General features: G+C 36.6%; 4 protein-coding genes across 4 annotated transcripts in view; all 4 read left to right on the forward strand.

Annotated features, from left to right (window-relative positions):
- SERPINB2 (serpin family B member 2) overlaps nucleotides 1-6,387 on the forward strand; it is a 15,096-nt gene extending 8,709 nt beyond the window's left edge. The window contains exons 4-7 of the mRNA XM_044657913.1: nucleotides 570-687; nucleotides 3,339-3,481; nucleotides 5,479-5,643; nucleotides 5,983-6,387. Of these exons, the coding sequence (XP_044513848.1) occupies nucleotides 570-687; nucleotides 3,339-3,481; nucleotides 5,479-5,643; nucleotides 5,983-6,387 (831 nt within the window). The remainder of the gene's footprint in view (nucleotides 1-569; nucleotides 688-3,338; nucleotides 3,482-5,478; nucleotides 5,644-5,982) is intronic.
- A 6,475-nt stretch (nucleotides 6,388-12,862) lies between these two features.
- On the forward strand, nucleotides 12,863-38,502 carry SERPINB10 (serpin family B member 10). The gene is made up of 8 exons (XM_044657914.1): nucleotides 12,863-12,906; nucleotides 19,881-20,057; nucleotides 22,010-22,078; nucleotides 22,565-22,702; nucleotides 23,776-23,893; nucleotides 31,677-31,819; nucleotides 35,480-35,635; nucleotides 37,938-38,502. The coding sequence occupies exons 2-8, from the start codon at nucleotides 19,890-19,892 to the stop codon at nucleotides 38,340-38,342; spliced, it is 1,197 nt and encodes a 398-aa protein (XP_044513849.1). The 5' UTR covers nucleotides 12,863-12,906; nucleotides 19,881-19,889; the 3' UTR covers nucleotides 38,343-38,502.
- Nucleotides 38,503-66,853: 28,351 nt separating this feature from the next.
- On the forward strand, nucleotides 66,854-79,531 carry LOC123231634 (serpin B6-like). The gene is made up of 6 exons (XM_044657915.1): nucleotides 66,854-67,024; nucleotides 67,609-67,746; nucleotides 69,049-69,166; nucleotides 73,210-73,352; nucleotides 76,098-76,253; nucleotides 79,127-79,531. Exons 1-6 carry the CDS (start codon nucleotides 66,854-66,856, stop codon nucleotides 79,529-79,531), a joined length of 1,131 nt encoding a protein of 376 aa, XP_044513850.1.
- A 20,235-nt stretch (nucleotides 79,532-99,766) lies between these two features.
- LOC123231636 (serpin B6-like) lies at nucleotides 99,767-142,371 on the forward strand. The gene is made up of 7 exons (XM_044657916.1): nucleotides 99,767-99,829; nucleotides 116,479-116,653; nucleotides 117,216-117,353; nucleotides 118,133-118,250; nucleotides 127,733-127,875; nucleotides 140,060-140,215; nucleotides 141,838-142,371. The coding sequence occupies exons 2-7, from the start codon at nucleotides 116,489-116,491 to the stop codon at nucleotides 142,240-142,242; spliced, it is 1,125 nt and encodes a 374-aa protein (XP_044513851.1). The 5' UTR covers nucleotides 99,767-99,829; nucleotides 116,479-116,488; the 3' UTR covers nucleotides 142,243-142,371.
- The last annotated feature ends 1,808 nt before the right edge of the window (nucleotides 142,372-144,179 follow it).

Consider the following 144,179-nt stretch of genomic DNA (forward strand, 5'->3'; position numbering starts at 1 on the left):
TGTCCAAGACAGTCAATCAAGAGAAACAACTAGGAGTGCAGTGCAGAGAGCACTGAGCCTGGAATCAGGAAGAACTGATTTCAAATCCAGTTTTGTATTACACCCTAGCTGTGTGACCCTGGGCAAGTCACGTGCCACCCCCCCTTCTTTGCCTCAGTTTTTTCAATTGTAAAACAGAAATAATAATAGCGACTACCTGTCAAATTTCTTTTAACAGCCAAATTAGAAAATATTTGTAAATGTGCTTAATTCAGTGCCTAGAACATAGTAGGCACTATAAAAATATTATTATCATTGTTTTTATTAGAACCAAAAACAACAGATAGGGAGGTGGCAAGAGGAACGAGATATTCAGATTCCTAGGGGAAAGACTTCTGTAGGCAGCTACCCTGCATACTCTTTGGTCTATTGCACACCTTTGCCATCCTCACTTCCAATTAGCCTTAGCAGATATTTATGTTATAATCCTCATAACTCCTAACCTTGAGGACAGGACCAGGATTTGCAGTTTTATCTCTGGTCTGATCAGAGAAAAAACATATGAACCTCGAGATGTTTTTACTTTTAAGGAATACCTGAGGCTTTGCAAGGAATATTTCTCTGCTGAACCACAATCTGTTAACTTTCAAGAAAATGCGAATGAAGCTAGAAAGGAGATCAACAGCTGGGTTGAAACTCAGACAAAAGGTAGGAAAATTCTCCTAGTGATGTCTTTCCAAATACAAAACTATGACTCATTGATACTTTTACACATATTTGAAGTTGACTTTCACTCCCTTGAAATTTAATTCAACAGATTTCACTGAATAAAATGTAAAGCTCTTTAGGGCAAAGAGAGTTTGGGTTTTGCATCTATTCTAGCATGGTGTTCTGTTCTTAACAGGGGCTTAATAGGAAGGAAGGAAGGAAGGAAGGAAGGAAGGAAGGAAGAAAGAAAGAAAGAAAGAAAGAAAGAAAGAAAGAAAGAAAGGAAGGAAGGAAGAAAGGAAGGAAGGAAGAAAGAAAGAAAGAAAAAGGGAGAAAAAAGAAAGAAATCAAGAAGGAAGGAAGGAAGGAAATCAAGAAGGAAGGAAAGAAAGAAAAAGAAAGAGAGAGAGGAAGGGAAGAACAAGGGAGGGTGGAAGGGTGAGAGGGAAGAAAGGAAAGAAGGAAAGAGGGAAGAAAAAAGGAAAGAAGGAAGGATGGAAGGAAAGAAGGAAGGAAGAAAGGAAAGAAGGAAGGAAGCATTTATTAAGTACCTACTATATGCCAGGCACTATGCTAAGTGCTACTATACCACTTTTATAGTTGAAGAAACTGTATTTATGATACAGATATTTTATTTGGAAAGCAGATTCCTTGCAAAGAAAGATTGTTTTGTTCTTTGTATTTGTTTCCCTGGTCCCTAGAATAGTACCTAGCACATAGCAGGAATTTAATGAATCCTCAGTTGATTGGCTGAATTGAAAAACAAAGACCAACTCAATATTTTTTTCTTTTGGTGAATGTGGCAGTATATAAATTTTTATTCAAAGTAGTGGTTCTCAAACATTTTCATTTCAGGAGTCCTTTACACTTTTAAATATAATTGAGGACTCCAAAGAGCTTTTATTTATGTGAGTTTGATTTATCAATATTTACTGCATTCAAAATGAAAACATACATTTAAAGTATTCATTTACTAGTTCATTTAAAAAATAATAAACCTATTATATGTTAACATAAATAACATTCATTTTTAAAGCTATTTTCCAGAACAACAACAACAAAAATTAGTGGAGTAGAGATTTGCAAAGTTTTCAAACATTTTCTTTAATATTTAGCTTAAGAAGAAATACAACTGCATTCTAAAATTTGCTTCTACTTTCAAATTTTGCGCTATGTTGTTTTAATTGAAGTATATGAAGAAAATGTGACCCATACTGATATGTAGTTGGAAAAAGGAAGAATATTTTAATAGACAAATAACATATTAGTATTATTATTATTAAAATAGTTTTGACCCCACAGAACAAATTTTGAAATGAACACACATGTGCTTTTATAACATATAAAGGCCTGGGATTATTTAGTTTTGAGAAGGAAATATTAAGAGGTGACTTAAAAGTTTTCAAACATAGGATGATTATAATGATGATGACTTTCCATCTCACTAAAGCTAGAACAAGGGAAAATAGGCTCAAATCACATCTTGAGTGATTTAGGTGAAATAAGAGAGAAATTACAGAAATAAGACATTTTTAAAAATTCCTCCCTTATTTGGTTGCTAGCTCCCTGATTAGGTGGATGTAAATTAGTTACCTAATTATGTTTGCTGGTGAGTTATATTTTATTTATTCCATTATAATCCCATTTCCACTGCCCCAATTCAGGTGTATATCAGTTAATGGCTAATTTTCTATCCCTGATATTGGTGCCAGGAATTTTGGGAGGTAAGGGCCATCCTTTTAAAGAAATTCTCACTTTCTCCTTTCTGGGTACCCTGTTCCAATCACAAAAATATGAGAGCACAATCTTAATTGTAGTTAAAATTACCTTTTGAAATTGGGTGGAGAAATAAAACCTTAAAATAATTTTTCTCATTTTATCTGGGATTTAACAAGCCTTAAAAAACAACAACAACAACAACCACCACCACCTAGAAAGCATCTTTGATTTCAGGAGTTGGGAGAAAGGGAATGGTAAAAGCTTTGCAAAATTTAACAGGCTCTTTTAATTTGATGGTCACTGGAAATACTCAAGAGGACACAGCTACTTTACTCTTCCTCTGCAGGTTTCAAAAATTTATCACCTACTGATTATCTAGAAAGACAAGGTTGGGTGACTAGAATTATACACCAGAACCTCACTAACTTTTATAAATAAACAATAAATCTTTGTTTTACAAAAACAAGCCCTTAGATTTCCTTTAGAACTCACCAAATAAACTATACTAGAACTAAATCATTACGTACAAAGATATTGCCCATCATTGCCCAGGTATAACAGTGAGTCATAAAAATTTAAGATCAATTTGTCATTTCCAATATTCTTAATTTCCAAATTACATGGGTTAAAACTCTTTCTAATCATGAAGACCTAGCAAAAGAAAACAAAACTATGTGGAAAGAGAATGCCACGTGTCACTCTCCTAATCCTGCCACTAGAATTGTCCTCTATTTTCAGTGAGACTAAATAAGATGAGCTTATATCTCAATACCCTTATTTTATTACAAAAGAGTCATTTTAGTTACTTTCATGATAGTCCCTAAATAGCGACATGTCCTAGAACCATTTCTATCTGAACCCATAAAAAAAGATAATAAGAATGAGATGGTGCTTATTATAATAATTCATCAAGTGTATAACCTTCTGTACAGGTAAAGTTCCAGAGTTGTTACCAGAGGGATCTGTGGATAGTGACACCAAGTTGGTCCTGGTTAATGCTGCTTACTTCAAAGGAAAATGGAAAACTCCATTCCAGAATAAAGCAAAGAGACCACAGCCTTTTCGAGTAACCTTGGTATGGAAAAATATAAGATTTCATATCACATTATTATAACCTATAGAATGGAAAATAGACCAACACAGAGAATATAACTCTTCTCTACTTATACATTTTACAACTTTGCCTTCTCCATTGATCTTTTTACACCTCTTAACTTTACTAGTATCTCTCCCCACCTTCACTCCTGAGATGGATTCCCCAGTCCTAGTTCTGCCTGCTAAATCCTAACATCCCCTTCCTTCAAGACTCAGTCTGGTCACTTATCATCTTTGAAGCTGTTCAGGATCCTTGCAACTTGAAGGAATCTCTCCTTGAAAAACTGTGCTTAACTTCTCTTTTGAGCTTTTCATAGGCCTTGGAGCTAGACGTAGCCCTTTGTTATGACTTAGTTCAACTCCTTCATTCCACAAATTCATCACCTTCTGACATGTCTTATGGCTATTCATGCCTATGTCTCCCCACTTCTATTAGAAAGACTTTAACTGCCTTGAAGGCAGAGATCTTATATGTTAAAAAGAAAAAAAAAACCCAAAGCTTTGCAGTTCTAGTTCTTATGGCAAAGTATTTTTATATAGTTAATTAATAAATGCTTCTTAGGTAGATTTTAATTACAAAACTTCCAAGTGTCATGCACTAAGTTGCCAATATCACACTAATTAATCATAATAATAAATAAGACATTTTGTTTTATTTGAAGGAGGGAATTTATCCCTCCTTAAACCTGAGGGTCTTGGTCCAATTTCCCCTTTTACCATCTCTAGTTGACTATCTCTGGTTAGATCACAGTTCTCTTGGTTTCAAAATAGTGTGTTTCACTTACATGTCAGTCCAATTTCATATTCTTTTTTATCGGTTTTAAGAAACAGACAAATTTTGGATTGACACTATAGATACTGCTAAACACATTCCTAGAAAAATCTGCCCCCCCAGAAGAATTTAATAGGCTATTTTGCTGTTCATTTTTCTAGTACTCTGTTAACAGAAAGGCGAGATGTGCCCATTAACATCAGTTCACATTGCCACTTGTGTTTCATCAGATTTTTGTTGTACTGACACATTGTCTTCATTTACATAGTTGTAGTCTTTGTTCATAGTGTTCCTTTGACTCTGTTTTGTTCACACTTTACAAATCTTCCCAAGTTCCTCAGAGTTTCTAGTAAACTAATATTTTATTTTATAGCTATAAGTTAAAACTCACTTGACCATTGCACAATTTTTCCTCAGCTTTTTGTCATTACAAATAATGCTGTCGTGAATATTTTGATATTTCCATGGATCTTTTCTTACTGCTATTAGGCTTTTTGAAGGTATACACATTGTTCTGAGATTGTTAGGTCAGATTATATGAACAATTGAATAATTTTTGTTAGATAACTGCAGTTTTTAGCCAGAATGGTTTGACCAAATCACAGTTTCACCAGTAATGAAGTAGCATGAATGGCTTCTAACAGCCCCTCTACCATTGATTTTTTTTCTGTTTTTGCCAACTTGATGGATACAAAGTGGTAACTCAAAGTTGCTTTAATTTGCATTTCTTCAAATAACCATGAATAATTAGCAAATTTTTCAAAACCTATTCAACAGCTCTTACTGATATAATACTTTAAGGTTGGCAGAGCACTTCAAAATATCTCCTTTTATCTTCATAGCCACCTGGGGAAGTAGAGACTATTATTATTTTCATTTTATAGATGAAGATTCTGAGATAGATAGAAGTTTAAGTGTCTTTACTGACACAATTAAGAATTTCCCAAGGTCAGATTTGAACTTGGGTTGTTCTGACTCCAGGTCCACTGTGCCACCTCGCTTCTTTTTTTCATATTCTTTGATCACTTGTCTAGGAAAGACCATCTTTTAACTTTAAAGTTTTGTATCAGGTCCCTACAGATTTTGGATATCAGTTAGACTTTCACCATAGCAGTATAATGAAAAGATGTTTAATATAAAATGTTTAATGTGTTTCATTTATATTCTGATTCTCAAACATCACATTTCTCTTCATTGTATTTTAGACTGAGCGTAAACCTGTACAGATGATGTACCTTCAAGCTAAGTTGCACCTTGGCTACATAGAGGAGCTGAAGTCTCAGATTGTGGAAATCCCCTATGCTGGTGAAATCAGCATGTTTGTCCTGCTTCCTGATGAAATCGCTGACTCTTCCACTGGGTTGGAACAGGTAAGGCAATTAGGACCTAAATCTTAATGATCAATGCTAAAAAATAAGATGATCACATTTATTTTTAGAAAATGTATGTCTGAAGTTATGTTCGGAAATCATGTTACATGAAATAAAAGTTTTTACTGAAACTTTTATCCAAAACCTTAAATAAAATGTCTTGGAAAATGCAGTAAATTCTATCTTCCTGCAAATATTTTACATGGTTCCCAAATCTTCTTTTCATTCCCATGATACTAAGCTAAAATTATTTTAAGTAGAAGAATGCATTTTAAACACTACAACTAAGAGGCTTTTAAAAAACACTGATGTATCTTGTATTTATTTTTGTGTCTACAGCTAGAAAGAGAAATAACCTATGAAAAACTTACTGCATGGATAAACATGGCCACAATGGAGAGTAATGATGTTCATGTGTTTCTGCCCAAGTTCAAGATGGAAAAGAATTATGAATTAAAGTCCATCTTGCAGAGCATGGGAATGAATGATGCATTTAGCAAAATTCAAGCCAATTTTTCAGGAATGTCAGAGAGTAACGATCTCTTTCTGTCTGAAGTGTTCCACCAAGCTTCAGTAGAGGTCAATGAAGAGGGCACTGAGGCAGCTGCTGGCACCGGGGCTGTCATGACAGGACGAACTGGCCATATTGGACTCCAGGTGGTTGCAGATCATCCTTTCCTTTTTTTTATCATACATAAGAAAACCAATACTATCCTTTTCTTTGGCAGATTCTGCTCCCCCTAAAATGGAAATATCCTGTCTTTGCACAGGATGTTACACCATGAGCAGCAAACCTCAAAACTGTTATCTAGCAGTGCAAAAGCCCAGAGGCTTTTCATTGTGTTCCTGTTTCTCTGGGCAAGTTTTATAGATTAGAAATGATTAACTGCTCTCATCACTTTAATAGAAATGGAAGGAATGATATGCACATTTGAGTAGGATGAACATTAGTTTATTTTGGAGTATAGTTTTCCTTGTGTTGTTTATTATTTGATATGGTATTTTATAAATATTAACAACCATTTACTGAATACATAACTGATGGAGTCACAGTCTGCCAATAGGAAAAGTAACATGCTAATAATGTATTTAGACTTTGTGTCCTGCAGTTATTGACTAGAAAATGTCCTCTTTCACCAATTCCAGGGGAGAATTAATACAACTAAAATGTACAAAGAAAACAATTTTGAAGGAAAATCAAACTACAGTATATGTAAATATATGTCATGTAGATTTTTAATATCAGCATAGAGTTGTGTGTAGAACTAAAATGACAAAACAAATATAAATAATGTCAATGAAATTATTTGTTTGTTATATTTTCATTAGGCCTTTGAGCATTAATAATGTAATTTTTTTTTCAAGTAGGTAGGCAACAAAGATTTATTAAATCCTGACTCAATGACAGCTACTGTGCTTAGGCTTATATACATAAGCAAAAGAAAAAGACAGTTCTACCTTCAAGGAGCTAACATTCTGGGGAAGCTAGGTGGATACTTTCTAGCTGTGTCACTTGGGCAAGTCACTTACACCAATTGCCTAGCCCTTTCTGCTCTTCTGCCTTGGTACAAATAAATAGTATCAATTCTAAGGCAGAAGGTAAGGGTTAAAAAAAGGAGAGACAACATTCTAAAAGGGGAAGGGAATAAATATTTATTTTAGTACTCGCTATGTACCAAGCAGTCTGCTAAGTGTTTTTATAAATATCATATTTCATTCTCAAAATAACCTTTCAAGAAAGGAGTTATTTTTTCTATTCAAAGTTTTTTTATTTTCTAAATTATATGCAATAACAATTTTCAACATATATTTTCTGAAACAATAAGATCCAAATTGCCTCCCTCCCTCCCTCAGAGATGGATTATATGTGTGTTATCATGCGAAGCATACTGCCCTATTGGTCACTGTTGTAAGAGAATACTCATATAAGACGAAAATCCCAAAATAAAACTGTAAATAAACTAATATGAAAGATACATTGCTTTGATCTGCCTCTGACTCCAACAGTTCTTTCTCTGGAGGTTGGTAGCATTTTTTGTCATAAATCCCTCAGAATTGTCCTGGATCATTTTATTACTGATACTAGTTAAGTCTATCACCGTTCATCATCATACAATGTTGCTGTTACTGTGTATGATGTTCTCTTGGTTCTTCTTGTTTCACTCTGCATCAGTTCACGTAGGTCTTTCCAGCTCTTTCTGAAATCATCCTGTTCATCATTCCTTATAGCACAATAAGCATTCAATCACCATCATATACCACAGTTTGTTCAACCATTCCCCAATTGAGGGGCATCCCTTCAGTTTCCAAATCTTTGCCACCACAAAAAGAGCTGCTATAAATATTTCTGTATAAGTAGGTATCTAACCTTAAATCTTCTCCTTTCCCGTTCCTTCCATTTTTTGGGCTGTCACAGAGACTGACTTCCTTCTCCCTCCCATTCCCACCCAGATGACACAGCCTCCCTTGCTCTCCTTTCCAGCGCTAGTTGCCCTTTAATTCATTTCCCCTGATGCACTAGTCAGGATGGGAGGATTGGAATATTCCTTGTTTCCCACTGACACTTCCAGATTCCCTCCATATTTCTATCACTTGATAAGTTCTCCTCCTTTGAGAACCTTATAACAATCGAAATCCTGGTAGTGAATGTCTATGGCCATTAGAACACTCCTCTTCATCCTTAAGGAGATCAATACCTGGCTTATAATATTTCTCGCCTTCCCAACTCCTGCCCTCATACTAGAAGACTTCAATATGCATTCTGATAAGGGCAAAAAGGGCAACTGGAGTCAGTCAACAAAGCTTTATTGAGTAAAGGAGCTTGCAAGAGGAGCAGAGAGCCAATTGTTTAACTGGCTACCCTAGGGGAACTCAGTGGTCTTTTATGTGGTTCTGGGGTAACAGGAGTGGCTTTGAGAAGGAGATTTCCATGCAAGGAGCAGTGACATGGTGGGGGCTGAGCTACAGCAATTAGGGATTGGGCCATTTGAACAAACTGGGAAGCAGAGGGAGGGAAGGGCCATTGGGGGGTAGGAGCTGTAGGCTCTGGGAAAATACATGGAACTTGCTCTTATCAGAAAGTCTCAGGAGCTGCTACTCTGGGTGGCTGTGGGCATCACTGGCACTTCTCTGTGTCTAGTATGGTCACCTCTGTTTTCCATATTGTTTCATCAGTCCCTGGATCAAAAGGGAACACTCAAATTAGTAGGAATACCATTCATTCCATTTTCACAATGCTGATACCTTTCAGTTCCTCAACTTACTCATTTCCTGTGACCTATTCCTCCATCCCATCTCAGCCACACACAAAGAGTATAATTTCGTTGATATTGCCATTGCCCACAAACACACCATTTCCATGTGCACAAACCCTGAAATTCCCTTGTTTGATTACAGTCTTTCAGATTTTTATCTTTCCCTTTGTCTTCTAACACCAGACCATGGTCTGGATTGCCCCTATAACCTCCAAATCCTCAATTCCTCCATTTTCTCCCAAGGCATCACTCTTGTATTAGCCACACTCTCCCACTTCAATTTGGCCTGATCCTCTTTAATTCTTTGCACCATTATCATTTCACCAATTATATTCTGCCAAATCTCAGCCTCCTACCTTCCATTGCCTTCACTCCTACACGTGTGCTACTGAATGAAGGTGGAAAAAAATCATTTTTACTAGGTTCACTACAAATTTATTTTAGATAAAGTCATTCCTAAGTTGTAGATAAGTAGCTGTCTACCCAGGATAGAGAGAGTTTCCATATCAGAAAGCTCTCTGCACTGAAAAAATTGCAAATATAGGGGCAAAAATAATCATTTTCCCCATGTTCTTCTTTGGGAAATCATTGAAAATATTTGGAACTAAGAACTGAAAAATAGGTAATCACGGAAGGGAGAAATATCTATACACATCATGATGTTAACTTTTTTTTTTAATAGTTGTTATAAAATGAGGGTGCTAATGAAATAGTTTGAATAAATAATTGGTGCTCTTATTAATAGTCTGAAAGCTCTATGGGCCAGTAATTAACTAGAAACATCTGGGTAATGTACAAAGGATGGCAAATACCCTAAGTCAGACTCAGCTAAGGGATAAAACAATTCTCCCTTAGTGAGGTCTATATACCCTTTTAAGAAAGGCTCTCCTTCAAACAAGGAAATGATTCCTGTTGGTGGTTAGGAGGCCTGGCAGGAAGAGGTCCTTGGTATTCCCAGTCCTATAGTAAAGGAGTCTCTAAATTCACTCCGGAGTATTGAAACTATAGCCAGTACTAAAACTGAAATGAGGTAGGACACTCTAAGTTTGAACAAACTAGGGTTTATTTAACTTAATTAGCTAAGGAAGGAGAGATAGGAGAGTGGGACAAGGTAAAGCTAAACTCTAGTTTACTCTTGCCTTCGGATCTAATCTCAGAAAGATGATGTGACTTCCTGTTTGAGTCCTGAAGGACCAGCCTTGGGTCAGAGATGAAAGTGGAATAAATTAGTCTCCTGCTGGTGGAATGATTGGAGTATCAGAGCATTATTGCAAATTGGCTTGCTATGATCTAAACCTACCTGACCTAAAATCCAATTCCCACATTCCACCAACCACCTTTTGGTTCCCAAGGGGTAGCTGGGAAGATGAGAAGTGAAAGATCCCAATTCCAGGTCTGCAGGGTCTTATATATCCTGGTTGTAACTGCAAGATGGCACCTGCCTACTTTGGCTCATGGCAAACTCCAACATTCCAAACTGGGCAACTGACAGGATACTCTAAGGAAATATGGCAGTATTATTTTGTACAACACATAGTCAGACTACTAATTTATAATCTGTAAAAAGAAGTTATTTTTATCTAAGGCAGAGCTGTGCCAGGGCATGGTTACAGCTATTTTGCTGAAAGTTGCTAAATTTAGTTGAGCATCAATTTTAGAAGGTGCTGACCAAAAACCATTTGCAATCCTCCAGCAGTGTAGAAACACAGTTTTCATTCAGTTAATACAGATAATTAGTTAAGATAAACAGTTAACCACGCAACGGTTTTCTGGGTACTACCTGGTCTGAGCCTAATCCTCCTTACCCCTCTCTTACTATCCCTAGATGCTCTACTTCGTAACAGCCTTGAACTGATATCCCAGGGCCCCGTTTCCCCTTACTTCCTATTAACTCATCCTGAACATACATTGTGATATTTGTGTTAATGTGCAAAATATTCTAGTTAAAGTGAACTTCAGCCAACAAAGGCCTGACAATTGTATTCCAGGATTCTAACAAAAAGGTTCCAGGAAGAGAAAAAAGCAGGAGTTTCCAAAATTTACCAAAAAGAGGAGAAGAATGTATGAATAATAAAGATGAGACAGAAAGGAAAATGTAGACATGTAAGCAATTACTTGTAGAATTAATCTCCCCCCCAAAAGCCAAAAATAGCATTGAAAACCAGCCCATTTTATTAATAACTACCTTGGCTTTCTATTATATTTTTTGAGCTTAAACACAGATAGTCCAAGTGAGTTAATTTCTTATAAACTATGCTTAGTGAGAAAGAATTGCCTTTCTAGCTATTGCCTCTGTATAATTCTTCTGGCTGATAATAGATTCAGGAGCAACTAGGGGTTAAAAATATTTGCTAATAAAAATCAAGAGTCACTTTCTGGAGTAGTTTCCCAGAAGGAATGACAAGTGTCTGCCAAATGGAAAATCAGAGACAATGAATGAATGAATGAATGAATGATTTGTTTTTTAAATTTTATTTTTTAATTGTCATGCAAAATATACTTCCTCATTGGCCATCCTTGTAAGAGCACATTCATACAAAACCAAAACCCCAAAATAAAACTGTAAATATACTGATATGAAAGGTGACTCCAGCAACTCTTTCTCTGGAGGTGGATAACATTTCCCATCATAAGTCTTTCAGGATTGTCCCAGATCTTTGTATTGCTGAGAGTAGCCAAGTTTTCAGTTGATCATATGATATTGTTGTTATTGTGCACAATGTTCTCCCAGATGAAGCATTTAAGCTTTTACTAAATAGCATGCTAAGTATTAAGTATAAGCATCAAAAAATGAGTAGGGGGCAGCTGGGTAGCTCAGTGGATTGAGAGCCAGACCTAGAGATGGGAGGTCCTCTGTTCAAATCTAGTGTCAGACACTTCCCAGCTGTGTGACCCTAGGCAAGTCACTGCTCTTCTACCTTGGAACCAATACAAAGTATTGATTCTAAGATGGAAGGTAAGGGTTTAAAAAAAAAAGTAAGAGAGACCCTTGCTTTCAAGAAGCTCATACTCTAAAATTAAGGGGAAATCTATAGGCAATTTTTATAAGTGGAGCAGGTTTCTTTCTCCCTGTACTTCTATTTACTTCGCATTTTCTTTCTAAGCTGGGCATATAGAACAAAAAGTTTAAAGTGTCTCCTCTAGAGTGGGAAGGCTGTATTCAATGAGAGTTAAGTCTATACATTCTGCTAGAAATCCTCTCGTCCAGTTTTAGGAATGAGGGCATGGAGAACTGGCCCTCCACTCCCTCCAGCCTGCTTCTGTGGTCAGAATCTATCTCATTCCCAGCATCTGTCCCCGTGAACTACCTGGAAGCCAACATAAAAGCATCTGAAAACCAGAGAATGCAATCTTAAAAACCAACTCTTCGTTCTTCGAGCCCTGGAGGAGCAACCCAGGTTGGAGGAGAGTGAAACCATAGGCTGTAGCCACAATTTGAAACAGACGAATTTATTTTTGGTGTCTGAAAGCAGTTTAAAAAAAAAAAAAAAAAGGAAAAAAAAAAGGACATCACTCTGCTGCGGTCTCTATTCACAGAGATCATTTTCCACTGCCACTCCCATGTGCTGCAGAGATGCCTAAATCTAGCAGCGACTTGAAGGTCCTCCCTAACAGCACTTTTACAAGCCTGCTCAGAAAGTAAAGGATGACAAATAGCCTCCTTTGGCCAATGAAGGACTCCATTCGGCCAGGAAATCAGTGGCTCTGATCAGCCGTAAAATCAGGTCTGCACAAGCACTGTGAAATGGAAAACCTTGTTCATTCCTACATCAGGCGAAACCCTCGGGTCTCCACCTACCTCCCGGTGGCTGTTTATCTTTCTTTCTCTCTAGGACGAGTCTGAAAAGAGGGATGGGAGTGTACAAGAATGAATGAAGGGGGCGTAGTCAAGGAGAAAGAGGAGGTCCAAGCTGCTGCTTTTTGGCAGTTGCAAGTTACCTAACGCTCCCTCCACAGTGTTTTTCTAAAGCCCGATATTGCCAATTCTGCTCCTTCCAACCAAACCAAGGTAACGTTGATATTTCCTAAATGTTTTAAACTTGACGTTTTCTTTCTTATTAGACCTTCCAACTGCAGCAAATTATCAATGGAAAAACTTCTTTCTGGGACGGGGTCTCTTTGCAGTCAAAGTCTTTATGGACATCCTGGAAACGACTACCTTAGCTATTGGGACCTTTTTGCATCCTCGGTGAGGTCAGATGGATTTTGTGGAGGCAGAAGAAATGAAGGTTGCATTGGAGAAAGCAGGGAGGGAGGGAGGGAAGTTTTCTTTTCTAAAAGTTTCATGATTTGACATTTGGGTAGGGGCTTTCGGGTGGTCTTCTGCTTTTGCTTCCCGGCCACAGGCAAAGTAAAAGAGGGAGCTCGGGCAATTATCAGGATTATTTTTGTTAGTTTGCTTGGGGCTCAAATGGAATGGACCAGTCTTGTGATTACAGTCAGCTGCTGGTAAGGAAAGGAAAATAATAATCAGAGCTAGCATTTTTACAACCCTTTTAGGTGTGCAAAGTGCTTTACATATATGATCTCAGGGGCTCCTCAAAACACCCTTGGAAATGTGTGCTTTTAGCATCTCTTTCGTTGTATCATCTCTATTTTACTCTAGAAGAAACTGAGAGATGCAGAAGTGAAGTGACTTGCCCAGAGTCCCACAGCTAGTAAATATCCGAGGCTGGATTTAAAACTCAGGGTTTCCTCTACCTATGTAGAGGAGCACATTTTTGCAACTTAAAGTCCTGACTTGTGGGGCAGCACAGTGAATTGAGAGCCAGGCCTAAAGACAGGAGGTCCTAGGTCCAAATGGGACTCAAACATTTCCTAGCTACATGACCCTGGCCAAGTCACTTAATCCCTATATTGATTCTAAGACGGAAGGTAAGGGTTTTAAAAATAAATGATATAGAAAAATTCTGACATGTCCAAAGTCACCTAGTATATGAGGGAAGTGGTGGGTGGGGGAATAGAGGGTGATTAATTCAGGTCTTCCTGAGTTAAGGCCAGCCCTCTAAGCATTATTACATGATGCTACTTTTCTGGCTAATTCAGACAAAAAGAAAATCTCTCCAAACTTGTCAGTGAAGGAAAGGTGATATGTGCACCTTGAATTCTTGGGGTAATTTAATAAGGAGGGTGCTCCCCAGTTAGGCCCTGTGGTTTCATTCTGTGAATTCCCTTTGAATTTCTATTTTATGAATCACAGAGTTGATAGGATAATGTGGGGAATATCAGCACTAATCCATTATCTAGGGATATAGTTCTTGACTGAACATGTCACCTCCCACCAATCCCAAGAGCTTTCATAGGATTCCAGGAATATCAGTTTTAATCCATGGCCATGAATCAACTCATCATTTTCTGATTTGTTCTTCTAGGCTTTTCTGCCAAAAAAAAAAAATTAATTGAAGTGACTCTTCTGTTTAGTCAGTTAACCATTTAATTAATCAAACATACAAAATTGTGTTAGTAAAGAATTTATTTCTGTTTGCAGCCTGAACCTAAGGTGTCCTGTGTTGATTCCCACTAAATTTAATTCCTTTTTCCCCTAATGACCTATTTAGTCCATAATTAAATATTTTATTCCTTTATCATTTTTTAAAATTATTTTGAGTTGGACTTGAGTGCATAGAAGGAACTTTTGGGGAATTATCCAGAACAATGACAAAGCCTAAGAAGGTATTCTTTCTTTTCTCCACTTTTTTGTGAACACTTTATGGAGGAAAGGAGTCTATAATTACATCACTTAGCTCATCCTATTGGTTCCAAACATTCCTCTATGGCATTTGACCAAGATTTCTGACCCTAAATCATCATCTCTGTTCTAGTACACGTTTACGAAAAGGGAGGAAACGAAAAAAGGAACTGAAAAACATACTTTTGCTTCTCTTCCCCCTTCCTACTCCCTACTTTATTCTTCCTGGACTAGGAAATTATTTTTTAATTAATTAATTTTGAATATTTTCCCATGGTTACATGAATCATGTTCTTTCCCTCCCCTCCTACCACATCCCTCCATGTGTCATTGATCAAGACCCATTTCCATATTATTGATATTTGCTCTAGGGTGATTGTTTAAGAGTCAACATCCCTAATTATATCCCCATCGAACCATGTGATCAAGCAGTTGTTTTTCTTCTGTGTTTCTACTCCCACAGTTCTTCCTCTGGGTGTGGACAGTGTTCTTTCTAATAAATCCCTCAGAATTGTCTTGGATCATTGCATTGCTGCTAGTAGAGTAATCAATTACGTTCGATTGTGCCATAGAATATCCATCTCTGTGTAAAATATCCTCCTGGTTCTGCTCTTTTCACCCTGCATCAATTCCTGGAGGTCATTCCAATTCACATGGAATTCCTCTAGTTCATTATTCCTTTTAGCAAAATAGTATTCCATCACCAACAGAAACCACAATTTGTCTAGCCATGCCCAATCAAAGGTGATCCCCTCATTTTCCAATTTTTTGTCACCACAAAGAGCGCGGCTATAAATAATTTTGTTCAGGTCTTTTTCCTTATTATCTCTTTGGGGTATACACCCAAAAGTGGTATGGCTGGATCAAAGGGCAGGCTGGACAAGGAAATTATTGACAATTGCTCCTTGAGTGACCCTAACTCCTTTTAACAAAGTTTTTCTGCTCTGACTTGGATCCATGGATCAACTCATAGGTTTTGCCAGCCTTCACCTTCAACAAGTTATTATATTTTAGAACATGCTGTCACTATAAAGGGCCCCGAAAACAGTAAGAACAATAAGAAGCCTCTATTTCAAAGGATCCTTGTCTGAAATGATGGGAAATGCTTTGCTGAAGAACTTTTGTTTATTGAAGTCCCTTTTCCTAAGAAGAGTCTTTTTTTTCCCCCAAATGGTTTACTTATTTTAGATTGTTATCCTATCAATGTAAAAGTTGGGAATGCAAATTCCTAGAAATCAAGAACTGCATCTTTTGTGAATTTGTTTTGTGTAATACTAGATACTAAGTAAATCAGTAAGTGTTTTTTTATTTGTTTCTACTTTTTTCAGAAATTTTTAAAATTATTCATTTATTTTTAAGTATTTTTCTATGTTACATGATTCATGTTCTCTCCCTCCCCTCTTCCCTCCCCCTTCCAGGAGCTGACAAGCAATTCCACTGGGTTATACATGTATTATCACTCAATACCTAAGTAAATGACTTTTAAAAAAATTGTTGAGGAGTGAAGAGCTTTCCAGATCTGTGATTACATCCCTGTAGACAGCTTTTAGTGGCAGTTGGGCAACTACATGGCACAGTGGATAAAGTACTGAGCCTGGAAGCAGGAACACATGAGTTGAAATCCAAATTCGATCTCTAACTAGTTATGTGACCTTACTCAGTGGAATTGCATGTCAGCTACGGGAGGGGGGTAGGTGGAGGGAATGGAAAGAACATGAATCATGGAAGCATGGAAAAATATTCTTAATTAATTAATTTAAAATGTCTAGTTATGTGACCTTAAGATAGTCATTTAACCTCTTCCTGGCTGCCTCAATTTTCTCAAATGTAAAAAAAAATGAGAATAATAATATCATCTATCATCCTCCCCCAACAATTATTATAAGAATCAAGTGACATAATATTTGTAAAATAGCACAGCACCTGATACATAGTAAGTGCTAATAAATGCTTATTCCCTTCCTTTCTCCTTCAACTTCCTTTAGAAACTCCATCCATTGATTTATATCAGCAACTCACCTAACTTATTTTGTTATAGAGATGCTTGGGACACTAAGAGATGATGTGAAATGCAAACGATGATACAACTGATATGTGTTAGAAGCTTCAAGGGCTCCAAAACCCAATCTCCCTGCATGTTGACATTAATTAGTGATTAGGATGATAGTTATGGTAAGAAAAATGAAGATAAACTCATACTTACCTTCATAAAAAAGCTCAACTATTGCACTGCAGGGAATTCTTTTTCTTTGAATAGTTTAAGAACAAGTTGAAAACTCTAGAAAAATCGAGTGGATAAAATTCCAGTGGATCCTGATAAGGATACTGAGATCCTGCTAAGATTACTTTTCTGCCCTGAGTGTGTGTCTTGGCCACAAAATCAAGATCTTTTCAAAGAAGCTCGGGGTCTAATGCAAGAGACTAGAATTTATGACTCATAGGCAAGTTGGTCTGATAAATGAACCATAAACCTGGTGGCATATGCTGATTGGATATGATCTCCAAGCAAGGTAAAGAAGAGTATGTGACTTCTGTGATAGCTAAGAAGCAAATCTCATAGAGAGACTGAATTCCCCCCCCCCCCCCCCACACACACATCAGCTGTGTGGCAATAGCTTTGTGTTAAGAGAGAGGTGATTAGGTTAGAAAAATATTAGCCAGGAAATTCATGAATTTCTTGAATAGGAGAAAACCACAACCAGAATGCAACTTGCCTACTGAGAGCTGTGTTACTCATTCTAAATTCAGTCGCGCAGGAGTTTGGCCCTTTTATACTCATTCATTTCAGAAAGAAATTTAATAGTGGAAGGAACTGTGTCAGCAAAGGGCTAGAATGTTATATCATTTAATTATAGAGGACTCAAATTCAGTCAAGTGACTGGTAACATGATATATACTCTGAGTCCTAATATAAAGTTTGCAAAGAAGCCCTCTTCCAGCCCATCGTCCAGGGATATATATTTGCTTGGTACCCTGGGGGCAGGGAAAGCTGGGAGAAAAGGATGATGGACTAGCATAATGTAGCTCATTTAATGGACATCCAAACACTCAACTATAGGGCAGAGATTTCAAACCCTCAGCCTATAGTCTGAATATATATACCCGCAAAACTCTAAGGGTAGGCAGAATAAGACAAAATATAATTGGGAAATGTTTAACAAAATAAATAAAAATAAAATAAAACATAGTGTTAAATTTCTGTTTTTTTTAAGTGAATATATTTGTTTCTATCTGAGTTTAACACCACTGTATAGAGATGTTTTACAGTTGTCATGTCTGTGAATTTGCATTTTTTCCACTGAAATTATCAAATAACTAACTGTTTTAGCCTCCTTTGAATACAAGTTTCCTTGAATCCAAGGCAACAAGTCTTTGATAAAAATATCTATTTGCTAATAGATTTCTTTACTAGACATCTGATTTGTATAAATACCAGGGCTGTAGGGTGCAGTAGTTAGAAGTTTAATATGATGATATTAGGAAGACAAAATGAAAATCCAAAATCTATAGTTACTTTATATATATTCATATATATGTATATATATTTAGTTATATATATTTTATATATAGTATGTATATGTTTATGCATATAGTTATTATATAATATTTAGTATATAGTATATTTTTCTCATCATTCTAAAGAGTGAGAGCAGTAAAATAGAAAGAACCCCAGAGTAGGAATGAGTTCAGCCACTTGCTGGTTCTGTGACTTGGGCAAGTCAATTATTCTCTCTGATACTCACTTTACATATTTAAAAAAATGATGCTAACCCTACTTTTACAATCTACTTCATGGTCTGTAAATGTAAAGTGAGGGGGGAATTGCTATGGAGCTTTTTGCACAATCATCTTTGAACAAAAACTGTTGTGTAAACGTGAGCTGTTCTTCCCCTAAACTTGAGTGAGGACAATATTAAGATTTTATATTCTTTGAAGGCAATGATTGCCTTTACTTCTGTGTCCTCAGAACTTAGCCCAGTACCTTTCATACAGTAGGTGCTTAATAAATGTGTATTGTTTGATCAATCGATATTTGCCTTCCTATTTTTCGTATGAGGTTTTTTTACTAATATGTGCTATAATTCAACTGAAGTCAAGAAAGAGGCAACATCTATATCTCCAAATTATAAACACAAATGTACTGAGTACTTTGCTACTGCAAGGTAATAACACTAGATGCAGAGTGGAAGAAATGGTTCCTGCCCTCAATAATTTTTCAGTTAGAGAGACAAGACATGGTAGGAAAACAACATATAATGGGTCAGACTAATAACACTGACATTAGAGTGCTATAAGAACTCAGAAGTGGGAAGACCACTTTCAACTCGATAATGCATGGAAAGTATCAAAAAAGAACATTTGAATTGGGCCTTAAAGGAAGTATAAAATGAAGACAGAGAGAGGGAGACGTTAGTTATTTTAGGGTGAGGAGAAATCATAAGTCAACGCCTAAGGGAAGGAAAGAAAATGAACAGATTAGAAATATGAACACTGGTAGCTTAAGAAAAAAGAAAGATTTGAGGTTCAGAGATTATATCATCAATTTTTCATACAGAGTATTAGAGAATAATATAGCAAGCAAGGAGGCTAGTGAAATAAAATTGGAATTGGGATGGAGTGAAAGTTAAGACCTTGGTTCTAGATTTGGATGTACAATTAAATAACTGTGTAATTTAATATGTCTGAGCTATGTATTCTTAATCTCTAAATGAGTCCATTGGCCTGGACGATTTCTATATAGGCCATTCTAGTTCTATGAACATCAAGTTTCAGCTAATAAATATTTTTATCATTGATTGAAAAGCATATCTAGTAGTTGTGAGAGGAAAACAAAACAAAACAAAACGTTCTTTCATGAGAATGGGATGACTGGCAATTTGTCCAAGGCATCAAAATCCCAGTTTCTTTCTCCAATGGTCCTCTAGTCTGCCATCTCCACAACTCCTGATTCCCTGCTGGTTTCACACTGACACCTTCTAGGGTCTCCTCATTGCTCTCCTGGAGCATGTCTTCCTCCATTTCCATGTCCATCACCTGCCACTTTCCCTTAACTTTTTCTCCAACTAGAGGTTAAAAGATAAGATATGATGGTTACCATGTTAAAGGAACTAGAGCCATATTTTCTAGGCAACAAACCATTCCTTCTCCTGGCATAACTATATATTTTCCCCAGGAATCAGAATTGTGGTTGTGACATGGAATAAATGAGAAGTGCTTCTACAAAGGGAAAATTGGCTAAATATATGAAAAGGAATATTTTAAAGACTATCTTTTTCACATTTTATTTTTCTCAGGTTTTCCCAATGGAATCTCTAGCAATCTCAAACAATCAATTTGCTGTTGAGTTTCTCAAAAAGCTAGCTGAGTCATCTGAAAATGAAAACATCATCTTTTCCCCTCACAGTATCTCTACTGGCTTAGCCATGGCCCTTTTTGGTGCAAAAGGCATCACTGCAACCCAAATGGAACAAGTAAGTTGTAACATTCATTGATGGCTTAAAAAAGAAATCAAGGATGTAGTGCAATTAAATTCCCACAAAATATAAGTTTCTTGAAAGCAAAGACTGTTTTGTTTTGTCTTTATATCCTTAGGGCCATAAATAGTGCTGTGCACTGTTGAATTAAATTCTTGAAAACATAACTGACAAAAAATGTCCATAACATGTCATAGGGAAAAGATAGATTATTGCTAATTAATTAATGACTAATTGAAGTTAAGTGACTCATTCAAAGTCACACCATCCACATGCAACAAAAGATAGATTTGTGAAAACTTCTTTAGTTACCCCAATACTAGCTATGAACAAAGTGAACAATGGTATTGGAAATCTAATTCCTTACTACATTAGCATCCTTATCCTAGAGTCATTCACAGGGATAACACTAAGGTTCTTCTTATCTAATATTCAAGCTTTATCTGTATACTGAATTAATGAATCACTAATCCATTTTCAATAAATAAAAACACTAAGGAAAGATGGTTAGTCACCAGTCAATGAAGTCAAAATAATAACCTGAGTAATGGGTTTAGACAGGGCTGTGATTCTGGCCCACTTGATATAAGGAAGCAGCAGAAAATAATACTGATGTTTACTCAAAATTTTTAGTTGTACATTCTAAAAGTCTCAGTTTACACATTATGTTTTCCCGTCTAGAATAAGACATCTGATCAAGCCTCCTTTCCATCTAAAAGATATTCTTTAACCTTTAGGTTTTGTGGATGCCCATCCTTGTCTCTTCTTTATGTTAGCCTTGGCCCAGGACGTTTGGGGGATTAAACTGACTTTGTTGTCAGAGTGGACATTGGACCCTTTTGTATTATTTCCTGTTAGCTCACTTTCTTGAGATCTAGCTAGGACCCTCATCTCATCCACATCCTTCCTGCTGACTTACAAAGGAAACACCAAGATAGGGACAGAAGGGACTAAGGCACTATCAACTAAGCCACATGGAGATGCAGAAATGAGACAATCGTGAGAACAAAAAAGAAAAAAATTGCTCTCTCTAGAAACATTTGCTTTGGACGTGTAGACATACAACCAAGGCTTAGCCATGAATGAAAGTGAATGATGAAGAATAAAATAACTTCATCTATAAGACTACTTAACTCTAGCAATAAATGAACGGGGTCGCTAACTAAAGAGGTCATTGAAAATGTAGTTATCATCTCATTCCTGCCTGAAATGAAGTACTAGAAATGATCACTCAGTGACTGGAGAGCCAGGTCTGGAGGCCGGAGGTCCTGAGTTCACATGTGGTCTCAGACACTTCCTAGCTGTGTGAGTCCAGGGCAAGTCATTTCATCACAAATGCCTGTCTCATAGTGCTCTTCTGACTTAGAATCAATACTTAGTATTGATTCTAAGTCAAAAGGTAAGGATTAAAAGAAAAGAAAAAAGAAAAGATGGAAATCAGGAAAACAATAAATCCAATTAAACACTTCTTAAATATAAATAAATACATTGCTGTTGTTCAATCATTTTCAGTTGCCTCTGACTCTTTGTGACCCCATTTAAGGGTTTTCTTGGCAAGGCTACTGGAGTGGTTTGCCATTTTCTTCTCCAATTCATTTTACAGATGAAGAAACAGGCAAATCAAATTAAGTGACTTCTCCTGGGTCATACAGCTAGAAAGTTTCTGAGATTAGATTGAACTCGGGTCTTCCTGACTCTAGGCCTGGTGATGCATCCAATGTACCTCCTAGCTGCCCATAAAAATAAATATACTTTTTAGATGTTTATGACTATCAGAATTCTTGACTGAGAGCTCATACTATCTACCTAATACACTATTTGAATGATTCATTAGTCATTTTAGCTAATTAATTGCAGGTTCTTGTATGAATTAGGTGTATTATATTTCTTTTAAAAGATTTTAAAAATAATTATTATTTGAAAACTTATTTTTGCCATTTTAATTACAGGTGCTTCAACTTACCAAAGACATTGGAGCTGAAATAACTAGTTTTCGCTATGAAAAAAGAAGAAAAATGGTATTTCTTATTCTCCTTATTAGAATAATCACCAGCATTACATAGGTTTCATGCCCTAAGTAGGCATGCAAAATAGACCCCCCCCAAACCCCTATAACCTTGCAGAAATATTTGTTTCGGGTTCTTTAAAAGTCTGGTTTTCTCATTCTTGTTTCTTGGCCTTTTATCTTCCCCCTTCCCCTCCTCTTCATGAACTTCTTCTGCCTTTAAACTTATCATCCCCTGCCTTTGGAAATCTATACTTCAGGACTCTTGCAAATAACCAGCCATTACTTCTACAATTCTGCACTATGCTAGCTGAAGGTGCGAAAAAAGTTCTTGATCTTCCAGTTCAAATATTTCCAGCAATCTTCTCTTCTTGATAATATGGACAGCACACCAGAAAACACAATTTGGAAAGGATATTAGGCCTCGAGAATGGGTATAATAATCCAGTGTTCTGATTATTTTTTTTAAGAGTTTTCACACACTTCTCGTCTTTTGAAGGAACTTGGCCCAAGCAAGGCAGAAGGCTTACAGTCTGACTTCCAGGCACTCATATCAGAAATCAACAAGCCCAGCAATTCCTACGAGCTGAAGACTGCCAACAGGCTATATGGAGAAAAAACCTACCCTTTTCATTGTGTAAGTATGCCCGTCCATCACTCACCATCATAGGGACTTCTCTTATTGAATTGAAGTGAAACAGGAGTCAGCAGCAAGCAGTTGGCATTAAGATTGGGCTCCCAATGATGCTGCCTGTGAGATGAGTTCCAGGTGGAGGTGAGGTCCCTCAGGGACTCACAGTGAGGGCCAATGTTTTGTTTCAGTGGATTTCTCCTATCTTTCTTCTACTCTCTCATGCTATATAGAGAGTTATTAGATGGCGATAGCCCTTAATGGCAACAAGGATGTGTTGTGGATAGATTGTGGATTGGCTTAGAGGCAAGAAGACTTGAATGCAAATTTGACCCTAAGACATGAGCTACCTCTGTGACAGTGGTCAAGTTAATTTATCTGTGTCTTCCTTCATTTTCTCAGCTGTAAAATGGGGATAATAGTAGCACCTAACTCCCAGAGTTCTCTTGAGGGTCAACTGAGATAAAATTTGTACAGTGCCTAACACAGAGTAGAAGCTTCATAAAAGCATGTTGCCTTCTCCCCTGCCCTCTATGGTAATACCCTGGAAGTGCTGTCCCTATCCTGGGGATGCATGATAAAAACTCTTCTAAGAAGCTCTTGGGTGCTTATTGGGGCTACTGTTTGAAGGAAATTCCAGAGAACCACAGATCTCTTTTGGGTTTCTATGGTAACTATAGGACCCAAGCAAAATCTGCAACCTTGTTTTCTTGCATTGGAGTCATCCCAGAAAAGTGCTACATTTTCCCCTTTCAAATCTATACATGGGCATTTTCCCAAAAAATACAGAAAATGCCAGTGGAATAGAGGATCGAAACAGCAGGTGGATTGTAATCCTTCCACATTGAGGATGGACCCTTAGCAGGTTGAGACTTCCTAGACCTGAAAGAGAGAACTGAACCTATTAAGGTCAAGGAATAGAAGGTAGAAGATATTTCAAAGTTATTCATTTATCTCATTTTTAATAGCCTGAATGTAAGGTATAGCCTGACATGAGCAGGTTAGTAAAAATAATAAATGTTTGCTGAATGAATAGATGATTTCAGATGCTAAAAGCTAGCTTCACCTGTATTTTCCAGGAATATGTAGAAAACATGAAAAAATTCTTTGGTGCAGAGCCACAATTTGTTAATTTTTTGGAAACTCCAGACCAAATCAGGACAGAAATCAATACCTGGGTTGAAAACCAGACCAAGGGTAAGTTTAAAGACAATAATGATGCTCCTACCTTTTGCTGAATGGTTATTTATCTATTTTTTGAAATAAAATGAAAAATTGGGTGTTATGTTAATGCAGGTTTATTATCCAAGGCCCAGGCTAGCTAAGGTCAAACAGGGTCATAACCAGAGAGCTAGCCACCAAGCAATACATGTTCAGGCCATGGCGACTCAGGAAAATAGTCTCTCCTAAAATGCGGATACTGTGATATACATAAAAAACATTCACCCAGAAAAATGGAAGCTCATTGAATATGAAGTATGTCTTATTGGTAGGTTCCTGCATTTCCTTAAGTAGTTTCATGGTAGTTTACTTAATTAGCCCCAGAGAGACATGATAAAAGTTCATAACCTTTCTCAAACAGCTTGTGTGTAGATTGTAAAATTAAAATGTGTAGCTTTAATCCATTATAAACTGTAATTTAAATTAACTGCCACTACTTGGAAAAGTCTTTAACCTACATTTCTTTTATTAAAATCAGATCATAAACATAGCTCATCTGTAAATTATGAATGAATAAGTATTGTTACTTGATGCCAGGATAGTTGTCTAAGGCTCCAAACAGTTAAATAATTTGCTCCTGGTGACCTCTGGTGGCAATTTCCAGAAGCAGATTTGAACCAAGCCATCCTTACTCCAGGGCAGTTAGGTGACACAGTGTTGGACCTGAAATCTGAAAGGTTCATCTTTCTAATTTCAAATCTGAACTCACACACTACTTGTGTAACCCTAGGCAAGTCACTTAACTCTGCCTCAGTTCCTCATCTGCAAAATGATCTGGAAAAAGAAATGGCAAACTATTCTATTATCTTTGCCAGGAAAACCTCAAATGGGGTCACAGGGAATCAGAGGCAACTGAAAATGAGTGAACAACAAACAATAACATTCCTTGCTCCATTGGCAACAGACTAGAGAGCAACTTCATTAAACTGTCTTTCCCCCACCCTGCAGCAGCTATATTAAACTCAATTTATTTCAGAGAAACACTAAAGAAAAGGGGAAAGACAAAATGAAATTGGAGAGTAAAGATAAGAAGTAGTCTTTTTTTTTTTTTTTAGGCAGGATCCTTTTATATCTATATTTTCAATTTGTGGTTTCCCTTAAAGGGCACAAAGAAATATAGCAAGAATAACTATTAATGACCATTCAAGTTGGAGCCTTTGTTTCATATCACAGTAAGTTCTGGTTTGATGTGCTGGGTTTAGAATGCTTCTCCTTGAAGGGTTTGGTATCCCTCACCAACTGCATAGAGAGATCCCTTATCTCTGAGCTAGTGAATAAAGCCTCATCTCAAAACAATAATGATGCCAAGGGATCTCCTGAGTTAGGAGAGTGAGTGGGTATGACTCAGATCTGGTTTTTGTCTCAGCCTCTGGAGGTAACGTATATCTTTCTCACCAAGAGGAGGTTTGGGAAGAACTGTTGCCCTTGAAAATCACCTGAGTTACTTGCCAGTCTGGGAATTTTCCATGTTAATTCTGTTAGCAAGAGTCCTCCAGGAATTTTGAAAAAGCTAATTCTATGCTCATGTACCATCTTACTGAGGATTCTCTTATCAGAAATGCACACCAAAGGACAACTGTATATGTAACTATTAGGACTGTGGTTATTTCTTCTGTGCTTACTCCCAGCTGCTGCTATTTTGTTTGAAATGTGAGGCACTTCCGATTCCAGGGGGTTTTTCTAGGTTGGGCTCAACAACTTCTTGAAGCTGCTAGAAGGAGGAAGGAAATAAGCCATAGCCAGCCTCGTAGGTGCTTTAAGAGAGGTCAGTTGGCAGGATCACCACAGAAGTAAGAATAAGCCATGCTTGTGTCTTTTCCTGTGTGTTAGTCACAAACCATACCAAATAAAGCAGGGAGTCTTTATATAGCCAGGGAACTGGGTCCTTCACAGCCTCAGTGAAGCAGCTCTCTATATTCTTTCTTCCACTCAGTCTAGATCTGCTGGGACTAGTGGAAAAGATGGACTGTACTTAATTTTTAAGCACTCTCCTAAAATAGAGCATGACGAAAACATAGGACACAGATAAACATGCCTTACCCAGTTTCAATTCACTTGTAAACACATACATTTCTTAAGTGTGGTGCTATGTGCATGGTGCTGGGTACTGTGCTGTCTTTGTTCAGTTGTTTCAGTCTTGCATGACTCTTCATGACCTCACTTGGAGTTTTCTTGGCAGAGATACTGGAGTGGTTGGACATTGCTTTCTCCAACTTGTTTTACAAATGAGGAAATTGAGGAAAACAGGGTTCAGTGACTTGTCACATAGCTTAAGTGCCTGAGGCTAGATTTGAACTCAGGAAAAAGAGTCTTCCTGATGTCAAGCCTGGCACTCTCTCCACTGTCACACCTAGCTGCCATACTAAGTACCTTAAAGGCAAATAAAAATCAACATCATTGTAATGAATTTACAATCTAGTAGGAGACAGGTGGCATGTTAACAAATGTTTTAATATTTTAATTAATATTTTAATATTTACTAACTTAGTTAATAATATTTGTTAAGTACCTCCTAGATTCAAGTAGAGCAGCTGGGTGATGCAGGTTATAGAGCACCAGGACTGGAGCTAGGGAGATCTGGGTTCCAATCTGGCCTTGGACACTTGCTAGCTGTGTGAATCTCCCTGGGAGAATCACTTACTCCCATTTGCCTCAGTTCCTCATCTGTATAATCAGGATGAATGGAGAAAGAAACAACAAACTACTCTAGTATGTTTGGCAATAAAAGCCCATTGGGTAAAAGTCCAAGAGGTCACATTAATCAGACATGATTGAACAATAGCAAAAACGATATTCCTGGCACTGTGTTAAGTGCCCTTACTTCAGGACAATTAGTTGGCATATCTTTTTAGTAAGTGACTGAGGCCAGATATGAAATAGATTTATAATAATTCCACATTACAACATTATAAGTCAATAATACCAAGAAAGGTAAAAGGTAGTCCTAGCTTTAAGGAGCTCAGAGTTTAATGTTCAAGACAGTATGTAAATATCTATGCACAAATAACCTATAGACAAGATAAAAAGGGATAATCAACAGAAGGAAAGCATTAAAATTAAGAGAGATTTGGGGGCAACTGGGTGGCACAGTGGATAGAGCGCTAGGCCTGGAGTTGGGCCAATCTGGGTTCAAATATTGCCTCAGACTCTTCCTGCTATATGACCCTGGGCAAGTCACTTACCCCAATTGCCAACTGCACTACTGCCTTGGAACCACTACTTAGTATTGATTCTAAGACAGAAGGTAAAGTTAAAAAAAAAAAAGCGGGATTTGGAAAGGCTTCCTATAAAAGGTGAGATTTCATATGGTACTTGAAAAGATTGAGGGAACCCCAATAGGGAGAGATGGGGAGGGAGAGATGGAGTGTCTTGTTCCAGGTGTGATAAGGAGATGAGTGCCATGTCAATGGGAGGTGGGGGAAACAGGAGGTGGAAGAAGCCTAGGAATGTTGGGAGAGAGCTAGGTTTTTTCTTCCTTTTCTTTTCTTTTCTTAATTTTTAAAGAATTTAATTAATTAATTTAGAATATTTTTCCATGGTTACATGATTCATGTTCCTTCCCTCCCCCCTCCCAGAGCCAACTAGCAATTCCACTGGGTTTTGCATAGATCATGGTTCAAAACCTATTTCCATATTATTCATATTTGCAATAGAGGGATCATTTAGAATTTACATCCCCAATCATATCCCTATTGAACCATGTGACCGATCATATGTTTTTCTTCAGTGTTTCTGCTCCCACAGTTCTTTCTCTGGATGTGGATAATGTTCTTTCTCTTAAGTCGAGATGGCTAGGTTTTTAAAAGCTCTGGATGACAAAAAGAAATGGATTCTATATTAAATCTTGGACATGATGTGGAAAGACCAGAATTTATTGAGCAAGGAGGTGAAATGGTAAAATTTATGCTTAAGGTTGATCATTTTGACAGCTGTGTCTCAGAGGCTGAACTGGAGTGGGAAGAGACTTGTGATAGCCAGACCAATCGATACACTAGTGCAATAGCCCTGGTAGAAGGCAATGATGGTCTGTACTGAGATGGTAGTAGTGTTAGAGAAATGAAGGTGGCATATATTAGAGATGTTATGAAGATAAAAATGACCAGCCTTAGTCAGGGCAGTCAAGTGGCTCAATTGATAGAGATCCCAGCCTGGAGACAAGAGGTCCTGGGTTCAAATCTTGCCTCAGACACATCCTAGCTGTGTGACCCTGGACAAGTCACTTAACTCCCATTGCCTACCCCTTACTGTTCTTCTGCCTTAGAACCAATACTTAGTCCTGATTCTATGAATGAATGAATATGGTAGCTTAGTACAGTCTGGCATATAATAAGCATTCTATGAACATTAGTTGACTTGACTTGAATTTATATATATAGCATGGTGTAGCTTACATTCGTGACATTACAAACGTGACACCAGGGCATCTAAGTGGCCCTGAGGATAGAATATAGAGCCTGGAGTCAGGAAGACCCATCTTTGTGCGTTCAAACTTGACTTCAGACATTTACTGACTGTGTGACCCTTGGCAAGTCTCTTTACCCTGTTTGCCTCAATTTCCTCAAGTGTAACCCTTTGCAGGTCACTTCACCCTGTTTGCCTCACTTTCCTCATCTGTCAAATGAATCAGAGAAATAAATGGAAAACCATTTCATTATCTTTGCCAAGAAAACCCCATTTGGGGTCATGAAGAGGTGGCACAACTGAAAACAACTGAACAAAAGCTTGCAGACACCAATTTATCAAAAAACAAAGAGAATTCCTGATATTCTAGCATTTCTCCTTTCATCAACAGTGACTTACCCAGGCAGTGGAAGTATTCCACTCATTATTACGAATAAGGGATCTTAGTAAAATTAAAGGGATCAGGTTTTAGATTATAAGGGATATAATGAGGCAAGATATAATAGTAAGAAGGACTAATTGAGCAGAGTGTGGAAAGGAGAAGAAAAATAAAAAAGAGGGGGGGGGAAGGGAGAAAAGGAGGATGGGGGAAAGGGAAAGAGAAAATGGTAGTAGTAAAAACACTAGATTGAGAAGCATGAGGTAGCATAGTACGATTAGGGTTAAAATTAAGATTTGAGATTTAGTTTGGGGGGTTGGTAAATTAGTGACAAGAGGAAAATCCTGCCTGACTGACTTGGAGGCCTAGGTAGAATCTTGAGCAAGTTCTTAGTAGGAATTCAGAGACCTGAGGAATTGGGAATTCTGTTGAGCCTAAGTGCCTTTTGATTCACTGTTGGGTGGTTTCCTCCTCAGAGAGGAGGTTGGAAAGCCTCAGCTTGGGAATTCCTTGAACCCAGTTTGACAGTTTAGAGAGGAGATTTGGGAAGAACTTGAGAAGGAATACCAACAGTTGAGAAGAAAGAAGGTCTGTGTTACGCCGTGTGTGGCTGTAGAGTGGAGACAGGGTTTGAGGCCTAACAGGCCAAGAAGCCTATCAAGCAGAGAAATCTGCAAGGCCCAGAGTTGAACAACTACACGGAGACAAACAATTTTAAATTATATAAGGATAATACTTTTAGAAATAGGTTTATTTAGAAATTGGGCTTTAAGATAATTTTAAGGAGAGAGCATAGGCTTGGGATCCAGGCTGAAGTGGAATTTGTGAGAAGCCTTGAGTGGGGAATGGGTTAAGATAGAAACCCCTTTTAGCATTAGGGACCTTATCCTCTAATCTCTTTACCTTTCATTTGAACCTTTTCAACCCTATTAAAAAAGATTTCTTTCTAAATCTGTCTCCAAGACAGTTCACTCTGTCTAGGTCAAAAAGCAATTACATTGTGCATAAGCTCAAACCAGCTCAGCTTCAACTGACAGCCAGCTGGCCCTTACCAACAAACAACTCATCAAAGACTAAAGATACTATGCTACAAAATTAACTTAATTGGAAAACAAGAACAAAAGCAGACAAATAGACCGAGTCAGGATCTGGGTTTTAACTCTTACCCGTAATGTTTAATAACTTTGTGATCATAGATAAGTCACCTGGCCTTAATTTACTCAGCTGTGAACTGGGAATATGTACTACCTCAGAGAGTTGTTATGGGGGAAGAATATATCATCCTGATTTGTTAGGACGGAGAGCTGAAGTGGAGGCAGCTAAGTGACACAGTGGACAAAGTGCCAAGCCTCAAGTTCATGTCTGGCCTCTGACATTTATTAGTTATGTGACCCTGGGCGAGTCACTTAACTTCCATTGCCTTAACCTTTACTATACCGCCTTGGAATCAATACATGGTATTGATTTTAAAACAGAAGCTAAAGGTTATTTTTTTTTTAAATGTCATTTCACAATCTAGGCCTCAGCTCCTTCATTTCCATTATAAAGAGATCATAAGATCAGGATTGGAAGGGGCTTTAGAAATTCTCTAGTCATTGAATTCACTCATTTTACCGATGAGGAAACCCAGGGAGGAAATATGACCTTGGCCAAGGTCAGATAAGTGTGGTTATGGCAGAGTTTGAACTCAGTCCCTATGATTCTTTTAGGCCAAGCTGCTGCCTCTTTATCAGATATACAACTATGAAATCAAGACTTTCTGCCCTCAAGGACCTTATACTCCAGCTAACATTTTATTACAAAGGGTTTGTATTAAATAAGAAAAATCTTTCCTACTAACTTGTTGTCTTCTTTCCTAATTAGTACATTATTCATAGTTCTTTTAGAAGAGAGGGAGACTTCTCTCCCCACTGTGTTTCAGAACACAAAGAATTCTCTCATTTTCTGTTGCCTTTAAGAATCTTCATGTGATTTTATGTGCATTTGGGTTCTGTAAACTATCACTTCTTTCCCTAAGCCAACTCACCAGAAATTGCCCATGGAAACTCACTTCCTGACAGGAGCTCCTAGGGGGTGAGAAGAGCATCTTCTTTGGGAAATTGAGTCATCCATCCATGACAAGTTGTATTAAAGTTCCTGGAACACTCAAGAACTTTCCAGGTTGCTCATGGCATGATCACCTCTTATCTGGCTCATAGAGCCATGAGGAAGCCACATATCAACAACCCCAACAAAATCAGTCCTGGCTGGCTGAGCTCCAAGGACCTTCTAGTTCCCACCCCCCCCCTCTCCCCACACGCTAGGAATCAGAGTTCATTACCCTCCTTTCTTCACCTTTTCCTTTCCACCTACCCCTTTAGATTAGGGTGGCTGCTTAAGTATGAAACTAGTGTAGTGTTAGGTTTTATGTTTGCTTGGTTCTTCTTAAAGGAATTCAAAAGCAAAATACCAAAAGTAAAAATAGGAAACCATACCTTTTTAGACTAACTAAATCACCTATAAGCTTTCCTCTGGGCTTAGGAACTTTTTACTTTGTCCTGAACAGAAAACAAAAACATGTTATTGTTTCTGACGAGAGTCCAGATCCGAACCCATGCCTTTCATCAAGAATCTCTTTTCTCATGGGGGCAGCTGGGTAGCTCAGTGGATTGAGAGCCAGGCCTAGAAAAGGGAGGTCCTAGGTTCAAATCTGACCTCAGATACTGCTGTGTGACCCTGGGCAAGTCACTTGACCCTCATTGCCTACCTTTACCACTCTTCTGCCTTGGAGCCAATACACAGTATTGACTCCAAGATGGAAGGTAAGGGTTTAAAAAAAAAATTTTTTTTTAAATCTCTTTTCTCCAGAATTTCTTAAGAACTAAAAAGCAAAGAGGCAGAATAATCCTAGCAAGAAAAAAAGAAGGTCTTGATTGCTTTAAATGCAGATAGACCTATGAATATATTGCTGTTAAACATTGAATCTCTTGCTCTTTCAAGGCAAAATTGTGAAGCTTCTACCAGATGATTCTGTTGATTCCATGACCAGATTGGTTCTAGTGAGTGCCATCTACTTCAAAGGAAAATGGCAAGAGCAGTTCAACCCTAAAGACACAGTAGAAAAACCTTTCAGAGTAAACCAGGTGAGTGTCTCAGTTTTGGGTGTTAATGACCAATAAAAATCCTAATAGGGCAAGATACATGTGATTCTATGTTGAAACCTTTTCCACCCTTTCTACCTATGTTACTCACTTACTGGAGTCATGGAATTATATATGGGTATATATATATATATATTTATGTTTATGAATATTTATAAAGCCAGTGTCCAATGATCCTGCGAACTACAGGCTTTATGCCACAATCCTGATCAGGACTCTTCCGCCAGACCAATTTCAGCCTTGGCAGTCCAAGGACAAAGCTAGATCAGTCTCCAGAATCATCTCCCACTCAAGTATTTTGGAAACACTTGGCCTATCCATGGTATAGTATGTAAGGAAAAGAGATTGAGGAAGTTGAGAACTGGGAATTCCCAAATGCATAAGTTCCCAGATCCCTTTGAGAGAAGACAAGTGCTGCTAGAAGCCTGGTATAGAGCTGGAGGTGAGGAAAGTCACACACTGAGAGTATTTATACAAGTATATTGATAAATGACTATGTATATATAAAAACACATTTACACATGTATACATATAAACCACACAAACACATATACCTACTTGTATATGTATATATTGTTGTTGATTGTTTGGTCGTGTCCAAGTGCATGGTCCCTTTTGGGTTTTCTGGGCAAAGATACTAGAATAGTTTTTCCTTCTCTAGCTCATTTTATAGATGAGGAAATTGAGAGAAACAAGGTTAAATGACTTGCCCAGGGTCATACAGCTATTAAGAGTCTGAGGGTATATTTGAACTCAAGAAGATGAGTCTTTCTGACTCCAAACTCAGCATCCTATCCACTGCTACCGCCTAGTGGTCCCATATGAATATATACATCTTATTTTAAAAGTAAAAATATAATTATATACATTTATTAATTCCATTTTATAATATAAATATTACATATAAATAATGTATTTTTAAAATGAAATATTTACATAAATAAACATATATATATATATTTACTTCCTTTAGATTCAAGGAATTAAGGAAGAGCTACAACTATATCTATTCCAATCCCTTCATTTTGCAAATGAAGAAATAGGTCCATGGAGGTGAATAGTATGGTTTCATAGTATTTAGAGCAAGTAGATAGGAAAGAAGGAAGAAGGTTAAAAAAAAGAAAAAGTAAAAAGTAGGCTTTTATTAAAAATTTATTACATGCCAAGCATGGTACTAAACACTTGACAAATATCTCATTTGAGCCTCAGGAGAATAAGAAGGAGTAGGTTCTGTTAGCATTGCTGTCATATCACTGACGAAACTGAGATAGACAATGGTTAAGTGACTTGCCCAAGGTCACATACTGGATGTCTGAGGCTGGATTTTTGAACTCAGGTCTTATTAACTCCAAGACCAATGTGCTCTCTACTGAGCCACCAATAAATCAATCTATCGGTAAACATTTATCAAGCATTTCTTACAAGCTAGGCACCATGCTAACTGCTGGGGAGGCAAAAAGAGAAGAAAAGAGTCCCTGACCTGGATTAGTTTACAATCTAATGAGTCTGCCTTTTAAGGGATCGTTGAGGCCATTTTCCTCATTTTTTAGATGAAGTTCCTCCCAGTGAAGAGGGATAACTTATTAAGGACATTCTGAAACCAAACCTTCTTTCTATCAGCAATGTCTTGCTAAAGTTCCATTGTTAGATCAAACTCTGCTGTGGCTAGAGAATAGTTTTTGATAGACTCCAAACTTACCATGAGTAACAGTTTTTCATTACAATGAAAAACCTGATATCACCTTAGGTTGCAACAAGAGGAATAGTATCCAGGCCTAAGAAGGCAACCATCCTAGCATACTCTGTGGTCAAATCCCATCTGTAGGATTTTGTCTTGTTTGTGGTTCTACATTTTAAGAGGAACGTTGTTAAATTAGGAACCATCTAGAATGCAGCAACAAGAGAGTGAAGGGTCTCAAGATGGAAGTGGGGAAATTTAATTAACCTGAGAAGGAAAAGACATGATAAATCTTAGTATTTAGACAATTATGTTGAAGACAGGTTAGATTTGTTCTGGTTGGTCCAAAGGGTAAAACTTGAAGAAATATGTAGAATTTGAGGGGGAAGAAAGAAGAAAATACATTATATATTACTCCACTATTTTAATTTTTTCTGTTATTTTTAGTGTACTAAATTTCACCAAAATTTGTAAATTTCTTTAAAAGTAATTTTGCCACAAATAAACAGATAATTGTAAAATGTCAAACACTCTTGCAGAAATAAAGATTCATTCACTTTTGTAAATGCAAGAATTTTGACTCCAGAATTGATATTCTTAGCTTGAAATAAACATTATTAAATAATTCAAAATTTCTTTGAAATAAAAAAAATTATTTCAAGTCCTTTTTTTCAGTTTATGCAAACTTTCATAATAGCCATCTTTTATATGGGGCATTGTTTGCAAAGTGATTTACATATGTTATCTTATTTATTTCTCATAATAACTTTGTAAGATTAATGCCGTTATTATCCTTATTTTACAAAAAGAGGAAACTGAGGCAGAAGGATCAAGTGACTAGACATAAAGTGTCTGAGGAAAGATTTTGAATACATTTTCCTGATTCTATCCAAGTCTGGGTCCTATGCCTTTTCCTCCTCATGCCATTACTGTCTGCAACACCCTCTCCCTTCTTCTGGGCCTTCCAATTCCTGACAATCCATTAGTCAGAGTACTGGGAATAACCAGTCTTTTTGAAACTTTCCCTCCTTATCTAGAAATCTAGGAGCTACCTCCCACTTATTTGATCTGCAGTATTCTTATTTATGAATATTAAAACTATTTCCACTAATGGAGATAAAAATGAACTGATCATTTCACTGATAAAGGGAACCATTGGATGAGGAAATTATCTTCTAACAATGAAGATTGGAATCTGCTTTGTATCTTAAGTCTTAGAATATGTCTTAATGAGATATCCTTGAACACTGTCTTGCTCTGGTTCACAAATCAGTATTAATGAGAGGTAGAACTTGGACGTTGGTTTCCATAGCTCTGAGGACAACTGCCACTTTACTACACTATAGTGTCTTTGCAAGATATAAATTATTTTATTTTGTTAATTGTTAGGAAACTAGTTGGCATAGTGGATAGAGTGCTGGGTCTGGAGTTGGGAAGTTTCATCTTCCCGAGTTCCTCTGACTTCAGATACTTATTAGCTATGTGACCCTGGGTGAGTCACTTAATCCTTTTTGCTTCAGTTTCTTCATCTGTAAAATGAGCTAGAAAAGGAAATGACAAAACATTTCAACATCTTTGCCAAGAATACCTCAAAAGGGATCACAAAAAATTGGACACAATAGAAATGAAAGAACAATAAAAATTTATGCAGTTTGTGTTCAGGACTATGAAGTCTTGTTCTTGTAAGTGTTTTCAGGAATCGATATTACAATGCTTTGTTAAGGCTGACAACCAGAGAATGGCATTTCCACATTTCTTGTCTATGATTGTCTCCTTCTGGAGCATTACCTCCAAGAAAAAAGTTATGTCTAGCTTACTTCTGTGCAGCAGGTGGCACAGTGCTACATATTTGCTGAGAAACAAAAATGATGAAGAATTAAAGAATTTGGGAAAACCATTTTGCTTATCTTAGCATCTCTTTTCAATAGAAGTAAAAATTTTATTTGTATATATCTTTTTAACAGACAACAACCAAGATGGTGCAAATGATGTCAATGAAACGCAATCTTCAAATATTTCATATAGAAAAGCCAGAAGCCAAAGGCATTCAGCTTTATTATGGCAGTGGTGATGTGAGCATGTTCATAGTGCTACCAGATGACATCAATGGTCTGAAAGAGGTAAAATGTCAAGTATTACAATGATACAATAAAGCAGAAGTAGTATAAGGGCTATGACATCTCTGATCATTAATTTAACCAGGTAGGGAATCCAGCCTTCAGTATTGAAAAGCATCTCAAGAATGGTATGAGAATTGCAAACAGCACTCCCAGGTTCAAATCTGGCCTCAGATGGGTTTCCTTGGGCAAGTAATTAACTCTTAATTGCCTAGTCCTTGGAACAAATTTTTCTGCCTTGGAACCAATATTTTGTTTTGATTCTAAGACATAAGGTAAGGGCTTAAATTAAAACTTAAACTTCTATTCTGCCAAAGTGCATTCCTGTTTTCCCAGAAATTTTTGTCATATAGAGTTCCTGTCCCAAAACCTTGGAACTTTGCATTTATCAAATACTAAGTTACTGTGGCTAATTACTACTATTTATTGTGCACCTAATTAATTCCACTGGCCTATCCCTCCATTTCTTAGCCAGTAGTAGATTGTTTTGATGATTATCATGTTGTAATTCAGTTTGATATCTGGTTCTACTAGGATATCAGAGCAGTTGTCTTTGATAATTTCTTAAAATATGATGCCTAGGCACTTTTTTGTGATCATGGTTTTGAGGTAATCCAATAATTCTTAAATTATCTCTCCTAGATCTATTTTCTAAATCAGTAGTTTTTCTCATGAGTTATTTCAAAATTTCTTCTATTTTTTTCTATTCTTTTAACTTTATTTTCTCTTTTCTTGATGTCTTATGGAGTCATTAGCTTCTACATGCCCAATTCTAATTTTTAGAGAATTATTTTTTCTGTTATTTTTTTACCTCCTTTTCAATTTTTCCAATTCTACTTTTAATAAGTTCTTTTCTCCTCTGAATTTTTGTTTATCTTTTTCCATATGACCAACTCTGCTTTTTAAAGGGACTTTACCTTGATATATGGCATGAGGTGCTGTTCTATGCCTAATTTCTGCAATATTGTTTTCCAGTTTCTCAGAAGTTTTTATCAGATAATGCTTTCTTTCAAAAGCTTGGATCTTTGGGTTTGTTAAATGTTATGTTACTTTGGTCATTTACCACTGAGTGTTCATTGTCTGATCTATTTCATCATTCCTCCATTCTACTTCTTATCCAGTAGCAAATTGTTTCAATGTTTGCCACTTTATAGTATAGTTTCAGATCTGGTAATGCTAAGTCACTTTTCTTCATATTTTTTCATTAATTCCCTTGATATTCTAGGTCTTTTGTTTTTCAAGTTGTTAATTTTTATGGTTGTTGTTATAATATAGATTGTTCTGGTTCTGCTTCTTTCTTTTTATATCAATTCATACAAATTTTCCAGGTTTCTCTGAAACCCCTAGTCAATTTTCTTTTTAAAGAAATTTTATTTCCCTGAAGAAATATTTTCTCTTTTCCTTTTGATTTTTTCTTTTAAATTTAATTTTTATTTGTTTGTTACATTTAAATACTGTTAACTCCCTCCTTTTCTCCTCTCCTCCATTAGAGAAGGCATCAATTGACAAAAAGATATATGTACATATAAAACTATGTCTTATTTATTTCTCTTTATTAGTTCTTTCCCTGGAGGTGGGCATACACAAGTTATTCTTTAAAAAATATTTGTTTCTGTATATAATGTTCTCTTGGTTCTGCTTGTTTGATTCTTCATAATTTCATGTAGATCTTTCCATGATGTTCCTAAATTAATCTGTCTGTCATTTTTGATGTAGTAGTATTATATCACAATTATATGCCACGACTTGGTTAGCCATCTGGCAAGTGATAGACATCCTTTAAATTTCCAGTTCTTTACCACCACAAAGAGAGAAAAGAGCTTCTATATATATATATATTTTAGGACATACAGTTCCTTTTCTCCTTTTTTTTTACTTATTACCTTCCACTCTTAGAATCAATATTGTGTATTGGTTCCTAGGTAGAAGATGGTAAAGACTAGGCAAAGGGGGTTAAGTGACTTACTTGCCCAAGGTCACACAGCTGGGAAATATCTGAGGCCAGATTTGAACTTAGGACCTTCTATCTCTAGGCCTGGCTTTCAATCCACTGAGCCACCCAGCTGCCCCCTCCTTTTCTACTTTTTCTTGATCATTTGAGGTAATAAAATTAATAGTGGTATTGCTAGGTCAAAAATACACATACAGTTTTATAACTCTTTGAGCAGAATTCCAGATTGTTCTCCAAGATGGTTGGATTGATTCACATTTCCATCAATAGTAGATTAGTGTCCCCATTTTTCCATATCTCTGACATTTTGCCAGATTTTTAATGACCCTCTTTTTTTTTGTTGTATAACTCTAGCTTGAAAAGACAATCACTTATGGGAAGTTGAGTGAATGGACTCATGAAGATATGATGGAGAAGTATGATGTGCAACTGTACCTCCCCAAATTCAAGTTTGAGGAAAGCTATGATCTCAAATCAATCTTGAGCAGCATGGGCATGAGTGATGCTTTCAGCACAAGCCATGCTGACTTTTCAGGAATGACTGAAAGAAAAAATTTATTCTTATCACAAGTTTTCCATAAGTCTTTTATAGAAGTCAATGAGGAAGGTACTGAGGCAGCAGCAAGCACTGCAGATGATTTTTCAGTTCGAATGAATCTCCCTTCCTTAACATTGAATGTGGATCATCCTTTCCTATTTTTTATTAAGCACAAAAAAACTAATTGTATTATTTTCTATGGAAAAGTCTACTCCCCCTAGATACTGCCTCTCATTCACATATCAGGATAAACTTCTAACTCCAGAAATGATTCAAAAGATGGAAATATTCATTTAACCTAGAAATTACTTGACTACACAATTCTCTTTTTATGTATCCTACTTAATAAAAATTAATGAAATAAATAATTATGAAATGGCATATGTTGTAAAGTCTGCTAACTTGGAGCACAAGTAACATCTGCAAGTAGAATTTAGATTTTTGTAAATCTAGTCTTTCTTCCTTTAAGTTATGGTGAATTACATTATCTACTGTTTTTTTTCTTTTAACATTTTATGTTGTGTCATTTGGGTGGCTTAGACATTCTTAATTCATCTACCTGACATTGTGATGACTATTTACTGGATCATTTATCTCTACTCTGCCTATTTAAAAAATATAAATCAATCATTTGGCCAACCAGTTAAGAAAATAAAATACCAAAGTGTTTGTCTAATGACACAGGCTAAGACATGTCAATTTATTGAGTAAGGAGCATTATTATTTATATTCCTAGGTAGTATTATCTAAATGTGTTTGCTTATTAATTGGTTTTGCTAAAAAACCCTTATTCACAAACATTTATTAGTGATTTCATCAGATAACAGTCTATATATGAAGACCTACTGGGGTCTACTAAGGTTGCCTTTTTCCTATTAGCTTTAGAAGTATAACAATTATTAAATATCTCATATTTGTAAAATGTAAAGATTAGAAAATGCCCACTTTGCCAAATATTTGGGCAGGTGTAATAGGAAAATGACTCTGGGAGAAGACATGCTATATTTTAAAATGACACTATTGCTAGTGTCATAGTTGCAATTTTATTCACTTTTTAAAATGCCTTATTTGGATACTCAATGTCTTAGATTAATGGTACTCAAGTAAGTTTAATAATGATTCAATGTTTTATAGTATTTTTTAATCAATTTTAGTCATGTAGAGATTTTACATTATTTTAGCATGATAGCAGAGATAGTAATATATAGATTGTAAGAAAAGACAAACAGGCAAGAGTAAAGAGAAGGCCAAGGAGAAAATGATTTAAATGGACTTAATTACAAAAAGACCAAGTCTGTTTAAAGAGAGGAAAAGAAATGAAATCTTCTCAGAAATGAAATTGTGACCTAGAAATTATGTCTTATTTTGGAAAATGATCCGTTTTTATATAGCTCTAAGGTTTATAAAACATTTTTTCATACCAATCTTTTGAACAAGTGCAAAAGTATTATCACCGCCCTTTTACATTTGAGGAAACAGGTTTAGAAATGTCAAATTGTTTGTCCAGTATCATACAACTAGGAATTGCTAGAGCTGAAACTTGAACTTAGTTCTCTGAACTCTGATTCCAAAATAAACTGACCCAGTGAATAGAGTGATGAACTTAGAGTCTGGAAGACCTGAGTTAAAAGTCCCATTTCAAACACTTACCTAGGTAACACTGTGCAAATCACCTAAACTTCTCTCAGATTCAGTTTCCTCATCTGTAAAATGGAAATAATAATAGCACCTACTTTACAGTAGTATCACTTGAGATAACAATATAAGGAACTTTATAAACTTTATAAAGCTATGTGTTACTTATATTTTCCTACTATAGCACACTGCCGTGTAAAAATTGAATCACTATGGAATTCAGGAGAGAGTGCTGAAGTTGGAGTCAGATAACCTGGATTCAAATCTTTTGGAAATCACTTCATCTTACTGGGCTATTTTTTCCATTATCAATAAAAGATTAATTTAGGTAAAGACTCTAAAGGTCTTTTTTGAACTCTGAATCTATGAATATTAATTTTTTTATAAAAAATCAGAAAATATACCCCTCAAAATAAAATTGCTAACACTTTGGAAAGTAGAATTGAACCTATCCCAAAAAAGCTCAGAATAATACTTCAAGGGAAAAAAAACCTAAGTATTTTATGAAATATAAAAAGACTTTTGAGACTTCCTGATGAAAAAAAACAAACAAGAGTCAAATAAAACATCTGACTTTCAAATAGTGTAAAAAAGATAATCAACAAAAAGAAATCATAAGCGACTGAATCAGGGTAACTATTTTCATTTCTACATGGGAAAATAATATATGGAACTTCTAAGAAGTTTATAATTATTAGGGTAGTTAGAGGGAGTCTATAGAGACCATGAAAGTGAGTTAATTATATTGGGTTGATGGCTAAAAAAAAATAGATCCTCAAGAAAAAAGGAGACATAGGGAGAATGGAAAAGGGAGAGGAAAAATGGGGGAAATTATTCCATAATGAAGAGGTATATAAGGAAGAGCTTTTATAATGGAGGGGAAGTAGTTAGAATTTCACTCTCATTTTAATTTGTTTAGAGAAACATATACCCACACTCAACTTAATATAAAAATCTATCTTATCCTGGGGAAATATGGAAAGAAATGGATAAGAGAAAGTAAGGGAGACAAAAAAGAAGGCAAATAAAGGAAGGCAGAGAGAGAGAAAGGATATACAGAAGAAAATAAGATGAAGGGAAATGCACAGTTATTAACCATAATTATGAATAGGAATGGAATGAACTCACCAATAACATGGAAGCAGATAACAGAATGGATTAGAAACCAGAATCCAACAACCTGTTTTTTAGAAGAAACATACTTGAAACAGAGAGAGAGACACACTGAGGTAAAATAAGGAGCTCAAGCAGAATCTATTATACTTCAGCTGAAGTAAAAAAAAAAAAAAAAAAAAAAAAAAAAAAAGGCAGATGTGACAAGATCTCAGATAAAAGAAAAGCAAAAACAGATTTAATTAAAAGAAATAAGCATGAAAACTACATATTTATAAAAAGCACCACAAATTGAAATAATATCCATAACACATTCAAATTCTTAAAGGAGATATTAAATGAATTACAGGAGGAAATAGTAAAATTATACTCGTGGGGAACTTCAACTTTTCCTTCTTAAAGATAGGCCAATATAACCATAAAATAAATAAGAAAGAAGTTAAAGAATAGACTCTTTAAAAGTTAGATATGATGGGGCAGCTGGGTAGCTCAGTGGATTGAGAATCAGGCCTAGAGACGGGAGGTCCTAGGTTCAAATCTGGCCTCAGACACTTCCCAGCTGTGTGACCCTGGGCAAGTCACTCGACCCCCATTGCCCACCCTTACCAATCTTTCACCTATGAGACAATACACAGAAGTTAAGGGTTTAAACAACAAAAAAAAAAACAACAAACAAACAAACAAAAAGTTAGATATGATAAACCATTGGAGAAAAACAAATAAGAGTAGAAAGGAGCATCCATTTTCTCACCTGTATATAGCACCTTCAGAAAAACTGACCATGTCTTAGGACAAAAAACATCTCATTCAAATGCAGAAAAACATAAATATCAAATGGACTCCTTTTAGATAGTAGTACAATAAAAATTATCTTCAATAAAAGGCTATGCAAACACAGATCAAAAAATAATTGGAAACTAATCCAAATGAATGAATTAGCCAAAGAACAAATTATAAAAATGATCAATCATTTCATTAAAGGGAATGGCAGCAATGAGATAACATAACAAAATTTGTGAGATACAGCCAAAGCAATACACTGGATAAAGTATATATCTCTGAACAGATAAATCAATGAAAGAGTGAAAGAACAGATTAATGAATTGGGCATTCAATTTAAAAAATTAGAAAAAGAATGAATTTCAAATCCCCAAATAAACATCAAAATGGAAATCCTGAAAGTCAAAGGAGAAACCAATAAAAAAAAAAGGCTGAGAAACTGACAAGAAAAGCCCTCAAGGCAGATTTTAAATCATTTCTGACTGGCTCAACTCCTGTCCATAGAGATACCTTTCCTGCCTGGAAGGGTTCAGCCTATTCCCCCAGTATCCTCTGTCTCTAACCTGAGTGTCTAGCCTGTTTCAGCTGCCTATTCCTGAATACTGTAAGAGGGGAAAATTTAGGTATTTATAAATATATATTAAAAATATGTGGCCGCCAGGAACCAACAATTTAGGTTGATTCCTTAATTAAATCAGACCCAAGTCAGCATCGGGTTGAAGAGTTTATTTACAGTCTGGTAGGTAATAAGTAGGAATAAAGAGAAAAAGGAGAGGCTAGTCCAGGCCAAAGGCCTGGACGGAGAGAGAGGAAGGTTACAAAGCTTAATAATGAAGCTGTAAGCAACAAGGCCAACAGCCAGATAGGCAGAGGTTAGAATTGGCCCAGCAAGGCCAAGGAAGCCAGCCTAACTTACCCACGTGACAATATAGAGCGTAAGCGTTCTGTGGTCTCAGGAGATGCTTCTTCTTCCAGTTCGAGACGGCAACTGCCCCCACAGCAAGTTCACTAACTTACTTAAAGAGATAGTGTCTTTCATCACTTCCTGTGGTCCACCTCTAATTCAAATGGACAAATGGCAGTTTCTACATTGATTTGGACTGCCCAAAGGGCAGTCCCTTATTCTTGATTTGTTACTTATTGTCACGTGTGGGTAACTCGTCTCCCCTCCCCACTAAGGGAGGTGAGAGTGACATCATTAGCACGCCTAGGTTGAATAGAATTTTGACTATTAATGGGCTGGAGCTAATTCTATTTACACAATCCCCCCTGATGATCATATTGGGTGCCTAGTCACTCCAAGTGATCATGTTATACAACCATCTTCTACCACAAAGGTCCTTCTAACTACAATAGTTAGAGATAAGAGGGAAATGGAAAAGAGAGAAAGCAAAACCAATGTTTCCTTTACGAGAAGTACCTACTTTTAATACTGAAGGAGACCTGGTATCTGTAAAACACTTTCCTCCCTTCAGCCCTGATGATTTAGCTGGATTGAAAAAGAATACGCCTAGTTTTGAGAAAGAACCATTTTTAGTTTTAAAAACATTAGAAAATATATTCAAAACTTATGACCCTACTTGGCAGGACGTTGAAAATGTTTTAGGAGCACTTTTGACACATGGTGAGAAAGAGAGGATCATTAATCGGGCCAATTGTAATAAAAGTAAAGACACACCTAACTGGCCCCATAAAAATCCAAAATGGAATTACAACTCTCAAGCAGATATTAAAAAATTATATGATGGCAGGCAAGCATTATTAACAGCTGTAAAAGCTTGTGCTGACACAGAATACATGTGGGACAAATTCGGAAAAACTAAACAGCGTGCCGATGAAACTCCTTCCCATTTTATGGACAGACTGATTGAGGTTGCAAGGATATATATGGACCTTGACTTAACCATAGAACGGGAATTAAAACATGTACGTAAACAATTTGTAGAAAATTCCTGCAAAGTAGTCAAAGACTATTTTAAGACTAATTGCCCAAATTGGGATAGAATGAGCCTTGAAGAATTAAGGAAGACAGCATCTTATGTTTTTAGAAGCCAAGAAGGAGAACAGGAGGATGATACTGACTCGATAGATATTTTAAAAGCAGAAAACAAAATGCTAAAGGCAAAACTAAAAAATAAAGGAGAGATTATAGCCCCTCTCCAAGAATCTAACAATCAGCCTGCTTTCTGTTATTTCTGTACAAGGAAGGGCCATACAATGATGACTTGTAGGAATTTCTTAAAGTTTTTCAGAAATAATACCCAGCCAACAGATAACTATAGGAATAACAACAGAAACAGGAATAGCAATTTTAGGCATGATAGAAATGCTAAAAATAAACCTCAGGATGATGATAGCTCATACCAAATGACCTCACAACAGTATATCTCAAGTGGAGCTCGCCCCCGAACTAATCAGGGTGCTAATGCCCCTCAGGGGGGTGCCCATGGAGCCCAAGCATCTTTATGAAGGTGCGTGGGGGGAGGGAAGGCTTTGGAATCAGAAAGGGAAACCTTTGACTTTCTTGACCATGATGTTCTAATGCCTATTATCCCTATACATTTCCCCCCAAATAGTAAGGAACCTCATGTAACCCTAAAAGTGGGTAATTCATGTTATGATTGTTTGCTGGACACTGGGGCTTCAAGATCAGTACTGGTGAGCAAACCAGATATAAACTGTAATTCTATTGGCTCTCTAAACGTAGTAGGGGTATCAGGAACACCTCAAAAGGTCCCAAAACTTTCTCCTTATATGGTAAGCCTTGGACCTTTATCAATAGAACACTCCTTTCTTTTAATGCCGGGATCCCCCACAAATTTACTGGGAAGGGATCTATTATGTAAACTTAAAGCCACAATAATTTGCAATCCAGATGGTTCTATGTCACTGGAATTGCCAGAGGACTCTTTAAACTATAAATATGAAAAATGATAAAGGCTTGTATAAATATATATATTAGTATTTTAATTAAAGCCATGTTTATAGATAAAGTTATCAGACCACGCGCTTGTAAGCATTCAAAACTGCCGCCTCCATTACTGTCTCCTGTTTCCTGCCCAAGCGCCTACTTGCAAAAGAGACCACTCCCTCCTAACCCAGGAGATTTAAGCTCTTCCCTGCGTCAAGACGTCGGCCTCCCCAAGCCCAAAAACTGGAAACGGAAACCCGTTGGACCGCAGGAAATGTAGTTTGATACATTTCCCAAATTTCACTTTTACAATTCCCCGTGAGGTCCGGCAAAAAAAAAGGTTAGTCCTTTTTTCTTCGCTGGACCTGTAAAAATAACAACTTCTAAATTTTTCAGGAATTTGGGGATAAAAGAAATAGATGAACAAATGGTTAAAATTAGACGCATTGACAAAAAACCAATTTGGGGGCTGTCCCCCACTGGCATATCAGTGTACAATTAAAACAATACATACAACTCAATTTCAACTCCCCATAGTTCAATCAACTGGACCCCAAAGTTCAAAGTTTGGTCTTCATGGTACAGTGAAGGCTTTTCAGACATCTTCATGGTGTCTTCACCAAAACAAGTTCGTCGTCTGGATTCTGGGGAGATAGCAAGATCCTTATTCTGAAATTATTCTCAAAAGAATTTAAACTTTACATTATAGATTACAAAACATACATTTTCTTCTAAGATTTTATACAATTCAATTCCCCGTGAAATTACTCCTAAAAGAGTTAAATATACATATATTTTTACATTATCGAATTTTAAAAAACTTAACAGGTATCCCCCTGAGGTAAATCTTAAACACACCTTTTTTTTTTCTAAAAAAAGGCACCTCAGGTCTGCTAAGGATGAGTGGCTGAGTCCTGCGGGTTGTATGAAATCACTTGGCAAAATACAAAGAATAAAATTCAAGAAAAAAGAAGAAAAAATTAACTTGTGAATGAAATGAAAAATGTGCAAAAAAATCTGGGGAAAATAAACTTAGACCTTTGAATGAAGGCCTAATTAAAGTGAATTCAGCAGTGTGCAATTACCCATCCAGGGCCAGGACTTAAGGAAATGTCTCTCTCTGATCTGACTTATCATCAGCTTTTTAGGGAAGTGAGCCAAATAAAATAACCAATCTTAGGTGCTTTCTAGGAATCTAAGTCGAGGGGACCCACGTCCTCTAAAGTTTTAGAAAAGACTGGGACTCCAGGACTCAAACCCCAATTTCCAAGCCCTAAAGTATTGGCATAGAACTGCTGCAATTATGCAGATCTTAGTCAGTCAAGTCTCTGACCATGTGCTTTCTTTAGCACTATTAACAGCTTTCATATTCCCTTCTGGAATCAGAGAGGCATTTAAATCACAGTCCTATAGGCTCAGGTATTTGCTGTAGAATCAGAAAAAGGATAAATAATGATTATATATGTACTTCCAGTACAAGATGAGAAAAGGGGAAAATCAATTTCTCTCATTAAAAAATGTTTTAAAAAGTCAAAAATATATATATAGCTTAGAACTAGAAGGGTTATGTTACCCCAAAATGAGGTTTTCATTTTGTGAGTGTAAATGGATCTTACAAAAAGCAGATTCACAGTGCACATTCAAATAGAGTACCATTATTTCCAATAGCACATTTTAAAACAATAAACAGTGATGTTTAAAATTATATACTTGTTACAACTTTTAACCCTTGGCAAATGTTGTTATTGCTTCCATAGCAAGGAATATACAGGAGCTCCTTGACTCTCTGTATTTAAAAAAATCCTGTTTTAAAGAATCCTGGATAGGAATGCTTCTACCCATTTAAGGCAATAATATCTCTTATAATAAAATATATAAGAGCTTTATCCTTTAAGACAACAATTCTTAAGGATTTAAAGTAAAAGTTAAAAAAGATCTCTTGGTTCTTTGCAATTACCAAGACAGAATAAATTTTAAAAGACATGTGCTCTATAAGATGTTCATAGGTGATACATATAACCGCATTGTTTTTGATACAGTAAGCTTTAAGTAAATTAGGAAATATAATAACATCATAAGCAGAAACTTCATTAGCGTAAAATGATTCAGTGCAACAGGAAAATCAACGAAATAAGCAAGATTAATTTACAAAACTAATTAACAATATACAGTAAGATACAGTCTTTTTAAAACAGAAATAAAGCTCATTCATTTCCGAGGTTTTTAAAAGTTCACCCCTGGTTTCAATTTAAGGTTCTTTTGATTGAGTTCTGCTGAGTTTAAGAGTTTTTTTTTTTAAAGTTCAAAGTTCTTCCCCTGATTTCAGTTTTTAATCACAAGAAAGTCTGAATAGGCCGTTCGGCCAATTAAGGGAAAACGCTAGTTGCTAGGTCCACATGGTGTCGTCCACGTGGCTCAGGGTTAGTGGAGAAAAGCTCAGGAAAACTACCCATGTGTAGAGTCTGTGTGGGTTGTTGCCTAATTAGGTCTTTAGAGAAAACACGTGGAAGGCTAGAAATAGGGAAAAAGGGGAATATACTACCCAAATGGTTTGCGGCAGAGCTGACACAGTCTCTGGAGGTCGAGACTTGGCAAGTCAGGACTGGGTTCGCTGTTGGGGCTCGGGGTTCTGGACTCCAGCAGTCAGGATTGGAGATCACAGGCACTGGGACGATGGTGTAGGCTTGTAGGTTTTCGGCGCGGCAGGAATGGAGATCAAGTCAGGAGTCAGGAGAGCAGCGGCAGAGACACACTGGCTGGGCTCTGGCATTTTAGTGTAAAGCCAAAAGCCTGAATCGGCTGGCCTGACCTCCCTCCCAAGGTGGTTTGGGCTGGACTGGCTGGCTGAGTCCCGCCAGAGGCAAAAACGTGCTCTTGCTTTTAGCAAAAGCATGGCAAGGAAAGCCACTTTCCTTTTTTAAAAAAGTGCTCAAAAGAGCTGAGCCAGATGGCCAAAAAGCAGGCATGGCTATCGTTTCTGAAAGGCTATATGGAAAATTGAAAATTCTATTTCCAAACTTCTGGTTGCCATAATTATAAATATTAAAAATGATAAAGGCTGATATAATAATATAAATTAGTAATTTAATTAAAGCCATGCTGATAGATTAAATCATTAGACCATGCGCTTGTAAGCATTCAAAACTGCTGCCTCCATTACTGTCTCCGAGTCTGCTCGCCAAGAGAGCCTACTGGCAAAGAGAGCCCACTCCCTCCTAACCCAGGAGATTTAAGCACTTCCCTGGGTCAAGACGTCAGCCTTCCCAAGCCCAAAAACCCGGAAACAGAAACCAGTTGGACCATGTTGGATCACGGGAAATGTAGTTTTGATACATTTCCCATGTCCATAGAAATATATATACTTATAGAATGGCATTTCCCAAAATTCACTTTTACAATACCTCACCTATTCCCTTATCATCCCATATACCATCTTGTCCATTCCTTCCCTAAACTCAGCCATCCCTTTCATTCCTCTCCTATCACCTCAATCACCTTCTACCCCTCCTTATTTAGCAAGGATTAAGAGAGCACCCCAACTTTAATGTCTACTTTATTGACTACATTTATTGGCGAGCAAGGTTAGTGAACAACCGAACGTCTTCTGATACACCCAAAATGAATCTTGCTAGGATAACATTCATCCTATCTGGCATATCTATTATGTCATGGTCATTTATGCAAGGTGTTATGGATTTTTGGTTTAGAACGGTAACCAATTTCGTGCAACAAGTTTTAGACCTCTATGATTACTATAAATGGTGTGCTCTAATCCTTGCTGAATGTATCTGTTTTATCCCAACTGCCATAACCATAACCCTATCTATTTGGCAATTCCTAGTGGTATCGAAATATGTATGCTCTCACCTGTGGCAATATTTCAATGCAATTACAACTAAGAAAGATGCTGATTCTCAGGAATTGGTAGCTAACATCAAACTACTGTTCCAAGTACTAAAACAATTACGGGAAGGAAGGGAATTAGACAAGCACACAATTCTCCAACTAGAGATTGTGAAGTCCAAGTACCTAGGAAACAATACCACCCAACCAACCATCCACAAATACTGTAGTCTCTCTTCTACCAATTGTAGACAGAACAATTGTGTAGCCTGGTGAAGGGGTAGTGCATGTGAAAACATATAAAGCATTCACCCCAAGTGACATGGAGGTCCTAAAAAGACGCTTTCCCAAATATTTTGAAAAACCTTTCAAAAGCATAAAAGAATTAAAGAGGATGTTCACATTATTTAATCCCAGTTTTAATGATGTGGAATTTCTTTTAGGAGAATTTTACTCTTCCTCAGAAAAGGAAAAATTCCTGAACAAAAAGAGGACAAACCCAAATTTAACAGCCTGACCATTAGTTCATCAGGATCTAGACTTCACACAAATGCAAAACTTAAGTACTTGATTCAGTGTAGAACGAACTTACTAAAGGCAATGAGAATTCATGCAAAAAGACCAAATTCTTGGCAGAAGTTTGAGAAATTAAAACAGGGAGAAGAGGAACATCCAAGTAGTTTTCTGGATAGAGTAACTGAGGCAGCAGAAACAATCCTTGGATTACGCGATACTCATGCCCAGGACACCATAGATCATATCTGTAGGCAATTTGTAAAGGGAACATCAATCCCAATACAAAATTACTTTAGACAGAATTGTCCACAGTGGGAATCACTGTCACTGGAGGATGTAAGACAGCATGCTTCTTACATCCATGACTCAAAACAGAAAGAAGCAAGGATAGCAAAACAGACTGACTCAGACAAAGATGAAATGATAGCTGATTTAAAAAGACAATTGGAACAAGTAAGGCGAGAGAAAGAAATTGAGGAGGTAAAAAAATTTGCCCTCCAAACGAGGAGCCAAAATCAATACAGGCAACCTGCAATTAACACCCAAAAACCAAAATTATCTTCCCCTCAATGCTATCTTCGTGGACGTCTAGGCCATATTATCAATTTTTGTAGGTTCAAACAACAAATTGATTTATCCAAAAATGATAATTATAATCAAAGAGGCAGAGGAAATAGAAGGACCTACTATAACACAAAGTGGTCCAAAAACAATAATGACACAAAGAGAAATGAAGAAAACAAACATAATGGTTTGTGCTGTAGCCATGCATGTAAGAAATTTCGTCAATCCCCATCCCTAGAAGACATGGAAAGATACATACAGATGGGAACGAAGCCAAAATCATTATGAATCAAGATTCCTAATTCAAAAAGATTTAATTATTGTAATTTGGGTGTGACAGTGTGTAGTCTGAGTAAGGAAAGTAAAATTGAAAATCTGGGCAAAACAGAACAAGTGTCTAAAGCAAGCTACACAGAATACCAACATATGTCTGTGGTAGATAATCAACAATGGGAAGAAATAATGCAGATGCACAGAGAAATTTATGGCAATAGTAAAGATGATTATATAAGGGATCAGCTTTCTCATTCCATCACAAAAACATTGGATGAGAAGCATAAGGATCAAACAAGCACTTGAAACAGCTCGCATCATGAAGCTTTGCAGTCTTGTTCAAAGTCATCAAAAACACAAACTCCTCTCTTTATTCTAAGTATAAAACAAAGAGGCAACTTGGATAAAGAACATTGTGGCAAGGATTTACAATGTTTCCAGGAAGGAACACATTTAGTAACCTTGGGGGAGTGAAATGCCAAAATTCTTTCTCATTCACTTGCTTCAAACACGATGTCACAGATTGAGGTTAAAGAGCAAACAAATCAGTAAGTTGGCAAAAATTTAAAGGTGCAACCCACTGAGCTGCAGGGTGCTGGCAGCTGTTTAGGAAATTCTACATCCAACTTTCTCAACCCCTTAGCTGAAGAATTCCTTCCAGAAGCATGGGGAAGGGAAAGGGAGCAGTTGTCATCCCCAGTAACCAGTGTGGCTAATAACATCAGTAATGAAACTTGTTCAGTGATTGAAGACACATCTGACTTCAGTCACACAAATTTCAGGGGAAGATAGGGAACATCAGACAGCTTTTAAGTCAGTAGACATACTTGAGGTGTTGAAGGGAACACAAACTAACTACCATATATTCCTGGATACAACTGAGGGGAAAACTTCTGATTTGGAGCATGACAATTCTTTAAATGTCAGAGTGGATGGTGAATCAGATAAAACCTCCATTTCTGCAGCCCTTAGCAAAAGCCAACATGAAATTTGAACAACTAATAATGACTCTCCAGCTCACAATGAGAGAGAGAGGTCGCTCTTTAAGCCTGCTTTTTGTATTTCTGATTCTGAACTGAACTTGCCTTCTGGTTTAGATACAAATGACCATATGCGATCCTGGATTGATAATAAGTGTACACACAAAACTCAGGGTTCTTTATTACCTATCTGGAGAAAACCAAACAAAGAAAAAAAGGAATAAACATTCTTTTCAGTAGCACATGGTATATATACAAAGATTGACCATGTAGTAGGGCATAATAACATTGCTAACAAATGCAGAAATGCAGAAATAATAAGTAAAATTTTTTTTCAGATCATATGATAAAAATTATCATTAGTAAGGGATAATGGAGAGGCAAATTTAAAATTAATTGGAAACTAAATAATCTAGTTCTTCAAAACTGGTGGCTCAAAAAGCAAATCATAGAAACAATTGCTGATTTCATTGAAGAGAATGACAATGAGGAGACAACATATCAAAATCTATGGAATACAGCCAAAGCAGTACTCAGGGGGAAATTTATATCCCTGAGTGCCTATATCAACAAAATCCAGAGAGAAGAGATCAATGAATTGGACTTTCTACTTAACAAACTAAAAAAAGAACAAATTAAAAATACCCAGATAAAAACTAAATTGGAAAGCCTAAAAATTAAAGGAGAAATTAATAAAATTGAAAGTAAAATAACTATTGAATTAATAAATATGCCTAGGAGATGATATTTTGAAAAAAAAACAAATAAAATAAAGTACTGATAAATCTAATTTAAAAAGGAAGAGAATCAAATTAACAGTATCAAAAATAAAAGGGAGATGGCCCCAGACACACTTCCCTGTTGTGTGACCCTGGGCAAGTCACTTGTCCCCCATTGCCCACCCTTACCACTCTTTCACCTAGGAGCCAATACACAGAAGTTAAGGGTTTAAAAAAATTAAAAAAATAAAAGGGAGATCAAAGAGGAAATTAAGACAATTATTAAGAACCACTTTGCCCAATTATATGGCAATAAATATGACAATCTAGGTGAAATGGGAAAATATTTATAAAAATATAAAAAGCCTAAATTAACAAAAGAGGAAATAGAATATTTAAATAACCCCGTCTTAGAAAAAGAAATTGAACAAGCCTTCAAGGAACTCCCTAAGAAAAAATCCCCAGGGCTAGATGGATTCACAAGTGAATTCTGTTAAATATTTAAAGAACAACTAATCTCAATACTATACAAACTATTTGACAAAATAAGCAAAGAAGGAATTTTACCAAATTCCTTTTATGCCACAAATATGGTACTGATTCCTAAGTCAGGAAGACCAAAAACAGAGAAAGAAAACTACAGACCAATCTCCTTAATGAACATAGATGCAAAAATCTTAAATAAAATACTAACAAAGAGACTACAGCAAGTCATCACAAGGATTATTCACTATGACCAATTGTGATTTATACCAGGAATGCAAGGCTTGTTTACCATTAGGAAAACCATCTACATAATTACCCAAATTTATAACCAAACTATCAGAAATCACATGATTATCTCAATAGATGCAGAAAAAGCCTTTGACAAAATATAACACCCATTCCTACTTACTAGAAAGTATAGAAATTTCTACAAAATAATAAGCAATGTTTATTTAAAACCATCAGCAAGTATCATCTGCAATGGGGATAAGTTAGAAACCTTCCCAATAAGATCAGGAGTGAAGTAAGGATGCCCATTATCTCAGCTATTATTTAATATGGTATTAGAAATACTAGCTGTAGCAATTAGAGAAGAAAAAGAAATTGAAGAAATTAAAGTAGGCAATGAGGAAACTAAACTATCACTTGTTGCAGATGATATTATGGTATACTTAAAGAACACTAGAAAATCATCCAAAAAGCTAGTAGAAATAATAACTAGCAAAGTTTCAGGATACTAAATAAACCCACATAAATCATCAGCATTTCTATATATTTCCCAAAAAAATTGACAGCAAGAGTAAGAAAGAGAATCTCATTTAAAATCACTCTAGACAAAATTAAATATTTGAGATTCTATCTTCCAAGACAAACACAGGAATTACATAAACAGAACTACTAAACATTTTCACACAAATAAAACTAGATCTAAACAATTGGAAAAGCATTCATTGCTCATGGGAAGGATGAACTAATATAATAAAAATGAGAATCCTATCTAAATTAGTTTACTTATTCAGTGCCAAACCTAAAAAAACTATTTTATCTAACCAGAAAAAATAATAACAAAAATAATGTGAAAGGACAAAAAATTGAAATGTCAAGGGAACTAATGAAACAAAATTTGAAGGATGGGGGCCTAGCAGTACCAGATCTTAAACTGTACTATAAAGCATTGATCATCAAAACAATATGGTACTGGCTAAGAGATAGAAGGGTGGATCAATGGAATAGACTTGTGGTAAATAACCTCAGCAATCTTATGTCAGATGAACCTGAAGATCCCAGCTTTGGGGATAAGAACCCACTATTTGACAAAAACTACTGGTAAAATTGGAAAACAGTATATCAAAAGTTAGGTTTAGATGGATGTCTGACATCCTATACCAACATAAGTTCAAAATGGGTATATGATTTAAATATAAAAATTGATATTATAAGTAAATTGGGGGGCAGCTAGGTGGCTCAGTGGATTGAGAACCAGACCTAGAAAGGGAAGGTTCTGGGTTTAAATCTGGCCTTAGATACTTCCCGGCTGTGTGACCCTGGGCAAGTCACTTAATCCCTGTTGCCTAGCCCTTACCATGCTTCTGTCTTAGAACCAATATACAGTACTGATTTTAAGGCAGAAGATATGGGTTTAAAAAAAAAGTAAATTAGGGGAACATGGAATAGTATCCCTGTCAGATCTATAGGAAAGGAAATAATTATAAGATGAAAAATTAATAATTTTGATTATATTAAATTAAAAAGTTTTGTACAAACAAAACCAATGCAAACAAAATTGGAAGGTAAGCAATAAACTGAGAAAACACTTTTATAACAAAATTCTCTAACATAGGTCTAATTTCCCAAATATATAAGGAACTAGGTCAAATTTATAAGAAATCAAATCATTCTCCAGTTGACAAATGATCAAGGGACATGAAAAAGCAGTTTTCAAATGAAGAAATCAAAACTATCAATAATCACATGAGTAAGTGTTCAAAATCCCTCCTGATTAGAGAAATGCAAATCCAAACAACTCTGAGGTATCACCTCACACCTAGAAGATTGACCAATATGACAGCAAAGAAAAGTAATAAATGTTGGAGGAGATCCAGCAAAGTTGGGACACTAATACATTGCTGATCTAGTTGTGAATTGATCCAACCATTTTAGAGGGCAATTTGGAATCATGCCCATAGAACTTTAAAAGAATGCATACCCTTTGATTCAGCAATGCCACTACTGGGTTTATATCCTAAAAAGACTTTAAAAAAACTGGGCAAGGACCTGTTTGTACAAAAATATTCATAGCTGAGCTTTTTGTGGTAGCAAAGAATTGGGAAATGAGGTGATGTCCCCCCATTGGGGAATGGCTGAACAAATTGAGGTATATGATGGTAATGAAATACTATTGTACTATAAGGAATGATGAATTGATGGATTTCTATAAGAACTGGAAAGACCTACATTAACTGATGTACAGTGAAATAATCAGAACCAAAAGAACATTATACACAGAAAGTGTAACATTATGGGACAATCAAAGGTAATTGCCTTTGCTACTAAAGGCAATGCAATGATCCCAGACAATTTTGTGGGACTTAAGAAAAAGAATGCTATTCACATCTAGAGAAAGAACTGTGGGAGTAGAAATCCAGAAAAAAACGTATGATTTATCACTTGTTTATATAGATGTGTAATTTGGGGTTTTGGTTTTAAAGAATTGCACTTTTATAAAAAGGAATAATATGGAAATGGGTTCAAGTGATAATGGGTGTGTGTGTCTGTATAACCCAGTGGAATTGCTTGTCAATATTGGGGAGAAGAGGGAGAAAACATGAATCATGGAACCATGGAAAAAATTTTTAAAAATAACACTCATATAAACCCAAACCTCAAAATAAAACCATAAATACCCTGATGTGAATGATAATATGCTTTGATCCACATCCATCCAGCTCCAATAGTTCTTTCTCTGGAGGTGAATAGCATTCCCCATTATAAGTCTTTCAGAATTGTCCCAGATCATTGTATTGCTAAAAACAGTCAAGTTTTCACAATTGATCATCTAACAATATTGCTGTTACTGTGTACAGTGCTCTCCCAGTTCTGCATATTTCACTCTGCATCATTTCATGTTGATATGAGAAAACTTCTTAAGCTATACTCAGCAAATTGCTATAGGCAATCATATAGATCTATTTAGTTCTTCAAATTCAATACTGTGGCTCAATTGTGAATATGAAGTTGTCTTTTAATGAATTATAATTTTTTTCTAGATGTGTGCAACTTTAGAAATTTGAAAGGTGAAAATAAATATATTGATATTATTATTTCTTTTTACATTTCAGCAAATAAATCATTTTTAAATTATCCAGGTTGTAAAAAAAGGCAGATTATATGAAAACCACTTTCACTAAATTCTAAATTATCAACATCATTTATGAATAGTTATACATACATAGTGACAGATAAGAAGTCAGACTATAAAATTACATGATGTATCACATTATGAAAATCAAAGCTAACTCTTCCTCCTGCACACACAAATACTTTTACTTGCTCAGCAAGGGAATATGAGCCCAGGGAAGTTTCCAAGTAGACTAGACAAGGCTGATACAAAAAAGTATTTTACAAATATGAATTATTTGTGAATGATAAAAATGAAAGGTTATTGTAAAAATCAAAATTCTCATATTTTTTAGTTCTTTTATAAGCCAGTTTTCTGACCATTTTAGTTTCATGTTCGAATTCATATGGGTTTTATTATTCATACATATTCCTATAGCTTCTTCTCTTTGCTTGGGGAAGGAGCTTGAATTTCCTTGTAAGAAGTGGTTTTGAATTCAATAGTCTAACTTCAAGTTAAAAATTTTCCTTAAACACTAAAACAGTAAAAAGACTCAACTTTTCAGTTACAGGTGAGAAATAAGTCTGGGTATATTTGAACACAAATTCCATAAATTCTTTACTTTTAACAATCCTAAAGAGATATTAGTGATACTGTAATATTTCATAACTTAAAAATCTTCAATAAGAGATCATACCAGAATCAAAGTTAGTCTATCTTCAGATTCCAATTCCATAAATGTCTGCACAGGGAGAGAAAAATAATCCTATCTTGTTTTCTGTTTCTATCTGCTATCTTCTATATTCTCAATTGACTAGAATTAGAATTTGAAAATAAGACATATATGTATACATATAAATATAATGTATACTTAAATCTTTGAAAGCTTTAACCTTTTGAGCTTAAAAACTCTCACTCTTTTCCACTTTTTTTTCCTGTGGGTTGATTAAGTATTCTATTATCTTAATAGGAAACAGAAAGTCTTGCTCTATAAAATTAAAGAAGTCAGGGGGCAGCTGGGTGGCTCAGTGGATTGAGAGCCAGACCTAGAGATGAGAGGTCCTAGGTTCAAATCTGACCTCAGACACTGGACAAGGCACGTTACCCCCATTGCCTAGCTCTTACCATTCTTCTGCCTTGGAGCTAATACACAGTATTGACACCAAGAAGGAAGGTAAGGGTTTACTTTTTTAAAAAATTGAAGTCAAATATGTGTTTCAGAAATTAAGACAAACTTTTCAGCATAGTTTTCAGTGCCCTTTTCTGGGGCGAGGGGTAGCATAAGTTTACTGGTTTAGACAGAAATGCATAGCCTATTGCTAAATCTTACACAGAGACTAAGAGAGGAAGCTAAACAGTCAAAACTTATTGAAGGCAACATCTCACCAGTGATGCTACTAGTACTTCAAACCACTAGCAGTTGATCTCAAGGGGCAGCTGAGGTGTATTCTCAGTCTTCCTCATTTGGCAACATTTAGGCATATTTATCTAAAGAACTTCCAAAATTGTTGAGAAAAACCACCTAAGTCAATTCTTAAGTCACATGATTTTACTTGTGATCACTGTTTCCATTTTTATAACTTGAAAGGGATATAGATTAAGCTATAGTAGAAAATAATGGGAAGAAGTCAAGGAGGTTATAACATATATATATATACATATTACCTCCTAAATATTGTTGAGACTTTACAGAAATATGCTTTCCTATCAGAATTGTTAAAGTTGTTCCAAGATAAAGTCAATCTTATTTATTCTCTTCAGAAATATCTGGTCCATCTTTGATCCTGACTTCTAACACAGCATATCTTTTCTGTACCCTTCACAAATTCCACTTGCCTTTTCATGGAAGCAAAAAGGAAACTGAGTCTCATTTTGATGTTTGTAAAATAGGACACAGGTAGTTAAGATTCTAACCCAAACCAGGGGTGAGAACTTGCCTCTTCCCATCATGCTCATCTCCCATTTAGCAGAGGATCAAAGTATAGCTTACACTAAAGATTCCCTATATTCCATTCTCTTTTCCTCTCTCCCTCCTTAACTCTCTTCCTTCCTTTCTTTCTTTTTTCCCTTCCTTCCTCCCCTAAAGAATTAGTCTTCCTAAATCCTATTTGACTAAGATAAGATTGAGAGCAATGAACTGGCTAGGGAGAGGGCTTGGGATTGATTCTGTTATTCCATTGGTATAGAAAATTCCCAGTGAGGAAACTTCCCATTTCAGGGAAGGTTGTCACCTCTGTAAACCTATAACCTAAGAGAGTTGCCTAGACCCCTGAGAGGGTATGTGACTTTCCTAGGGTCACAGAGACATATGTGTCATAGGTAGAACTTGAACCAAGATCTTCTGAGACATTTTGGCAGAGGTGCTCTGGTTGATGCTGACTCTGCTATAGCTCCTCTTGGCACCAGACATCCAGTATACTCCATGTCAAAAGAGAGTTTAATATGTAGGAAGGAATAGCTTCTTTCTGACTCTTTCCTCAGACCCAGGCCATGAGGTGGCTCTATTTTTTCTGACTGAGTGACTATTGCTTTAAACATGGCCCACTCTGGACTTAGTTCCAGGCTTCTCCCCATTACTGAAAGCCAAACTTCTTGGAGGCAGAAGCAGCAGCAGCATAAGCTAATACCAGTTATAAGCATCAGCTACAATACTGCATAGTCAAGATAGAGTTACTTAGCCTGCCCTATACTGTCAAAATTAAGAGTAATATTAGCAAATGCATTTCACTTTAGTTCTTTTATTTTTTAACATAATAATTCTATGTTTCTAATATATTATCTTTCTCCATTTACCTGTAAAATCAATTTTCAGCATTTGTTTTAAAAATGTCTTAGTTCTAATTTTATCCCTCTTTCTCCTTCCCCTTCCCTGAGACATTAAGCAGGTTCACATGTTGTATGATCATGCTAAACATATTTCCAAAATAGTCATATTGAAAATGACAACACAAACAAACAAAAAAACCACCACCACAAAAATAAAGTAAAAAATAGTAAGCTTCAATCTGCATTCAGACTCCATCAGTTCTTTCTCTGAAATTGAATAGCATTTTCACCACAAATCCTTAGGGATTCTTGAATCATTACATTATTAAGAATAACTAAGTCACTCACAGTTGATAATTGTACAATATTGCTATTACTGTGTATAATATTCTGCTGGTTCTGCTCAATTAACTTTGCATCAGTAGACAAGTCTTTCTACATTTTACTGAAAACATTCTATTCATTCTTTCTTATAACACAATAATAGTATTCCACTAAAATAACACCTCATTACTTGTTCATCCGTTTCTCAACTTATGGGCATCTCTTCAATTTCCAATTTTTTGTCACTGCAAAAAGAGCAACTACAAATTATTTTTTTATAAATATTTCTTTTTTTTTTTGGTAGAAATAGCTCTTTAAATCTTTGGGATACAGACCTAGTATTGCTGGATCAATGGATATGCACACTTTTATAGCTCTTTGAGCATAGTTTCAAATTATTCACAAGAGATATTTGGAGATCAATTCACAACTCTACCAACAGTACATTAGTTTCCCAATTTTCCCACATGCCCTCTAATATTTGTCATTTTCCTTTTCTATTATATTAACCAATCTTATAGGTGAAAGTTGGTGCCTCAGAGTTCTTTTAATTTGTGCATTTTTTCACATGACTATAAGTACATTTGATTTCTTCCTCTGAAAACTACTTGTTCATATCCTTTGACCATTTATCAATTGGGATGTGGATTTATTTTTATAAATTTGACTCAGTTCTCTATATATCTGAGAAATGAGACCCTTATCAGAAATATTTGCTCAAATGTATAAGAATACAAAGCATCTTCCAATTGATTAATAGTCAACGGATATAAACAGGCAATTCTCAGTTGAAGAAATGAAAACTATCTATAGTCATATGAAAAAATTCTCCAAATTGTTGATTAAATAAATGCAAATTAAAACAACTCTGAGATGCTATCTCACATCAATCAGAATGGCTAATAAGATCAAAAAGGAAAATTATAAATGTTGGAGAGGATAGGGGAAAATTGAGATACTTATACACTGTTGGTAGAACTGTGAACTGATACAACCATTCTGGAAAGCAATCTGGAACCACACCAAAAGGGCCATAAAATGATTCATACTCTTTGATCCAGCAGTATACCACTACTGTGTCTGTATTCCAAAGAGATCAGAGATAGGGAGAAAGGATCTACTTGTACAAAATATCTTTAGCAGTTATTTTTGCAGTGTCAAAGAATTGGAAACTGAGGAGATGTCTACCAATCAGAGTATGGCTGAACAAGTTGTGGTATTCAGTTGTAATGGAATACTATTGTACCATAATAAATGATGAACAAGAAGAGTTCAGAAAAATTTGGGATGAATTGATACACTGTGAAGGGAACACAACCAAGAGAATAGTGTATGCAGGAACAGAAATGTTATACAATGATCAATTGTGAAAGATTAAACTATTATCAGCAAAGAAAGGTCCCAAGGAAACCCAAAGAGATTTATAATTAAAAATACTATTCACAGCCTAAGAAGGAATTGTTGGAGTCTGATTTTTTTACTTTATTTCTTTCATGAGTTTTTTTTAATTATTATATGTGTGATACGTCTTCTTTTACAGCATGAGGAATATGGAAATATGTATTTCTTGACAGCAGTAGTATAACCTATATCAGACTACTTACCACATTGGGGAGGGCAGTGAGTGAAGGAGGGAGAGAATCAGAATCACAAAATGTCAAATAATAATTGTCAAAAATTGTTTTTAAAAGTAATTGAAAAAAATTTTAAAGTTTAAAAAATTAATTGTAAACTAAATAATCTAACCTAAAGAAGGACTAGATGAAAGAACAAATCACAGAAATAATCAATAATAACAAAAAGGGAATAAAAAAATGAGATATGTCAAAATTTATTGGATGTAGTCAAAACAGTACTTTGGGGAAATTTTTTATCTATAAAAGCTCACATTAATATAATAGAGAAAGAACAAATCAATGAATTGGGACATGCAACTAAAAATTGAAACAGAATAAATTTTTTAAAATTTAATAAATAACTAATTAGAAATCCTGAAAATCAAAGAAGGGATTAATAAAAGTAAAAGTAAGAAAACCATTGAATAAATAAGACAAAGAGCTGGTTTGGGGGGGGGGGCAATAGAAGAGACAAACAATTAATTTGACTTTTAAAAAGAAAGAAAAACCCATATTATCCATATCAAAAATAAAAAGGAATTTAAAGCAATTATTAGGAGCTATATTGGCCCAATTACACGCCAACAAATCTAACAACCTAAGTGAAATGGATGAATATTTATAAAAATATAAGTTGTCTAGATTAATAGAAGTAAATAAATAGCAACTTAAATAAACCCAGGTCAGAAAAAAATTGAACAAATTATCAACGAATTTCCTAAGAAAAATTCTCCAGGGAAATATGAATTCACAAATGAATTTTATCAATCCTTAAAAGAACAATTAATTCCAATCCCATATAAACTAATTGTAAAAATAGGTAAAGAAGGAGTTCTAGCAGATTCCTTTCACCTCACAACTATGGCTCTGATACCTAAACTAGGAGGAATAAAAACAAAGGAAGGAAAATACAGAGCAATTTTCCTAATGTGAAGAGAGAATTAAAATTCTCTTTGTCTATTTTGACAATTTTTTGTCTATTTGCTCCCTGGGCTGTGCTAGGCAAATTGAAAGACTGTGATTGGTTCCTGTGAAGAGGGGAAGAGACGGGAAGTGATGTGGGAAAAGGGTATAAAAAGCAAGACCCAAAAGAAGATTAATTCATTCCTGGTCTTTTGGGAGAGAACTTTCTTGTGGATGGATTCCTGGGCTTTTTGAGAGAGACCTTTCTTGTGGGTTCATTCTGGGTTGGAGATTGCTGTGCTGGAGAGGCTTGCTGGGTGAGTGACTGGAGCTGAAGGAAGAGGCTTGCATTGGTGGAACCCTTGCTGAAGACACCACTGGAACTTCTGGATGAAGAGACTATCGCAACTCCATGTGGAGATCAGGACTTGAGGAAGCCCTTCCTTGGGGGAGAGTGGGGGAGTCAGAGGAGGTGAGCTGGACGTCTTTGGACAGCAATTATAAGGTATCTAGCTAGGCAAAATTTTCTACTTCTTTCCTACATCTCTCTCTTTTACTATATTTATATTAAAATAAATTGTTAAAAGCTACTAACAGCTATTTTGACTTAAGGGCTAATTATTTTATAAACGACAACCACAGTCTTATTTCTTTTAACTCTTATATTTGTCAAACCCATTTTTACCCTTACATCTATTGGCAAAACCAATTTTAATTGTTATACTAATGAATATTGATGCAAAAAAAACTTAAACAAATACTAACAAGGAAATTATAGCAATGTTTCACAAAGATTATACACTATGACGAGAGAAGAAAAAGAAATTAAAGGAATTGGAATAGGCAATAAGGAATCAAAATTATCAGTTTTTTGCAGATGACATGAAGGTATACTTAGAAAATCTTAGAGAATCAGCTACAAAACTAATATAAAAGGCTAAAAAAGTTGCAAGTTAACAAAGTTAAGCAAAGTTGCAAGATATAAAATAAGACTACACTCATCATCAGTGTTTCTATATACTGCCCACAAATACCAGGAATAAGAGATAAAAAGATAAATACCATTTAATATATCTATAGACAATATAAAACACCTGGGGGTCTACCTGCCAAGACAAACCCAATATATTACAATTACATAATTACAAAAGACTTTTTACACAAAAAGTCAGATCTAGAAAATTGGAAAAATATTAATTGTTCATGGGTACCTTGAGCAATAGAATAAAAATGTCAATTGTAACTAAAATAATTTACCTATTCGATGCAATAACAATCAAACTATCAAAATTATTTCATAGAGCTTGAAAAAATAATAACAAAGGTCATTTGAAAGAACAAAATATCAAGGATATTAGTGAAAAAATGTAAGGGAAGATGGCCTAGTCATACCAGATCACAAATTAAACTGCCAAGTGGTAATCATCAAAACAATCTATTACTGGCTAAAAATTAGGATGGTAGATTATTGGAATAGAAAAGGTTCACAGTACACAATAGAAAATGACTATAGTGACCTAGTGTTTAAGAAACTCAAAGATCCAAGCTTTTGGGACAAGAAATGGCTATTTGACAAAAACTACTAAGCACAGAACAGCAACTCACACCATATACCAAAATAAAGTCAAAATGGGTATATGGTTTAAACATAAAGGGTGGTGCCACAAGCAAATTAAGGCAGCATGGAATAGTTTAACTGTCAGATCTATAGATAAAGGGGAAAGTTATGACCAAACAAGAGATAAGGCCTTAAAAATATAAAATAATGTTGACTATAATAAATTTAAAATGTTTTGCACAAACAAAACCAATGCAACCAAGATTAAGGGGAAAAAACAGAAAATGGGGAAATTTATAGCAAGTTTCACTGACAAAAGTATCATTTCTCAAATATGCAGAGAATTAAGTCAATTTTATAAGAATACCAGTTAGTCCCTACTTGATAAATGGTCAGAGATGCCACCTCAAACTTATAAGACTGGTTAATCTGACAGAAAAGGAAAATGAAAAATGTTCAAGGAGATATGAGAAAATTGTGACACTAATGCATTCTTTTTTTTTTTTTAATTTTTTTATTTTAAACCCTTAACTTCTGTGTATTATAGGTGGAAGAGTGGTAAAGGTAGGCAATGGGGGTAAAGTGACTTGCCCAGGGTCACTCAGCTGGGAAGTGTCTGAGGCCGGATTTGAACCTAGGACCTCCCGTCTCTAGGCCTGGCTCTCAATCCACTGAGCTACCCAGCTGCCCCATTAATGCATTCTTGATGGAGTTTTGAACCGACTCAACCATTCTGGACAACACTGTGGAAATATGTCCAAAGAACTTTAAAATTGTTCATGTCTTTTGACCCAGCAATACCACTTGGTCTGTTTCCCATAGAGATAAGAAAGTAAATGACTTATTTGTACAAAAATATTTATGGCAACTCTTTTTGTGGTGGCAAGAAATTGGACACTGAGGGGTTGTCCATCAATTGGGGAATGGCTGAATAAGTTGGGCTATATGAATATTAGTGTGGCATAAAAATGATGAATAAGCAGATTTCAGAAAAACCTGGAAAAACTTACATGAACTGTTGCCAAGTGAAGTGAGCAAAACTAGGAGAACATTATACACAACAATAGCAATATTGTACAATGAATAATTATAAATTACTTAGCTATTCTCAACAATACATTGATCTAAGACAATCCAAAAGGACTTATAATAAAAAATGTTATTCGCCTTCAGAGAAATAATTAAAGGAGTCTGAATGCAGATCAAAGCAGGCCTTTCTTCATTTTTTCTTCATTTTATGTAACTTAATCCAAAACATGACAAATGTGAAAATATGTTTTGTATCATAGCACATGTATAGCCAACATCAAAAATGTTTACTATCACAGCGATGGTGAGGGAGAGATGAATAAGTGAGAGAGATTGAGAGAGAGAGAGAAAGAGAGAGAGAGAGAGAGAGAATGTGGAACTCAAAATCTTAGAAAACAAATGCAAAAAAAATTGGGCTTTTCTTATGTAATTGTGAAAAATAAAACATTATTGATGGAAAAAATCAAATGAGCATTTCTAAGTTTATCCATTTTTTTGGCCTACTATTTTTCCTATTGTTGGTAAGAGTTGAAATGGCATTCCAGACTAAAACTGTCCTTGTATGCAATAAGTAAAACTAATTACACTGAATCCAACCAATCAGTTCACATATCTAAATATTTTCTTCATTTCCATATGTTGATAATGATCTTAACATGCCTTCCAAATCATCAGGGAAGAAGTGAGCCATTTATATCCAAATGTTTTTAGGTTTTTGATTATAGTATTCTTTGGAAATTTTTATCCAGGTATTTCATGTATAGTGATTAGAAGCAGCCTACTTAATAATATTATAAATTCATAAAAATCATTTTCCATATAGGGTATTTTGGTCCTATACTTTGATAAGGGAGGAATTTTAAGGTTCAGAATTTATCCTAAGATTTATTCAATATTTGAACAGGGAGAGGAATCAATAGACAAGGGAAGGAATGGTGAGTGAGGAATTGAACCAATAACTTATATTTTATAAATGTGTTTTAATATAAAAAAATAGAGTAGCACAAATGTCCTATTCCTACATTTTAAACATGTTATTCTCCTAGCTACCCATCCTTTTTTCCATTATGAACTCATTTCTTTTGGCCCTTTGTTAAGAAAGAGAGAGAGAGAGAGAGAGAGAGAGAGAGAGAGAGAGAGAGAGAAATAGAGAGAGAGAGGATGGATGGAGGGAGGGGTTGGAGATCAATATTAAAAGAGTGGGCATATATGAGATTGTACCATAAGGGGTAGAAGTTTGAAGAGAAATTTCTGGTATGTTGTAGTTATTGTATGTATTTGGGATTAGAAAAAAACTAAGTATGTTTGCAGGTAGAAGGAAAGCACCCAAAGGAGAAACTGATTTTTTAAATGCATAGAAGAGAGGGAATGAATCAGTAGAACCAGAAGATCTTAGTGTATGTGATGATGGGTCACTGTTGAAGGGGTTAGCCTTAGTCATGAGTAGAAACATTACTTCATCTAAAATAGGAGCAAAGACTTTTCTAAAAAATAAATATTAATAAATGTTGAAAAAATAAAATAAAATAGGAGCAAAGAGGGTGTGGAGTTGAGGAAGATATGGAGTAGTATGAGATGTGGAAGAGGATAGCTCATATAGGGATAAACTTGATCTTCGAAATAAAGTAAGAGCTCAGTAAAGCCTGTAAGAGAAGGTGTGAATTTTGTGGCTTGAGGAAGAAAAGAAAGTTTAGAAGTTTTACCATGGGAAAAGTTGTAGAAAGTCAGCAAAAGTTGAATGAAAGGATTTCTGAGTAACTTTTAGATGAGATTATTTAGTGTATATTTATCACAAAAGAAGAGGCAAAAGAGTGGATAGATGATCTACTGGGGTGTCAAAAAGACCTTGGTTTGGGGGCAGCTGGGTAGCTCAGTGGATTGAGAGCCAGGCCTAGAGACGGGAGGTCCTAGGTTCAAATCTGGCCTCAGACACTTCCCAGCTATGTGACCCTGGGCAAGTCACTTGACCCCCATTGCCTACCCTTACCACTCTTCCACCTATAAGTCAATACACAGAAGTTAAGGGTTTAAAATAAAAAAAGAATTAAAAAAAAAAAGACCTTGGTTTAGGTCCTATCACTAATAATCATGAATTCTTGGTAAATACTTTATACTAAAAAATCACAAATTTACTTATCCTGCTCTAACCTCTCTGCTGACCTCCAGTCTTTCATCTTCAATTGTCTTTCAGAAATCTCAAATAGGAAGTCAAGTAGACATTTTAAACTTAACATATACAAAACTGACTCACTATCTTTTGCCCCAATTCTAGAACTTTCCTATTATTGAGACCTACATCATTCTCTCAGGTTCTTGGGTTTATGAACTGTGATATTTTAAAATTTCCAGAAAGTATAATGAGTAGTTAAGAAAACAGTGGACAGGAGGAGAATGAGTCCTGCGAGGAGTAGGGTTGGTGCAAATAGGTATTAGGGGAGAGAAAGAACACTAATGGCATGTATTTTCTGTTGATGGTATGACATTGTGTGAAAGGATTGGAGGTTGGGTGGGAAGGAAGGAAGAAATGAGTAGGGAGGGATGTGTTAGCAGCAAAAGAAAGTCATTAAGATGGTCATAATTTGTGGGGGAACAAAAAGAATGAACTGAGCCAGAAATTCTGATTGGATTGTTTATGAGGCAGAATGTTGCCATGGTAGTTATCTGTCTTCAGGGACTGGTTCACAGATAACTTCTGGATATCTGTGGGAGCTCTGGTGAGGAAAGGACAAGAGGGGAATGAGAATTATCATCAAAGAGTAATCTCCACAGGTAGTTTTTGGGGCCCCTACTGGTGGTGGTATCCTCACTAGTGGGTGACTAGGAAGATTAGAAAGACAAAATGGCAGATGATACTCCCAGTTAGTTAGGGGATGAAGTAGAAGAGATAGAGATCACAGAATTTGAGAGATGGAGCTAAATGGTCATCTAGTTCAATCTATATACAAAAAGAATATCTAATAGAATATATATTACTGTAATACGATATGATGTAATGGGGCATGACATAATGTAATATGATATAATATAACATATTTATTTAGGGAGGTAGCTAGGTGGTACTGTGGATAGATGTGAAGTCAGCATGAGTGTAGTTTGAATTCTGCTTTTGACAGATATCTCTAATATCACCTATCTGGAGGGGTTGTTGTAAGAATTAAATGAGTTAACATGGTAAGTACTTTGCAAACATTAAAGTTCTTTGTAAATGTACTTGTTTGTTTTGGGGTTTTTTGTACTTTATAAGTATTACTATTATTATGATTATTTAACAGGTACTACTGATGGAAATTATCAAGACTGAAAATGGAATTGGTGAATACTTATAGAGGTGCCTCATTCATGTAGCTTATCTCTGTCCTCTTTTTCTAGGTGTGTCAGGATGCCTGCTCTTTCTGAAGCCAACAATACTTTTGCCTTAAACTTCTTTAAGAAGATTGAGATTGGTGAAGAGAATGAAGAAAATGTGTTTTATTCTCCCCTGAGCCTCTACCATGCCCTGACTATGGTCTTAGAAGGGGCCACAGGAGAGACTGCTGAACAGATCCAACAGGTACTGTTTAACAGAAAATAAATAAAACTTGAAAAAAAACTGTATGAAGCTTTCTATACTTCTCTAAAACCACATCTTGGAGAAGCTGTTTACAAAGAGATCTTTGTCAATGGAGCAGCAATAGAGAGGTGAAGGGGAAATGGAGTAGAAAATGTTGAGAGAGTAACTACCTTGTAGAATCTGCAGTAGGCATTCTAGATAGAAAAGTTCCCGAGGTTAGTAATACAGAATAAACTTATTTTTTTTTTTGTCTTGCTATGAGAAATAATAAAAAGGCCACTTTGGGTGTGTGTGGGAGCAGGTGAGGTAGAGGTAGAGTTGGGAAAAGCAGTAATGCATAATTAATCTAGAAAGGCAAGTTGGAACCCAATAGTGAAGGACTTTTAAGTGCTGAATAGAGAAGTTTTCTATTTTTTTCCTTAAGGTAACAGGGGACCAAGGGAGATTTTTGAATAGGGTAGTGATATAGTTAGATCTTTCTTTAAAATACTCTCATTCTATGTAGAATTTTCAATTAAATTTCCTTTTAGTTTTTTTTTTTAAGAAAGAAATAGTACTGAAGCTGAATTTTTTTTCTTAAATAGGTTCTTTCTTTAAGCAAAAATACAGATGTCCACCAAAGTTTCCAGTCTTTTCTTGCAGAAGTTAATAAAACTGGTGCTCAACCCCTGATGAGAGTTGCCAATGCACTCTTTGGAGAAAAAACTTGTGGTTTTCTCTCAGTAAGTCTTGTCTGTTACTTCTTCCTATATAGACTTAAGGAAACCAATGAAATTTTCAAGGTAAAGAGAAATGAAAGCCTTGCATATGGCAGGAGTTTCTCATTTGTTGTCTTTCTATTGATAAATTATAGTTTGAACTATTTGAAAAAGTTGGTTACTCCTTAGGGAATACAATGTTCTTTTCTATAATCTTTAAGGACTAACAGCATGGTTCAGTGGACACTGCACGACTCTGAGTTCAAATTCCACTCTGCCACTTATTATTTTGGCAAGTCACCTCACTAAGTCTCAGTTTTTTCTCTGTCAAAATGTATGGGTTGAATTAGATGGCTTCTAAAGTCTTCTAGTTCTAAACATGTGAACCTAGGATCCTTTTAGAAACTGAGTGCCTGCTTTTCTCATGCTAAATATAAAAGAATTTTTAGTTTCTGATTGTGTTGACTTTCAAATAGCAAATTGTTATTTTGTTTATTAGCCGATATTGGTATCTCAAAGGGATGTTAATATTTCTTTGAGTTTTCTAACCATTATCGTTGCTTTTAAAGTGATTTCTTTGACCTTCATGAACTGATGTGGAATGAAATTAGCAGAACCAAGAGAACATCATACACAGTAACTGAAACATTGTGGGATGATCAAATGTAATTGACTGCTACTAAAAGCAATGCAATGATCCAGGACAACCCCAAGGGACTAATGGGACTTATGGGAAAGAAAGCTATCCACATCAAGAGAAAGAACTGTGGGAGTAGAAATGCAGAAGATAATCATATGATTTATCATTTGTTTATATGGGTATATTGGGGGGAGGTTTTAAAAGATTATTACAAAAATGAACAATATGGAAATAGGATCTAAGTGATATATATGTATATACATATACATACATACATGCACATATATATATAAAACCCAGTGAAATTGCTTGTCAACTCCGGGAGGGGGTAGGGAAGATAGAAGGGAGACAACAAGAATCATGTAACCATGGGAAAAAATATTTTTTTTAAAGAAATGAAAGTGACAAAAACCAAAAGTATCAATAAAAATTATGCTACTTAAAGTGATTTCTTTACTAATAAGGCTTAAAGGGACTTATTAAGTCTTGATGTCTAATTTTTAAATCATTAGCTTTCTTTGGTTAAAGATTCAGCAAGGCCAGATATTAAGATTTAGGATCAATACATGGAGGGAGTTAGGTAACATATTTTTGAGTATTATAAAGAAGCCATCCAACATTTACTTACAAAACTGGTGATATTTACTTTCATGACATTTGGTTATGTCATTTATTTTATTGTTTAGCCTTTTAAGGAATCCTGTCAGAAATTCTACTTTTCAAATGTAGAAGAACTTGACTTTGCTCACACCCCTGAGGCAGCAAGAAAGCACATCAATGACTGGGTAGAAGAAAAGACAGAAGGTAAGAGACTGTGGGATTTCCTGTTAGCTATTTGAGAGCTAATGACTATTGATTTTGATAACTCTTTGGCAAAATATAAAAAGGATTAATTTTCTAAATAATAAATGAAAATGAAAAAGTAAAAGTTTGTCCATTAAATATTACTAAATTTTCTTTGTCTTTCTCTGCTTTCCAGTGTCTGTAGTATTAATAATACTTCTGAATGAAATGATGAGCCTGTAGAATGGATCATTTCAAACCATAATGTATTCCTCCTTTAGGAAGGGAATTAAACATTCCTATTCTAGGAGTATGAGGTTTCTCATATTATAATGCTGCCCACAGCTTCCCTTTCAGCTCAACAATGTTACTACAGCTTCATTCAAATCCATGTAGAACCATATTTTCCTGCCTTTCTATTCCTTTTAAGTATGTATGCTTACATGCATTTCTTATTCATGCTGTCTATATCTTATTATGATGATCATATATGATGACTCATTTTCATTTTCCTCTAAATTATAAGTACATGTTCTGCAAAGAACATACTATTTCAGGGCCATGTCATTTGTGGTACCTCAAAGAGTTTGTTTTTTTTTTTGAAAATGAAGTATTTCTATCAAAAGGTAGTATAGTAGAAAGAAGGCTTAGGGGGCAGCTGGGTAGCTCAGTGGTTTGAGAATCAGGCCTAAAGATGGGAGGTCCTAGGTTCAATCCAGCCTCAGACACTTCCTGGCTATGTGACCCTGGGCAAGTCACTTGACCCCATTGCCCACCTTTACCACTCTTCCACCTATGAGCCAATACACAGAAGTTAAGGGTTTTAAAAAAAAGAAAGAAAAAAAGAAGGCTTAGATTCCAAAAACCTGAGTTCAAAGCCAAGGTATGTTACTTACTAGCTATGTGACCTTAAACAAGTCACTTTCACTTTTCTGAGCCTCAGTTTCCTATACAGTATAAATGCAATTCTGGATGCTAATACATTTTGGAGTTGTAAAGAGAATTTTAAGTTACTTAGGAAAAAGGAGGGATGCTGTTTATTTGGAAATGATTCCTCCTTATAACCTGATCACAATATGCAGAGGCTTTTTAATAGTACATGGAAAAACAGAAAGGATATCATTAATTCTTTCTGATATCATTTAATGAATAGATTTTGCAGATCACTGCTTAGAGAGTTCTATATGAAGATGAGTGATTATGTTTAACTTAAGAAGAATGAAAACCTACTTAGTATATGTCCTTCCAGAATCTTTACTGTTATTATACTGATGATGAAGATGACAACTAGAATTTATAGACTGCTTTAAGGTTTGTAAAGTGTTTTACATAAGTTAATGCATATATTCTGGGTGTCATTCTGTTTGCATTTATGCTAAACATTTCCTAATGTACTTTTTAAATTAAAAATTTTTTCTGTTACATATAAACAAACATTTTTGACATCATTTAAGAAAACTTCAGTTCCAAATTCTCTTCCTTCCTCCTTAACCTTCCTCTTTCTTGAAAAGGATAGCAATTTGATATAAATTATTCATATGTAATCATGCAAAACATTTCCACATCAACCATGTTGCAAAAGAAAACTCAGATAAAAAACAACAACAAAAATAAAGGGTTTTTTTTTATTTTTATTTTTTAAGTATTGCTTCAGTCTGCAATCAGAGGCAATCAGTTCTTTCTCTGGAGGAGGAGAGTATTTTTCATGTTAAGTCCTTCTGGATCATTTCGAATAGTTGTATTGCTGAGAATAGCTAAGTCATTTACAGTTTGTCATCATACAATTTTGCTGTTACTGTGTACAATATTTCTCCTGGTTCTGTTTGTTTCATTTAGCAACAGTTCATTCAGATTTCCCAGGTTTTTCTGAAAGAATTCCACTGTCCAATTGAAATAGCACAATAATGTTCTTTCACAATCATATACCACAGATTGTTCAACCTTTCCCCAATTGATGGCATTTACTCAGTTTCCAAATCTTTGCAACCACAAAAATAGCTATCATGAATATTTTATACAAATAGGTCCTTTTCCTTTTTCCTTGATCTCGTTGGGGTACAGACCTAATGTAGTATTGATAGGCCAATTCTTATGCAGTTTTATATCCCTATGGGCACAAGTACAAATTGCTTTCCAATACAATTGCATCAGTTCACAACTAGCAGTGAATTAATGTCTCAATTTTTTCACATCCTCTCCAACATTTGTCATTTTCTTTTTCTTTCATATTTTGTTATTCAGTCATTATAGTAGTGTCCAATTCTTTGTGACCCCAACTTGGGTTTCCATTTTTTTTGAAAGATCCTGGAGTGGTTTCCCATTTCCTTCTCTAGCTCATCTTACAGATAAGGAAACTGAGGTAAATAGGATTAAATGACTTGGTCAGGGTCACACAACTAGTGAATGTTTGAGGGTGGATTTGAACTTGGGTGTTCTTGAATCCAGACCCAGTCTTCTATCTACTGCACCATCTAGCTGTCCTTCTGTTAAATGAGCAAATCTGATATGTGTGAGAAGGTACCTCCCAGTGTTTTAATTTGCAAACATTTTTTCATATGATTACAGATAGCTTTGATCATATCCTTTGATGATTTGCCAATTGGGGAATGAATAATTTTTGCATATTTGACTGAGTTCTCTATATTTTCTGAGAAATGAGGTTTTTATCAGAGATACCATAAAAATTTTTCCACTTTCCTCCTAATCTTGGCTATATTAGTTTTGTTAGTTGTAAAACCTTTTTAAATTTCCATCCAAAATTATCCATTCATTTTATATCCCTCAGTGCTTTCTAGCTCTTGTTTGGTCATAAACTCTTCACTTAAGTGTAAATCTCATGGATAAAATATTTCATGCTCTCCTAAGTTAAATATGATATCATCCTTTATGTCTAAAACATGTGCCCATTTTTATCTTATTTCAATATACGGTGTGAGATATTTGTCTATACCTAATTTCTGATTAACTGCTTTGTAGATTTCCCAGCAATTTTTGTCAGTGAGTTTTAGTTCCAAAAGTTTAGATTTTTAGATCTGTCAAACACTAGATTACTATACTCATTTATTGCTATATATTATATACCTAATCTATTCCATCACTTTATTTCTCAGTCAGTACCAGATTGTTTTCATGATCACTACTTTGTAATACATTTTTTAATCTAGTACTTTTGGGCCACTTTCCTTCATATTTTTAAAAATTTATTCTCTTGATATTCTTGGCCTCTAGTTGTTCCACAAGAATTTTATTATTTTTTTCTACTTCCATAAAATAATTTTGGGGCAGTTTGGCATGGCTCTGAATAAGTAGATTAATTTAGGCAGAATTGTCATTTTTATTATATTGGCTCAGCCTATCCATGAGCAATTAATATTTTTCCAATTGTTTAGATCTGTCTCTATCCATGTGAAAAGAATTTTGCAATTGTGTCCATATAGTGTCTTGCTTTATCTTAAAAGGTAGACTAGTATTAATAAATGTTTAAAAAAAAAAAGGTAGACTAGTAAGGATTTTATATTATCTAAAGTTAATTAAAATGAAATTTATTTTTCTTTCTCTTGCCATTGGACTTTGTTGGTGGTAAATAGAAGTGCTAAAATATGGATTTATTTTGTATTCTCTAACTTTGCTAAAGTTGTTAATTTTTTTCAAGTTGATTCTCTAAGAATACAATCATATCATCTGCAAAGAGTGATAGTTTTGTTTCTTCATTGCCTATCATAATTACTTCAATTTATTTTTCTTCTCTTATTACAATAGCTAGTATTTCTAGTATAATAATATCAAATTACAGTGGTGATAATGGACATCCTTGTTATACCCCTAATCTCACTTGAAAGGCTTCTAGCCTATCCTATTACAGATAATGCTTGGTGATGGTTTTAGATAGATACTACCTATCATTCTAAGGAAAACTATATTATATGCTTTCTAACACTTTTAATAGGAATGAACATTGAATTTTTTAAAAAGCTTTTTACACATCTATTGATGTGATTATGATTTTTGTTGTTTTTATTATTGATATGTAAATTATGCTGATATTTTCTAATGTTCCTTTAAAGGTAAGATTTCAGAATTGCTAGCCAATGATTCCATTGATATAATGACCAATCTGGTTCTTGTAAATGCTATCTACTTCAATGGAAAATGGGAAAAACCATTTGACAAAGCCAAGACAGCAGAAAAGATGTTCAAAATTAGTGAGGTAAGGAACAATTTTGTAATTTCTAGGAACCTAAGGGGCACCTGAGACAATGAGAAAGAATCAGCATATTCTCTTTTTTCTAAAAATACAGAAGGGTTAACAACACATACAGCTAATTCTTTTCTCCCTTTTTTCCCCCTTAACTAGTCTTCCCTTCTCCATCCTTCTCTTTCTCCCCTCAGAAAGACTCTCCTTCAGTCTGAACTCTCTCTCTCTCTCTCTCTCTCTCTCTCTCTCTCTCTCTCTCTCTCTCTCTTTGTGTGTGTGTATGTATGCATATATAAATGCTTTTATTATATCAGACTATATAAACATATATATACACAGTTATACATACATATATGAACATATGTGTATTATAAAATATACATATATGGTATTATAAAGAATTCAATCATACAACTCTTTTCCTTCATTTTACCTCTTAGCCCAGCCAGTTTCCTCACTCAAATCCTTAGGACCTCTCTAATGACAATAACCTCTAAAAGACATCTTCCTTATTTCCTTGTATGTTTGTTTTTTAAAACCTTGCCATGATAAATCATGAAAGAGAAAGCATTCTTTTAATGTTTCAGCACTGTTGATAAATTAATAAAATTTGCTCTGGGAAATGAGGACATATTTGTCTATAATATTTAAGGAAAACACTAGAGAAGGGCAAAAACACACTTTGGAAAGAACTGTTATTTTCCCCATTTAGACTATCTTTGTTTTTCTGTTGTCCAGTTCTTCTTTCTTCTGGACTCTTTTGATAGCACCCTATAGGGGGATATATATTCCTTTTCAGTGTTTTTATCTAAAGTTTAGAATAGTCTGTCAGTTGCCTAAGAAGTCAGCTTTTTTTTCTTATACTCAACTAAATTTTACTCTTTTCCTTTTCTTTACTATTATTCATCTGTATCCTCTTTTGCCCTATGAGGGCTCCACCTCAATCTTTTCTATATATATTCTGATATAATACAGAATTATAACACACAGTCCAGAAACTAGAAAAGTACTTAACCTTCCTATTTTATAAAGCAAGAGATCAAAGCAAAAAGGAGAGCAAAGAGATCAATGTGAGTTAATATCATCAAATAATAAAAGGTGGAACAAAGGCTAGACTTTGTGGAATGGAGATGTGTGTGTATGTGTATTTTGAGAAAGTTAAAGGAATACTAAGTATAATAATTGGTTGGATTTCCTCAAGCTTCCATTTTTTTCATACATAACAAATGTATGATACATAACAATAATCCTTTACAACTATAAGCTAAGCTTAAAAAATGGGGACCTACCAGATGAACCCTAACCTAATTGCATCAACAGGGCCTGGACTGAGAATAATCCCCTAGACTTTTCCTGATAAGATGGCAGTTATCTCACCAGGAAGGGTTCAAGAGATATCCAGATAAGATAACTGTTATAGGGCTATTTCCTCAAGATCCAGAAAGTCACTCCAAGGAGTTATTGACAATAATCTGCTGCTACATCCTGACCCTCAAGCAATAATCTTATTTTTTTTTCTTTTCTCTTCTTCTTTTAGACAATAAAAGCTAGCTAATTTCTGAATTTAATAGGCTCCTCTTCTTAGAAGAGGGGTTCCTGAATTCATGCTCTTTCAGCTGAGAATACATTAAAATACCCTTTGCTTCTTCCTCAGTTTCTAGTGTCTTTCACTCAAGTTCGACTGGTCAGGTGGAGTCAGACACTCGGGAAGATAGTGGGTTGGTATTTCATATATGTAAATGTTCAAGGAAGGCATTATACATTTAAGTACCTTGCAGTTAAATATTAAGCACTTATTAAGTACCTGGTGTTGAATGGAGAAAGTTTTATGAAAAAAGAAATCTTTTCTATCAGTACACTGTTTTGTCAGAAACTTCATCAACAATAAAAAGTAATAAAGGAGCTAGTGACTTTTAGGATCTCATTTGGAGATAAGACATGAATCAGAATATCATTAAATGCTAATTAGAATAATGTAAAATATCCCCAAAATTATATAGTATATAATTGGAAGTCTTGGGACAGTGGAAAGTAAGAACTAGTCTCTTCTTTCCATTTCCTCTATAAATTAGCACTAAAAAAGGTTTATTGGCTTTTGAGTAGGGATTGTGTATTTTGAGTCAGGTAAAAGGTTCTGGAGGTGTTTTTTGTTTTTTGTTTTTTTTTTAATTATGACTTCTAAATTTTGGTAAGATTTGAAATTTCTTTAACTGTGGATAAAGTTTTCATTCTACGGTCAGATAAAACTTAAATTATAAGTGCAATCTGAGTGAAACTCATTCATATTGAAGGTTAAACAAACATTTGGTTAAATGAGAATTACCCGAATTTTGGGTCTTCCTTGTTCTTATAAGAGGAAGGGGTGGGGGGATGAAGAAGAGAAGAGAATATTATTTATCTTAATTGAGAGAGAGGTCCCTAAGAAGGAAAAAGAAAAGTAAGGGACTCCAAAATACTGCTTTGATATTAGAAATGTTTTTCTTCATATGTTCCTGTTAGTAGCAGCTCTATGTCATATGCAGGAAGAAAAGATGCATTTTTTCTATAAATAAATATAACACTTCCTTATGAAGAAACAAGCCCTAGGGTATTAAAGTATCACTTTGTAAATACTTGATTTGTGTCATTAAAGGGCCTACAGTGTAAGTACTCAAGAACAGACAAATATGCTTCTTATTTTTTAGTAAGTTGTATTGATTTTAGCTGCTCCCTTTAGTTGCCCCCAATTCAGTTTCATGTTCATTAATCTCCTTTTAGAAGAAGCAGAAACCAGTACAAATGATGTATCAGAGATCTACATTTAGCATGACCTTCATAGAAGATATACCTACTCAAATTCTAGTTCTGCCTTATGCTGGAGGACATATGGACATGGTCATTTTGCTTCCAGTTGAAAATAAGCATTTAAAAATGGTAAGAATCATATTATTGTGTGCTACTTGCTTGCTATAGGAACTATAATAGAATTTCAAATACTATAATTTAGTTCTTTTAAAATGAATCATCTTGTTCCAGCTCAATGATGGCGAATCTATGGCATACATGCCAAGGATGGCACACAGAGCACTCTCTGTGGGCAGATGTACCACCTACTCTCGCCCCCAGTTCATTACTAGAAAGGTAGAGGGACTCATGTGGAGCTGCTCCCCTCCTCCTCTCCACCATGCCTGATGACATTTTTTTCATATCCCCATCCCCATTTCCCAGCAGTCAATGGGAGCGTACAGGGGGTAAGGTGGGCAGCTTATTGGCAGCAGAGCTGGAGGGGAGCAGAAGTGCTTGGGCCACTCCCTTCCCCATCTCTACACTCACTGACACTCCTCACTTCACCCATCCCTCCTCCCAGCAGCCCAATGGGAGTGCTTCCTCACTCCCCTGTGTGGGGTAGGGGGGGGGGGGGGGGGGGAGGGGCATGGCACAGGGGTCTCTAAAAGGTTCACCACCACTAATCTAGCTGTTTAGATAAAAGACTAGAGATTACAATGATTTCTTTGTAAGTTAGGGAATTGTAATGGAGGTGGGAAGGAACCTTTGGTGTTTTAGGTATCAATTCACTAGGAATTGGGACTGACAGTGAAAGGTTATAGCATCAGGACCCACCAGAGGCTAAAGGTAACTGGAAGGCTTCTAATAGCATTTCTGGGTTTGAAATTGCTAGAGGGGAAGGGGAGTTTCCAGAATCTGCTTATGTGAAGCAGGCAGAGCTGAATAGGAACCAGATAAACAAAGTTGGAGGTATTTTGGGAAATCACCAAAGTCTAGAGACATTTTTGAGGAAGGAAGTCTAGGTAATGGACAGCAGCAAGCACAGAACAGTTTTCCCTTGGCTGCTTATCTAGAGAACCCCATGCTAGAATTCTAGAGAATCAAAACTGATTCTCTGTTTGCTCAAAAGGAGCTCCTTTCATAAATATGAGCTAACCCAGTTTTGCAAATATATAATATGAAGAAAAGTCCATCATTAGGTTATGTTGAGTGCAGCATTGTCAAATGAACAGTTGACAAAATTATTTCACCTTCTCAGGAAACCATGGAACTTCTTTGAGTCACTTTCCTCATCTGCAAAATGGGAATAATCTTTGCCTTAAATGATTTAAAGGGCTGTTGTAAGGAATGACTTGAGTCTTAAATAGATTTTAGGAAAGAGAAGGGGAGCAATATGCAAGGCTACATTAAAGTTCCCAGAAGCTTTTGGGCAAGTCCCAATAGTCAGGAGTCATAAAAGCTTGGGAAAGATGCAATAAGCAGAGGCTAAGTGGATTGAAAAGGTACTTTAGGTTTGATTGTCTTCTTTAATTCGGTCCTAGAAAAGAGACAAAATCAATTTATAGTTAATGTGATCTTTATCTATTTTTTGTTTATTTTTGGTCTTCTTTGTTTAAACACTCTGGGAAAGAGTCTGGGAATGAGTCCATTCAGGGATTCCTTGAAGAAAATGCTAACACTACAAAATGCCAAATAAATTTAGGTGCAGAAGGCAGTAATGAAAAGGGGCACTAAAAGAATGAAACCTGTAATCTGAGCTAAACTAGAAGGATTTAGGGCAAGTATGGATGTCTTCTTTTAAGTGAAATTTGATGATTATGAGGTAAGGTAGGCAGAGAGGTATTCAAAGCTGGGAGACCAAACCCTTGTTTGTAATTCTTACCACCTATGAAATCTGAAGCAACCTCATCTGTAAAATTTAGAGTTATATTTGTCAACCTACTACCTTTCTGGGTGTACAACTCCACAAGACCAGAGTCAGACTAAGTGAAAGAAAGACACAAGGGGGTAGCTGGGAAGCTCAGTGGATTGAGAGTCAGGTCCTAGGTTCAAATCTAGCCTCAGACACTTCCTAGCTGTGTGACCCTGGACAAGTCACTTGACCCCCATTGCCTAGCCTTTACACAGTATTGACTCCAAGATGGAAGGTAAGGATTTAATTAAAAAAAAAATAGAAGAAAGAAAGACACCAGAAATTGAGAGAGAGGCAAAGAGCATGTTTATTGTATTCTCAGCAGAACAGCATGCATTCCAGAATTACTCTGCCGAGGAGAGAAGCCTATTAGATACAGGAATTAGCATCTTTTTATTGTATCAAGATGAAGGAGAAAAAAGAAAACACACTGTAGCTTGAGGGAAAGGGTGCAACAGCAAGTTCTTGACAGTAACTCTTTGGAGTGACTTTGAAGAAGATAGGCTGATAATAGTTATTCTCTTAGTGAGATAATGATTGTCTTATCAGGAAAGTTTCCCAGGATTGCTCTCAGTCTAGGCTCAGTAGGCACAACTGACCTCTGGTAAGAGGTCAGGGTTCAGTTGGTAGGTTCCTATTTTTCAAGTTTAGCTTATAGTCACCAAGGACTACTGCTACATATCAGAAACTCCTGGGAAAATGGAGGCTTGAACAAATCCAACTAATTATTATAGCCAATATTCCTTTTACTTTCTCATATTAGGTAGCCTCTAAGATTACTCCCAGCTCTGAACTATAGTACTGTGAGGGAAAGCACAGAAAAGAGAGATATTACTTTCTAACTAAATGGTGTGTGTATGATTATGCGTATATGAGAGAGAGAGAGAGAGAGAGAGAGAGAGAGAGAGAGAGAGAGAGAGAGAGAGAGAATGTGTTTGGCTTGGTTGTACATTGAATAGAAGCTCCTTAAAGATATAAACTTTTTTTGTCATTGGAAACCTCACAACTAGAAAATAATTTTGTATATGATAAGTAATTAAGGTATATTGGTATAATAATTAAATTAAATCTTTTGGGATTTAACAACATAAAACTTTTTTATTTCTAGCTGAAAAAAAGACTTACTTCTGAGAACTTGGTAGATTGGATAAACCCAGAGATGATGAATGAAATCGAAGTGGAAGTTTTCCTTCCTAAATTTATACTGGCAGAGCACTTGGATGTAGAAATCATTCTTCAAAAATTGGGAATGTTAGATGCATTTGATAAAGCTAAGGCTGACTTTTCCAAGATGTCAGCCAGGAATGACCTATGTCTATCCAAGGTTATACATAAGGCTTACGTGGAAGTTAATGAAGAAGGGACTGTGGCAGTTTCTTCTACTTCAGCAGTCATGATGACTAGATCTGAGAGAATGAGTCTTGAATTCAAAGCTGATCATCCCTTCATTTTTTATCTCATAGAGAAACAAACAAATAAAATAGTATTTATTGGAGAAGTGACCTCTCCATAAAGAGATAACATTATCCTTGGTGGATTCAGCTTCATGTTATTATGTTTTACTTAGACCTTAATGTACCTATATTTTGAAGGATCCTTTTTAATGTGGTGCTAAGAATCTAAAAATAAAATTCTCAACTTGGGACTATATGTGTTTTTTTGTGCATTGAAAGTTATATTTTCTTTTTAAAGTATTTTTATTTACTTTGTTAAATATTTCCCCATTACATGTTTCAACCTAAAAAAAATCATAACTACCAGAGTAGTTATATTGAATGAATCTTTAATCAAAATCAGGAAGACTTTGATCACAGACAAAACTCAGAGCCAAATGCCCTGGGATGACCACTATTCTAGGAAAGATGCCATTACTGAGAATTTCCACTGAACTGCAACATTTGAGGTCCTATACAGTTGTCCCTTGCTATATCACAGTTTACTTATCATGGCTTCATTGTATCATGGGTATATATATATATAAATTCTCTTTCATGGCGTTTTCACTATATCGTGGGATTTTGTGGACGAATACCATACTGTACACAGTGGAAATATAGAATATGCCACTACCACCCGTGCAGGTTTGCCAATGTGAGACTGTACTTTGCACAATATTGACTGACAGAATTAAAGGTGACCAACCACAGCACTGTGTTGTGTATCCTGGGTACTGATTGGCTCAGTGTTTATAAGAATGTGGGAAAGGTTAAGAGTGTGGAAAAGGTTTATAGGAAAGTGGGAAGGGTTTATAAAACCTTAAAATATACATAAATAATAAAATAAATACATAGCTGCTACTTTGTGGATTTTCCTTTATTGCAGGAGTCTCTAGAATATAACTCCCATGATAGGTGAGGGATCACTGTAGGAAGTATAGGAAAGATAACTGACTGTTTATATTGACATTGACAAATGTATGACATTTATGTAAATGACTGATCACATAAAAAATTTGGGATAGAGGATCTAGGCAAAGACTAGAGTTCTTGGGAGCAGTCTAGATATAATAGGAGTAACTAAGAAGACAAAATAGGTACTCAAGATAAGATTATATCAGTGAATCTTAGCTAGGGTGATTAAGAGGTACTTAAGGTTTAAGTACCTTCTTACAAATTCAATATTTCAGGACTGGTAAAAAGTCTAGGAATAGGAAAATCTACTCATAATCAATTTAGCTTCTTTAGTCTGGGACAAGGGTCAATCTGGGGGTTTCAAAGAACAAGGTTCTCACATGAAAATGTTTTAACAATTTAAAAAAATTAAGAAAGAAAATTAGAAAATTAGAAAGTCACATAAAATGACTTATGAAGAATAGAGAATCAGACTAATATATACAGAGATTGCAACTACATGAGTGATAATAGGTACAAAATCTGAAAAAAGTATTCAATAGAAAAGATCAAAAAGGGATATAGATACAAAATGAATTCTGGAGCAGCAGAACCAGCAAAAGAGAGTTGAAACAGTTTTATATCCCAAGAAGCTGTGAAAGGTCATCAGTAGAGATTCATCATACTAGAGTATGAGGAAAGTGAGATCCAGCTTATATGATAAGATTAAATCTACACTGCCCATCTTTAGATTTAATCATCAAAGGTGAAAACATCTCCATTTTTGGGTGGTCTATAACCTATGTGTGCTAGAGTAACAAATTAGAATTTACTGACTGCCTCATGGGCAGTCCTAAGAAAAGCATCTGTTGTGATTGGACATGTAAACTAAGAGGAGACCACAGGAAGTGATGCAAAAGAGGCCCCTTTAAAAAGAGACCTCAGTCAGCTGGGCTCGGTCTTCTGGTTTGTGAATGGGAACTGAAGGAGCTCTGCTGGTTCATGACCAGGACATTCCACGTGTTAAGTGTAAGATTGAATCCTCCTGAACTTCTCTTAAGGAACTTCCCTTTTATTTTATTTTTTTTTAAAAGCCTTAACTTCTGTGTATTGGCTCCCATCTCTAGGCCTGACTCTCAATCCACTGAGCTACCCAGCTGCCCTTTGGAACTTCCCTTTTAAAAGAGACTTTGTGACTGAAGCTTTTGCTTCATTCACCTCTGGGTTCCCCCGGGCCTCTGGCCCTCTGAGTTTCTGGCCTTGGGTTAATTAGATATACCTGGATTAACCTGGCCCTCTGAGCCTCCAGCTTTGGGACCATGGCCGGATTTCCCTTGGCTGAGGGTTAATTAGATCTACCTAGATTAACTAGGGGATCAGAGCAAATTACCTACTGGGTTAGATTCTTATTTCCTTATTTTCTCTTTCTCTTCTTAATTGTAAATAAACTTCCATAAAAGTCATTTTAACTTGATGTTACTCTTTATTTGGAGATTGATAATTCTTCAATCCCCTGGTGACCCAACCTTTTAATATATTCAACCCAAAAACCCCTTTTCCACATTATGCTTGAGAGTTGTCAAGGTCAGTGATGAGCAAACTTTATAAAGAGGGGGCCAAAGGAAAGGAAATGATCATCTGTCAGTCTGTTCTAAGGAAACTCTTTGGAAGTTTCATTGTATGTATCCTACTCATTGTATTCATCAGATTAGGAATAATGTGTGCCAGCCAGATAGAACATTTCAGGGGGCCACATCTGGCCCACAGACCGTAGTTTGCCCATCACTGGTCTAAGTTGTTTGAACATGTCTAGGTAAACCAGCCTAAGGGTGAAGGTGTAAAAAACTCAGCTCCATTCAGAGCAGAGAGCATCCAAAGAAAATAACTATAGACCTCTCCACAATAGGACTGCCAGGCTTACTTATTTTATTCTGCTTCAATTTGATTAAATTTTTGACATTTCTCTGAATTCCATATTTTCTTTATTTCTGCCTTCACAAAAATGTTCCTTAATAGTCAAGTACCTCAATTTTTTAGATATTCCACAATTTATGGGAATCTACTTTGCTTCCCCTTCTAAAATACCACACTGGATATTTTGATACATAGGGGGACTTTGTTTCTGTTTTTTTACTTTGTTGAGGTATATATACATAGTAACAGGATCACTTTGTGGACAAGTGGATTTTAAGGACAGTTTAGTCATCATTTCTCTTACACATTTCCAAATTCATATCCTGAATGGTTGGATTAGTTCAGAGATTCATTAACAATCTTTTAGGGCAGTGATGGTGAACTCATGGCACAAGGGCCAAAGATGGCATGAGGAGTGCTCTCTGTGGGCACTTGGCCACCCTCTCTTCCCCATCCACCACCCCAGAGTTTGTTACTAGAAAGGCAGAGGGATTCAGGCAGAACTGCTCCCCTCCCTCTTTCCATTCCGCTTCCTAAAATGTGAAAATAATATTAATACTTGAAAGGTTTATATTCAGTTTGAGAAGTAAGCTAAGCAAAAACTATCCTCTCTTCCCCCTGAGATGTGACCATCGATTAGACACAACTCTCTTTCTCTTTATTAATGCTGCTCTCCCCAACTGGACCTCAAAGTTAATCTGGACCTCAGATTGTTCCCCTTTAACCCAACAAAAATCTCTGGAACTAAATCTTGCTAGTCTCATATCCCTTCTTTCCCATCTCCCATCTCCTGTTAGTTCCTGGAAATACCAGAAGAGAGATGATGAGACCTGGAGACTTTCCTACTTGCAGTAACTCCCTTGAATTCAGATTTTATTAAATATAAGGACTCTCAAGGGTGGGCCAAATCCTTTGGTAATTACCATTAAATGAGGAGAGAATTAGGAGTTTCAGACCCAGGTAATAGTTAATTGTAAGGGAGGCAATGTTTAGACATTTGGGAGTCTCCTATATGTAGGAAGTCGGGGGACACTGGCACTTTGCTTTGATTAGATATAGAATCACTATGGAGGTGTGAGGTTTTGTAGGAAATACCACATTAGGGACAAAGGTCACTGCAAAAACACAAATGGAAAAATGGCCAATATATACCCCTATAATAATTATAAATCAGACTGAAAATATCATGGGGATAAATTTTGGGGGTTTTAGAAGGGGGAAAGGTGTTGCTAGTATAGGCCAATGTTTTTCAATACAGTCTCTTACTATGGAGAAAGTTCACTGGTAGCACTTCAACTTGCCCATGCCATCCTGTATTTTAAACAGTCAGCAGTGCCATATCTCTAAGACCTTACTAAGATTTCCACTGTTACATCAGCCATAAACATTAATAGACTAGATAGGAATACACTGAGCTTATCACCAATATCCTCCATGAAAATCCCTTGAGATTAGTATCTCTATCAAAAGTCTTCCCCATTATCAACTCTTTCCATTTAGACACTGCCTCTAGCTGACAGATGAACACTTATCTTATAAAACTCTGATGCTTGACTTGTGAAAAGCACCCTGCTTTGGGATAGTAGGAAAGGTATCCACTGCTACTATGTGCAATTTGGTTTTTTTGTTTCTTGATTTCTCATGAAATCATTTCTACCTGCTGAATTCTAATTTTTAAGGACTGATTTTCCTCCATCAGCTTTTGGGTCTCCTTTTTCATTTCTTCCATTTCTCTTCTCCACTTTTCCTCTGCCTCTCTTAATTGGTTTTCAAAGTCTTTTTTGAGCTCTTCCAGACTCTCTCTGTCCAATCCATATTTTTTTCTTTTGGACTTTGTGTGTGTTTCCTTTGCTTTCACTGTCCCCTTCTGTGTCTATACCTTGCTCTTTGTCTCCATAGAAATTCTTTAGAGTTAGCTTTTTTGGTTGTTGTTTGCTCATTTCCCCTACCTTTTTATAAGTAGGTTCTGTTTTCTGGCAGGTTAGGGTACCCTCTTAAATCTTGGGCCTTCCTTGATGTTGCCCCTAGCTTATTTTCTGGGTTTCTGCCAGTTTTAGTTCTTTGGAGATGGTATGATGGTCAGAGGACTGGGAGCTCTGAGGGCCTCCTCCCATTATTAATTCAATTAATCTTTGAGATGCTGATAGTTCAAAAATTTGCCTTGGCTTTCGCATAGGTTTTTTATTTCACTTTGAACTTGATCCGGTTAGGGATTGCTCAAATTCTAGCCTCAGGCTGAGGTGTAAGTTTTTGGACTCACTGTGTACTTGATCCAATTATGCACACAATTGATTGCCCTGTCTTGGAGCTGCTCCCTGAGCCCTGGGCAAAAAGATCAAGATCCCCCTCTTGGGTCAATCAACAAAACCCAAATTGGGATTTATGTCTTCACCACAGGCCCAGACTGGAATTCTTTGGCTCCATTCTGGGCCCACACAGATCAGCCCACTTTAGCACAGACTGCCCTGGGCTAGGATTCCAGACTTCATCACAAGTTTGAAACCTCAAGGGGTCTGCAGTTGACTTGGACCTCTATTTGCCAAGGCGAGGTCTTGGGGTAGAAATGTTGGTTTGGGCTTAGGTTCAGAACCTGGCACAACAGATGTGGGTTTGGGGTATGACTTGCTCTTTGCTTGTTCTTCACTCCTTGCTACAATCTCTTGCTGACTTTGCTCCCTTCTCACCCCAGTGCCCCAGATGTTCTCTGCCTACCTTTTAAGTCTTTCTTTTCTTGAAAGTTGTTTCTCCCTGAGTCCTTATTGTAACCTATCTTTGTTTCATGGCATTATTTTAATATTGGTTGGAGAAGATTCTCATGGTGACCTTGAGCTTCTCTACTCTCTCATCTTGGCTCCGCCCACAGAAGTTTCTTTGCAATTTGTTTTTTGGTGAGTTCCCAGTGTTAGGAGATGGACTGAGGAGGCCTACTGGTCATCTTGGTGATTTAGACCACTTGGCTGACTTGTGGATAGGCCCTGTTTGAGCAGAGAAATTGCACACTTATGGATTCTTGGTCTATTTTTTTTGTGTGAGCAATAACATTTTGAAGCCTCAAGAAAGATATCATGTAGGATGTGGTACTTGAACTTTTCTTTGAAGAAAGAGAAAGGATCTATGAGGTGGGATGCTGAAGAAGGGCACTCTGAAAATTAGGAAGATGACCAGTAAAAGGCAGAAAGATGGAAGAGAGGATGGTGTGTATGTATGTGTCAAAAAGAGACCAATTTGAATAGACTGCAAAGTACAAGAGAGTGAATAAACAAATGATGAAGCTGAAAAGACAAGCTGAATGTTTGTTGTAAAGAGACTGAAAAGACAAACAGAAAAGTTTTATCCTGGATGCAATAGAGAGCTACTGCATTTTCAATGAGTGAGATTACACTTATGTTTTAATGAGAATAATTTTGGTAGCTATGTGAGAGATAGACTGGAGTAAGGAGAGATTTGAAGCAGGAAGACCAATTAGGAAGTTGTTGCAATAATCCAGGTGAGAGGTAATGAGGGTGAACTAAGATGGAAGTTGTGTGAGTAGAGAGCAGTCATATGTGAGAGATATTATGGAGGTAGAATTGTCAAGATTGGATAAAGGAGAGCAAGAATAACATAAAGGCTGCAAAGGTGAGAGTCTAGAAAAATGGCAACTTTTCCTGTTAACTTTCAGTCCTCTTTGATACCCAGAAGATGAAGGGGGTATTTAAAAAAACAACAAGAATTTCAAGAAGGAGCTGGGGATGGGAGTGGGGACAATGTATAGGGCTCAGGAAAAAAGTCTGAAAAATATCCCTTGGGACCAAAGGATTTATTTATTATCCGAAAAAAGAAGATTGAGAGGAGTCAGAGTGGGGGACTCTGATGCCTTCTCTATTTCCTGGTGATTATAATATAGAATGAGTAATCTCTAAAATATATCTGTACTTAACAACAAAAAAATATTATTAAATTAACATTTGTAAAATTTCCATTCAGTTTGAGAATTGTGTCATTTGAAATTATTGTAAGCCCTGGAAGACTATGTCTCGCAGGACTCTCTCTGCTACAGTTCCCCTGACACCTCCCACTTCCTTTGGGAGAGGTGTCAGAGAAAGTATAAAAGGGAAAGTTTGGCGCCTTTTCTCTCTCTACCTTGGAGTCTGGCTAGGAGCTCTCTCCACCTAGGAGGGTCTGCTCTCTCCACCCTGGAAGCAGCTCTCTCTACCCTGAAACCCTGATCTCTCTCTTAGTGCCTTTTCCCCTTTCTTCCTACCTCCTAGTTTTCCCTAGACCTTTCCCTTTCTAATTAAAATAAAGCCTAGTTATTCAAACCCTAAAGCTGCTCTCTGATCATTCATTTGAGGGCTCTGGTCAATTTCCCACTGCCAGGGCTGGGGACCTGCTACCTTCCTTTCCCTTCCTCTACCTTCCTCTCTCCTTTCTCCCCTCCATCCTACCATCCTACCTCCATCTCTTCATTTTCATCACACAGAATGAAATATTATAGATTAAATATGAAAACAGAAATAAAGAATTCTGGAAGATGAGTAGATTTTTCAGGAGAGATAATAAATTGCATTCTAAGCCTTTTGATTCTGAGATGTAACTAGGACATCTAATTGAAAATGTCCCATAGGTAATTTGCAAATGAAGCTCAGGAGAGAAAAGGACTGGCTATAGCATTCTGGGAGTCTTCTGCATAGCAGTGATTATTGATAACACATGGGTCAATGAGGACACTGAGTATAAAGAGAAAACAAATGTATGTAATCATGACAAATATCAGTCCTTGTAAGAATAACCTGGGGGTTTTAGTGGATTTAGCAACAGTGTCAATGTTGTAACAAAAATAGTTAATGTGATCTTGGGCTTCATTAGATGTGCAATGTAACAGACAACAAAGTGTATTGGCTCACTGCGCTCTCTTCCATCAGATCACATCTGGAGTTTTGACCTTGGTTTTTTTGAACTCCACAACTCCACATGTAAGGGAAAATATTCATAAGCTGGAAATACTCCAGAGAAGGACAACCAGAAAGATAAAGGGCCTTGAGTTCATTCAGTATGGGATCAGTCGAAGGACCTGGGGATATTTAGCCCAGAGAAGTCTCATTGGGGATGTGATGACTGTCTTCAAGTATCTGAAAAACTGTCATGTGGGAAAGAAATTACACTGGTTCTATTTGGATCTTGTTGCCAGCACCAGTACCAAAGGATGTGAGATGAAGAGGCCAATTTAACTTTGACATCAGGAACAACTTCTCCACAGTTTGACTTCTCCCAAGGCAGAATGCCTTGTTTTGGTTGGTAATAGATCCTCTTATTAAGAGCGTTGTGGCACGATTGAACTTTTGTTGGGTATACTGTAGAAGAAATTATTTCAGGGGCAGGTTACAAGTTGGATTAGATGGCACACTTGTGTAAATAGAATTAGCCAGATCCCATAAATAGTCAAAAATCTACTCAACCCAGGCGTGCTAATGATGTCACTCCCACCTCCCTTAGTGGGGAGGGGAGACGAGTTACCCACACGTGACAATAAGTAACAAATCAAGAATAAGGGACTGCCCTTTGGGCAGCCCAAATCAATGTAGAAACTGCCATTTGTCCATTTGAATTAGAGGTGGACCACAGGAAGTGATGAAAGACACGATCTCTTTAAGTAAGTGAGTGAACTTCCTGTGGGGGCAGTTGCCGTCTGGAACTGGAGGAAGAAGCATCTCCTGAGACCACAGACAGCTTACACTCCTGTATTGTCACGTGGGTAAGTTAGGCTGGCTTCCTTGGCCTAGCTGGGCCAATTCTAACTCTGCCTATCTGGCTGTTGGGCCTTGTGGCTTACAGCTTCATTTATTTAGATTTCTAACCTCCCTCTTCTCTTTATCCCTACTTTACCTACCTGATTGTAAATAAATTCTTCAACCCGATGCTGACTTGGGTCTGATTTAATTATGGAATCAACCTGAATTGTTGATTCCTGGCGGCCACATAATTTTAATATATAGCTATAATAACTAAATTTTAATTCTTACACACTAGACTTCCTACCAATGCTGAAATACTGTGATTCCAGGATTCACAGGAGCCACCCAGTGGTGTGTTAGGAATAACATCGTTTCAGTAGAGTCAGAAGGCACCAGGCAAAGAAAGGACCAAATGATACCATAGGAAGTAATTGGTTTTCAAAAGCGGAATCATTCCTGAATCAATTGTCTGTGTGGTCTGATTATTTACTAATTAGTGCAAAGATGAAAACTAACACCATGGTAAAAGAAAGAGGAAACACTCCGGACAATCACCACAATGCAAAAGTGACAGTTTTTGATGAAAAAGATTAAAAATTTTCAACCATTTCTTATAATCGTTTTACTAATATAATGTAATTAATTAATTTTTTAAAATATTTTTCCATGGTTATGTGATTTCTGTTCTTTCCCTCCCCTCTTCCTGAACTGACAAGCAATTCCATTGGGTTATACCTGTATCATTCTTTAAAACTGCAGAAGGCCATCAAATCCCACCCTGAATGACAAGGTCTCAGGTGGCATCTTAGAACCACAGAGTGGAATTCTAGGGAGGTTTTTTTACCCCCACTCAATATTCCCCCAGGTGACTCCTCTCTTATTAACACTCCTTAGTGGAATTATTATGATTAGTATCTCTATCCAGCCCCAGGGAAATACAGAAGATTAGTAAAAGCTGTCATTAGAGCCCTTACGAGCCCCCTAAAAACTTCTAGGAAAAGACCCACCTTTATATATAATAATATAGAAATACCCCTAAAAATCACTCTGTTACAAACCAGCAAATAATGAGTTAATGTAAAGACTTTACACTTCCCAGCAAGGCTGCACCTAAAATGCCTGAAACTGTTTTCAAGCTTCCCTGATCCTTGAAGTGGAATGTATCACAGGGAGGACAGAAGATGAAAAATTAGAACAAGCTACATCCCCATTATACTAGACTGTTCTTATTAACCCCACAGCATAAAGAACAAGAACAAGAACAGTAAATTTACCTCTGAAAAATATTGAAAAATGAAAGGCTGTTATTGAAATAATATTTGCATCGGGTTTAGGGTTATTGTATCTTTGAAATCTGAAATTAATTATGTAATTGTGTAATCAACTAGCCAAGGGATCACTTACTGATTTACTATGTAATTGAATAGAGTAAAGAATAATCATGCTTAAATCTGACTGGTTAAAATATAATTGACCATTCCCCTAGCCGAAATGCATGTCCTTAAACCTTACGAATGGGTGGAAATGGTAATTCCCAACCCAGTTATTTCGTGATGAATTATTCTTGCCAAAATTTTGCAACTTTTGTTAATATAAATAGAATAATTATGGAATGTCAATCAAATGATTCTATGATTCAGTAAAAGTTAATGTACGACTTCATCCATTATCTACAAGGAAAAAATGTATGTTGAATATGGAATATCCATGCCAACCCTGTATGTAATCTTAAGAAAGAAAAGGTATAAATAATAAAGTCAGTAGAAGGCACACAGAACAGCCTCTGCAAAAACTAGTTGAATCTCTGGCTGTATTCATTCACGCCAATGCCACCCCACTCCCAGGATACCTGACCCAGGAAAGGCAGGCCTTTTGCACAAAACCTATTTCCATATTTTACTAATATAATGCAATTGCCACAATGGATACAACAAAAGAATCTGGAAATTGTCTCAATTAGCAAGTCCTTGAATTCTTTTTTAAGTGGAGAGAGATGGCATCCAAAGGCAAAATCAGAGCATTTTGAAAATGTTATGGAGGAAGATAATGGAAGAACATAAGTACTTATCATGTCATAAAACAACAAAGTATAGTGGAAGGGAAAACTGTTAATTTCCAGAAAGTATGTTGTGAATCTCAATTAGGAGAGATTATTTTTAAAATATTCATATATAAAACAGATTAGGCATCAAAGAGATGAAAAAGTGAAACAAAGCTGCCAATATCTTTACAAAGGCCTGTTTTCAATCTGTCCCTGAGCTACAATATTCAAATAAATTCAGAAAATATTCCCTAAGCAATTTGCCAGGACTAAGAATATAAAAATTAAAAGAATGTAGTCCTAGGGGACAGTCAGGTGGCTCAGTCAGTAGGGAGCCAGGCCTGGAGATGAGAGGTTCTGTTTTCAAATTTGACCTCAGATACTTCCTATCTGTGTGACAAATCACTTAACTCCCATTGCTCAATGCTTATAACTCTTCTGCCTTGGAAGTAGTATTTAGTATTGATTATAAGATGGAAGGTAAGTTTTTTTTTTTAAAGAAAGTAGACCCTTTCCTTAAATTATTAGGATAGTTAACTTGATCCAGAATGAATCAGAGAACAGAGACAATAAACGAAAAGAGAAATGGAAAGGAAAAACTGAGGAAAGAAAGAAAAAAGGAGGGCTGAGCTGTTGCAGAGAAAGGAGAGATCAAGGAATGTCAATGGTCCCTACATGCATCTTGAGAGCAAAGAATTGGGCCAAGGTACCAATTTTATCTACTTCTTTAAGAAGTAAGGAAAGTTCTAAGAACGGTCTGCTTATTTATTTCATAATTTCTACTCCCTATACTTCTTTAGTAATAGAAACTTTAATTTACTCTGTTCCATTTCCCTCAGCACTTTCAATAACTTGAATTTAGTCTCAAAGAGAGGTCTTTTATTATTTGAAGAAAGGGAAGAGTAATGCAAGGGAGAAAGGGTAGTGATAGGGTTGCCATGAGGTAAAAAGAAAAGAATATGGGTGAAATATTAAAAATATAAAGAAAAAAGCAGAAACAAATTCAGACAAGTAAAACAATTTGAGATCCTGGATGTTAAATTGATTATGTATAGCAGAATTTGCATGTAATAGTCACATTTTCATTAATAATTCTCTTCTGTTCTTTATATGGAGATGTTCATACCTGTTGATTGTCAAATTCATTTTAAAAAAGAGAAAATTTAAAATATGAAATAGCATTGACCTAGGTATAACATTTGGCTACTTCAAATACCTTCCCTCCTTGTATTTAAGTACTTCGTACCTATTTGTATTGATTATATTTATAACAGAAGCAGTGTGAGGCAAAATCTATCTCTCTAATAATCCATCTGTAACCCTACTGTCTAGCCACATAGAAATGATCAAAAGATGGACAATATCCACTGCTCAAATTTTGATTTACTTCTGAATGGACACTCTAGAGAACTTGTCCAGCCATATATATATTTCAGACAGAGAGTATCCATAGAAAATAAGCTCAGCTAGGAATTAAAAAGGAAAAAAAAATAGGGGTAGACTGCTTTGGGAAATTTCAAAACACTTACACCACATTTCCCATCTCTTCAACACAAACTTTTTAAATTGTTGCTATAAGGGTATAAGAACAGGATCACCACTTATTCTGAAAAAGACAAATATGAGTATCACCCAGAGGACAACAGAAAGGTATGTCTTGTGTGTGAACAGGCTTCAACTTTTTACACTAGAGAAAAATAGGTTATCAAGGAGTTGTATGATAGAAATAAATATAGGGCAGCTAGGTGGCTCAGTGCATTGACAGCCAGGACTAGAGATGGGAGGTCCTGGATTTAAATGTGCCCACAAGACACTTCCTAGCTGTGTGAGGTAATGCAGGATTTATGCAAGATTCCTTGCAATCCTGTCAGTTAGCAGAATGGAACTCTGGCCCGGCAGGTGCCAGTCCCAGGAGCTGACAGTTGAGCTGGGACTATATAAACCCCTGCAAAACCAACCTGGGGGTTGTGATTTCCTTGACCTCACTCAGACACCCAGCTACCCCTTGACTTCCCCTTGGGGACCCCATGGGGTTGAGGGAGGTAGAATGTGGGCAGGAATTTACTTAAAGTAGCCTAGGAATAGGGACACCCCTAAACCAACTTAACAACTACATCTTTTAGCTGGTAGATCAAACAACACTAGGGCAGTATCAGATTATCTCAGCCTGAGGGCTGAGGGCTGAGAGCTGGTTCCCTCAGGCTGACCTTACCTTCTAGGTCCATTGCCAACACCTGCCAGTCGCCCTAGCAATAGCTTCTCAAGACCCTATACCCTCTTTCCTCAGTTTCCCCTTTCCTGTTGAAATAAATCCCTTAGCCTAAATCTGAGAATTCCTGTAATTCTTTTATCATCACCTAGGCTAAGGGACTGAGGAGAGGAGAGAATATCAATTAGTTGAGTTTATAGGGGAAGGAAACCAAAGCCTCCACTGTATCCAGGAAGTTAAGCTTCACTTCCTGTGGGTTCTGCTCTCACCCAGTAGGAAGGCAGTTACTCCAGCAGGGAGAGGCCACTCACTCATCACCTTAAAGGAGTCTACAGCTGCAGTGGGGATTGACTGGGCATCACAGCTCAGGTTGCTCAACACTGATAGCCCCAAATCTTCTGCTGATCTTGTTACTGGCTCCCAGGCCCCTGGTGACTCTCTTACCACCAGCTCCATATTATTAGCTACTTTATTTACTTATTACATTGACTCTGGGGAAATCATTTAACCCCCATTGCCTAGCCCTTACCACTCTTCTGCCTTGGAACCTATACACAGTACTGATGCTAAGATGGAAGGCAAAGGTTTTTATAAAAAGAAAAAAAAAAGAAATGATGAGATGGTCATATGGCAAGAGCAAGGGATGACAGAGTATTCTAATGGCATCCTCTTGATGTCCAGAGAAAGTGAGGAAGGCCTCCAGAATGTTGGGCAGACCCTACTTGTTATATTTTCTGTAATATAAGATTGAGAATTGTATAGGATGGACAGATGTGGAAGGGTTGTGATCTGAATTGTTAGAGGTCTTCAACTGGCATCATATACCCATTTAAGCATATGTGCTCTGTATACATTCATGTGAATGAATTAGAAAATATATCAAACACTATGTAACAAACACTGTAATATATGCTAGGGAAGGAGAGAGAGAGATATCGAGAAAGTCTTCCTGACCTCAAGGATCTTATATTCAAATACGGGGAAATAAAAAGATAAAACATACATGTGACTGGTGATTAAGAAAGTAGTTTTGTTCTAGAAAGGTAGAAAGGTTGAACAGGGACATTCAGTGGCAAGCATATTATGAAATGACCTAGATGGGCATCTGGATGACTAAATGAGATGTGAAACTGATGACTTCTTCCATTTGGTAGGAATATTGGACTGAAAGGGCTAATTTGCACACATTTCTTAACAGTATAAGTCCATAGGGCAGAAATTGCAAAGAAGGATGGATTAACTACCCCAAGAACTAGAGGCATGTATTCTGAAAGTCCCAGTTATGGTGGTTCAAGGCTCAGAGATAAGGTAGGAAGTGCTGCTCTAGCTTGGCTTAAGTAGGACAAGAGGCAGCAAATAGTTCTAAATGTCAAATTTACTTCAACAGGGAGTTGATCTTTTCGCTCTCCAGGACTCCCATTTTGTCTAAAATAACAGACAATGAAGGTCAAATCACTGCATTTCAGGATTTATCTATTGGTAGGAAGGAGGCTTAGAATTTAAGGTACACTAGGGCTAAGAGTATATGATTTATAAAATATGTCCCTCTGTCACTTGATATCTGAAAGAATCATAAAACAAGAAAGATAATTTAATAGTTTCTTTGTAACTAATAAGGCAATAGTCATTCTGTGTGAAGGCTCAATCCATCCTGAGAATTTACAGACAATTACTAAAATATAAGCCAAGCCCAACAACCTGGCATTTTATCTTCCCAGCCCTCTTATACTTGATATCCTTTCTTTCACTCTTCATTGCAGAACAGTGCATATTCATACTATGATTCTTGCCTAGCCAATCTGTTAAGATTAAAATTCTCTGGAAACTGTCTTAATTATTAATTAAATAAATTAAAAGAGCAGATCAGAGAAAGAAAAGGCTTCTCATCATGTGTGATTGGCTATTTCCTTACCAAACCTTTACCAGACTCCAGAACCAGGCCCACTAACATTGTCTCACTTCTAAATCCTTGCCAAACATCCCTCTGATTTGGCAGACTCCAACTTCAATACAGATCAGAAGCAGGTCTTCCAGCACCAGGAGTCACATGAGATAAGAGGCAAGCATCTTCCAGGCTCCAGGGAGCCACAAGCCTTCTGTCATTTCTCCAGTGTACCTGAGTCCCCCTTAAGTTGACATATAAGCCTGAAGTCTTATTCTGTTATAGGTAGTTTGTAAGATAGCAATGAAGTTAAGATAGGAAACAGACAGTCCAAAGCAAAATCTTGGCTATAACTATGGACATTCTAATACAGAATACAGAGAGGTTTGAACGGAGAGAAAGGACTTGGCAGAAGTACCCCCTGGAGGAGTGTGGAGTTGTTATCTAGCCAACTGAGCCTCTGCAGCCTGTGGATTTTTGAGATTTGAAGAGGGGAGTGAACATTGAGCAAGCAAGCCTAGGTTGAGTGAAGGTGACTATTCTGCTGTTGATGGACAATAAGCAAATAGCCTTTTACTCCCTTGAGCCTTATTGGATTTTTTTGCTGAACAAGGATTTGGTTCCTGTGTCCTGTCTACATCCAAGGATCAGCTTGAACTAGTGTGTGAGAATCCCAATCTCCCAGCCCCTCTCCAGCCTCAGTCAAGGCTGCCTGTCTGTTTAGTGTAGTAGGGAAAGCCAGCTTAACATCTAACATTCTAAATGGCAGTTGGTACCTTCCCTAAGAGTCAGAAAATCCTTCACCCTTTCCTTTCCTTAACAAACATTAAACTTGATTTTATAAATCTTCCTGTTGTTCTCCTCTAGACCAAAGGACCCACATAGAGTATTTGTTATCCCTGGCTAGTTTGGTGTACCAATTAAACTGCTGTCAGTTATCCAGCTAACTGTGTTTCTCTTTCACTACCCATTCCCCATATCCCCTGTGTGTTTTACTTAGTTTATCCATTCATTCTTTTTCCTTGTGGGGTTTGGGTGTGTACCCTACTGTGTTTATTCCCTGTCTGACTCCAGTCTACCCACTTGCCTATTTCAGTTCTTAATTCAATTAAAGGGTAGAGCTGAACTGTAACCTAATTTAATCAGAGAATGGCTATTTTCAAACTCTATATGAAACTTTCTTCTTTTAACAAGTCAATCTTGGGATACCAAGAAAAAGAAAAAGGGTGCAGGCTAGTGTTACATTCTCATGGTTCTCCCTCTGATTCATGGGGAGATATGTTAGTTTTCCAAATGAATCATTCCATATATACTATCTATGCATTTCAGGATTGTCTAACCAGGACATATAAGGGCTCAAAGATATTATATATTTCTAACTGTATTGGGGTGTTTATTAACATATTAAAATAGTGTATAGACACAAAGAGAAGGAGTTATTATGGAGCATTCTGCTTTTCTGGCCCAAGTGTTTTACAATCAAAATAAAATATCAACACATGTAAAGGAGAGAAGTTGATGTAGGGCTCAACCTCCATAGCTCAATTCATGATATCCAAAGGCTCAGTCAATCTCATGATGTAGTGTCTGATTTCTAGGGACATCTTATAATGCTATCATATTTTTAGTCCATCTAGAATCATGATAGTCCTCACAGCATTTTCTTAGAAAGATCTGCTTTCTAGGTCTAGGTTAGCAGTAATATCTTTCCCTAAAATTGCTTTTTAAAAAAATCTTAGTCTATGGACCTTTAGGATAGCTTCACAAATCTAACTGACCCATTCATACTATGTGCTTTATTTATTTTTATTTATAATATTTTTTCCATGGTTACAAGATTACTGTTCTTTCTCTCCCCTTTTCCCTTCCCCCTCCTGGAGCTGACAAGCAATTCCACTGGGTTATACATATATCATTGTTCAAAACCTATTTCTGTATTATTCATATTTGCAATAGAGGGATCTTTTAATGCCAATACCCTAATCATATCCCTATCAAACCATGTTATCAATCACATGTTTTTCTTCTGCCTTTCTGCTCCCACAGTTCTTTCTCTGGATGTGGATACTGTTCTTTCTCATAAGTTCCTCTGGATTGTCCTGGGTCATTGCATTGCTGCTAGTAGAAAAAACTATTACATTCAATTGTGCCATGATGTATCAGTCTCTGTGTACAATGTTCTCCTGGTTCTGCTCCTTTCTCTCTGCACCAATTCCTGGACATCTTTCCAGTTCACATAGAAATCCTCCAGTTCATCATTCCTTTCAGCACAATATATACTATGTTTCTTGAAGCCTGTACTTTACTTGCTGTTTCTTACACACATCTCAAAATTTGCTATTTCCTTCTGCCTTTTACCACCACTTTCTTCATCCTCATCTTCATCAGAGGGCAAATACTAGAACTATCCACTTGAACAAAGAATTAATAGGTTTCTGTTATATGAGACTAATAGTTTCCCAAAAAATAACAAGCATATACACAGAGGGAAAACAACAAAATAGTGAAACTGAATCTTGAGACCTTTGTGGGTCTTCTTCTAAACCTTACAAGAAATTTACATCTGCTTGGATGGTTGTAAAAGTCCGAGATATAAAAGCAGAGCTGGTAAGCAACTTGAATTTTCCTTTGAATGATGGATTACTGACAATAGTTGTTTTATACAATTGTTTTTGCCTGGATTTAAACTGAAAGCAAATCAAAGATGGAATTCTCAGAGGTTCTACTTTATGAAACAAATTCCACTACTTACAAACTGGAGCAGAATATATTTGTTTCTGAAGGGGCAGCTAGGTAGCTTAGTGGATAGAGCACTGGGTCTGCAATCAGAAAGCCTCTTCTTTCTTAATTCAAATGTGGCCTAAGTTGTATGACCCGGGACAGTTCACTTAACCTTGTTTGCCTCAGTTTTCTCATCATTAAAATAAGTCAGAGAAGGAAATAGCAAACCACCCCAGTATCTTTGCCAAAAAAACTCCAAATGGGGTCACAAAGAGTTAGATATAGTTGAACAACAACTGCTTCTGACGTTAAAAGTACTACCAATAACATCACAATGACAGTTAACAAAAAAATTTAAATGTGCATGCTTATTAACTAAATAGAAGGTCTTTCTATAAAATATAAGATTTTTTCCTTTCTAGTTTGACATTCCAATGAAAATAAAAATCTTTAGAAATGAATAAAATAATCACATTCTAGAACTTAATGCATTAAGTGAATTATGCTATTTTGCTCAAAATCTGAAAGATAGTGAATCTACATGGATTAATACAAAAATCTTTTAAACTATCTATGGAATCAAAATTGGACAGCATTGCTCATGGTCTGGGATTCTGATGAGATTATCTCTTCACTAGCCTTAAAGACTATTTCTTTCTTCAATGGCTTGAAGTGGAGAGATTGAAGAATTATGAATTGAATCCTTTTTACATATCATCAATCTTACAACAGTTTTACAAATGCCCCATATTAAAAAATGTAAAGGTCATAAATTGTTTCATCATTTTGCTCTAGTTTTCAATGTTATATAAAAAGCAGATAGGCCAGTAGAAAATTTTTTATATGGCAATCAAATCATAAATTCACCCAGCTAATTTTCATAGATTTCTCAGCAATCAGTAGTTTGACAAGGCATCAGATAAATCATTTCTCTACTGTATTTAATTCTTATTCTAAACATATTGCTATAGCCCATAATATACATCTATGCAATTCTTATCAATTATGAAGCTGACAGTTTTTTTTTTTAAACTCTTGCAGACTTCTGTCTTTGAATAGATATTAAGCATGGTCCCAAGGCAGAAGAGAAGTTTAGGGCGAGGTAATTGGGGTTAAGTGACTTGCTGAAGGTAACACTGCTCTGACTAGCTTTTAATGAATCAAACTTTTAGGTATGAAGAACTTTAGAGATCTGAAAGCTGAAAAAAAATACATCATTATTTTCATTTATATTTTAAAAAATGAATTGTTGTCATTTACTTTATAAAAATGGAGATTATATGAAGATCATCTTCACTAAATTTTAGCTCATAAAACATAATTAATGAATAGGTACATATGTACATAGTGAATTAAAAAGTCAGACTATAACTAGCTTAATGAAGTATTACATTATGAAAATCAAAGCTGACTCTCATTCTACTTTCACCCCATACCCACCCACACATACTACACTTTTACTTGCTCAACAAGGATATATAGACCTGGGATAATTTCCAGGTTGACAGGCCTATACTGATACAAAGTTGTTGGTTTTTTTTTTTTTCCAAATATGAACTATTTGTGAATGATGTTACCAGAATATGAACAAAAAGTTGTTAAAATCAAAATTCTACACTTCATTTTATTTTCCTTCCATGAGCCAGTTTTCTAAATGTTCTAGTCACAGTTTAGAATTTATATGAATTTGATTACTTTGTGGGTGGGATTAATTTCCTTGTAAGAAGTGACTCTGAATTCCCGAATGAAACTTCAAGTTGAAATTTTCCCCTTAAAACTAAAGCAATGGGACAGCTAGGTGGCCCTGTGGAGTGGGAGTCGGGTCCAGAGATGGCAGGTCCTGGATTCAAATATGGCCTCAGACACTTCCTAGCTGTGAAGCTGGGCAAGTCACTTAACCCCCACTGCCTAGTCCTTATGGCTTTTCTGCCTTCGAACCAATATGTAGTATTGATCTTAAGGCCAAAGTTTTAAAACACCCCACTAAAACTGTAAAGCTCCCTCCCTCTTCTAAGGAGATGTTAATTCCACTGAAATATTTCATAATTTGGAAATTTGTTGTAAAAGATCATCCCTGAAATAGTCTTTAATCAGTTTCCAATGCTATAAATGTCTGCTGAAGGAAAAAGGAATTATTTTTCTTCTTGTCTCTCCCTGTTTTCTCAACTAGCCAGATAACTAATGTAATTCTTTGAAAGCTTTGAGCTTAAAAACTCTCACTCTTTTCATCCCTTTCTCTGGGCTAAACAGACTGTCCTCTAAATAGGACACAAATAAAAACTGAAAGCATAATCTTGCTCTATTACAGTTTGAGTCTCCCTTATGAGTCAAAAGTTTCGATAAATCCTTTGGCATGATTTTCAGTATTCTCTCCCCTTCCTCTCTCTCTCTCTCTCCTTCCTTCCATCTCTCCTTTTCTTCCTTCCTTCCTTCCTTGCCCCAAGAATTACTTTTCCCAAATTACAGGTAACCAAGATAAGGTTTGGGATGGATCCTTGTTATTTCACTGGTGTAGATGCTTTCGAGTGAGGACATTTCCTTTTCCAATGAAGGTTGGCGCCTTCTCGGAAATTTACAGCCTGTGAGAGTTTACCTCAGACACTTGAGAGGTTTGGTAAATTTCTTAAGGTCACTGGAGCAGAACTAACAGTAAACAGGACTTAAACGTAGGTATTCCGAAATGAGGCGGGGGGTGCTCCGATAGTCCGAGATTTCCTTAAGGTCTCCTTAGGTACCGATGGTTCAGCAAGCCCCCAAGAGGGAAACAGTTTAAAGCGTAGGAGGGAGCAGCTTCTCACTGACTCCTCCCACAGTCCAATCATGGCTACTCCTAGGCTTTGGGGGCGGCTCTGGCTTCTCTGACTCAGCAGCTACAGCTTTAAACAGGACCCACCCAGGGCTTCGCCACAGTCTTTCCCCCCCAGGGTAATAAAGCAGAGGTGTTGGAGGAAGCCGCGGCAGCAGCTACAACCCTCACTGCACCCATTACTGCAAATACAGGTAGGTGGGGGCCGACTGGGCTTCTCTCGGATTTCTGCTCTGTGCCCTTCCTCCAATAGCAGAGCACTGGGAGGGGCCGGGTGTTAGGGCCGGATTCCTCAGATTTACCGAGGCTGGATTGGGCATTATCATGAAAGAGCGAGGGTTTCCTGGCTCAGGCATGCGCACCTCCCTATTGGGCCGAGAAGTTGGGGCGGCCCGGCCCGGGGTTTGGGGTATTAAATTTTGATCATGGCTCGTGTTTCTGTTTTGAAACGAGAGAGGAAGTCTGTGAACTAGAGCACACTCGAGACCCAAGAGCGCCCGCGACAGTAGTAAATGCCGCGGCTCGTAGCTTCTGATTGCGAGGTCCCTATCCCATCTTGGAAACCTGGCAGAGGCGAATGGGCTGTGAGCGCACGGTTAGGTGGCTCCAGTTAGGAATATGGACGGTGCTTTTCACTAGTACCAGCCCTCCCCGGCACACTGGGCACACCTGAGCAGCCCGAAGATCTCTTGCTTATGAATTATGTATAGATCAGTTGAGGAGCGTTCAGGCCATTGCACCTGATACTCCCTAAAGCCTGGGGCTCCATTGTACTCTCAGAATCTTAGGGTCCGCCCCGCGAGGTTTGGGAAACAGCAGAAAGAGCAGAGATATCCCGCAGTCCTGCTTCCTTCTCCCTATCTAGTCTGGGAGGAAGAAGACAAAGGAGACTATACAGGAACGACATGGGGGCAGAACTGAGCCACTCCCAGCCGCTCAGCTCCAGGTGATACCTGCCTTTGAAATAGGATATTTACCTGTGCGGAGAGAGGAGGTGGGCGGGCAGTAAACTCCATAACTTTTTCCGCCCTAAGGCCTTGGGGAAGAGGAGTAGGTTTCATATGGGGATATTCATACAGTTTTAAAGCTGTAAGTGACCCTGGAGGGCTTGAATAGGAAGAACCCAGAAAAGGTAAGTAGTCTGGTCGAGTAGCTAGTTAGGGACAGATCCTGGACTTGAAAGTAGGATCCCTGATCCCAACCCCCACCCCGACCTTCCCTACCCTCCACCCCGGTCAGCGCCCTTTCTGAGAGCAGGTACATGGATCTAACACAAGTATTTAAGCTTTAAGTAGAATCTGTAAAACCTGGAAGTGAATTGAAAAATGAAACTGAAGGCTTTGTGATTATGCTGATCAAGCTTTTGGCCCTTTGGAAGAAATGAATTGTACTTACCTTTCTTTGGAAAGGTGGGGGACTAAGAGTGTGGTTTGTTGCCAGGAACCTTTGTGGCAGATTTGTCCTTTGGTTTTGCCTAACTGACTTTTGTTATTTTTGTTTTAAGGGAATTTCTTACTGGGTAAGGGAGGAAGGAAAGAGAGTGGTGTTAAAAACAAAAGATATCTAAAACCAAAATGAACTGTAGATAGATGAGACATCATTGTGCATCCTTTCAGTGCAGAGCTTGGGGCCCTTCTAATGTTGGTTAGGGAGCAGTGCTTTTGGCACTCTAAGCCAGACATGGTACTGGGGTTTGACGGGACTTCCTAGGTCAATACCATCCAGATATAACTAGGCAACAGTAGTAGCCAGACTGTTTCAAAACCAATCTGATATTCCTGGAGTTATGAATTTGAGATCCATGAAAAATCTCACAACAGTTTTAATGGAAAGAATGTGATTTTATTAAAACCACTTCAGAAAAAAATGGTAAAATCTAGTTTTAAGACTTAAGAGGCACTATGGACCTTGTAACTATCATCACCATCATGATTCTTTATTAGAATGTAGTTGGGGGTGCAGCTGGGTAGCTCAGTGGATTGAGAGCCAGGCCTAGAGATGGGAGGTCCTAGGGTTCAAGTTTGACCTCAGACACTTCCCAGCTGTGTGACCCTGGGCAAGTCACTTGACCCTCATTGCCTACCTTTACCACTCTTCTGCCTTGGAGCCAATACACAGTATTGACTCCAAGATGGAAGGTAAGGGTTTATATATATATAGTTGGCTCTTCAGACTAAGATTTTATTTTGGAAATTCATTTTTGTGAAATTTTTTACTTCAAGAATAGGAGATGGTGAAACTTGAATGCTCAAATCAAAGCATAAGTTACAAGAATAAGTTGGGCTAAATGTATTACCACTATTTTATTGCCTAGTATTGAACCCCAAAGTTGAATATGAACCCTGGCAAGGCCAAAGGTTATTCCAGCAAGATTTTGAATGCTATTGAGTTGAATAAACAGGTTAGATATGGTATCATAAAGTAACCTTTATATCAGGTTTACCTATCTTTGAAATAAAATAAGTGTTCCTGTCATATATGAGTCATCATCAGCCTATTTGTATTGAGTATGTTACTAGGCACTGGTTTATAATTCTTGAAAATTGACAAATATGATTCATATGGATTAATGTTTTACTATCAGATAAATACCATTGTTTTCTCAAGATATGATCATGTAATATAATTTGAAGTGCTGCATTGTTAGACCATTACATAGTTCATTTTTACTTCAAAGCAAATAAAACTTTTGAATTCTCTAGCCCATCCTTACCAGGAGAGTATAAATCATAGTAAAAATGAAAGTTACCTAAATTCTGCTTCTTAAGTACCAAGATGTAGGCCTATTTTATATTTCCCAAGGTTGTTGTAACTAATTAGGTTTGGAATCAAAGAAAAGATCATTATAATGAAAACTTGTGAGATGAAATCACCTTTAATCCAACTAAGGCTGAATACTTCTTCAAAGTGTTACTTACATTATATTTTTTGCCAACACATTAATTCACTTAGTAAAATTGTGTCAATCACTTGGGTTAAGAGCCAAGAATTACTTTTTTTTTTTGTTTATGACCACATAGCAGTAAATGATAGTTATGGGCAAATGGAGTATAAGAACCAGGGTTGATTTAAATCCAATATATTTAATTTCCTACATAGACTTAATTGTTTTCTCCTAAAAGTACATTCTCATTGATAAGTTTATATTCTTCATAACAATGAGGTTTTAGTTTTAGAGGTACAGCTAAATATCTTAAGCCTTTTTTTTTTTTAAAGAATTAATGCGATAGCTACATCAGAAAACTTAAGATGATTTGGTTGTTTTACTAAACAAAATAAATTGATAATATTTTTTAAGTGTTTGGTAATATTTGAGCTTTGTAAATGATCTAGTCCAGTAGAGTATAAGAACTTACCTGTACATTTAATACAGAAAAAAGAATCCTGAGCATTAGCACTAAAATCTCAAGTGATAGGTGACCCCACTATCTTTGATTTTGAAATAATTAGCTGTTTGAAATGTGGATTATTATTTTGTATTGTTCTCCTTAGGTTTCAGATTTGTTTAACTTATGCATGACTATTTAGAATCTAAACATTATTTTGCAATAGTGACTTTATATTATTTTTAAGATAGCTGATTTTCTGATTCACATTTCAGGACCAATGAATAGGTATTTAGCAAGCAATGCTGAAATGCCTCAGTACCTTCCTCAATGAATGACTGTCTGAATTAGTTAGCAATTATAGGATATGACTGACTAGGCAATAGGCATTTCTCTAGTAATTTTTTTTTAAATTTTAAACATTTATTAATATTCATTTTTAACATGGTTACATGATTCATGCTCCTACTTTCCCCTTCACCCCCCGCATTCCCTCCACCCATGGCCGACACACATTTCCACTGGTTTTATCATGTGTCCTTGATCAAGACCTATTTCCAAATTGTTGGTAGTTGCATTAATGTGGTAGTTTCAAGTCCACGTCCTCAATCATGTCCACCCCAACCCTTGCGTTCAAGCAGCTGTTTTTCTTATATGTTTCCTCTCCTGCAGACCTTCCTCTGGATGTGGGTAGCTTTCTTTACCATAAATCCCTCAGAATTGTCCTGGGTTTTTGTATTGCTGCTGGTACAGAGGTCCATTACAATCAATTTTACCACAGTGTATCAGTCTCTGTGTATAATGTTCTTCTGGCTCTGCTCCTTTCACTCTGCATCAGTTCCTGGAGGTCTTTCCAGTTCACATGGAACTTTTCCAGTTTGTTATTCCTTTTAGTACAATAGTATTCCATCACCAGCATATACCACAATTTGTTCAGCCATTCCCCAATTGAAGGGCAGCCCCTCCTTTTCCAGTTTTTTGCCACCACAAAAAGCACAGCTATAAATATTTTCATACAAGTCTGTTTATCTATGATCTCTTTGGGGTACAAACCCAACAATGGTATGGCTGGATCAAAGGGCAGGCAGTCTTTTATAGCCCTTTGAGCATGATTCCAAATTGCCATCCAGAATGGTTGGATCAGTTCACAACTCCACCAGCAATGGATTAATGTCCCAATTTGGCCACATCCCCTCCAGCATTCATTACTCTCCCCTTCTTTCATTTTAGCCAATCTGCTAGGTGGGAGGTGATACCTCAGATTTGTTTTGATTTGCATTTCTCTAATTATTAGAGATTTAGAACACTTTCTCATGTGCTTATTGATACTCTTGATTTCTTTACCTGAAAATTGCCTATTCATGTCTCTTGCCCATTTATCAATTGGGGAATGGCTTGATTTTTTATACAATTGATTTAACTCCTTGTATATTTGAGTAATTAGACCCCTGTCAGAGTTTTTTGTTATAAAGATTTTTTCCCAATTTGTTGTTTCCCTTCTGATTTTGACTACATTGTTTTTGTTTATACAAAAGCTTTTTAGCTTAATATAATCAAAACCATTTAATTTACATTTTGTAATTTTCTCTAACTCTTGCTTGGTTTTAAATTCTTTCCTTTCACAAAGATCTGACAAGTATACTATTCTGTGTTCACTTAACTTATTTATAGTTTCCCTCTTTATATTCAAGTCATTCACCCATTCTGAATTTATCTTGGTGTAGGGTGTGAGATGTTGATCTAAACCTAATCTCTCCCATTTTCTCTAGTAATTTTGCCTAAGAAGGTCTTCAGTGCTTATTGGTAACTATAAGAGTTGGTCTAATTTCACATTGCTTATAATTGGTTAGAATTGTAGCATCTGAGAGTTGGAAGGTACCTAAGACATTCATAGTCTAGGCAAGTGAGGAAATGAATGTCAGACATGTTGGGACTTAATCCAAATTTAAAGAAATAGTAGCAGAAATTTGTGGCAAAATGGGTCTGTAAATAAGTTCCCAGTTTCAGTCTCATGTCTTGAACTTGAGTGTCTCCTCCCCTCATACTTTACTTTAAAAAAAGTTTATTTATTTGTTAATTATATTAAAATATCCAGTTAACTCTCTCCCTTCCTCGTCTCCCCCAATCAGAGAAGGTATCATTTGACAAACAGAAACATGTATATTATCAAACTATTAGCTCTTTCTCTGGAGGTGCAAATATACAAGTCATTCTTCAAACAATATTTCTGTTGTTGTATATAATGTTCTCTTGGTTCTGCCCATTTCACTCTTTATAATTTCATGTAGATCTTTCCATATATTAAAAAATTAATCAGCTCATCATTTCTTACTATGCAGTAGTGTTCCATCACAATTGTACATCATAACTTATTTAGCCATTCCCCAATTGATGTTTACAGGGGGTTTTTTTGCCACCAGAGAGAGAGCTGCTATAAATATTTTAGAACATATAGGTTCTTTTCTTTTTTCCCTGAACACCCTAGGAAATAAAGTTATACTCAGTTTTATGATTCTTAGGGCATAATTCCAGATTGCTCTCTTAAGCAGTTGGATCAGGTCACAGTTTCACCAAAAGTGTGTTAGGATTAAAATTCTCTGGAGACTTTATGTTAATTTATAGTTATTTATTAGTAAAAGTGGATTAGAGAAAAAAAAGGCACATAGTCATGTGGTGGTCTTGTTTACTTCTGCTGCTTCCTAGCCAACCAATGGCAAACTTCCTTGATCCATAATTTATAACCCTGGTGACAGCACCCCTTCTGGGCCTCCCTGTTGGATAGTCTTGACCTCAGTCTTGGTCTAAGGCCATTTTTCCAGATACTGATTGTCATGTGGGGCAAGAGGAAAACATCTTCTGGGACACCAGGGATCGGAGAGGTTTCTCCTTATCCAGATAAGCCTCAGGCCTCAAGTTCCCAAACCAACCAAAGGATTGGGATGAGACCAAAATGGATTTTCAAAACTTTCCTTTTAAAAAGGAAAGAGGGGTAGAGATTTATATTAGTTTCACACAAGTATATTAGTGTCCTCATTTTTCCACATCCCCTCCAACATTTGCCATTTCACCCTTTTATCATCTTAGCAAATCTTACAGATGTGATATATCTCAGTGTTGATTTGCATTTCTCAAATGAATAATTTAGAGCATTTTTTCACATAGTTTTATATAGCTTTGATTATATCTTTTGACCATTTATCAATTGAAGAAAGGCTCATATTCTTTTGAATTTGACAAAGTTCTTTGTATATTTTAAATATGATATCTCTATCTGAGAAACTATAAAAATTTCCCCCAACTTACTACTATCCCTCTAATCTTGGCTATATTCATTTTATTTGTTCAAAAAATTTTTAATTTAGTGTACTCAAAGTTATTCAATTTATATCTCATATTGATTTTTATGTCTTATTTACTCACAAATTCTTCTTCTATACAGTGATGGGCAACCTTTTGAGCCTGGTGTGTCAAAATTCGCCAAAAAAACGAGCATAACTCGGGTGGGGTGTCACTTCGAGAAAAAACTATAATTTCGTGATATTTATAGTTTAAATAACAAAAATGTATAATTGTAATATGTAACTGTATTTAAAAAACCAAGTAGGTAAATTAATATAGGTAGAATTGTCATCTATAGTGCACAGAATGCCTATACTACACTACAGCAAATGTTTCATCCTCAGCATGCCGCCCCATACTTCTCTACACGTGTCAACACTGACATGCATGTCGTAGGTTTGCCATCACCATCCTAGCATAACTTTTGAGAATCACTAAAACAAGGGCCTCTTAACATTACACCTCAAAGACAGACCCTTCATACAGAGATATTTTTGACACTTTCATAACTATATCCTGTTTTATAGGTTCTAAAAGAGATTGTCCTTGAGTTGAACATTGCTATACATAACAAGTGAAGCAGTCAGGAAGCCCAAGAGAACAGAGAATGCCCTGACTCCAAATAGGTTTTCTAGGGAGCAGCTGGTGCCAGCCTGCCTTACCTTCTATTTTCTGATGTGTAATTATTTAAATTATTATTATAGCATATTAAGTCCTCCCCCTGTCCCTACAGAAAGTAAACTGCTGGAGGGAATGGATTAATTATCTCTTGATCTGTGTGCTCCTAGTTTAGCCCAGGGCCTGGGGACTAAGAAATGTTTGTTAGATAAACTTGGCTCTATCTTAAGTTCCAAGATTCAAAAATGAAGTGAAAACTAATGAATAAATACATGTACCATGAATAAAAGTATAACATGACTACTCAGATCCTTCCATAATCTGTTTCCAACTTCCATGAGCCCCTTAGCCCATTTGTTGGTCCAGGGCAGGCATAGATGCCTTAAGGAAAGCTACACAGGAGCATTAGACCAACAGAAAAGGTCCTCAGGGCTAGTGTTCTAAGCTACTGCTTACCTAATCACAACTCAGCCCTTCTGTCTTTCTTACTGTGGTAATAGTTACACTGGCTTTTTTTTGGTCACTCTTGCCCACTTTTACCCTTTGGAGGTTATTGTTAGGGGAGACAACTACGACACAGAGTCCTTTTATGCCTCTGCTGTTGAATACCAGGCTCCATGAGGTGGGCATCAGACTGACCCTTATGGCATATGGGATGCCTCATATTTCAGAGATGGTTATAATTCAGTTACGATTCATCCTTGAATGTATAAGGTTGTATGAGGAAAGGATGTATAGGTTTGGAGGGTGGAGCCCCATCAACTAAACCATAGCTAGACCAGCTCAGAGGGGGATAAGTCACAATGCACCAATCATTTTTATCACATTTCCCAAAGCTCTTAGGACTTCAGTGCCTGCAGGGGCTAGCTTTTGTCAACCAAAGTAAGAGTTTAAAAATCTCTTTTTTCTTATATACCATCAGAGGCATTTTGTGCCTCTCATTGCTGCTTGAGCTAAATAAACTGGCTTGTTGAGATAACTGAACTTTGTGCCAGTAAGAAAGGAACTTTATTCAAGATGGTGTTCACTAGGGCTATTTAACTTTATCCAAACTGGGGTATTTCATTTTAGCATTTTTCCCTAGGTTTACCCATTTTTGTATCTATTATTTTTTCTTGTTGTCGACATAAGTAAAAATGACATTTTAGACTAGGCATGACAAGTTTAATAAACCCAATTATCCTGAATCCAACCAATGAATTCTTATATCTACGTGTTTTTCTTTTAATTTCTGTATAATGATAATTGGTTCATTGATGAGGATTCTGAAAACTAAATCATGTCCAAAGTTTTTTAGGTTTCTGTTTATAATGTTCTTTGAAAATTTGCAGTCCATCTCTACTAGCAGCAATACAATGATCCAGGACAGTTCTGAGGGACTTATGAGAAAGAACATTATTCACATCCAAAGAAAGAACTGTGGGAGTAGAAACAGAAAAAAAAAACATTTCTGTGATCACATGGGTCATCGATGGGGATATTATCGGGGATGTAGACTCTTAAATGATCACTCTGTTGCAAATATTAATAATATGGAAATAGGTCTTGACCAATGATACATGTAAAACCCAGTTGAATTGCTCATTGGCTATGGGAGGGGGGGTGGGAGGAGAGGAGAGAAAGAATATGAATCATGGAACCATGGAACCATGGAAAAATATTCTAAAATAATTAAATAAATTTAAAAAAAAAAGCCAAGGCTGTGCAACTAAATAAATAAATAAATAATTGCAGTCCACATATTTCACATATAGTGATAGGAAGCACCTTACTTCCTCATCATTTTGGATTAAAAAAGAGTTTACCATTTAAGTTTTTTTGTCTTTTATTTTGATAAGGGAGGAATTTTAAGGCTCAGTATTTACTCTTGGGTTTTAAAAGTATTTGAACAGGGATAGACAGGAATTAATAGGCCAGAAAATTTTCATTGAGAATGTATTTTAACATCTCTTGAATCAAGGGATTAGTGGATTGAAACAATAACCTACATTATGTTAATGTGTTATAATGTTTACAAATGGAAAGGTTTAAATGTCTCATTTCCATATTTTAAGCAAGTTATTCTCTTACCTACTCATTCTTTTTGATGTCATGAACTCATTTCTTTTGGCCTTTGTTCTTCAGAGGTAATTTAGGGTCCCTCCCAACTTCTCAAGTGTGTCATTGGCAGTATCTTTGTACTTTATTTCTGAAGCAATGATCCTTTGATAATTATTTGCCAAGTACCTATTACAATCCTAAGCTTTGTGTCAGAGGCAGTCATGTGGCACAAAGGACCCAGTTATCTTTTGGAAGATTTCTCACATATCTAGGGAGTTTCCTCTGCTCAGAAAACCTGGAAATGTCACTATATGATAGGACCCAGTCATTTGATCTATATTGTCATTTCCAACTCTTCTTATAAGTGCCCAGCTTGCAGAGCTGGGGGTGGGGGTAGAGAGGGAGTGGGAATGGGAGGAGTGTTTACAGATCAAAGAAAACAAACCAGAATCAGCATAATTCATGTAGAAAATATCAGTGCCTGCCAATGACCAGCCTTTCCCCAGAAATTGATACAGTGATTTGTTATCCACAGGCTTAGACATTATAAGCTTTTCACCATTGTCAAGTCCTGCTCAACGAATTACTTGTAGGTTCACGAAAAGGGATGAGAGAAATAAGCTGGGCTTACAGGAGGGTCGAGCTGCCAGACTGACAGATCAGACACACAAACATCCTCTTGCTGGGCGATGACAAAGTATATTGATTTGGAGTGCTCAATTTATAGGGAAAATTACATAAGCTAAAGAATTAGATAAGTCTTTTGCAGGGACAATGATTGCCAATGATTTATAAGATGGAAACAATGGATGTAAATTGCCTTAGTGGCTCCAAGCAGTGTTTTCTATAGGATAATAAAGCACATGTCAACATATCAATGTATGACCCAATACTGTATGTTCTTCTTACAGAACTCCTGCTTCAGTGATTTTCTTGGCAGGGCATCTAGTATTTGGGGAGGGAGAAATGTTTGATTTTCTCATGCTGGGGAGCCAGACTATGTGCTTGGTAATGTCTAAGCTGTGATATCCCAGAGACCTTGCAAACAGGGGTCCATTGGGTATTCCACAGCCTTGCTGGAATGGAAGCCTCTAATCTTCTTATGCTGTTCCCACACACCATATTATTGCCTCTAATCATTTATAAATTTCTTTCTGGAGCTTTCCACAACTCCCAGCAGATGGCATTTATAATCCTTTCCCTGTAGAGCTTCCAGCCTGGGACTCCAGAGACCAAAAAAGGGTCCCTTTTAGAACATCATTGCCATGAGGTCATCCACCTTTACTTGGTTAAGAGCCCAGAGACTTGGAATTTCATGAATGCTGGCTTGTGATCCAACTAGATTTCATTTCACTCTGCTATTATTGTTGTGCTTGGAGGCTTGGCTGAATCCTGCTTCAGACACTTAACTGTGTGAGGCTCAGCAAAAGAATCCCCCTCTCCAAGCCTCAGTATCCTCATCTGTAAAATGAAGATAATACTAACAAATTCATTAGTTTGTTGTGAGCATCAAAAGAAGGTCATTGGAAATGATTTACAAATCATACAATTAAGCTATTGGGTTGTCACTAAGTATAATTGGTTGGATTAGGATGGTGGAAAGAAATTGGTACTTGGATCATCTGATTCCTTTGAAAAGCCTATCTTGATATCCCTCCTTCTTCCCTTTTTTGTCTAAAGACAAGGAATATGAGGAAAACTTACAGGAGTTAGTAGAGAGAGAAAATAAAATTAAGAAATAAAAACTAACAAAGAAGACAACAGACAATATTAAGTGGTAGGGATTAAAAAAAGTGGTGGTGGCGGTGGCAATAGCAGTAGTAATAATAATAATTAGTATATACCTAGCACTTTAGGGTTCATAAAACACCTTGCAAAAATATCTCCTCATGATATCCTTATAATAATCCTATGTAGTAAACTATTATTATCCTCATTTTACAGATGAGGAAACTGAGGCCAACAAATGTTAAATGATCTGCCCAGGGTCACATAAATAGTATCAAGGCAGGATTTGAACTCTGGTTTTCCTGACTTGAGATCCAATGTGCTATCCACTGTGCCACTTAGTTGCAAATAGGGCACAATAGTGTGTAACCATCCATAGACACTTAACAGTAGATTATCAGAGAACCAGAAACTAAGAGAGGAAGCTCAGCAATTCTGGGAAGTCATGTTCATCATTCATTTCAGTACTGGAACTCTCCAAGACTTCTGTTCATGGTAGCCTCCTCATTCCTATTCTGACTCATCTAAAAGTGGCTGAGCCCATTGACCTCTCCTCTCTCATCCAAGGGCTATCAACCCTCATCCTGCTACCATTTTTCCACCTGGTCGTTCACCTGGACTCCATCATTATCTTCAGAAACTCATCATCCCACAAAATCAAATCAGTTCTGAATTTATACTTCTTCGGTACCCTTTGTACTTCTTCCTTTCTCTGCTTGATGTTTTGAGACAGTTGGTACAGTAGATAAGAATGCTGGGTCTGGAGTTAGAAAGACCTGAGTTCAAATTTGACTTCAGATACCATGTGACTATGAACAAAATCATTTAACTTTCCTCAATTGTAAAATGGGGATAACAATAGCACTTAGTTCTAACAGTTGTTGTGAGAATCAAATGAGATTATATTTGTTAACTTAGGACATAATACATATAATATGTGCTCTACAAATAATTACTTCTTTCCCTTCCTCTCTTTAAGGAGAGTCCAGGGCAAACAATTCATAATTTCCTACCTGGCTGTGGTCTTTATCATGTACCTGCACTGAGTATCTTCTTTCCTTCCTTTGTAAATAGGTTTGCAAGTAGCCATCTTGTGCAAACTGTAGCAAGATGGGGGTTCAAATTTTAGAATCCCAGAGCAGGCATGAGATAGTGGAAAGACTGTTGGAGCACCCCTATAAATAGGAGGTCACCCCCAAGCAAACGGACTCATTTGTGAGTTAGGTGGGTGGAAAGAGTGGAAGGGGAAAAGCTCTCCATTTGAACCCAGAAGCTTCACCAAAGACTTGTGTTAGCTGATCTACATTAGGGTCCAGCTACTTGGGTCTACTGACACATCCTGCAATCTGCAGTATAGTTTATCATCATCATCAACAAAAATCATCAACAATATCATCAACAAATTTATCTCAGAAGAAACATCAGTTATTTATTATCAGTCAAGTTTAGCCAGCTTTGACATCCAGCAACCGAACTAGGCTGAGGCTGCAAAATCATCCAGAGGGGCAGAATTCTGTCTGAGGCTTTGTCCTAATCTTAAAACCTCTGTTCTCACCCATTTTTCCTCAGTCCCTAATCCATCAAAATATCCCTGTATCAGTTGATTAAATTAGTTACCTGTTATTTGAAATCTGTTTACAGATTATTTTGTTTACAATCTTCTTACATCTTAATCCTCTGTGAGACACTCTTTATTCTAATGATATGTCTCCTTGCTATTCCACAAGCAAGACACTCTACCTTGCATTTTCTAGGCACTTTCTTTGGCTGTCCCCCATGTTTGGAATGCCCTCATCTACTGCCTTCCTTGACTTCAATCTCTAAATAAAAACCTAATCTTCTACAGGAAGACTTTCCCAACCTTTCTTAATTCTAGTGCTTTTAGATCTTTGTTAGACATCATCTAGAATATTGGGTTCAGTTCTAGGGAAGATACTCAAAAAAAAAAAAAAGAAATGTTAACCTGGATAATATTCAAAGAAGGAAGTAGCTGCCCTTTCTTATTTACTTCCTATTTATCCTGAATATTGTTTGTCTCCCCCATTGAAGTCAAGGCTCTTTGAGGGCAGGGGCTATATTTTGCCTCTTTTTGTATCCCCAGCATTTACTACAATTCCTGGTTCATATTAGGTACTTGATAAATATTTATTGACTGCTAAATTCTTTAACCTCTATGTGGCTGAAGCAACTCTGTAGAACTGATCAACTAAGTGGAAGGAATTCCATTTCCTGAGGAAATCACATGTCCTTCTTTTGAAGGATGAAATCAGCATAATTTTGTTACTTTACCCAGCAATTTCTCAGGAACTACGCAGCAGAAATTCAGTAACTAGGTGGTGAAAGTTACTGAAAATTAAGGATAAATATAAAGATATTCAAAGGAACAGGTGGTTTAGATCCTTAGGGAATCACTGGCAGAGTCAGAATAGGGGATTACATAGACAGGCAAGTGAAATCAGGATGAAGGAGTTAAATTGGAATAACAAGGAAGGGTTTAGAGATTGTAGGATAAAGAAGTCAAAGAGGAGGTTTGGTGTAGTTGAAGAGAATTTAGAGGGTAGGAAGAGATGAAGGACAGGAATTTATAGCAAGAGAGTAGAAATTTCAGGAATTGGGATCTTATTTTGTTTGATGTTATGTGGCTAAGAAGTAATATGGAGATGGAAGTGATGAAAGTATAAAAGATTGAGACACTGCGATACCTGTGTTGCCAAGGCCAACATGAATGTGTATAAAGTCCTTGATAATCATAGCAGGAAAATTGAACCAGATGAAGAATAATCTGGAGGTGCAATTCTTTCTGTTTTAGAATAGTTCAGAAGCAGCAGTGAAAACAAGTTTATAATCTTTTAGGAAAGCCAGATTTTAGTTAATACAATGAGGTGTGAAACACATGTTCTAGGATCATAGGGCCACAGATTTAGATCTAGACAGATCAGAAATCACTTAGGCTCACCCGCTTATTTTGCAGATGAGGAAACTGATGCCCAGGAAGGTTCTACAGGTAGGAAGTAACAAAGCCAGGATTTGCAAGCCAATGCCTTTTCCATCACACAGAGATGTGTATAGAATAGAAATAAGATTCCAAAAAGTATAATTAGTAGATCAAGAGAATAATGGGGGAAAGGAGAATGAGCCTGAGGAGAAGTGGAGTGGATATAGATAGGTATTGGGTTATTAGAAGAAATATTAGTGGAATGTAATTTCTGTCTGTGTTATAATACTGTGTGAAAGGATTGAGGGCTGGAGAAGGAAGGGATTAGTTGGGTGGGTTGATCATAGCCTGTGAGGGAACAAGAATTAACTAGACTAAATATTCTAATTGAGATGTTTATGGGGCAGAATGTTGGAATGGTAGCTAGCTGGTTTATAGACAATCTCTGACTATCAGATGGTGACTGTGGAAGATCCAATGAAGAAGGGAAGGGATGGAGATGAGAACTACAAAGAATGAACTCCATGAGTAGTTTTTGACCTCTGCTGTTGGTGGTGTTCTCACTAGTGCATGTCTGGGAAAAAAAAACACCTAAAAAACTAGAAAGGATGATACTCTCAATTAGATTCAAGCCCATTGTTGGGAATTAGAAAAAAGAGTTAGGGAATTTGAGATCTAGATTCACGTGGTCACCTAGTTCAATCTGTATACAAAAAGAATCACCACTGTAATATACCCAATATTCATCAGCATATGTATAAATATCCACCAGAAGAGAGAACTCGCCACCTGTTGAGGCAAGCCCATTCCATTTCTGGGCAATTCTTAATTATTAGCAAGTTGTTTCTGTCAAGCCTAAATTGGCCTCTTTGCAGCTTCTACCCTTTAATTCTGGTTCTGCCCTCTGGGTCCAAATATAATCCCTATTCCACATGACAACCCTTAAAAATACTTGAAGGAAATTCTCTTGAGACCCTCTGTCTCTTCTATAGGTTAAACATACCCTTTTTCTTCTACCTATTTCCGTACAGCATGAACACATGTCCTATTGTCATCTTGATTGCCCCATTTAGGATATTCTCCAGTATATCAATGTCCTTTTAAAACAATAGTGCCCAGAATTGAATCTAGTACTCTGGATGAAGTCTGAGAAAGGCCAGCCTAGAGACAGTTTCAGATATAGTGGGATTAGATCATCTTCCTATTCCAAGAAGCTATTCCTCCCTCTGAATTACATGCAAGATTACATTAGCTTTTTTTTCGGTTCTTATATCATCATACTGCTTGCAGTCGATTCAGACTCTCAGAACTTTTTGACAAATGCTCTTCAGCTATGTAAAAATCATTATGGGGCGAGCACAAAACAAGAGGACAAAAACTATGGCAATATAAAGGTTCAAAATTGTTTCTGATACTTTTGATAAATTTAATCAAAAGTATCTTCAGTGATAAAGTGAAGTGAAGCTCATAAATGAACTTCCCTTCAGGGCCAGGTGCAAGGAATGCTAAAGAGACTCATTATAAAAATAAACTATTTATTTAAAATATATAAGGATAAATTCCTCAAGCCAACTTCTTCACTTCTTATCTCTAAACTAATAAAAACAATACTTATTTTCTAAAAGTATCCTTATAGCCATGACTATTCCACCTTACATTTGTGAAAATTTTTTATGAAATTTTTTATACCTAAATTTTTTTTTTTTATCCTGGGACTCCATTCTAGGAGCATAGGGCCACAACCAGTAGGCAATGGGTCGCTCAGGGTCACCCAGCTGGGAAGTGTCTGAGCCCAGATTTGAACCTAGGACCTTTCATCTCTAGGCCTGGCTCTTAATCCACTGAGCTAGCCCAGCTGCCCCTACTTTAGGTTGCAGTTTCTTTAGCAGATGTAGTTTTTACAGGGTGGGGTTGCTAGTCCCACGCCCAACCCTCCTCCTTTTTCATCCGGGGTAGGGACCGTCCTTAGCCCAGGAGTGGTAAGGATACAGGACATTAAGGTTACTGTTCTTGCATTTCGTTATAATGGATTCAGTCTAATGCTCTCTAAGACCTGTCAAGCTCCTTTTGAACGGTGACTGTTCTTCTCTGTGTTAACTATCCTTCCAGCTTTCGGTCTACTGCCAATTTGATGAGTTTTCCTTCTCTATATTTATCCAAGTCATTAACAAAAATGGAAGCAGCACAGGGCCATGCATTTGGAGTATATATTCCACTGGACACTTTTTGCCATATTGGCATCGAACCACTCAAACATCATTCTTGAAATCAGGTCATACATACAACTATTGCTGGTTCCATGATATATTGCCATTTGGGGAGGAAGAAATTGATGGGAAAGTCTGTTTAAACTTCATATCACTTCATAGATATGTTATAATCATCATCATAATAGTAATCAGAAAATCTGAATACATCTGTTTTTTCCTAGTGCCATAATTTTTTGGTTTGTTATTTTGTTTTAGAGAAGTCAGCTAGGTGGTACGATGACTAGAGTGCTACACTTGGAGTCAGGAAGATCTGAGTTCAGATGCAGCCTTAGACCCCTTACTAGCTGTGTGACACTGGGAAAATCAATTAACCTCTATTTCCCTTACCTTCTTACCCTTAACATCTTTTTACCTTAGTTTCCTCTTCTGTAAAATGAAGATAATAATAGCACTTACCTTGCATGGTTATTTTGAGGATCAAATGAAATAACTTGTTAAGTGCTTTACAAACATTGAGGTACTATGTAACTGTACTTTATTATTATTATAATTGAAGAGATACCATTGGAAATGATCTAGATTCAAAATGGAGTAGATGAATGCATTCAGAAGTGCCTTGTGTTCATATTTTTGTCCTCTTATTCCAGGCGTGCCACAATGGATGCTCTCTCTGAAGCAAACAATGCCTTTGCCTTGGATGTTTTTAAAAAAATTGGTGAAAATAGCTCACAGAATGTGTTTTATTCTCCTCTGAGCCTCTACTGTGCCCTGTCTATGGTCTTAGATGGGGCCAAGGGAAATACTGCTACACAGATACAAAAGGTATGGGAATTGTCTAAGAGAAAACAAACAAGCAAAAATTTATGAAACTTTCTATATCTCCTTAAAGCCAACGTCAGAGTCACTACTCACAAAGAGATCTTTGTCAATGATACAGCAATGGAGAGTGAGGGGGAATGAAATAGAAAATATTGGGGATTTTGCTACAGTAAGAATTTCAGGTAGAAATGTTCCTAAGATTATTAGTGCAGAATAATCTTACCATCTTACCTTGCCATGAGGAATAGCAAGAAAGACAGTTTAGGCAGCACAGGTTGAAGTGAGGATGGAATTGAAAAATGCAATAATATATGTCTGGCAAAGCAGGTTAGAACCAGGTTCTGAAGTGCTTTAAATACTAATCAGAGAAGTTTTTTATTTGTTCCAAAAGGCAAGAAGGGGCTATTGGACCTTGTAGAATAGATGAATGACATCATCAGATCTTATTTTAAAATTCTGTCCTTCTCTGTAGAACTTTTAGTTGATTTTCCTTTGAGGTATTTTTGTGTTTTATTTTGTTTTTGAAGAAAGACAGTACTGAAGCTATACTTTTTTTTTTAAACAGGTTCTTTCTTTAAACAAAGGTATAGATATCCACCAAAGTTTGCAGTCCTTTCTTGGAGAAGTTAATAAATCTGGTTCTCAGGGCCTGCTAAAAATTGCCAACCGACTCTTTGGAGAAAAGACTTATGATTTTCATTCAGTAAGTCTTCTGTTATTATTACTCTTTATATCAACTTAAGAAAATAAATGAACTTTTCAAGGGGAAAGAGAGATGAGGGCCTTGTATGGCAGGAGTATCTCATCTGTGGTCATACTATTAATAAATTAAGTTTGGACCACTTGAAAAAAGTTGGTCACTCTCAAAACATAATATTCTTAATCTTTAAAGCCTAATAATATGTTTCATTAGACAGTTCAAATCCCACTTCTGCCACTTATTACTTGGGTGAGTCATGTCCCCAGGCCACAGTTTCCTACTTTGTAAAAATGTAAGACTTGGTCTAGATGACTTCTAAAGTCTTCTAGTTCTAAGTCTGTGATCTTTTGATTCAGTAGAAATTGGATGCCTGGTTTGATTATCTCACATACTAAATATATAGAGATGTGTAGGTTTTGACTTGACTTTCAAAAAGCAGTTTATTGATTTGTTATTACAGGAAAATGGCACATCAAAAAGCCCATTAGTTTTGCCTGGTATTTCCTGACCATAAGCATTGCTTTTTAAGTGATCTCTTTGTGCTGATAAACATTAAACAGACTTAACAAGTCCTAATGTCTAATTTTTAGAACATTAGTTGCTTTAGGTTAATGACTGAAGTTCATCCAGGTCAAAAACAAATATTTGGGGGCAATACCTAGTAATCTATGAAATGTTTATGATTGTTACAAAGAAGGGATCCAAAATTTACTCAAAGTATATTACTGATATTTAGTTTTGAACCTGAGGCATTTGGTTATATTGTTTATCCTATTATTTAGTCTTTCAAGGATTGTTGTCAGAAATTCTACCATTCAGATATGGAAGAACTGGACTTTGCTCATGATTCTGAAGGAGCAAGAAAACACATCAATAAGTGGGTAGAAGAAAAAACAGAAGGTAAGAAATTGTAGGTTTTCTTGTTAACTATTGGAGAGATGGTAGCTAATGATTTTGCAAAGTATAAAAAGGACTGATTTTTCTAATCAGTCAAGAAGTATGCAAAAATCTGTCCATTAAAGACTATGAGGAAACTAAATTTTCATTGCTTTTTTCCTGCTTTTCTCTGTTGTAATGAGCAAAAGATGAAATGATTTGAAAAAAACAAAGGTTTGATCTTCTGAACATAGCGATTTATTAAGCAATGCATGCCAATTGCCTAACAATTTGGGGCCAAGCCCCTTCCTCAGCTTAGGGCTAGACCCTGAATACAGGGGATCACAGATTTTTACAAATTAAAATAATTAATCAAATAAGACCAATTAATTAAAAGGAAACAATACAACATTAGATAATCTTGGATTATCTATTATCTAATTAAAAGGAAACAATACAACATTAGATAAAATTAGATAAAAGATTAGGAACTTTCCAATTTGAGAAGGGGAGAATAAGCAGGTACAGTCGTACCCTGAATTCAAGAAAAGAGGTATCCCAGTCCTCCCCAAGTATCTCTAGATAATCAAAGGAACATGGAAACAACAAATGATTGATCAGTATGGGGCCAGTCTTCACTTAAGACATATAGGTTGCTTGAGTTGTACAATTATGAAAAAAGATTGTGTTTCTGGCAGCATATCCTAGGTCTTTGGTTAAGGGCCTCTAAACAGCTCGTACAGGTGGTCCAGTTTCTCAGCTGTGCAAGTATAGGTTCAAACAATACAATAAGGTTTTCTCTCAATTCTCTCCATTGAATAAATTTTTATTATCAGATAGAAGTTACAATAGAATTATAATTGAATAGAAAGGGAAGTGAGCTAGCTCCAGAATTGAGAAACAATATGGACTCAATGAGGTTCACTCAATTCCCACAATTAACCACTTGATGTCTTGAGCCCCTCAATTCCTTCAATTTTCTTGTAGTGTCCACAGTATCAATAATGCTTCTGAAGGTAGTGATAAACCTGCAGAATGGATCATTCCCAATTCCAGTGTATTCCACCAGCTTCTCTTCCATCCCAACAATGTTACCATATCTTCATTCAAACCCACGTAGAAGGCTATTCTCCTGTCCTTCTATGCCTTTTAAGTATATATGTTTACATTCTTTTATTATTCATGCTGTGCATATTTTATTCTGATGCTCATATTTAAGTTAATTAATTTTCACCTTCCTCTAATTTATAAGTACAATATTCTGCAAATAGGATACTGTTTTAGGGCTATGTGCTTGGCAGAACCTCAAAGAGTTGTGTAATAATTAAAAATTGCCAAATTGTAATAATTAAAATTAAATTATGAGGCTGTTTTTTATTACACCAAAATAATGATAGTAAAGAGAGGGAAATGTAGGAAGGAGGTAGGGAGCAGTTTAGCTAAATACCCTAATTGTGGGTATTCTGATGGAATGAAGTTCACCTGTGACAAAGTCTCCTTCAGGTTCCAATCTCCAGCCAGAAGTCCACAAGAGTCTCTTCAGTAAGAGTCACCAGTGTAGTAGTGTCTCTAGCAAAAGTGTAACCAACACAAGAATGAATGTTCAGACCTCTGGTCACATCTTTTTAAGCCATTTTCTTCACCCACTATCTCTCCCACATCACATCTCAGGAACCAATCATAGTTCCTTAATTTGCCTGGTACCATCCAAGGGGGCAGTGCTTGTGGGATCAATTTCCTGTCTCTGAGGGTATGTCTGTACTTGCACGTCAATGGTAAAGGATCTTTAAGTTCCTGACTGATTATATCAAAGAGAACAAAGGGAGGGTAATTCCTTTTTCACAGTTGTTTTTGTGATAGCAAAGTATTTCTTTTTTTAAATAATTTTTATTTTTTAGAAAAGTTGTCATGGTTACATGATTCATGTTCTTACCTTCCCATTCACCCCACGACCCCTTCCCCCAACCCCCATAGCCAATGCACATTTCCACTGGTTTTAACATGTGTCATTGATCAAGACTTATTTTAAAATTGTTGATAGTTGCATTGCTATGGTAGTTTTGAGTCTACATCCCCAATCATGTCCGCATCAACCCATGTGTTCAAGCAGTTGCTTTTCTTCTGTGTTTCCTCTCCTGTAGTTCTTCCTCTGAATGTGGGTAGCATTCCTTTCCCTAAATCCCTCAGAACTGTCCTGGGTCATTGCATTGCTGCCAGTACAGAAGTCCATTACATTCTATTTTGCCACAGTGTATCAGTCTCTGTGTACAATGTTCTTCTGGCTCTGCTCCTTTCACTCTGCATCAATTCCTAGAGGTCTTTCCAGTTCACATGGAATTCCTCCAGTTTATTATTCCTTTGAGCACAATAATATTCCATCACCAGCATATACCACAATTTGTTTAGCCATTCTCCAATAGAAGGGCATACCCCATTTTCCCAGTTTTTTGCCACCACAGAAAGCACAGTTATAAATATTTTCGTACAAGTCTGTTTATCTATGATCTCTTTGGGGTACAAATCCAACAATGGTATGGTTGGATCAAAGGGCAGGCATTCTTTTATAGCCCTTTGAGCATAGTTCCAAATTGCCATCCAGAATGGTTGGATCAGTTCACAACTCCACCAGCAATGCATTAATGTCCCAATTTGGCCACATCCCCTACAACATTTATTACTCTCCCCTACTATCATTTTAGCCAATCTGCTAGGTGTGAGGTAATACCTCAGCATTGTTTTGATTTGCATTTCTCTAATTATTAGAGATTTAGAACACTTTCTCATGTGCTTATTGATACTTTTGATTTCTTTATCTGAAAATTGCCTATTCATGTCCCTTGCCCATTTATCAATTGGGGAATGGCTTGATTTTTTTATACAATTGATTTAGCTCCTTGTATATTTGAGTAATTAGACCTCTGTCAGAGTTTTCTGTTATAAAGATTTTTTTTCCCAATTTGTTGTTTCCCTTCTGATTTTGGTTGCAGTTTGTACAAAAGCTTTTTAATTTAGTATAATCAATCATCCCATTCACATTCAGAGTTATAATTATCAGTTGTTTATTCCCCAACATTTTGGTGTCCTCTCTTAATTCTACCCCTTCTTCTTAGGCTATTTCCTTTTAAACCAGTGATTTGTTTTAAACCAGTAACCCTTGTCCCCTCCCTTGATTTACTACTCTTTCTACTCCCTCCCTTGTTATTCCCCTCTTTTTATTTTTAAGGCCTAATGAACTCCTTCTCCCGTCTCCTCCCCTCCCTTTTTTGACCTCCTCACTCCTCTGTTCCACTTGGTTTATCCCTTCTGACTTTCTCAGTAGGGTTAGATAGAGTTCTATATCTCAATGGATATAGCTACTCTTCCCTCTCAGGATTAATTCCACTGAGAGTAAGGTTTAAATATTACCTTTTAATGTTCTCTTCCTCTCCTTATAATAGTATTCATCCCGTCTCCTTCCCATGCCCTCTTTGTGTGTAAAAGAATATCCTATTTTTCTTATTCATTCAAGTTTCTCTTGGTTTCATCTATTATTCACCCCCCTCTTTCCCACCCACCCCCTTATCATCTTAGACCATTTAGTACTCCAACCTCTCTCCCTGTGAATAATTCTTCTAATTACTATAATAGTAGATACTATAATAGTGAATAGAGTTCACTACAGACAATTACACATAACATTTCTCCATATAGGAATATAAATAATTAGATCTTATTGAAGCCCTTAAAGAGGCAAATTTAAAAATAAGAGTTTTCTTTCTTTCCCTTCTGTTTCTTATTTACCTTTTCATGTTTCTCTTGGTTTTTGTTGATATCAAACTTTCCATTTAGTCCTGGTCTTTTCTGTGCAAATACTTGGAAATCTTCTATCTTGTTGAATGCCCATACTTTCCCCTGGAAGTATATAGTCAGTTTTGATAGGTAGGTGATCCTTGGTTGTAGACCCAGTTCTCTTGCCTTTCTGAATATCATATTCTAAGCCTTGAGGTCTTGTAGTGTGCAGGCTGCCAGATCCTGTGTGATCCTGATTGGTGTTCCTTGATATCTGAATTGTCTCTTTCTGGCTTCTTGTAAAATTTTTTCTTTTACTTGGAAGCTCTTTAATTAGGCTATTATATTCCTGTGGGTTGTCTTTTCTGAGTCTAGTGTAGAGGGTGATCTATGGATCCTTTCAATGTCTATATTGCCCTCTCATTGTAGAACTTCAGGGCAGTTTTGCTGAATAATTTCTTTTAGTATGGAGTCCAAATTTCTATTAATTTCTGCTTTTTCAGGAAGACCAATGATTCTCAAATTGTCTCTTCTAGGCCTTTTTTCTTGATCTGTCAATTTCTCAGTGAGATATTTCATGTTTCCTTCTATTTTATCAGTCTTTTGATTTTGCTTTATTTGTTCTTGCTGTCTTGAGAGATCATTGGCTTTTACTTGCCCAATTCTTGTCTTTAAAGACTGGTTTTCTGCTATAATCTTTTGATTTTCCTTTTCTATTTGTTCTATCCTGTTTTCCAACTGTTTTATTTTGGTCTCCAATTTGCTTATCAATTCTTTTGATTTGGGGGCATCTTTTTCAAATTGCCCAATTCTAGCCTTTAGAGACTGGTTTTCGTCTATAATCTTTTGGTTTTTCCTTTTCAATCTGGTCTCTTTGGTTCTTCAAGGCTTCCAGCTGGTCATTTCTGATCTTCAATTTGCTTATCAATTCATTTGATTTCTGATCCTTACTTTCCAATTGTGAAATTCTGACTTTTAAACTGTTATTTTCTTGCCAGATCTCTTCCATCTTTTTCATAATCTCAGATTTGAACACTTCAAGAGCTTGTGACCAGTTTTCATTTGGGGGGGGGAAGGTTTGGATATGATTACTTCTTTGTTCTCCTGATGTTTGCTCTCTTATCTTACTCATAACAGTTGTCTGGATTTTTTCTGTGTGAAAGTTGTTGAGTGTTAAAGATTTCTTCTTGATCTTTCTCTTCTGGGGTTCTTGTGTCTGGATTGCCATTGTTAGCCCAGTGCCCTCTTAGCTTTATTCTCACGCCCAGGGTCTGTCTGTACTCTTTAGGCTCCTGAGGTCTCAGGTCTAGTTGTTCTCGGGGTCAAGCCTCCTGATGGTCCCCTTTCTTGTTCCTCTTCCCAAAGCTCCTTTTAACAGACTCAAGGTGCTGCTTCCACAGTCATGCACCCCTCTGCACTGGGTCCCCACCCAAGGTCCATTCCTGCTCTGCACCTACGTCCACACCTGCGCTCTAGGTCTTTGTTCAAAGTCCACATGTTCTACAGCCTCTTGGGGTCTTAAGTCTTGCTGCTCTCTGGAGCAGGCCCTGGTGATCCCAGGTAGCTGCCAAGGACTTAATGGATACCCCAAACTTGCTCTAACTCTTTGCACTGGCTTTGGCCCTGTAGGTGGTGTGTGTGTGTGGGTTGCTCAGTGAGAGTTATTTCACCCCCTTATAGCATGGAAATGCCCCAATCCCACGTACCTTCAATGCTGCGCCCTGTTGTGGGGTCTCTTTGTTCATCTGGAATTGTTTATATGGCCTCTTGAGGAGTCCTATGTGTGTGGGTTAGGAGAGATTAAGCAGCTGCTTTTTACTCTGCCGCCATCTTAACCCAGAAGTCTGTCAATCCTAGTAAAGTATTTCTAATAGAAGGCTTGGGAACTTCTGGGGATAGAGTAATAAAACCATTCATCTAGCTTTCAGAATTTCCCTCTGAATTATTTTAAAATAATATTTCAAATCAAATTCTAGAGAGGCAGAGCCAACAAAAGGAAGAGACACAAGATAATTAGGAATTCCAAAGGAGAGATCTGTGATACAGGGATGGAAGCTTATCTAGAGCCCACATAGATGAAACACCAGTGGTGAGAGAGATAATACTTTTAATTTTTAAAAAAACTCCATTGATTCTTGTGCTTCTTCATATTTTTAATAGAAATGGGCTTTACATATTGTCAAAAGTCTTTTCCGCATCTATTGAGATATTGTTTTCCTAATATTGAACCAACCCTGTCCTGGTATAATTCTACGTTGGTCATTTTGTATAAACTTTGCAATAATATAATCTCCTTCCTAGTATTTTATTTAAAAATTTTGCTTCAATATCCATTAGGGAAATTGGTCAGTATTTTTTTGGTTCCTCTTTCATTAAACTGTTGTGTTTTCATAAAATGAGCAAAAAGACAAAAAAGAACTTCATCATAAAAGCTACTATAGTGACAGGAAAAATCAAGACACAAACTCAAAAGAAGACAATAAAGTCATATGACTTTCTCAATAGATGCAGACAAGGCTTTTGACAAAATAAAGCTCATTCCTATTAAAAACTCTAGCAAGAACAGGAATCAATGGAGCATTTTTTATCCCATAGACTTATTTTTTTTTACATGATTCATGTTTTTACTTTCCTCTTCATCCCCCTATAAACCTTTCCCCCATATCCAATGTGCATTTTCACTGGTTTTAACTCATGTGATCAGTCAAGACTTATTTACATATTATTGATAGTTACATTGGTGTGGTCATTTAGTGTCTACATCCCCAACCATGTCCGCATCAACCCATGTGTTCAAGTGGTTTTTTTACTTTTCTGTTTCTACTCCTGCAGTTCTTCCTCTGAATGTGGGTAGCATTCCTTTCCCTAAATCCCTCAGAACTGTCCTGGGTCATTGCATTGTTGCCAGTACAAAAGTCCATTACATTCTATTTTACCACAGTGTATTTATTGGTCTCTGTGTACAATGTTCTTCTGGCTCTGCTCCTTTCACTCTGCATCAATTCCTGGAGGTCTTTCCATTCACATGGAATTCTTCTAGTTTATTATTCCTTTGAGCACAATAGTATTCCATCACCAGCAGATACCACAATTTGTTCAGCCATTCCCCAATTGAAGGGCATTCCCTCGTTTTCTAGTTGTTTGCCACTACAAAAAGCGTGGCTCTAAATATCTTTGTACAAGTCTGTTTATCTATGATCTCTTCGGGGTACAAATCCAGCAATGCTATGGCTGGATCGAAGGGCAGACATTCTTTTATCACACTTTGGGCATAGTTCCAAATTGCCATCCAGAATGGTTGAATCAGTTCACAACTCCACCAGCAATGCATTAATGTCCCAATTTGGCCACATCCCCTACAACATTCATTACTCTCCCCTACTATCATTTTAGCTAATCTCCTAGGTATGAGGTGGTACCTCAGCATTGTTTTGATTTGCATTTCTCTAATTATTAGAGATTTAGAACACTTTCTCATGTGCTTATTGATACTTTTGATTTCTTTATCTGAAAATTGCCTATTCATGCCTCTTGCCCATTTATCTGGGAAATGGCTTGATTTTTTATACAATTGGTTTAACTCCTTGTATATTTGAGTAATTAGACCCCTGTCAGAGTTTTTTGTTATAAAGATTTTTTTCCCCAATTTGTTGTTTCCCTTCTGATTTTGGCTACATTGTTTTTGTTTGTACAAAAGCTTTTTAGTTTGATATAATCAAAATCATTTATTTTACATTTTGTAATTTTCTCTAACTCTTGCTTGGTTTTAAAATCTTTCCTTTCCCAGAGATATGACAAGTAAACTATCCTATGTTCACTTAACTTATTTATAGTTTCCCTCTTTATATTCAAGTCATTCACCCATTCTGAATTTATCTTGGTGTAGGGTGTGAGATGTTGATCTAAACCTAATATCTCCCATATTGTTTTCCAATTTTCCCAACAGTTTTTGTCATATAGGGGTTTTTTGTCCCAAAAGTTTGGCTCTTTGGTTTTATCATACATTGTCTTGTTGATGTCACTTACTCCAAGTCTATTCCACTGATCCTCCCTTCTGTCTCTTAGTCAGTACCATATTGTTTTGATGACCTCGGCTTTATAGTACAGTTTAATATCTGGTACTGCTAGGCTATCTTCCTTCATGTTTTTAAAAATTATTTCCCTTGCTATTCTTGATCTTTTGTTCTTCCAAATGAACTTTGTTATAATCAATTTACCTATTTAGTGCCATGCCTATCAAACTACCATTTTTTAAGATGAAAAGTAATATCAATCTTTTTTTATTGATAATTTATTTCCAGATATTTCTACACCTCTCTCCTCTTCCTACATCAAAGAAGTCATCACTCTGCAAACAGATATAGATAGATAGATAGATAGATAGATAGATAGATAGATAGATAGATAGATAGATATTGTGTCTTTAGTTTTTCCATTTTTCAGCTCATTCTCTAGTGCTAACATCTACAAGTTACTTTTGAAGTATTAAATCTGTAGCTGTATAATATACTCTCTTGGTTCTACTTACTTTGTTATTCATTCTCTTATGTAGTTCTTTCTAAGATTTTTAAAACTAGCCTACACATTGTTACTTATGGTGCTACACTATTCCAGCACAGTCATATACCACAATTTTTTTTAGCAATTCCCCAACTAGTCATTCCCTTGATTTCTAGTTCTTTACTACCACAAAGAGAGCTGCTTTGAACATTTTGGAACATATAATTTCTTTTCCTTTTTTTTCTTATTTCCTTGGGAAACAGACCCAACAATGGTATTACGGAGTCTAAACGTATATAACTTTCTGGGCATAATTCCAAATTGCTCTCCAAAAGGGTTAGAACTATTCACAGTTCCACCAATGATGTATTAGTGCCCCATTTTTCCATATCCCTTCCAACATTTGTCATTTTGCTCCTTTGTCTTTTTAGCCAGTTTGATAAGTGTGAGATGATATCTCAGAATTGTTTTGTTTGCATTTCTCAAAAGTACTGTCTATCTAAAACCAAGAGTAAGTATTATCTATAATGGGGAAACCTTGAAGCCTTCCTAATAAGATCAAAAATGAAACAAGGACTCCATTATTTCCACTATTATGCAGTATTTTGTATTAGAAATGCTAGCTGTAGCAATAAGACAACACAAAAGAATTGAAGGAATCAAAATAGGCAATTAGGAAACAGAATTGTCACTTATTACAGATAAAATGATAGTATGCTTAGAAAACCTGAGAAAATCAACTAAAAACTGAATCTTAATAGCGTTTTTGTGAATATAAATGTGATCCTGGATGTTAACACAGTTTGGAGCTATAAAGATAATTTTTCTTTAATATACTCAGCAAAAGGAAGGATGTTGTGTAGTTGGAAATGGTTCCTTCTTGGAAGATGATCACAGTAGTCAGAGGCATTTTTGCTACTATACAAAAAAATAAAAGACCAGTAATTTTTTTTTCTTGATTACATTTAATGGACAGATTTTTTTGCAGACTACATCATTGCTTAGACAGTGCTATATGAAGGTGAATTGTTATATTTGACTAATTTATAAAGATTAAAACCTTGTTTAGTATATTTCCTGGCAGACCACATAATCACTGTTATGATGATGATGATAGTAGCTAGCATTTATTTAGTGCTTTGAGGTTAGTAAAGTGCTTTACATACGTTATCTTGCTTGTTTTAGATGTCATTGTGTCTACATCTATCCTAAACTTATTCTCTGATGTTCTTTTATAGGTAAGATTGCAGAACTTCTATCTAAAGATACCATTTCTCCAATGACCTGTCTGGTACTTATGAATGCTATCTACTTCAATGGAAACTGGAAAAAACAATTTGACAAAGAAAAGACCACCGAAAAGGTGTTCAAAATCAGCAAGGTAAAGTGGAAATTTTGCAATATCCTGGAACTTCCTGGGCTTTTGAGGCAGTGAAAAAATAAACATGTTCCCTTTGTTTCTTAAAATACAGATAAAGGACTGACAACACACCCATTTACATTCTTCCTTTTCATTACTTAATTATTCTTCCTTTCTCCATCCTTGTCTTTCTCCCCTAGGCAGGTTCTTTCTCAATCTTTTCTTTATTTATTCTGATAGAATAAAGAATTCAATCACACAGTTTTCCATCATTTCACTTGTTAGTCGAGCAAATTTCCTCATGTCAAGACCTTAGAAACTCTCTTATGACAATAGCCTCTGGAACAGGGGTCAGCAACGTATGGCACTCCAGCCATATCTGGCTCTTTTTGCAGGAGCCATAAAGTCAATTTTTTTTTTCAGGGGCTGTTACAGGAGCGGGCACTGTTACAGGAGCGCACACTGTGAGCACCGTATGGCTGTCACGAAATTGCATTTTAAAAAATGTGGCGATTATGGATCTCATGGCCAAAAAGGTTGCCAACCCCTGCTCTGGAAGATAGTTTCCTTCTTATTTTTTACATTTGTTTTTTTGTAACCTCACCATGGTAAATCAGAGAAGAAAGGAGCTTGGTCTTAGACTTGTGTTTTTCAGTGGAACAATAACTTTTGCTCTGGGCAGTGAGGATATAGTGGGTATAGATTATTTAAAAGCAAGGCAAACCCAAGAGAAGTACAAAGACCTTCTTTGGAGAAAATTGTTTCTTTCCTCAGTTAGGATATCTCTGTCTGACCTCCCATTGTCCAGACTTCTATTCCTTCGAGACCTTTTTGCTAACACCCTTAAGAGGGATATATATTTCCCTTTAGTCTTTTGGTCTAAGCTTAGCATAATCTATCATATATAGTAATATAGTCTATGAAGTCTGTTTTCTTTTGTACTCTAAATGTAACTCCTCTTTTCCTTTTTTTACTTAACTGTTCTTCCTTTCTCCATCTTCTTTATCCCCTAGGAGATCTTCTCTCTCTCTCTCTCTCTCTCTCTCTCTCTCTCTCTCTCTCTCTTTATATATGTAATCTCTGTGTATATATACACATATGTGTATATGTGTGTATATTTGCATGTGTATATATAAATGTGAACTAATATCCTCAAGTAATGAAAGGTGGAACAAAGGTTGGGCTCTGTGCTATTGATATATATGTATATGCGTGTGTACTGTAAAGGAAGTTATGAGACCCTTTATCTAGGTGGTTTAACATAGCTAAATGATGTTGCTTTAAATAGGATTGAGTGACCCTGCAGCTGGGTGTGGTCTGTGTTAAACTAGCTCTGACATGCCCCACCACTTGGTTTATTCTTCCTTCACAACTGACCAATGAGAAAGTAAAAGATTCTTCCCCAACTATCAATACTAAGTAAACTCAGTTTTTTAGATGTAATGAGTATTAGTAAACTCAAACTATTAAAGATGTTATAACTGTCTGCAATTTGTTGGTTGTGATGTTAAACCTGATGATAGAAGATCAATAATCACTTGAATGAGCTTGATGAAAGAAAGAAGTTTTAATTGACACCTTTCCCCTAAGAATCTTCAACACAGATCATGTCAGTACAGGCTTCTCTTCATTTTAACTTATTTAATGAAGGTAAACAAGGATAGATAAAGGACGGGTTGAAATAAAGAGGAAAGAGGGATTGGGAATGAATCCTAGAACCTTGTTTAACTAATTAAGCTTATAATAAATCTTCAGGAGTTTTCAGGTGAAGCTGATTCACTGATCTTGCCAGGCTAATTGCCTTAGCCAGACCTAAAGGCCTGACTTCAGTTGCTGGATGTTATAGCTCAATTCAAGTTGGCTTGGCTTAACAAAGTTTATCTTCTTGTTGGTGTTTAGAAAGTTGTATGTTATTGATAATGTATAGAAATAGTTGCTGATAGCACTTGATGAGCCATGAGCCTAGAGTTAATCTTAGCTTAGAGACAATTTTGAAATGCCTACCCTCCCAGCATTCTCCAGACTGAGATCCCAAGAATAGGAATTAGCCTCAATTTATAGGGTGCTCTTAACAAACTTTTTGGTCTCATGCCAGCTCATGCCACCCCTGCATTCTACATTCCAATCTCAGTAACTGGCAACTATCCTGGCCCAATATGGCTTCTTGCAAAAAAGTATTTACAATTATGCTGATTTTTTTTGCATAATTTTTATCCAAAAAATTTCTGTATACTTCTTTATTCCTAAATTTCTACACTATTCTATGCTAGCTAAAACTACTACCCCCTATGTCTTTCATCCTCAAAAAAAAAAAAAAAAAAAAACTATCTCTTATGCTATCCCCTACCTAAATTCTAACTTACCTATACACTAAGACAGGGTATAGGAAAGAAATAACTGGGAAAATAGGGTTTACATGCAAAATACATGAACAAGAATAATAAATGAAAATCTGAACAAGAACATAACCAATAACATAACAATGTAAGCAATAAAATGCATAGCAACTGTGCAAATGTTGTTAAGAAGCTTATGGCTTGACTATGTAGCTTATATATAAAACAAGTATAGTTATATTAATAAGTATGGTTACTATTAGAAAACTGTAACCTTGTACTTCAACATCAACAATATAACAGTAAACAATCCTATACTATCAACAAAGAATATAACAAACTTTAATGTTAGTATATTTGTGTTAGATTTATAAGTAAAAAATCTTATGCTATATTAGAATGTTTGTTCCTAAAATCTACATTGTTAGTAACTTCAAGAACATGCTTAAGGTCATTAATCCCTAAATAAACATTACTAATATAACATTACTTCTTTACTAAAACTTATAAATATTTCTAACCCTAAGCTATCTTTCTATAATACTTCCCTAACTATCTGTCCCTGACTTGTTAGTACTAACCCTATTTATATATGTTAGTGTGTATAATACATATATACAATATATTTATGGAAAACTTTTTACAAATGAGAGTAACTAAAGCACTGTTAACCAGATCAAGGAATCAATGTATCCCTTGCTATGGTTAAGGTACTTGATACTCTTAACTATGTGCATTATACACAGCTATGTACATGCGAAGTCAAAATATGTGTTTTATGCAATGTCATTTGACCTACAGTGTTCTTTGACATGAACATACTCACCTTCTTCTCTTAGAATTCTCCTTCCAGTCAGCTATGTTCTGTTTCATGCATTCTAATATGATGGATGCAATGAATATATGATATCACTGTGTGACGAATATGTCAACCTTACATAATCCAAACCTAATACTCAGTTGAAGATTATGATATTGTCTTCTCTCCTTCTTATGATATTACCCAGTTCACCAATATGCACAATAGCTTAATTCTCATCCTCTTTTTCCCTGCTGCCAAATCCTTGCAATGTCCTGGTATCTCCCTTCTGTGCTTCATCTGTCTCTGAATACATCGTCTTATCAGTTGTCTGATACTTGATGGACGGATCTTGTCACCTTCATTACCCTGGAACTGTTGTCATTGTGATTTTGTTGAATTATGTAAAAAAAAAAAATTTGTCTAGTGGAAAAAATTTTTTTGACTTTTATGTGGAATTATTTTTCTTTTGTTGGTTCAATCAGTTGGTTTAATTTGTTAAATCTTTATTCATCAGTATCACTGCTTTGACCTATACTTGTGTGTTCTTTTGACTGCTGCTGATCTGAATCAGATGTAATCATTGCTGGGTCTTCATCATGAGCCACATTTTCTCTAGCTGATTTCACATGCATGATGTGAAACCAAGTATCTCTGGGTTTGACCTTAATGCTTGTAGGATAATGATAAAAATTTCATAAGAACCTGTCCATTTGGGGTCTTCCCATTGAAATTTCTGATGTAAACTGTGTCTCCTGGTTTGTACTGGTGCCAGCTAAAAATCAAGAGAAACTTTCTGCTAGATCAAGGCTAATCTGTGTAATTCATCTTGCCTTTCCTTCAATGCTTTGATGTATACATATAGCTTGTATTCAGCTCCTAGATGTGATAGGTAAGCTGTTTTCTGAGATGCATTGCCATACCATGGTGACTGACCATAAGGAAGTTAAAATGATGAGAGATGTGTGTTACAATTAGTCTGCCTCCTAAGATGGGAAAGAACATCCACCCACTTGAAATGTGTTTCTGAGCAGAGTTTACCGATTAAAGTTTTAACTTGCTTATTCAACCTCTCAACTTGCCCTGATGATTGGGGATGGTAGACTGAATGTAAATGTTTTTTTTATCCCAAGGGTCTCATACACTTCATGCAGAATCCTATTTGCAAAGTATGATCCAGAATCAGAAGCAATATGTGTAGGGATGGAAAAACAAGGTACTGTTTCCCTTAGGAGAATCTTGACCACGAATGCAGCATTGTTTCATCTGGCTGGGAACACTTCTGGCCATTTGGTCAAACGGTCAATGATGACTAAGGCGTACGTATATCCCTGACACTTTGGCATGGTGATGTAATCAGTTTGCAAACATTCAAAAGTAGTGTAGGCAAGTTCCACGTAGACTTTTGATTCTAGTTATCCCCTGATTGAACTGCAATCAAATCTTACATTTCTGGCACACTCTAATGGCATAGGTTGTAATGCCTTTTGCAATCCAGTGTTGTCGAATTGAATCGACCAGGGCATGAGTACCATCATGCCCTTGCTCATGTAATGCATTACACAAAGTATAGTACAATGATTTCGGCAAGATGGGTTTACCAGATGCTGAGAGCCATATGCCATTCACTAGTATGGCACCAAGAGTTTCCTTCCAGTCCTGTACCTCCTGTGGGGAATAGACTTGCTGTAAATCTGCTTCTTCCACCAAAGACAGGCTTAGGACACAGAATGATCCAAACCTGGCTCCTTACTTGGCTGTGACATTGGCCCTATGGTTGCCTAGCAACACTGTATCTATTAGCTATTGATGACTCTTGCAATGAATTATTGAGACTTCTCTAGGTAACTGAACTGCTTCCAGGAGATCACTGATTAATTTGCCATATGCAATTTCTTTGCTGCAAGATGTGATAAATTCATGATGTTTCCAAATCTTACTAGTGCTATGAACAACTCCAAAAGCATATTTTCAATCCATATAAATGTTAGCACACTTATCTTTGGCAATTTGGAGCGCTTTTGTGAAACTTAGGATCTCTGCACCTTGAACACTAATATTATGTGGTAGAGCTGAATACCTATCTTGAGTAACAACAGCTGCTCTCGTGTACCTTGTTCCATCTACCACGTATGAAGATTCATCCATGTAAAGTGTCATATCAACATTGACCAGAGGGATGTCAGTCAGATCCTCTCTAGTCTTCTGCACTATCTGCAAGGTGTCTTTGCAGCTATGGATACTTTCACACACACACACCCCCCCCCAATGGTAGATCATAGCTGGATTGATGTTCTTGCAACAATCGAATGACAAGTTCTCATTACCCAGCAACACGGTTTGGTATTAGGATAAATAGTATGATGTAAAAGCTTGCATGGTAGTATTCCTGAGTGTTGTTTCAATTTGGTGTGGGGTATATACCATGAGTGTATATCCCAATACAAGATCTGATGATTTTCTCACCATCAGAGCTGCAACAGCAATCACTTTGAGACAGTACATCATTCCATTGATCACGAGATCCATTATTGAACTACAGTAAGCAATGGGTCTTAATTTATACCCCAGAGTCTGCATGAGCATACTAGAAGTGATTCCCTTGTCTTCATGTACAAATAGATGAAATGTTTTTTCATGGTTGGGAATCCCTAAGGCTGGAGCAGATAAAATAGCCTTGAGCTTCTCTATAGCATGCTTGTGCTCCCTTGTTAACTTCAGAGGTTCTGAGACAATGTTCCTGGTTAATTCAGTCAAAGGTTTAGAAATTAGACTAAAACCTGGGATCCATTATCTACAGTAACTTGTTATCCCTAGGATTGCATGCAGTTGTTTCTTGGTTTTAGGCATGCTTAGCTTCTGTATGTCTGCAACTCTCTTCTGGGAAATTCTTCTTGTACCTTTCTCTAGAATGAACCTGAGATACTCTGCTCTAGGCATTATCCATTGTAACTTTGCTCTGGAAACTTTATGACCCCTCTTGCATAGTTCTCTTAGCAAGTGGCACTATCCCTTTGACATATATGAGCGGATGGTGACATTAGAAGATCATCCACATAATGTATTAACTTGCTGTCGATGAAGATAATTGATTCAAGGTCTCTCTGCAAGATCTGGCAGAAGATTGTAGTGCTTTCCAAGAATCCCTATGGAATTCAGATCCATAAGAGCTGCTTCCCCTCCCAGGAGAAGGCAAACAGATTCTGGCTGTCTCTGTGCAATGGTATTGGAAAAGTGGGCCAAACTCAAATTGACCACTGTGTGAACCATGCAGCTGTACTTAGTATCTCAGCAATGATATTTGCTGTTCCGGGTACTACTGTGTGACTGTTCTTCACAAAATTATTGACAGCCCTCAGATCTTGCACTAATCTCCATTGTGTTCTTCCATTGGCATCAGTTTTTGGTTTCTTAATTGGCCTAATAGGTGTATTGAATTCTGAGAAACAAGAGACTAGTATTCCTTGGTCTAAGAGACTTTGAATGATGGGTCTGACTCCTTCTATTGCCTCTTTATTCAGTCTAAACTGAGGAATTTTAGGTTGAATACCCTCTTTGACTTCTCTCTTGGCAGGCTCAGCAGATCTCACAATTCCCATTTCCATAGAATTTTTAGCCCAGATACCATTAGGGATGTTATCAGGAATCTCATAGATAAACTCTCACACTGTTCTTCTCTCACTTATGCTTGATCTAAAAACAGAATTGGGTGGTGATTGAGGGATCACTTGGACAGGTGTAGGAATAATTTACCACTAGGATCACATTGTATGGTAGTTGCAAGTTTACATAGAATGTCTTGTCTGATCAGATTGGAAGGACATTCAGGAATCAGTAGAAATGTATGATTTAAGGTTAAAGGACCAATCTTCACCATTTTAGATCTTAACTTTGGCACAACCTCTGCCAACCCAGTAGCCCACCGTACACAAATTTCACCCTCCAGCTGGCAATCATTTGGAGCTGTTTGCAATATGGAGCGAGTTGCCCTCATATCAATTAATGCTGAGTAAACTTGATTGCCTATCTGGACAGAAAGCAGAGGCTCTTTATCCCTGCTTTGTGTTACTGGGGTTAGAGGCATTAAAGTTTTATTGGTGGACAGTGACTTTAAAGATGGACTCTCTTCCTGCATTTGTACTCCATTAGTGTTTTCCCATGAGTTAAGAACATCTTGTGCTGGTAAGTCAGAACTGCCTAGGTCAGCTTCTGAAATTATCAGTGGCTCTTTGTAGTTGCTGCTACATTGTTTCCTTATAGCTTCAAACTCTGACTCAGAACAAATATCAGCAGCTCTGGCAAGCTGCTGGGATTCCATGGCAACACAGTTTGACTTCATGGAATTCTGCAATATCAGAGATTCTTTCTTCAGGGAATTGAGCATGAGATGAGAAGAAGTGTTCACATCCCCTCTCTGGTTGACTTTGTCAGTTGTTTTAACATAAGTCCCAAACTCTATGTCATTAGAATCAATTCCTACACTTTTGACAGCCTCTGATAGTAATAAAAATTCAGAGTAGTTGATCTATTCTGTCTCAGGTAGTTGTTTTTTCCTTTCTAAGACATGAGTATTATTCCCCTTGACCTCTTCTAATTGCAGGAAGTCAGATAAATCACTAGCGGTATCTCTCTCTAGGTTGACCCAGCTGCTATTTAAACATGATGACTCAGTTTCTATTCCTCTCATCACACAAGATTGTGGTATGAATTCTACAGCTTGTGGATCCATCCTTGAAACTTCTCCACCCATGTATCTGTTTTCAGTTGTAGACTCTCCTGTCTTCAGAGCAGGGGTCGGCAACCTTTTTGGCCGTGAGAGCCATAAACGCCACATTTTTTAAAATGTAATTTCATGAGAGCCGTCCAGTGCTCACAGTGCTGCTCCTGTAACAGCACCTGAAAAAAAAAATGACTTTATGGCTCCTGAAGAAAGAGCCATACATTGCCAACCCCTGCTCCAGAGGATAGAATATTGTGTCAAGAGTCTGAGTTTACTTTGCTTTCCTTGTCAGCAGTTTGAGCAGATACTGTATTCTTACTGGCTAAAACTTCTTCTATGGGACATTGCTTCAAACACTGTGTTACATTCAATGTATTCATGTTGTTACAGTGTAATTCCCTGACATGTTCTTTATCCAAGACTGTTGATGGATGTAAGCTTGGAATAAAGTTATGGAGCTTTGATGATGATTGAACCATTAGGTTTGACCCTTGCAATGTCTTGTCTTTAACAAAGCAATTACCAGCCATCCCTTTCATGTCTTGTAACTGCATATCCATACTTGCTAGTAATGGACATGAGCTTTGACTATTATTTTCATCATTGCTTATCCCATAGACATCCCTTCTCATCTGTAAAATATCGTTCTGTTCCTCAATTTCTTCAGTAGTCTTTATTCTGCCAGTAAGATTATATACAGTAATCTTATTATTGCCCAGCTTATTCAGTCTTATATCCTTTTCCTGTGCCCTAGTGCAGTCCCTTGTGTCTTTGTAATTGCTAACATATGATGTTTGGTTCATAAAGTCTTCGGTCTGGTCACCTGGGCCCTTGTGGACAGACTCAACACATTTTCATTAGAGCAGTGATGGTTGTTGCTGTTGCTTCTATTATTTGAATTCTACTTTGAGTTGTAATATGTGTGTCTATTGCTAGCATTGTTGTTGTTATTGGGCTTGTTGAAATTAATATGATTCTTGAACCTACACACTCGAACTACATGGCCAGTTCAACCACATAAAAAACATTTTGTAGTTGTGTTGTTACTATTACTGGACTGCCTAGGTTGACTCTGTACCTGCTGAGTTTGAAGAGCAAGATTTTTAATCTCTTCCACCTCTTTTTGCTTCTTTGCTTCTTTTAATTGTCTCTTTAGATCTGCAATGACTGAATCTTCATCAGACTCATTGCTCCTTGCTGCTTTTAAATCTTTTTCCTTAGAATCGTGGACATAAGTAGCTGTCTGTCTCAGGTCTTCCACAGACAGATTCTCCCATCCAGGACAATAAAGATGAAAGTAAGTCTGTATAGGGAAAGCACAACCCTTTACAAACTGTCGTCTTGTTGAATCATGTCCTCTGCTTGCAAATCACGAAACCCAAGGGTTGTCTCAGCTGCTTCCATGAGATAATCTAGATAAACACTTGGGTGTTCGTCTTCCCCATGCTTCATCTTCTCAAATTTACCCCAGGAATTTGGACAACGAGCATGCAATTGCATCACCTCTAATAAATCCTTTCTACACCTGATCAAATAATTCATGTTGGTATGAGAACTTAATTCTAGATCCCTGTTGGCCATGATGTCAAATTTGGATGATTTCTTGTTTCCTCTATGAATTTTGTTTTTTCACTGGAAGAATAAAATTCCGTCATTATCACCGTCCTCAAAAGATGGATTATAAAGCTTAAACGCCCTCTTCATTTCTTTTATATTGGTATGAGGATCTAGATAGAACTTGGGAAACTGTCTCCTCAAAATTTCTAAGTTATTTCCAGTAAAAGGTTTGTGTTAGTATTTACAGTACATAGCCATACACACAAACACAGAGAAGGCATTATACATCTGAGTGCTTTGTGGTGAGATAACAAGCACCTATTAAATACCTCATGTTGCAGGAAATAGAAAAAGTTCTTTGAGCAACAACAAAAAAAATCTTTTCTTTCAATACTCTGTTTTGTCAGAAACTTCATTGTTAATGCCATAAAGAAATATAGAGGGTGAATTTTTGGGACATCAGTTAGAGATGAAATATAATACAGAATATCATTAGTCATTAGAATAATGTAAAATGTCCAGAAAATATATAATATACATATAGGGATCTTGAGAAAGGTAAAGCTAGTCTCTTTCCTCCACTTCTCCTAATAGTTATCACCTTAAAAAGGTTTACTTGTAGATAAGTCTTGTGTGTAGCAATAATGTATTTTTAATGGAGTAAAAGATTTGGGACTTGTTTTTTAAAATTATGACTCTGAGGGGCAGCTAGGTGGCTCAGTAAAAAGAGATCCAGGCCTGGAGATGGGAGATCCTAGATTCAAATCTGGCGTCAGATACTTCCTAGTTTTGTGCCCCTGGCTAAGTCACTTCACCCCCATTGCCTAGCCTTTACTGCTTTTATTCCTTAGAACTGTTATTTAATACCAGTGCTAAGAGAGAAGGTAAGAGGTTTTTTTTAAAATTATGGTTTCAACAGCTTGTTGACACATGAAATGTCTTTAATTGGATAAAGGTTTTCATTCCATAATCAGATAAGACTTAAACTATAAATTCAATTAGAATGAAACTCATTAAAATTGATTATTCACTGAATATTTGGTTAAGTGGAATTAGCTGAACTTTTAGCTTTTCTTGTTCTTATAGGCGGAAGGAGATAAATAAGACAGGAGAGCACTAAATGCTTTAATTGAAGGGGATCTAAAGAAAGAAAAAGGAAACTATAGGACTCTTGAAAATACTTCTTTGGTATTAAAGACATTTTATACTGTAACCAGAAGAATCTTAAGTGGGGTGAATAGAACTCCAAGAGAGGGACAGTTAGGACAGTTAAGAATGTGGGTATAAAAACAGCACCCCAAGCTTGAGTCTAGCACTCTTTGGGGGACAGGATACTGGGTGGATGAGATAGTGGGTTTACTACTTCCCTTTGAAGCAGGGGTCGGCAACATATGGCTCTTTCTGCAGGAGACATAAAGTCAGTTTTTTTTTTCAGGCGCTGTTACAGGAGCGCTCACTGTGAGCACTGTACGGCTCTCACGAAATTACATTTTAAAAAATGTGGCGTTTATGGCTCTCACGGCCAAAAAGGTTGCTGACCCTTGCTTTGAAGCCTAACTTAACTCTGACCTAAGGAGCTTGCTGGATGTTAGATATTTACCCATAGAAGCAATCATTATAACTATCCCACATTGACCTCTGATTTAGTTACTGTTGCAAAGAAATCGAGCTAGCAGTATCTCAACAAAACCTGAATTTACAGATCTCCAATCAAGATACTTTTAACCATCTTGCATTTATTCCTAATAGATATAAAGCTTGTGTGGTAGTTAGAAGAAGATTTCTGTGGGGTTTTCCCTGAAATGAAGATAAATTAGACAGTTTTTACCTTTTCCTCTTTCCTATATATATTAACTACCCCAAACCCTTGAAGTTATTAAACCCTTGTTATTAGTTAAGTTAGTGATATCCTTTATCTATACCATTTAAGCCTAAACACATACATTACCTAAGCCAACTTCCATCTTGGTTGCCTGAGAGGCAGTTAGGATCCTGAAAGAGATTCATTTGTGAAGATATCCTGAGCCAATTATCCATACTTGGCCAGGGGATAAACCTCTCATAGTCAAAGTTATCTATCTCCTGTGAAATTATTTCCAATTGACATCAAGTTCAGCCCTAGGAAAACTTGTCAATTAAGCAGCCATACTGGTCCACAAACATTTTCAGTTAGACCAGTGATTCCCAAAGTGGGTGCCACTGCCCCCTGGTGGGTGCTGCAGTGATCCAGGGGTGGTGGTGATGGCCACAGGTGCATTTATCTTTCCTATTAATTGATATTAAAATTTAAAAAAAAATAATTTCCAGGGGGCTAAGTAATATTTTTTCTGGAAAGGGGGCAGTAGGCCAAAAAAGTTTGGGAACCACTGAGTTAGACCAACTCCCAGAGTCTTGAATTGCCAAAGGAAGGGGGGGAATTGGAGTTCTAAGTAGTTGCTTCCCTTCCTCTGCTCAAGGCTTGAGTTTACAACCGGGGCTCTGGGCCTGCAAGCTACATCTTTGCAGCTACCATCTTTACAATACATATATGCCTAAAGTAGCAACTCTGTGTCACATGACAGGACATAAGGTATATTTTTTTCCTATATATATAGTTCCATATAAAGAAACAAGCCACAGAGTATTTAGATATCATTGTGTAAACATTTGATTTATGCCATCAAAGGGCTTATAGTCTAAAGACAATAGGCTGGAGCAGACAAGTAGGCTTCTTTTTTTTAGTCAGTTGTATTGTTTTATCTGCCCTCTTTAGTTGCCCTGTATTCAATTTCACATTTATTTATCTAATTTCAGGAGAAGCAGAAACCAGTACAAATGATGTATCAGAAATCTACATTTCGTATGACTTACATAGGAGAAGTGTTTACCAAGATCTTAGTTATGCCTTATACTGGAGAACGAGTGAGCATGGCCATTTTGCTTCCGGATGAGGACAGGGATATAAAAATGGTAAGCAATTTTAATGTGTGCTAGTTGCTTCCAGAAAATTTAGAAAAATTGGTTCAGAGTTGTATATACTTACTATGTCTGAATTTTTATTACAATAATCAAGTTCTTTGAAATTTTGTTCTAGATGTCTAGATAAATGACTGGAGGTGATACTGATTTTTTTTAATGCATTACAAGGGAGCAAGGGTACAGTAGGGGTGGTGGGAGAAGAGAGCAATCCCTTGGGATTCAAGGTATCATTTCACTAGATTTAGGGACTGACAGTGGAAGATTATACAGCAGCAGTCACCCACTAGAGACTAGAGGGAACCAAGGACCTCTAATAACACTTAAGGGTCTGGAATTGCTAGAGGGGAAGATGAGATGGATTCAACATCCTGCTGGTGTGGGCAAGCAGAGCAGGATGGGAATCAGATAAGCAAAGCTGGAGATGGGATTGGGAGTCATGATAGACTAGAAGCATGCTTGAGGAAGGAAGTCTGGATAAATAAATAGGTTAGTAGGGAGTACAGAACTAGTTGCCTTAGGCCACTTCACTGGAGAACTTCCTTGTTAAGATCCTAGATAGTCCAATGACCAATTCTCAATCTAGTCAGGATGAGGTCCTGTCATGACTTAAGAGTCACCCCAGTTTTGCAGAAATCAAGTTGAATCAAGTTGAGTGAAGTCAACTGAAATGTCAGTTTTTCACTTACTCAGGAAATCATGGAACTTCTTTGAGTCAGTTTCCCCATATGCAAAATGGAAATACTCTGCCTGAAATAATTCTAAGGATTATTGTGACAAGTGAAGCTTGAATGAGATTATATGTGAAAGTGCTTTGAAGTCTACAAAGTGCTAGAGAAATTTAAGTTAGAAAGTAGTAATGAAAGGGGGCAGGAAGAAATGAAATCTGTATTCTGAGCTAGAGTAAGACTGTAAATTCTGCCCAAGAGAGCATATATGACTTTAGAGTGCAGTTTGAAGATTGTGGGATGGGTAGACAGGAGAAAGGAAGGCTGTATTTGAAGTTGTGGAACCAACCACTTGGTTGGAATTTTGGCTTAGCCCCTTGTGGAATCAATTTTCTCATCTGTAAAATGAAGAGTTAACTAGATGGTCTCCAAGGTCCATTCCAGCTCTGAATCTAAAGTCTTATGAAGGAAAGCATAGAAAAGGGTGGTATCACTGTCTGTTTGAATGGTGTGTGTGTGTGTGAGAGAGAGAGACAAACAGACAGTGGGAGAGGGAGAGAATGAGAATGAATATGGGTTGGTTGTGCACTTGCCACTTAACTTTCTGTCTTAGTATCAATTCTAAGACAGAAGAATGGCAAAGGCTTGGCAGTTGAGGTTAAGTGACTTACCCAGGATCACAGAGCTAGGAAGTGTCTAAGGCCAGTTTTGAACCTAGGTCCTAGCAATTCCAGGCTTGGGGCTTTATCCAATGCTCTACATAGCTGCCCCTCATTTAGCACTTTTCTTAACTTTTAAGTAGAATAGAAGTTCTTTGAGAACATAAGCCTTTTTTGTTTGTTTAGTCTTTGGATACTCCACATCTAGCATAGTAGGTACTGAAGGAATATTTGTCTAATTAAATTAAATCCTTTGGTCATCACAACATGCAACTCTTTTTATTTCTAGTTGGAAGAAGCACTTACTTCTGAGAAATTAGCAGATTGGCTAAATCCAGACATGATGGACCAGACTGAGGTAGAAGTTTATCTTCCCAGATTTAAATTGGAGGAGAATTTAGACATGGAATCCATTCTTAAAAAATTGGGGATGTCGGATGCATTTGATCAAAGCATGGCTGACTTTTCTGGGATGTCAACCAGGAAGGACCTATATCTATCCAAGGTTATGCACAAGGCTCATGTGGAAGTTAATGAAGAAGGCACAGAGGCAGCTTGTGCCACTGCAGCAGTCATGATGAATCGATGTGCAAGAATTACTCCAAAATTTGTGGCTAACCATCCTTTCCTTTTTGTTATCATTGACGAAAAGTCAAAAAACACTTGGTTTTTTGGTAAAGTCACTTCTCCATAAAGAGATCATTACTCTTTATAGTCTACCCTCATGCCACTTGCCTCTTTTTACCTAAACTCTGATGTACCTATGATCCAAAGTATCCTTGTCAATATGATGGTTATAATTCAGAAATAAAATTCTTGATTGGAAAGTTCATTCCCTGAGATTGCATGTTTTTTGTTCCTGTTTGTCTTTTGAAAGCTGTAATTTTCAAAGTGTACAACAGGTATCCTCATTAACGGGATGAAGATCAAAGGGAGGGCTAGGAGCTAATGTTCCCTGGTGTATTTCGTGGTTAGTTTTTGTTAATGGAAGCATTGGCTACTAAAAAAGCCCTTTACCTGTCCCCCATAATTGTGTCTCACTCATCTGGCTATATCCCAATTCCAAAAGGTAATATCTGTAAATTCATTTTTTATAAAACTTAGTGCTTAGCTTCTGGCGCCAACATTCCACTTCATCTTCCTTTTGACACTACATCTTCACTCTCACTTCATCAGGGTACAAAAGGAAAAGTAGTTATTACTGTTTGTTCTTCCTTTGTCAATAGGGCAGATATCCCTTCCCATTTTTTTTAGAGGAAGCGGTAGAAATTTAAATGGAATAGTAGGAATCTGGAGAACTGGTTTCATGAATTCATGAGAGAAGATTCTGGGAACAAAAACTCTTTCAAGCCTAAAAAAAAAGCCCAGATGCTGAAAGTTCCAATTGAGTTTAAGCTCATTTAGGAATTCACTTGGAAAAAGCAATGAATCTTATGTCCTATAAATTGGGCTCTAGGTATTCTTATGGCAAATGTAGCAATTTAATCATTAATTTTTAATAGCATTTCTATAGAGCTTTTATGTTTGTAAAGTGCTTTACAAGGATAAACTCATTTTATCATTACTTCAACCATGAGAGGCAGGTGCTATTATTACCTCTATAGATAAGGAACCTGTGACCCCCCCTACAGCCAACAACCTAATGTATTTGTGGGTGGATACCTGAGAAGGAGAGTTAGAAACCAAAGGAAAATGGGTAAAGGGGATAGAGAAAGAGAGGGAACACAACAAAGGAAGAAAGACTCAGAGACAAAGGCTTCAAGAACATGGGATCTAGCATGTGTGCTCCTCTGATGGTGGAAAAGAGAGAGAGACAGAGAGAGTAGCATTCGTGCTCCTCTGATGGTGGGGGAGAGAGAGAGAGAGCGAGAGAGAGAGAGAGAGAGAGAGAGAAAGAGAGAGAGAGAGAGAAAGAGAGACACAGAGAGAGAGAGAGACACAGAGAGAGAGAACTTAACCCTGAAGTAGAGAAGATCTAGGATCTAGATTGAAGTCCTGCAAAGGTTATGGGATCCTAGGAAATTTAGTACAGGGACCTTTTTAAGACTAGCTTGAAGAGAAGGTTCAAATCTGCATTAGCAGAGGAAATTCATTCTTGGAAGTGCTAAAGATTCAAGTGATGAATTTCCCTGTAGTAGCAATGAAATCACCCATGAAATTTCCCCTTCCCACCAAAAAATTAATAGAGAATTCTTTGTTTTGTCATATGAGGAACATTCTTGTTCATCGATGTTTGAATATAAAAATGTATTTTTAAGTAAANATGTGTATAAGAGACAGGAGAGAGAGAGAGAGAGAGAGAGAGAGAGAGAGAGAGAGAGAGAGAGAGAGAAAGAGAGGCATGCATGCTCCTCTGATGGGGGGTAGGGAGAGAGAAAGAGAGAGAAAGCTCCATCTGTCCCCAATCTTTTATTGGAGAATCAAGGAATGGGGAATGGGAGGTAGCTGATGAACATGTGACATGGCATATGATTTAACATTGGCTCAATTGACAACCACAAGATCAAAGAGATCAATCAAACATGTGACCTGGTAGGGAATCTGGTCTGTCAAGGTAAGAACTATGACCCTGTGGCAGCTAATGCCCTGCCCAGGAATTCTCTTGACCTTTCGACTGTAGGTTTGGAGAGT

The sequence above is a fragment of the Gracilinanus agilis genome, chromosome 1 (assembly GCF_016433145.1).
Source record: "Gracilinanus agilis isolate LMUSP501 chromosome 1, AgileGrace, whole genome shotgun sequence".
Taxonomy (NCBI): Eukaryota; Metazoa; Chordata; class Mammalia; order Didelphimorphia; family Didelphidae; genus Gracilinanus; species Gracilinanus agilis.

Bases quoted from the DNA above. Each gene is read 5' to 3' on its own strand.
- LOC123231634 (XM_044657915.1), top strand. From the start codon at position 66,854: ATGCCTGCTCTTTCTGAAGCCAACAATACTTTTGCCTTAAACTTCTTT. The intron at 67,747-69,048 runs GTAAGTCTTGTC...TTTATTGTTTAG, and splicing joins AAACTTGTGGTTTTCTCTCA to CCTTTTAAGGAATCCTGTCA. The intron at 73,353-76,097 runs GTAAGGAACAAT...ATCTCCTTTTAG, and splicing joins AGATGTTCAAAATTAGTGAG to AAGAAGCAGAAACCAGTACA.
- SERPINB10 (XM_044657914.1), top strand. From the start codon at position 19,890: ATGGAATCTCTAGCAATCTCAAACAATCAATTTGCTGTTGAGTTTCTC. The intron at 22,079-22,564 runs GTATTTCTTATT...CGTCTTTTGAAG, and splicing joins ATGAAAAAAGAAGAAAAATG to GAACTTGGCCCAAGCAAGGC. The intron at 31,820-35,479 runs GTGAGTGTCTCA...TCTTTTTAACAG, and splicing joins AACCTTTCAGAGTAAACCAG to ACAACAACCAAGATGGTGCA.
- LOC123231636 (XM_044657916.1), top strand. From the start codon at position 116,489: ATGGATGCTCTCTCTGAAGCAAACAATGCCTTTGCCTTGGATGTTTTT. The intron at 116,654-117,215 runs GTATGGGAATTG...TTTTTTAAACAG, and splicing joins CTGCTACACAGATACAAAAG to GTTCTTTCTTTAAACAAAGG. The intron at 127,876-140,059 runs GTAAAGTGGAAA...ATCTAATTTCAG, and splicing joins AGGTGTTCAAAATCAGCAAG to GAGAAGCAGAAACCAGTACA.